Consider the following 144179-nt stretch of genomic DNA (forward strand, 5'->3'; position numbering starts at 1 on the left):
GCGGCAAAAAATGTTAGTTAGGGCCCCAATTTGGAATCAAATAATAAACTTAAAAACAATTACTAAATAATGGGTAAATTATATGAATATTATCTCATGAATATATAATAGTAAAATATTTAAAATTTAATATATAATATAAATAATTTTTTAATTTTTAATTTAAATAATATAAGTTTTTTGTGATTTTAGTAATTAGTTATTAAATTATTTTTACTGACATTAATTTAACACTTATTAAAAAATTAATTAATTAAAAATAATATTTTATAATTAATTTCTCTATAATTTTTCTTTCTCCTATTCTCTTTTTATCTTGCCCAACAATCTAAATTATGTAAATGGACACTTTAATAACTTAAAACTTGTTCATCTGGAATTATCAATTTATAATATAATTTTTTTAATTTGATAAATATCACATTATATAAATAACCTAGAGAAATCGAATAGTCGTATCAAATTGTACTTAAATTATAGATCAAGTAGTTTTATATTACAAATTAATATTTAGATATTTTATTATTATATATTTCTAAATTGAGATAATGTCTACATAATTTATTAATAATAATAATAATAATAATTTATTTATTTATTTATTTATCTTGAAAGTATTTAAACCCAAAGAAAACATTTGGATAGAAAGAAAATTTACTTGTGAAATAATATTAAAAATAAAGAGAAATGTTAATATATATATATATATGACATCTCAATTTTTTTTATAATGCAATGAGCTTTATCAAAGTAATGGTATAAAACATTTTTTTAAAAAGACCAATCTATAGACCACATGATGTGATTGTGTTTGGCCCGCTAATCAAGCAAGCGTGTTAGAATGCACCCACTCCCATGTGCCTTAGCCCCTCCATAAAATTAGCATAAGAAACTAAAACTATATATCCCATGTCATACCCCATGTGGCCTCATCTCATTTGTTCTCTCTTATTATAAGTCTTGCATTTTTCTAACACCAAGGGCGGCTTCCATTTTATATTCACAAGCTTCTTTTGTCCTATTGCTTGCTCTCTTCCATTATATAACTAGCTCATCTCAAACCCCTTCTCTTCCCCCCTTCACTTTTAGTTCTTGAGATAAGCTAAGAGGGGTAATTAAAGATGATCAAGTTAAGGTCAAAGAGGTTTTGCAGAGGAAGTTTCAAGCATGGTGGTAAAGGAAGTGACAAAGCAGGGACTTGTGGAGGCCTAAGTGAAATCAAATGGGAGCTTAGGCCTGGAGGCATGCTTGTTCAAAAAAGAGAAAGTGAAGATAGTGTTGGAGAGTTGATTACAGTTAGAGTCTCAACTCTTTCTCAATATCATGACATTTCCATTGAAGCAACTTCAACTTTTGGTAAACCCTTTTACTATTTCAACCTTCTTTTTTAATTTCCTTTCATTAAATATAGAAATCATAGCTAATTAATAGCCTATTGATTCAGGGGAATTGAAGATGGTATTGTCATTGGTAAGTGGGTTGGAGCCAAGAGAGCAGAGGCTATTGTTCAAAGGAAAAGAGAGAGAAGACAATGAATACTTACACATGGTAGGTGTTAGGGACAAGGACAAGGTGTTCTTGTTAGAAGATCCAGCAATCAAGGAGAGGAAACTTCATGGCTTAGCAGGTGGAACTCCTTGTTGCACTATAAGCGTATAATACTGATTGATTAATTAAAAGAATCTATTAATTAGTGTCCTTTTATTACTAACCACCCAAAAAAAATTGCCCTCAAATGGTGATGGGTTTATCTTAGCTTGGCTAGATGAGGGACTTAAATTGTATTATTATTATTATTATTATTATTATTATTATTATTATTATTATTATTATTATATTGTTCCAATATGGCCAATTTAATATGTGTGCAAGCTGATGCATTTCCTAGTCATCCTCTTCAGAGTTTACTTTGTCTATAAAAATGTTGATTCCCTTCTAAAATTAATTATAGTAGTTTCATAAAAATATATGTTGGAATTTTTATGATCTAAACTTGGTTCATCGTGTATTTAAGTCTTACTTTGAAATTTTTATTATCTAAACTCGATTTATCATGTATTTAAGTCTTATTTATTTATATCTTAATTTTATAGTGAAACGGATTTAAATAAGAATTTTCTTATATATTCAAATAAAATTAATTACAACAAATTTGTGTGCTTTCTTTCTTTATATTTAATTAATTAATGTTAGTTGTGAAGACGGTTTAGAATATTCATAAAAAATCATTATATTTAAATTTGAATTCAATTGATAATTTTAATATTTAAATTTGATTAAAATTTATTTTAGACTATTTATCATGTTCATTACTTAAATATTAACTAAACTTATTTAATTTTATATATTTTAATTAATAGTTTATCTAAAGTATATTTTTATTAATAATTTATATCTTGACAATTTAATAATTTTATGAAATATTTAAATTTTATTTTTTAAAATTATAATATTTAAAAACTTATAAATACTATTATAAAATATATATTTTTATTTAATTAATTATTTATATAAATAAGTTAAAATAATAAGTATCTAATACGTACAGTTTGAATTTGAAATAAATATTATTTTTAAAATTCAAAAATTACAAGAAATTAAAAAAAATAGTAGCTAAAATAACCGATTAAATATAGATATATTTAATTAGTAATTTTCGTTATTGACTAAATATGAGTTGAACAATATTTAAGTCGTCACTATTATTTACTAACTAAAAAAGAAGTCAGTCAGTAATTAGTTGGTATTCTTGTCATCAAATCATATGCACAAAGGCTAAACACTATTGCTTATCGACTAAAATTTAGTCTGTTATTACTGATTAAATTAATTATAACTAATTTTATATAAAATTTTATTTTAAATAATGTAATTTTTATTTGTTAATCCATCAGTAAACACCAATCACATTTTTATGATCTGTAATTTTAATTTATGTTTTTTTTTTTTTTATATTTTATAGCATTATTTAAATTTAATTTTATATTACTCAAATTCATCATAATAAAATTTGATTAAATAAATATAAAAGAACGTAAAAGGTTGTCATGTATGCATCCACGCGTGCACACCGACATGTAATTGTAACGATATGTGAAGCAAAAGTAGAGAAAAGTGAGGAAAATATAATGAGAAAGTGCTGGCAATTGTTTATATGAGCTTTCCCTGTTTCGAATGCTTAAGCCAGAAGGGAGAGATCTATGAAGTGCCCACAGATTTATTATTATTATTATTATTGTTAATGATCCAATATAATGCCCTAAATCATTTGGAAGGATCAAAATATAGTTTCCTAGTTTATGCACATGAAAAGGGACAGGTCCCTTGACAGGCACTTCGATCATCCTCCTTGTTGGGACAGAAAGAGGCAAATGAGCTCTTATTACATGTCTGTTTGGCATTGAATCTAACATATCTCTCTTTATTGGTTGGAAAATTTTATTTCGATGCCTGCAGCCTATTGGGCCAAATTCTGCTTCTTGTTGTTGCAAACATTAGTTCTCCCTCTAGTTTTAGAGAGTTATTTTCTCTCTAAGTTGTCTCTTCCAGAGGCTCTAGTCCTCCTGTCACTGCCATTTTTGTGGCTTCCTTGCCGGAAACCTTCCTTCTTCTAGCTCAGAGAGAGTGAGTCTTTTCTCCCCACCTTCAAGTGGGGTGCATATAATTTTTCCTGTGTATTGCTTTTGTTTGAAGCTATTCTTCAACAGAGAGGCAACTCGATGACCTGCATGTGCTTCTTCCTGTGTGCTAATGCTTTATTTGGCAAAGTGTGGGGCTTTATTTTTTTGTAGTTCATGATGTTTTGACATGTTATGATCTTTGAGTTGTTTGTGTGGTTAGATACCTATTGGAGACACTCACAATGTTATATTCGGTTTGTGAGTATCTAGTCTCTTAATTGACTATAGGAGATTGAGAGAGTCTAAAGAAGCCATGCTTAATGCCCATTAGTCTTCTATGTTCTTTAAGTCCAACGAAACTCTATCAATTACTCGTTTGAATCACTTAAACATGGGCTCTATCTCGGCTTTGAGTTGTTTTCGTTTGCGAGGAAGAGGCTTTGGTCGCACTTCATTAGTTTCTCTTCTATTCGAATGGAAGCCTGTCCTTGCTCAATGACTTTCTTAGCTTTGGCCATTGCCTAATCCCGACGTTCCTAGATTCAGCGCCACTTCCTCTACTCGACAATAATGAGATGTCTTTGAGTGTTGAACTTCCGAGTCCTAGAGATCCGACTGTGACGTATTTGATCATTTTTTTTGGACTGGGTGATTTGAGTAGATAAAACTTTTTTTACATCAACTTTTACACTGTATTTGGATAGAGAAAAAAAAAAAAAAAAAGAAAATTTAAGAGAAAAATAATTTTATTTTCTATCATTTTATATTTAAATTGATAAGAAGAATAAAAATGTGAGAAGAAATTTTTTTTTTTATTCACTTTTATTTTCTTTCTAAAATAGGAAAAAAATAAAAAGAAAATATAAAAATTATAAATATATCGTTATATTTTATAAATTTTTATTTGTTAATTTAAAAGTAAAATTATAATTTTTTCTCAAATATTTTCTTTTCTCAATTTAAATATAAAAAAAATATTTTTTTCATGCTATTATTATTTTCTTTATTTTTTTCTCATTATTTTTCTTTCTCCAATTCAAACATAATGTTAGTTCTGGCCATGCCTTGTGTTCTGTTGTATTGAACTTCAAAGTCTTTTTCTATTAATAAATTAAACTTATCTCTAATAAAAAAAATTTGCTTGTTGTTTATTTTTTTTATTTCATCATTTTAATTATAAAAAATTAACAAATTTTAATTTAGTAATATTAATATTTTAAAATTATAAATTTAAACTTTAATTGAGGTTTAACAATAAAAAAGCCATACACACTATTGTGTACCACACAAGAAACTTTATTTGCTGGAATGGGCATAATGCAATATCATAACACCCTTATAACAACATGGAAGTCCAGGTTTTGAATTCCCATACTATAAAAAGAAAAAAAAAAACCTTTATTCATAATTTGCATGCATTTTATATATGATATACACACACTATGTTGAGCTTAGGCATGGAAATTCACTTGATCTCAATCACCTTCTTCTCTGGTTTCTTGACCTTCTCTTTAGGCACAGTGACAACAAGCACTCCACTCTCCATGGAAGCCTTCACTTGATCAGTCTTAGCATTTTCCGGCAACCTAAACCTCCTCAGGAACTTCCCACGGCAACGTTCAACCCTATGCCACTTTTCATTTTCCCCATCTTTGTCCACAGGAGGTCTTTCTCCACTTATCTGAAGCACCCTCCCTTCATCAACCTCTACCTTCACTTCCTCTTTCTTGAGACCAGGAAGATCAGATATGAAGATATGGGCTTCTGGGGTCTCTTTCCAATCGGTTGGGATGTTAAGGACTGGACATTTGTTAACCATTGAAAGGAAAGGGTCAAAAATTTCATCACCCCACAGTTGAGAAATGAGGGACGACATGCTTTCAAAGATTTGGCTAGCTCGCTAGTGGATGTTTCAGACAGAAATTTTCATTAACCATGGGAGAGAATGGTCGAGGAATGTCTTATATTTAAAGGGAAGATGTGAGATTGTCTTGAAGTTTCTTGGATCTTCTTCTTTCTTCTGGTTTGATTAAGATAAGGATTAATGTGGGATGTTCTACGACCTTCTTCTGATATGGAGCTTGAACATTATTTTTCTTCTGTTTCAACAACAATTCAATAAAAAAATGACTATGTGACTAATTGGGCCCTCTCCCTAGCAATTTCTCTTGTTTGTTGGTGGGTTGTGTTAGACCTGGCCAGGGCCGGTTCAGGCTCTGAACCACACCAGAATCAGTTTTGATCAAATCGAGAATTGGTTCAGGCCAACAGTTTAAAGGCCTGAACTAGAACTGAATCGGCTATAAGGGCCATTTTCGGTCCCCTCCCAAGTCCTGAATCGAAATTGAGAGTTCAAATCGTCAGTTTTGGTTCGATTCAAATCAAACTAAAAAAAAAAACTTCTGAGAGCACTACGTGAATTAAACCATTTTCAAATCAAAATTAAAATGATCAAAATTAAAATTGTCAAAATTAAAATTAAACTAAATCGAAATTAAATCAAAATCAATTGAAAATCGAAATTGACTAGGACTGTGACCAACTATTCCAATTCTGATTCATCCTCTAATCAGACTTCAATTACTAATTCTGATCTTAAACAGGCTGGGACCAAATTGGTGGGCAGGCCTAGGTTGGATTTAAACGGAGAAGAGCAAGCCTACACTGACTGACTAATACCCAGCCAATAAATGAATGCCATTGAATTTTTTTTTTTTTTTTTAGATAGAATGCCATGGTATTGTTGATACAACAGAAAATTAAAATGACAAGCCCATGTTATTTAATGGTGGGATTAAAAAAAAAAAAAAAAAACTCTATGATAAATAGTGAGATTTATTTATAAAAAATATGAATCTCATGTATTTATATTTTAAATTTATGATAAATTAAATTTAAGTAAGAATTTCCTTTTAATAGTATTGTCGTAATTAATCTTTAAATTTTTGATTTTTTGTCTTAATTTTGACTGACCAATCTCACTTTTGGTCTTCTAGATAATTGAATAATTCACAATTTATCAATAAGTTATATTAAAATTAAATTCAAATCCTTATCAAAACATAGTTATTAAATAAGTAGGGCAGCCATGGAAGATTGATGGATACCTTTAACGGTTCTTAGAAAATAAAGATCTAATTAAGTTCTATAGCTAGTTTAATTACCTTGTTTATATTTATTACTCTCTAGGAAAGTCACCATGGCCACCAAGAAAATGAAAGCATATATGCAAAAATTAATTTTTGTTGTAATTGCACAATCAATCAATGTGACATTGATACAGAAAAGGATTATTATTCTTATCAATTCGGCCACTTGTCTCAACCATGGCTTTTTATCTTTCCCATTCAACATAACCTCACCCTTATTCTTTCAACAACTTAACTCCTTCAGCCATCTCCCTATTAACTTGATGTAAACGAACACACCCCACCATCTCCCTATCATTGGCTTGTGTTTTGTATGGTAAATATGGTGAGACATATTAGGAGATGGAGAGTTAAAGCGAGCGAGGGATATGTGCATGCATGGGGTTTCAAACATGCAGGCAAAGGCATAGCTTTTGATCTGGTTAATTAACAGTTGAAGCTTTTTGTTGACAGACGATAGAAAGAGCACAGCTGAACATGCCCAAGAAAGGCATGGTGTATATATGTGTGCAGATTCGTGCTCTCTTTTTTTCTTTGTCAGCTGAAAATTTTCTTCCCGACATACCTTTCTTTGTCTTTCTTGCAAAGTTCGCAGTATACAGAGAAATTTATTTTGTTTCCTTTGTTGAACAGGAAGCCCTGCTTTCAGCTCCGGAGGAACCAAGTGCTGTCTACAATGAATGATTCTAATGCAATATATATATATATATATATATATATAGCTAGTGTTAAAATATATAAAGCTTTTTTGTTCTAATCCCTCACCTTGTGCTGAGAAATGTGAAGAAAAAGGCCTATATATCTTTCATATATGATATTACTCACCCAAAATACAGTAAAAAAAGTCAACGCTTGAAACAAAATATTCAATGTGGCAGTCAAAGTATCAAACGCTCGGTCAAAGAGACAAAACAGAACAAAAGGTTGCTCAACCGAGTAGCTACGAGCCCAACAAAATGTAGTATGATCTAGGCTCGGATCGAACAGTAACAAGCCGAATGAAGAAGCAATATTATCATTAGCTTAACAAACCAAGCAAAAACCATACTGAGCAATAGTAACACCAATCACGAATCAAACCGAATTTTTAGGAGATAATCTCGAATGTTAACCCATTTCCTGAGATTAAGGCAATGACTATTTTTCTTAAAAAACCTTATAAATACTAGAAGCAAGGAAGAATCAGATACACATATACTAATCAATACTGAATTATTCTCTCAATCTCTCCTTTCTAAATTTCTATTTTCTGACTTAAGCAGTGGTTGGCTGAAAGACCACCAACCTCACCTTTCTTTATTTTAACAAGTCTACATGGCAATAGGACTGATCTCTTAAAGCTCATGACAACATCAATATATTTAGAAGCAGCAGGAATTGTTGCCCAAATTGTTATAGTTTGAGCCATAGTAGTCCATTAGATTTTCAATCAATATTAGGTTGTTTTCGATTTATGTTATATATTGCAGCATTTATGGTTGGAAACTTAACTATAATTGAACTTAGACTTATAAAAATCTATACCAAACATGGTCTTAAAAATTCCAAAATTTATTATGCTTTTTCTATTGAATCATTCAATTAAAATTATATTTTATTAAATATTTATCTTTTTATTTCTATTAAATACTATTTTAACATAAAAAAATATAACTTCCCTACATATATGAATACGATTCAAATCACAATAATAAAATTTCTCTTAAAAAATGTAATCTCAGAAAATAATTTTTTCATCAATTATAAGATATACAAAATTGTGCTATTTATAATTTACTTGACAATATGATCATTTTTATTTGTCACATTTAAATTTTTTTAATTCAAAATTATTTATAACATTTAAAAAAGTAAGGAGTATAAACTTTTTTTTTTAATTTTACCCCTTATCTCTATTAAATACAATAAATATTCATATAAAAAGTAATTAGATAAGATAAAGAGTAATTTAATTAATTGCTAATATGTTTTCATAAAAATAAGTCATCTAATTATTTCCTTAATTACATTGAAAAAATGAGATTAACCACCTTACAAAACTTAAATGCGATAGATAAAAATAAAAAAATAGAGTATTTTATATATACAATGGACAGAGGGAGTATTTACATATGCAAGCATAAGGAACAAGTATTAAGAGATCATTTGGCTGTTAAATTATGCACTTAATATAAAAACAGGGGGAATATCTTATTTAAAACCTACTGAGGTATTGTTTAAAACTGTAGAAATATAATAGGAGTTTTATCAATAAAAAATAAAAGAAATTATTTCGAAACATGGCATTTTCTTACCAGTTTCATCCTGCAGCCAATATTATTACAGCTTTGTTCATCTCTTTTGGGTCCTCTTTTGTTCTTATAATGACTTTGCATCCAGCAGCCTGACCTTCTAACATATAACAAAGAAATTTAAATAATCTACAGACCATGCTCTTCTTGGCAGCAAGCAACTTATAATATAATATTGTGCATGGTTAACCTACTCCTCTCCATTTCTCTTCACGAATCGACCCTGAACAAATTAAGACCACATTAGAAGGATTGATGATCGATTAATTAAGAAAGTGAATGTATACCGGAACATCTAATAATTTTTTAATAGAATATTACCTTCAAACGAGGACGCTTCTCAGCATTAAGTTTTCGAACTTGATATCGAATTCGCTTAGCGAAGAGTCTGGTTTGCCTCTTCTCCTTGTATCTCAACACACTAGCTTCTCTTTGCCCTAATTTCTCCCCGCTCTTTATATCTGGCACTGTCCATCCTGCCACTAACCACTGCCAAAAATACACCAATTTCCAATCTCAATCAAAATTGATCGCCGTTTCAATCCAAAACGACATCACTGCTCGCACTAGCAGTGTCCTATTTATGATTAAACACACACACACAACTTGTTCAATTGGGCCAAACCCCAGCTGGCTAAAAAGGTTGTATTGGGTCCCACAAAAAGCTAAAAAGTGCTTTGTGGCCCCTACTATTTAATAAGCCAAACCACCGCACTATCTTTCCATCGGTGTAGCGGCGCGTTTCTCATTTTGGTGGCGCGTGTGTTTGTCATGTACAAAATTAAACACAGATACATCACATGTGTTGCCTAGATCAATAGAAATTAATAGAACAGGTGGAATAATCATTAGAGGAAATTAAAAATATTACGTTGGAACCTTCATGCAAGTCGGGTACAGTTTGTGGGGATTCTTCTCCTTTTATGTAAAGTGGGCCCTTATCAGACCAAGCATTCATGATCCCTTGATAATCAAGCTTCAAACCCACTAACCCTTTCTTGTATTCTCCTTGCGCCTGCACCATCTTCTCCAAGGAATCAGCAGCAGCACAACAACTACTCACTTCCTCTTGCTCTTTCTTCTCCACCACCTCCCAGTAACTCACCCATCTCTCTCCACTAGCTTCCCTTTCTTTGCACTTCATCGCCGCCTTTACAAGCGAGCTGACCATCCCACTACACCTTTCTTCGCTGTCATGTCCTCTATATACATAAGTTAGCGAAGGAGATAGCGGACCCTCCTCCGAGGTGGTTGTGGCTGTGGTGGTTGGGGTCGTGGTGGTGGTGGTTGAGTCAAGAATGCCGTGGAGAGAGGTGGAAGTGTCGGTGGCTGTATCGAAGAGAAAAGCGACATGATCGGAGACTTGATCGACGTCGTGGAAGTCTTTATCGTGTACAAGGTTTTCTGGATGGAGAGGGAAGAGATTCAGCTGTTGTTTATGGGGCATTTTGGTGGGTTTTGGTGGGGTTTGTGTTTTCTTGTGGGGAGATAACTGAAGTTTCAGAGAAAGATATTTTGGTTTTCTTGTTTTGGTTCTTGTTTTTCTTGCTGATTTCTTTGGAGAAACTGTAGCTTTTTTTGCTGGTTTTCTTGGCCTGATAGGGCTATTCTTGCTGCACATTTTCTGCTTGCTCTCTCTCTCTAATTTGGCCAAGTTTAGTCTCCAGTCTGAAGTAGAGAGGAAGGAAAAGCTGAGAGAAAAGTGCAAACTTTTTTCTAGACAAGACTTTGATCAATTGACCTCATAATGGTAATAAGGTACAAAATTTCCCATGTACAAGTAGGTGATGGTGATGGGTTGGATTATGGACACGTGGAATAATGTGATTGGGTGAGGTGATTGTTATCTTGGATTTCCTGATGGGGTGGAAGGATTCTGAGAATTTGGGTTTTGGGACTGGATAAAGGTGTAATCGGCTGATAACCCTGCTCTTTGATTTTAAATAAATTCATTGCAACTAAATTTTAAATTTATAATTATCTATTTTTTTCCCAAAATTAAAAATTAACTTTCAAGAAATACATATTATTCATTTGACAGAATTTCAACTCTTTTAATTTTTATATTAAAAATGAAAAATAATGATAATTTTATTTATTGGCTGAGGAAATTTAAAAAAAAATTAGGTGCATAAAACAAAGATAGTAATGTCAAACACATTATAGTCAAGATGGGATAGAAAGGAGACCTAACAAAGGGTTATTAAGTGTGAAGAAGGCAATCCAAATAATTCCAGTAATGTGATCAATCTGTGAGCGTTGATGAAAGAGGAGATATCACATCACGCTATTATTAGTCTCCCTCACTTGCAAGATAGGGAGGGACCAATTAGCACGAGAAAGTGCAGGGGCACTAGGGTTGGGTCCCACATGCGAGAGCGCTTTTGTATTCACTTTTTATCATACGTGCACCGTTGGCCCCACATCAGCTACTCTTTTTTATTCACTTGCTTGCACACGTGTCCAAAGATCCAAGAAGAAGTTCTTTGAAATTTCTCTCCATGTATATAAAACGTGTTTTGGGATAAAAGTGGAAAAATAATTTAATTTTGGGGCATTCCGAGAATTGAACTCGGGACCTCTCGCACCCTAAGCGAGAATCATACCACTAGACCAAATGCCCTGCTGTTTTTATTTTTCCTTATTATTAAATTTTAAAGATAATTGAATAAATTAACCCAAATATAAATTTGAGTTTATTTAAATTCTACTCATATCCCATCAAATTAAAAAAAAAAAAAGAGAATTGAATGAATTTAGTTAAATAACACATTTTTAATTAGTATAGTTAAAAATTTACTTATAAATTTTAATATATTTTAAAAAAAAATCATTATTTATCCCTTGAATTTCATTCAAAATTTTTTTTATATCATTTAATTTTAATCTCTTACATTTTTATTTTTTATCCCTATATTTTCATCAATTTAGCCTCCGAAAGCCGAATTTCTACTCCTAGAATCATGGATGGGGTCGGTGGTGAACTCTACGTCAAAAAATTCATGTGCTTCTTACTGCAAGCATAAATGTTGACGCTAAAAAAGTAACCACTCAGATACCTAAGTCTTAGGAACCGGAGGATAAGAGAAATAAATGTTGGATTTTGTGTACCTATCAATTGCGATTAGGAACTAGAGGACTTGGGATTAGAAAAGTTACAGTTATGATAGGAGTTAATTTTCAAATATCTCAAACTATCTGTTGATTGAGTCCTTGTTAGTTTAGGGGTTATTTTTGGATTAAGGACTTTAATTCATCTAGTGAGTATATCGAAATCATGTATAGAGAGAGAGAGAGAGATCTCTTGTTTATTAGCTATATGTCCAAATGTCCTTTTTGGCTAGATCGCCCATTAGCGTGAATATATTTCAAGTGAACAGTACTTGAGCAGATGTCACTTAGGCGAAGGCCATTCGGGTATGTGACATCAATAAATAAAAAAATCATTATTGTTAATTTTAAATAATACTTTATTGAGTGTCATTATTTTTAATTTTTTTTTATAAAAAAATATTTTACACAAATTTATGAGATAAAAGTTGTAAATTTTTTAAAATTATTATTTTATATCCTAAAAAAAATAATTTTATTTATGTTAAGTAAAATATCTGAATCCATTTCACCTATTAATTTACTTGGTGTTGTAGGAACATGAAGGTTGAAATTAAAGTCTACCTTTAATTTAATCCCTTCAACTAATCAAAATATGAGAAATTTTTGTTTAGACCCAATTTATCATAAATTTAAAGCATAGATATATAAGATTCATACATTTAATAATAAATTTCATTATACATCCTATATTTTCAATCCATAATAAACTCAATAAAAAAAAAAACCCCTCAAAGTAGCGCCTTAGATGAGTGTTTTTGTTTTGGGTTTTAGGGGGTGTTTGGTTTACCTGTTGGGTGCAGCTGATAACTGGTAGACACCCAAACAGGTGAACTAGAGTGTTTGGTAAGTTTAAAAAAATAAAGCTGATAGCTGATGGGTAGCTGATATGATACCCATCAGCTGCAGTTTGTATCAGCTCTATTTTTATAGCTGTTTCTCATCAGCTGATAGCTGATTTGATTTTATTTTTTATTTTGACCATATTATCCTTTTTTATTTAACTCAAAAATTAATATTATTCATATTTTTATATTTTTTATTTATAATTTTAACATTTTAATTAACACATTTCAATTTTGTTAAAATATTTTTTATTAATAACATAAAATGTAAAATATTTATTTATATCTAAAAACTTAAAATTAATTATAAGTTTTTTCTTTATCAACAATAATAATTACTTTATTATTTTATCTATATTTTTTAAATTATTTAATTATTTTTTTAAAAATTTAATTATTTTCTTATTTCAATAATAAAAGAAATAATATAATATAATAAATTAATAATTATATTTTATTTTAATAATATAATAAATGATATAATTTATTAATTTAATAATTATATATTTAATTTAATAATAAAATAAATAAATAATATAATAAATTTATAATTTTATATTTATTTTAATAATAAAATAAATTATATAATATATATCCTTATTTGTCATTTCACATATCAACAGCAACAGCTAAACATAGTTTTACCAAACACTTAACATAAATCAATTATCATCAGCTACCAGTTATCAGCTATCAGCTAACAGTAACAGCTATCAGCTAACAGTTATCAACTGTATTCAACAGTTAAACCAAACAAACTCTTAATAGTTTTTCTCCCATAACCTATTTCAACTGTCAAGTTTCCTCCTAATTATTATTGGGTTGCCAATAAAATTAATCATGGGTTGGAGTAGACTGGTAAAAACCAACCCACTAAGCCTAATTGTTTGGTCTTGGTTTCACACTACAAGACTCTCTTTGAATAGTTGAATAACAATTTTATGAGCCCAACATAACTCCAAAGCACCAAATTGAAAGTGGCATTTTAATTCATTTTTGGTACCAAAACTTTTTTTTATTTAAGCAGGAGGTCAGGCTAAGCAAAGATACCAACATTTGAAATGAGGGATTTGAAATTAATTTTAGTATAAATTATTGATAAAGTATGAATTTTAAATAACATCATTTTACTTATTAAAAACATTTTAGAGTGATTTTACATTTATAAACATAATATATTAAAAATATATATATTTTTAACTCTAATTTATTAAATGAAACGTACGTACATATGTACGTACGTGTGTGTGTATATATATATATATATATTTTATTTAAGTTTTATAAAATAGGAGAAATCATATAAATTTAAATTCTTGACCTTTAATATTATAAGATATCATCACGATTTTAACCTTTTTAAGATTGTACATATAGGAATTAAATATTCTGCACATGATATATATGAATTATAAACATTTTTATATTGTTATGTACATATATAAATAATCACCTAAAACCTCTCAAATAACATATATATATTAATAAACGTGATGCATCAATCGTATGTGAAGGTCTTCAATTGTATGGAAAAAAAATTAATTAAATGGCCTACCAATTACATTCCAATTGATATTTTAGTGTGGTAATATAATTACTAAATGATTTGTTTCCATATACATATATATGTCGTACGTTCAAATTTGATGTGTAAAAATAAGAATTTGATATTGCGTTTTGTCTTAATCATAATTCGGATTGACATGAAATTGACTTAAAATCATTCATAATTTAAGAGTTTGAATTGAATTAAAATTACCTTGGGATCTGTTTAGGTAAAGGTGAAGAAATGATAAATAAAAGTAAGGAGAGACAAGTGAGTTATGTACTCCTGTTAAGAGAAGAGTTAATGGAAGGTATATAAGTATAAGTACAGGTAAGTTCAAATTTTCTAACACCCCGAATTGCGTTGTAAAGAGAGATAAGAATAGGAAGGTAAGAGTTATAAATATTTTTATTTTTACGCCCCTAATTAAGTTTACCCTTCTTTCATCTCTTCACATTAGTTATTTTTACTTTCCCATTAATTCATCCCTCCCCAAGTATGAAATTCCTTACCCTTTCTTCACCCCATTAATGACTGTATGCAATTTGAGTTGCCATGGAAATGTCATTAAGAGAAGAATAATCAAACAACATTTAAAGCCTTCTTTTGATCATTTTCATGTGTATGTGTATGTGTTTCACGCTAGCTTTGAGAACAGTTCTCCCATTGGTTACACATTGTTCTTCGTTATTAATCCATTAAGTTTGATGCTCTTTCTCCCCATCACCCCCATCCCAATTATTATTCATTTAAAGGGAAAACAAGATCGCAAGCAATCGGAGGTCTGGAAAATTTGCTTCTAAGAGGATTTGAAAAGATAAACAACTTTTGCCACCATGGAAATTTTTTTTTTATAAGAATATTGGAGGAGTGTTGTTTCAAACTTCACATATTAGGTGAGTGATATATTTTTACCCACTCGATAAAGCCAAGTTAGACATATATAAACTGTAAAATTAATGTATGGGTTTTGCTGATAGTCTTCCACACTTTCTGGGATAGAATTTCACAAATAGCACCTAGACTCAGTAGATAAAATATTTCTTGTGAGATAACCTGCTGTACTTGTTTGAATTGGTTCATCCATCACATGTGGAGAGTCATTAGAATTTGGAAATTATGGTTAATTAATAAGTAGAGAACATAAAGACCTATACGATTGATTTTATCAAGGATAGAAAAAAAAAATCCAAGTCAGGGTTAATTGAAAATTTTTTTTTTCTAAACTTCATCTAAGCAAAAATTTCTTGATTTAATTAATGTGTTTCTACACTAAGTGGAAATTAAAGAGGAATTCCATCATTTTTCTTCTAAGAAAATGGAAAGTCCAAAGGGCAGGGGATTAGGCCATTTCTTTAACTTAATTTCGTCCAAAGGTGAACTGAAATTCAATTATTAATATATAGGAGAGTTTATTTTTGGTATTAATAAAGATAATATTCGGTGGTAACTTTTAAAGTAGCGTTTAGTATTATGATTGCACATTACTCATGAAATGTTATTTTTTAACTTTTAGAGATTAAAAGAATGTTTTGATTAAAGTAAAAAAGATGATATTTTTTTTATATTTAATTGCTATTTTTACAAAATATTTTATTTTAAATTATTTTATAAATAATCATCAATAGCAAATAACTATTAAATAAGATATACAAATGACTCAGTGACAAGAATAAATTGCTGTTAAAATTATAATAATTTTAATAAAATCTATTTTTTTATATAAGTCACTCACACACCCAATTCATAATCGATATGAAATCTTGAAGGACCAACTTATAGAATACGTCCGATTTACTCATGAATCTCAACCTATAGATCACATCAATTTTAAGACTTCCTTACTTTTTTACTTAGATTTAACTAAATAATAAAAATAAATTATTATTAAAATTATAATAATTTTAACAAAATTTATTTTCTCATGTAAATCACTTACACACCTAATTCTCGATCAACGTAGGATCCAAAGGACCAGAAACATCGAATCTTAAGTAAAGTACAAGCTATAATAGACAAAATAATCGTCTCTAAATTTTCTTAAATATAAGCAGCCGCAAAGGTCTTTGAACGATAAAAGCAAGCATCACCTTTTGATGATTTGATCACACATGAAAGGGAAAGAAACAAGATATGGTTCTGTGGCAATTGATACCTACGTGGCACTCATTGATTATATGGGATTTTCACACACAGAGGACCCACCATAATGAATGGTTATATCAAAATCGATGTAAATTATTCTAAAATTTTTCCAATTTCTCGTATTAATCACGACATTAGTCCCGGCTTTCCACTCCTTTATAACCCCTACCCTCTCTGTGATATCACCTCACCCCACCACCCTTCATCTTTCTCTCCTTTACTGCAGACTAACAAGAAGAAGAAAAATGTCTACAAGGACACTTTCAGTCCTTTTCCTCTTCTTCTCCTCACTTCTAACCCCACAATTCGTGTTCCCTTCCCCAGCTTCGGATCCTGAGCTAGTGGTACAAGAAGTACACAGGTGATTAATAACGTACTCTTGGCTACTTTTTTAGCTAGTATTCATTGTTGTTTACTAGTGCTATTGTGCTAAGTGCTTTACACATTTTCTTTCTGCAGGAGCATCAATGCCTCCAGGAGGAACCTTGCCTTCCTATCATGTGGAACCGGCAACCCCATCGACGATTGCTGGCGGTGCGACCCCAACTGGGAGAGGAACCGCCAGAGGTTAGCTGACTGTGCTATTGGGTTTGGGAAGGACGCTATTGGAGGACGAAATGGAAGATTTTACGTGGTCACTGACTCAGGTGATGAGGATGCTGTGAACCCAAAGCCTGGTACTCTCAGGCATGCAGTGATTCAAGATGAACCCTTATGGATTATTTTCAATAGAGATATGGTGATTCAGCTGAAACAACAACTTGTGATGAATTCCTTCAAGACTATTGATGGTAGAGGTGCTAGTGTTCACATTTCTGGAGGACCATGCATTATCATTCACTATGTAACCAATATCATCATCCATGGATTACACGTACATGACTGTAAGCAAGGAGGGAATGGTCAAATCAGAGATTCTCCTGACCACTATTCGTCGTGGAGTAAATCCGACGGTGATGGGATTTCCATCCTCGCTAGCAAGCATATTTGGGTTGATCATTGCTCGCTCTCTAATTGCTATGATGGTCTCATTGATGTCACCCGTGGATCTACAGCCATCACTCTCTCTAACAACTACTTCACTCATCATGACAAGGTCATGCTCTTGGGCCACAGCGACTCGTTTACTCAAGACAAGGACATGCAAGTTACTATTGCCTTTAATCATTTTGGAGAAGGGCTGGTGCAGAGAATGCCAAGGTCAGTAAAAATCTAAAATCATATACATGCATGAAGGGTAATTTGTTGCCAATAAGTTCTGATTAAGTGATATTGATTAAGTGTTGAATTATGTAATTGATGCATGCAGGTGTAGGCATGGATATTTTCATGTGGTGAACAATGACTATACCCACTGGGAAATGTATGCCATTGGAGGCAGTGCTTCCCCTACCATCTACAGCCAAGGGAATAGATTTCTTGCGCCTGATGACAGCTCTAAGAAAGAGGTGAGAAAGAATACTCATACATTAAAACCTGAAACACATTTTTTCCTTTAATGGGTCTTAATATCCAAATTTAAATAAAACGTGTAGGTGACCAAACACGAGCATGCACCAGAGAGCGAGTGGAGGAACTGGAACTGGAGGTCGGAGGGAGACTTAATGGAGAACGGTGCCTTCTTCCGGCAAACAGGAGCAGAAGCTTCTTCAAGCTATGCTAGAGCTTCTAGCCTGAGTGCAAGACCATCTTCTCTTGTGGATTCAATAACCAGAACTGCTGGTGCACTTAACTGCAGGAAGGGTTCTCGTTGCTAGCTAGAATTAATTAATTAATTAGTTAATTAATAATAAAAAAAAAAGAATATGAAGATCACTATTCATTAGGCCTTAAATTCAATGTTGTTCTTTGTCTCTTTACAATGTTTCTTTCCCTCGAAGGAAGGAAAAAAAATGTTTCTACTGAATCAAACATGTAGGCTTATAATTTATCATTAAACTTTTATTAGGTTTAATTGTAAAAATAATTTAAACGTTTGCATGTAATCACGTTTTAGTTCAACACTTTTAATTTTAATTAATAATATAAAATCACTTTTTTTAAATTGAATACACGATATTACCCACTCATAAGTCCAAGTCAAAATTGTCAAACTCAACCAATGTGGCATTCATAGTAGTTAAATTCATCCAAGCATGACAGTCAAAAGTATGGTAATTGAACTAAATGATAGACGAACTGGGCAATCACATTCACTCGCTTAGCAGGGCGAGAATGAACAAGCCAAGGATCATATAAAAGTGCAGATCTCATTAGTCAAGCGATAATCATGGCAAAAATTAGATAAAGGTGATCTTTACAAAGAAAATCCCAAAGATTTGGCCAAGATCAAAGCAACGCCTACTTTCTAAAAATCTATAAAAATTACACGATGAACCATAAACAATGACACTTACTATCTCTACAATACTCTGTCACTAAGAATTCTATGATTTCTCTTTGAAAGATTAAGATCTCTGACTTGAGCATCGGAGTGGCCTGGCAGAAGGCCATCCACCTCATCTTTCTTTCTTATTGCAAGTCTCCGTGTCATCAGGATCAAAACCAAAAATCTAAGGGTGCTTAGCCCATTTACGATGATAGTCCACCAGGCTAAAATAATTCAAGGGTGCTTAGCCCATCTATGACGATCATTCACCAGGCTAAAATAATCCAAGGGTGCTTAGCTCATCTACAGCAATAGATATGTTATTGCTTAGCCCATTCACGGTGATAGTCCGTCAGGCTAAAATAATTCAAGGGTGCTTAGCCCATCTATGACGATCATCCACCAAGCTAAAATAATCCAATGGTACTTAGCCCATTTACGGCAATAGTTCACCAGGTTAAAATAATCGAAGGGTGTTTAGCCTATTCACAGTGATTGTCCGCCAAGCTAAAACAATCCAAGGGTGTTTAGACCATCCATGGCTATAGTCTACCAACCTAAAATAATTTATGGAGATAGTTTGTCAACCTAAATCAATTTGAAGATATCTACAAATTTAAGGACATTTAGCTCAGTCACCAAACAGTAACATATCTTATAAAACACGTTGATGAGCTACTCAATTAAAATCAAGGTAAGTTGCAGTTACTGTTTCAAAATTAAATTACCTTTTTTATCCAAACAATTAAGATGATTGCTATATAACCGAATAATTTGGCAATTACCCTATGTCTATAAATCAACTCGGCCGGAGGGTCGAGCGATAAGAATTCAACATGCAAGAGAATGAACAAAAGTAACTTCATTTATAATATAAATTTTCTGCGAAGTCATTATAAAAGTTTTCAAGCAGAGGGGCCTACATCATCACCTTCGCCCCCTTGCGCGCTCTCCTTATCTTTCTCTTCTCTCTCTCTCTCTCTCTCTCTCCCCCCCCCCCCCCCTCTCCAAGTTCCTCTACCCAAGAGAAATCATCTGCTAGATAGCGCTTCTGCAACTCAATTACCACATATCATTCTGTGATTTCACATAAATCTCAGTGATCTGGTCATTGGTCATGTGACACCCCTTACCCGTCTACAGTGTAGCCGAGCAAGTTATGCCACTCAGTGTGTCGGAACACCAATTTATGTTTCAATTTCAATTAATCCCTTTTAATTCATTTATTTATAATTTCTGATAAATCTAAATTTTTTCGCAAATTTTATAGAAAATCCGGCAGAGTGCCGGCTATAAATTGGACAAACAGTTCTTCTGAACCTGTTAAAAACACTCCCAATAATATCATCACATTATTCTCAATCAACCTCCAATATATTCTCAACAATTTCTCAATTCACTTCAGTATCTCAAAAATTTAATTCAATTCAAAACACAATCCACTCAATGAAAAATGCTCAATTTATTACTGAACATATTCCATAGATACTTACATCAAAACATAATTACATGAACTTATAATATACATTACAGAAGGTTACAAAATACCAAATGTCAACATATCAAAATATCAAAATAGCCTAATGTCCTACCAAATGCACTGCAATGTGAGGTGACTCTGAACTCTGAGTGCAGATATGAAAGCTCACCCTGTATGAGGCCTACTGGACTCCCGGCTATGTCTCGATTACTGCGTGGCAAAGCGACGCTAAGCAATTCTGCTTAGTGGTGACAATATAAAATAAAATAAAATAAAATAAAATAAGACATGTGTGCAAAATGTATATTTACATTTTTGAGTGGACTAAATTTCAAATATTTATTGCAATATTATTCGATTAAAGTTTGGTAAAATTTATTAATACGCCGAGTAACCTATACTAGTTGGATCGATGGATAAACGGGTAACTGCATCGGGTACTAAGTACCTCGGACCATCACACCATCGGTCACATTGTGTCTCCGGTGTGCATGTAGCGACTAATAAGCTGTGATAATTATCGGGGATTAAACCCGAGTATAATAACTCATTATCATAGCCAAAGGCTATTATGTTACAGAATGGCATGGGAAGCCATGAAATACAGAATGGCATAAAGTCATATGCAGTACTGCTAACAGAACCCTATTGGCATGCCAAACTATCCAACCAATCACATTAGGCCTACTAGGGCATTTAACACTTTTTATTTGTGTAATTCTTTGAAATTGAAATTTTTATGACTACTATTCATTTCACTAGTCAACCAAAATGTTGACTTTTGCATTGATAATAGGTAAATTAGTTTAATTATCATCAATAAACCTCATTTTGCATTTAAAACTTGTTGGTATTGGTTGCCAATACCATCTCTAAGCTTAATGATAATTAGACAAAAATTTCAGTTTTCATGCTTTGTCTTTACTGTTCCATTAGTCATATTTGCAGTAGAAATTTGGAAAAGTGATCAACATGAAAGTTGTTTCTTATTTTGTCTAGATGAATTTCTTTTTTTGAATCACTCCATTTAGAGTTTTGTAGCTTAAGTTATGGCCTAAATACCATAACTGGCCGGATTGGACAGATTCCAAATTTCTGGGCAAAACTGGTTCTGCCAGATTTGGTGACTCAAGTTTGGTTGGCAATTTGACTAGGTTATGGTCATAATTTGGGTCAGGTTTCTTCATGAAAGTTGTTGGTCTATATGTCACCTTGTTGCTGGTAAAATTTCAGGTCAATTGGACCTTTCTACATTGAGTTATGGCCAAATGACCAAACACTGTTCATTTGGTCATTTTGCCCAGGCAGATTGCAGGTCACCCGGATTAGGGCAAACTTTTGGTCAAGTTGGTTTGGTTTTCTGGGCATGGTTTCTTCATCAAAGTTGTGCCATTATGTGTCTAGTTTCATGTCCAATTGGCCAAACACCAATTGAACCTCTACAATTCAAGTTATGGCTGTCCAAACAGGCTGGACTCATAGCCAAACCTGCAGGTTACACAAGGCAGCCACTCCAACCTCAAATCCCACAACCCAATTCACTTCATTTCTGGTTCAAACCAAACCAAATGGTCACTAATTGACCATTAAAACCTACTTCCATCATCACAAGATCAAATCTCATTCTTCAACCCAAACCCTAACTCAACAATTTCAAAATCATGCATTTTCACTTTATTTCATCAATCTACTTAGCAAATACATATTGTGGGCAGCCCTAATACCCTTTTAACTTCATTAAATTCAACACCATCAAACCCTAACCATGGCTGCCAAAAATAAGGGATGGCATACCAATGTCTTTCATCAAGTTTCTTTGTCATTTAATCACCAATATAGTGCTTAAACATGAAATTGAATTGAAATTTAAGGTTTTGGTTACTAACCTCTTTTAGCTCAAATCCAAGCCAACCAAAACTTTAATTTTTCTTCAAAATTTTGCTGCCCAAAGCTTCCTCAAGGTGTGGGGTGAATTTTTTGTGAAGACAACTAGGGCTTTTAGGGTGTGGAAGCTAGGGAAAATCAAGCTTGAAAAAGCTTGTCCATGGAGGTTAGGGAAGAATGGTTCACGGCAAGGAAGAAGAAGAAATAGAAATCTGATTTTTTTTTTCTCTCAATTTTCAGCCCATTTGTCTCTTTTAAACACATTTATGCCATGTGTCAACACTTGAGTGGGTGAAGGCACACTAATGACATCATGTGATGTCATAAATTCCCATTTAATTCATTTTTTTTTCTTTTCTTTTCTACTCATTTTCAATTCAATTTTTAGTGATATTTATTCACATTTTATATCATAATAATTATTTACTTAACTGGACAAGTCGGCCAAAAATCACCTCTGAAGGCGAAATGACCAAAATGCCCTCTGTTTGGCTTAACGGGCCAAAATTGTCTATACCGATTAAAAATTTTTTCTAAATATTTCCTTGGAATTCTAATGCCATAGGAACCTCAGTGACCCTTCTCTGGAGTCCCAAAAATTATTTTATAATTTTTTCCCTGGGTCTAGGGCTCCTAGTTGCGAGAACCGCAACTTCTCACTAGGTTACCCATCGCTAGGGCACCGGCTCATTTAACTTGGTTGTATTTTATTTCTAAAATTTTCCTAAATTTTACTTATTAATATTTGAGTTAATTATAGTTCCTCACTTTAGTTTAAATATTTTTCTAGACATTCTAGCTGTCCGGACCGACACCGATCACCGGAACAGTAGAATGTACGAAAGAGGGAGGGTGTTACAGGTCACAGCTAGCTCTGCCTCCAAAACTTCAATTTTCTTGGTCAGATTTTCTTGCATAAACGAGTGACTTTCTCGATCAGCAGCTAGTTTATCTTGAAGAACAACAAATTGATCCTTCATCTGTTACAGCTTGCCCTCCAAGTCTTTGGCTCTTTTTTCAGAAACAGCCACAGCATCAACAAGTAGGTTAAACTTGGTCTCTTGCGAACTGACCTGGCCATTAGGAGAGACACCGAATGGAGGGCCAAGTTGTCATCATGCTCCCCCTCCAACCGAGCCCGATCCACTGAAAGGGTATATTTTTTAGCAAACCAATTGGCCAACTTGAAGTTATCAACCACTGACTCACTGGCCAATGCTTGCTCAACTGACTGTTTGTGCCGTGGAGGCGGCGTAGGAGCTACCTCGGTCTCACCAACCTCCAAACAAGAAGTCTGAACCTTCGAAGCAGGAATAGGAGGAGGAGAAGGCAGATCAACCCTTACCTTTGGGTCCACAAGAGAAGCGTCCTCCACAAGAAGAGCAGCTTTCTTCTTCTTGTAGATCAGCTGCTTGATGTTCTTCACCCGGCGTGACATCTCTACACAGAGAAAGAAATCTTAGTAAGTATAAAAATCATAAAGATCAAGTTTTGGTTTTTACCTTCAATCGGTATGCTATTGTAGTGCTTGGTAGCTACCGAATCACCCTCAACATAAATTGAGGACCAACACCAGGACTCAACTTCAAGCAATGTCATAATCAAAATCTTGTCCATCCTAACAGTAGTCTGTATCTCTAACAATGGCTTTCTCTTTGATTTCTAGTCTCACTTTCCCCCTTCTCTTCTCAGCCACAAAACTCCAGCTAGTCTAAATCCCTCCCCAATGTTCGTCCACTGTATCCTCAATGAAGAAAAATCTATCTTTCTATTTCTTCAAAGAGGATGGAAGACTGGTAAAGAGACCCATACCCTTCTAAGCATGGAAGTGCCAAAACTCCTCATTATCTCAAGTGTTTAATTGAAAGAATGCAAAAAAAAAAAAAAAAAGCAGGCTGAAGTATGAAACCTCTTTTTTCAACATAATGCTCGAAAAAAAAAACATCAGTTTCCAAGAATTCAGGTGTAGTTGTGTAACGGACAAACGATAATACTTGAGGATCTCCACAGCCAACAGGTCCAGAGGCAGTCTCAGACCCGACTTCAGTTGCTCTTCATACAGAGCGACATGAACAGGCTTCAGAAAGTAGCTATTCGCCCGACCATGCAGACTGACGAGCGATAAGCGATACTGATCAGTATCGATCCCATACAACTTGCACAAATCTAGGAGGCCCTAACTCGACAGACAAGACTCGAGCTCAGACACTCCAGAGATGAAGAACTCGAATCGGCATTTGCAGGAGGTTGGGACCCGTTAACTTCTGGTGGAGCAGGGGAACCAGTTACCTCTAGAAAGTCGTTTTGGCTTTGAACAGATTCAAAAAAGAGATCTCTGGTACTACTATTTTGACTATAAATGACCTCTAGTGAAGCAAAAGTAGCACTCGAAACCTGATTCTCACTCATACCTTAAGAAAGAGAAAAGAAAAAAAAGAAAAGAGAAGTAAAATTACCTATGAAGGAAAAAAAGGCCGAAATCGAAAAACTATCTCGTTAGAAATACCATGGGGAGCAAAAGTTAACCACGACTAAGAGAAAATAAGAAATAAAAAAGGAAAGAGAAACAATCGCATTTATAGGAAAACTAACATTAAATGTCTTTTCAAATTTCAAAAAAAAAAAAAACCCATCATTACTCCCTCAAAACGTTTCGCCTTCCTAAGAAAAAATTAATGTCCGACGATAACTGCCTGCAAGGATAACCGTGACAGCCTAATGGCATGCCTTTAGTTGTACCATATCCCGAATGGGCGAATGAAAGACGAACAAAAATATTCACCGACACTAGCCAGGGGGACTAATGATATTACTCACTCAAAAGTCCAAGTCAAAATTATCAAACTCAACCAACATGGCAGTCATAGTAGTCAAATCCGTCCAAGCATGATAGTCAAAAGTATGGTAATTGAACTGAACAATCAATGGACCGGGCAATCACATTCTCTTGCCCAGCAGGGCGAGTGAAGAATTTTACGGAATGAACAAGACAAGGATCAGATAAAAGTGCAAATCTCATTAGTCAAGCGATAATTACAGCAAAAATTAGGTAAAAGCGATCTTTACAAAGGAAATCTTAAAGATTCGGCCAAGATCAAAGCAACATCTACTTTTTAAAAACCTATAAAAGTCACATCATGAACCAGAGATAGGGATGCTTACTATCTCTATAATTCTCTATCACTAAGAATTCTCTGATTTCTATTTGAAAGATTAAAACCTTTGACTTAAGAGCCGGAGTGGCCTGTTAGAAGGACATCCACCTCATCTTTCTTTCTTATTGTAGGTCTACGTGTCATGAGGATGAAGACCACAAAGGCACCGGTAGCATCAATAAAATTTTATTCAAATATCAAAATTATCTTCGAATTAATCAAAATTATTGAATCTCGTATATTTCTAATATAAAATTTTCTTGTCTAGATTTAATTTATCATATATTCAAAATATAAGATAAATTTATTAAATATATGATTATCACATATTTGTATTTTTAGTCCATAATAGATAAAATTTAGATAAGAATTAGTTTTCTGCCGTGCGTTGCGTGGTAATATTTTTAAGTTTCACTTTTAATTTTTATTTAATTTAAATGAGTAAACTTCAATCGCTTGAAGTATTTATTTTCATTATATATTGATAAAAAATTTTATATTGTATTAATTTTTATCATATTATATATATATATATATTATCTTATATTTTAAATTTAAATAATTATATATTTTAGATAAAATTATTCAGTTAAATATTTTCTAAAACTAAATGATTAAATTTATAATTGGGAAAAGATAAATTAAATTGAAATTTTGAATAAAATTATTATTTTTAATTTGCCAAATATCAAATAATGTGAATGCAGGGCATTTTTTCAAGGCATGGCAATTGAAAAAATTATTTATCAAAATGGAGTAATTTGAAAAGTAAAAAATTAAAAAAAAAAAGCATGTGAAGACAAGTCAAAAAATGAATATTAAATATGATATACATGATTCATAATAGAGGTTAAGTTGGTAGACTCTATTTTATGTATTGTCTAGCTACAAGACTCTTTTAAAAGTATAGACTACATTCATGAAAGCATCTAATGCCTAGAGCGGACACTTATGTATAATGGGGGAGTGACATACGAATGAACGTGATTAATTAATAATTAGTTTATAAAAATTTTGAGTTTAATGTGAAAACATAGAGTATGACATGATTTTAATGAATATTTAGATTAAAAAAAAAGGCTAAAATAAAATTTAATGTCCAAATTTTAGTCATTTATCAAAATAAAATTATTCCAATAAAATATACAATATTTAAATAAAAAAAAACATTACTTTTTATTTTTTTCAAAAATCTTTAATTATATTTTTCATTTTAAATTAATATATTTAGTGTTTTTTTTTTATTTAAACAAACTATATTTAATCTTAATAGATTTATTAATTTAAATTAATATTTCCGAAAATATATAAATCTTACACTTAACATTTAATTAATGTAATATAAAACACATCTAATTATCTAATTCTTATTTACTTTAATTTTTCTTATATTCAATTTTACATAATATAAATTTTATAAACTTAATTAAATCTACCCTTTCGTATTTTAGACCCTATCATATTTTTAATAAATATATTTTATTACATGCATCAAGATAACTCTCCTAACTACTATTATATTTTTTTCCTAAATTATTGTCTTAAATTCTATGTTATATTTTGTCACATGTATACAAATTATTATAATAAGCACAATAAATTGAAAATGTTCACATCAACATAACAAAAATTTAAATATACAACAACTATATAAATAAACATAACTTTATCTTTTAACTCATTTATTAAAAAAATTTTAATTTTATCTTTTAACTCATTTATTAAAAATAAATTTACTTTTAACTCATTTATTAAAAATAAATTTACTTTATTATTTTTTGAATTTAAATATTCATTAAAATCATGTTCTCAAAATTTTTTTAAACTAATAATTAATTAATCGCGTCCATCGGTCTGCTACGCATGGGTCTGCTCCAAATACTAGGCGCTTTTATAGATGTAGTTTAGCATTTAGATTCTTTTTTTAATGGCATCTTGCTCTCCACTCCGCCATTTTTTTTTTTTTTTTTTTAAGGAGTCTTGTAGCTAGGCACTACTTTTAAAGGAGTCTTATGGGTAGATTGTAATGTTATAAAAATTTAAAGAAAATAAATAATTCATTAATTATATTATTTTAAGATTTATTTTATTATTTAAAGATGGTTTTATGAAATTATTTTGAAATTATAAATTTAAATTTTAAATTTTAATTTTTAATATATTTAATTTAGAATTTTATTATAATATTATTTTATAGTAATAGCATAAATAATAAATATATTATTATGTACTAAAATAAATAGTATCTTAACTATATCAAATTAAATTTAATTAAATTTTTATGATTTATGTATTAAATATAATTTATATTGTTGTTTTAATATATTGTGTATATTGTTATTATTAAATTTAATTTATTTGTAGCACAGTATTTTAAACTTCATTAAAGATACTTTAAACCTTGTTAAAAAAAATTTAAGAATTTAAAAGTGAAAAGTAAAAAAAAAAGGTAATAAAATTTTACAACGCAGCCATCCCACGTTTTCTCTCTCTCTCTCTCTCTCTCTCTCTCTCTCTCTCTCTCTCTTTTCCTTTTTTTTTTTTTTTGCCCTATCTTCTTTCTCTTGGTCACCTTTTTCTGGCACTTTTATATCAAAACACTCCTCATATGATACCAAGTTTATTTGGTATCATTTCTCAGTTTTTGCGAATCAAATTTTAAAAGTTTTAACTCATTTTAACTTTTGAATAAATTTCTTTCAAATTGAATTTTTCTAAAAAATTTAACTGTGCCAATGCAAGCTGTCTTTTGGGTTAAATAAAATTATTTTCTAATCTTTTATACTTTAAATTTTGTGTAGGTACTTTCATTTAGGAAAAATTTCATCGACTTCTGAGACTGTAATTTTGATTTGGACATACGAGCTCTAAGACCTAGCTCGGAAGTATGTCGATATTATAGTCATTCCTTCCATTTTCAGATGCTCCAGACGTATTTCATGTGTCAGAATTAGCGTCAGTAACTCTAAATGTAAATTCACTTTTTTTACCTTAAGTTGAGCTATAGTTTGATAGTTAATAAAATATTTGTGGGCGAATGAAACATAGTAATTTCAATTGTAATATTAAGATAATATTGTTAAAAATATCTAGGAATATTTATAAAATTTTTGAAAGTGAATTGATTATTTTTTAACAATACTGTATTTTAGGCTCCTAAGTTGAAGTCAAGCAATAATACTAGTTAATCGATTTTGGTAAGCCCTTAACGAGTATTGTACTGTATTGTATTGTAGGCCTAAGGCATTTGAGTTGTTGAGATATAAATTGTGTTTTCTTGTAAGAAGATTAGGTTCTATGTATGAGAGAAACTCTGTCGAATTTTCGGTACGAACCTGGAAAGTCTTTTATTTCTTTAATTAATTATTATTGGTCTATTCTTGATAGTTATTTGGTATGTTGATTCAAATCAACCATTTTCTTCTTCCCAAGAGAATCAATAGGCATTGGGTCACACTGTGAGTTAAATGTTTATTAGTTTTGTAATTTTAATATTATTTATATATCTGGCATTATCATGCATTTTTATAAATATTTATTTATGCATATAATATTAGTTAAAATACATTAGAGACATTCCTATTATTGCATATTTAATTATTGTTAATTACTTGTTTTGGTCGCCTTGAGAATAATTTGGAACTGTGTTATACATATGTGGTATAGGATGGATATGGATTGGACCGGTAGTTGCAGCTTGAACTAGCCTCGCTAGAACTCAGTCCCTATGGATATGAAAAGTCAGGGTGAGACACAACTTTGAACTGATCTCACTAGCCCCCTACACATGGATTGAAGCCAAAGTCCAGCTTGAGTTTAGCTTGCTGGCAGGTTTTGAAATAAGAGAGCTAGATAGGGGATCAACTCTCATAGTATGCATGGAAATGCTATTTTGGGTGCGTGTATAGCTTGAAATTATCTTCATGTGTGAGAACTGGGTGATTTGCTTGATAATAAGTGCTCGATGTGCATTTTATACTTAGGAATGCATTAATTTTAGATAATTATATAAATTATAATTATAATCAATATCTAACTCTCTGAGTCGAACGCTCACCCCTGTTCAATTATTTTTTTCCAGGTGACAAGTAGATGCTATTTTGGAGTTAACCTATTTTCTTTTTCATAGGGAAATTCAAAAATGGTTAATATATTAATTGTTAATTTTATTATTTATATCTAAAACTCTGCAATGACTGTAGTGGTATTCTTGAAACGTAAAACTAATGTATTTGAATTAAGGTGCTCTTATGATACTAGATTTAGGGTGAGTTGAACTCTCCATTTTGACATTGGATGTTGATGTAGTTTGTGAGGGTAAGCTGAACTTCCCAAGTATGGTTTTGTTTGTGATACAAGTTAGTGAGTTTTCTTCCTATTGGATTATCTATTTTATGATAAAACTCTATATGTTTGCTTTTTTAATTTGGACCCTCCATTTTGGATTTGGTTGTTAGGTTGTAGTTATGTAGGCTTATTACGGACTTTAAAGGCTTTATACCAATTCAAGTTCTAGTACCGGTCTGATCTAAAAATCAGATCGTGACATAGATTCTATTTAAAATAGAACTTAAAATAGAGTATACCAACTTAACCTCCTTTATAAATCACGTTTATCATATTTAATATTTATTTTTTGACCATTTTATGCTTTGTTTTTTTTTTTACTGTTTAATCGCTAGTTTGAAAGAGTCTCCTTACTCCTCTCCTCCCGATCGGCAAAATTCACCTATTTTGATAAATGATTTTTAAGCTATCCCGTTTTGATAAATAATTTTTTCAGTTGCCATGTTTTAATAAAATGCCCGTGAATACATGTGTAACCTTTTGGTTAAATGTTATTGAATCTTTAATATATATATATATATACATATATATATATATATATATATATATATATATATATATTTCCTTTGTGGTAGAATAATAGTCAATTACACCTGTGATTTATATTTTTTGTTAAATTTGCATGGAATAAATTGTGGATCCACAATTTTTTTTTCTCCTTTTTATGCTGAATTTTTTCAGCAATTTGATAAAAAATAACCATCCATCCTCTGACCCTACAAGGTTGAAATAGTTGTTAAATTTTTTTTATTTGATTTGAACTCTGAGAGATTTGATCATTCTAAAAATAACTCTAGTACAATTATAGCTCGTTAACTAAAAAAAAATTCATTTATTTTTTTTATCAATTACACTTCAAAAATATTCATTATCTTTGAAATTTTAATGTTAAAAAATAAATAAACATGCATCCAAACAAAAGCTCAAGTGCTAATTAAAGTTTCCTTATTTCCATTTCCATAGCTGAATATCTATTTTATACTGTGGTTCATACTTTGCTTATTTTCTTTCTCTTCAAAAATTTATTAACTACCATGTTAAAAATTGAATACTTCACTTAGCCGAATTTGATTTAATGACTAAAAGTATATTACTTATTTAGCTGGTGTCGAGTTCAAGTCTCTACTCACTCAATTCCCTATAAAAAAAAAGTTAAATACTTAAATATGGACTAGCAATCTAGTACACATATAACTAATAATATAATAATATTTTGTTTAAAATAAATAAACAAGAAATTAAATTATTTTATTTTATCAATAAGATTTATTTGCAAGTAAATTTCATATTTGGTATTTTTGTTTATTAAAGATTGAATTTATTTGCAGATTATACCAAAGCTATTTTTGAATTCATTTACAAAAATCTACTTATTTTGATAAAATTTAGTTTAAGCACAAAAATGTTGTGTATTTAAAAATCTAGAGTCCTAAATAATTTTTGTGTGTACCAAATTTATCAAATAAAAATTTTGTAAAATAAATTTTATAAATATTTGTGAAATTCAATTTTTTTGTTCAAAAAAAATCTTAATTCAAAATAAAATTGAACATATCAAACATCAATTTCTTTTCCTCAGTGTTTACTAATGTACAAGAAACGAAATAAGAAAAAATTATAGGAACGATCTTCACTATCTAATAGTATTAAAACAAAAGGAATTTAAAAAAAAAAAATTGGCAAAACAAATCAAGAAAGAATTAAATGCATTATATAGATAGAGAGAATCTACTACTCTAATACGTCAAAAATAACCATGTCTCTGACCATTGGGAGATTATTTTGAAATTTTTGTTTATATTTAATTTATTGTAAAAAATACAAACACGTGAAACTTATATATTAAATAGGTGAATCACAAATTTTTCTTGCTCAAGATATAAGACGCAATATGAGCCTATTATGGATCAAAGACACGATATGTATAGTGATATTTATATATTTAATAGGTGAGTCATGAATTTTTCTTGCCCAAGACATAAGACGCAATATGATTTAGTCTATCATGAATCCAATATATAATATGTATGGTGAGATTTTCCTACTAAATATATGAACGTCACATGTTTATATGTTAAGTTTATAGTAAATTGAGTCTAGACAAGAGTTTCTCGATGAGTGAAACTATACATTTATGTCTTAATTCATGGTAGATTGAGCCTAAATAAGAAATCCGTTCACATATATATATATATATATATATATAAGATTAACGAAAATATAAGAGCAAATTAGTTAAAGAAAACAAGCCAATTCCTCTCCAAGGGTTGAAAATTGAAATTAAGTAATCCGCCAAAAAAGAAGCACATAATAAATATTTGGCTTAAAGAACTTTGAAAATGACAGCAGCCTCTGCCTGTAATACTAAATAATATCATGGCTTCTCTTCCTCTTCTTCTTCTTTCTTCTTCTTCAAACAAACGATTCCAATAAAAGTATTACATGCGCTCCCAAAATACAATCTCATCATCATGATTTAACGTGCATTTCCATCACAATAAGCTTAGAAGGACAAGAAGAAGAATCCAGCAGCTGTGGCAACACCAGCAATAGCCGAGACCTTCAGGGTGGCAGCGTCACTGCCGGCTGGAGCCTCAGCAGGGGTATCACTGCTGGGAACATCAGATGCAGCTGGGCCACCGGCAGCAGCTGGGGAGCCCTCGCTGGAAGGTGCAGGAGGAGAGGAGGCATCACCCTCAGGAGCTGCACCCTCAGGGGCGGAACCCTCATCAGAAGAGGAAGGAGAAGGGCCAGAAGAGGCTTTGGGGCCAGCAGCGGAAGACTTGGGAGCAGCCGCGGTAGTGGGGGCTTTAGCAGAGGACTTGGGTGCTCCAGCGGTGGTGGGGGCTTTAGCTGTGGAAGGGGCTTTAGCGTTGGTGGGGACTTTCGCGGTGGAAGGAGCTTTAGCGTTGGTAGGGGCTGTAGCATTAGCAGTAGGTGCAGAAGCTGAAGCATTGGGAGATTTAGCAGATGCTGCAGGAGCCTCAGAAGGAGCTGCAGAGCTAGAGTTCTTCCCTGAAGGAGAGGATGATGGGGTGGCTGCAGGTGCAGAACTATTAGCTGCGAAAGCCCCAGCTATGGCAACAAAGATAAGAGCAAGAACAAGAACTTGACGTGCCATTGTGGTTATTGATGTATTTTTGGGGTTTTGAAGAGTTTAGAGTTTTTTACTTTTTTAGAGTTTAATGTTTAGTGGATTCTATGCAGTATGCAGTATCTCTCTACAATATATAGAGAAACACTGCAAAGCTGTAGAATGAAGGAAATGGGTGGGAGGAGAAAGAAGTTATATAGGATGAGGGGAGGAGGGAAGTTAGGGAAATGTAAGGACTGTGTTTCAATGGTTATTAATTGCAAGGCTGTATTATTGGCAATGTGATGATTTAGGTTGTTTTTGCTTGACCGAGTTTTTGGGTTTGTTTTCTTGACTAAAAGATTTGTGGTTTTACTTTGCTCATCCTTTTTATTTTTCATGATCAATCTCAAGAGAATTAAACTTATGATAAGCAAAATTAACAAGCTAATCAACACATAAATGACCACTTTCCACTTGATCCAAAGAAACTTGAACTTTCTTGAACGCTTGTTATATTGGGTAGCATGAAGAACATATATCTCTAATAGAGAGATCAAAATGAACATTTTGTGGAATAACTAAACTTGAATGGTGTTTAGAAAAGCATGGATATAGATTCCAACCATGCATGTTGGAAAGGAGTAATGTTTCCTAACCCACAGCACACATCAAAACCACCTACTAATTGGGCATGGACTGGGAATCTAACCACGTCCCTCCCGCATCCAAGGGGGATATCAATGCCTTGCCAAATGGCTGTATTAAGATGCTAAACTCTTATAGTTTTTCCCCATGATTGCTGAAAAATAAAAATGAAAAAGGATTCTGATTAGGGGACATTGTTTGATCACCATAGGAAATAAAAAATCAATATATGAAATTAGTAAATTCATGTGTATTCATATAAGGTGAGCAATTCCGATTTTGATTTGAAGTCTGTCTAGTGTTAAGTGTTAAGGATATCCCTACTTAGATTCAAGTTTAGGAAAAGATCAAATAAAGGATAAATCTCAATCACTTTGACTAATTCAAATAATTTAAGATGTAACAAATTAGATACACTCATTCAAATTTAAGTTACTTGTTTATAGGATTCTATTGTAACTAAAAGCTCATCTTGTACCTATTAATACCTCAGCAGTTCAAGTAAAGAAATCAAGTTTTGATCATTCCATTTTTACAAGTAATTTACATGGTATCAGAGCAGTGATCCAATTCATATATAATTGAATTTTTTTTTTCATCATGACTTCCACTAGCACAAGTAATATTACTCACTCCTCTGGCAAATCGTTGGTTGCTATCAATGGTTCCCAATTACCATTAAAGCTTACCCCTCAAAACTACTCCACATTGAGAGCTCAAATTACTCCTTTACTTCAAGGACATAATCTCATGGGTTATGTTCTTGGCACCATTAAACCTCCTTTTGCCACGATTGAAAAGGAGGGTCAACAAGTTTCAAATCCTGATTATGAATTTTGGGATTGTCAGGATCAATTAATCTTGGTAGCCCTAATTGCTTCAGTAACATTTTCTATGATAAATACAATTGCAGATGCCAAGACCTTAGTGGAGGCATGGACCATGTAACATCCTTACATTGATACCAGTCATACCATCGCTTTTTGCAATCGATGTCCGTCTGATAGTGTGGTGTCGTAATCATAATTAAGTCACCTAGAAAAACTATAGATAAAAATAAATAGCAATTATATGAAGGTAAAAAAGAAATGAAGAAAACAAAGCATAATGGGTTAAATGAGCCAAGGCCACAGTGATGGGCGATCGTTCCGAGAAGTAACTGTGAGCTCAGTCGCTACCCTGATTTTGTGTGGGACCCTATGGCACCCCAGGTCTAAGAATCATTAGAAAGTTAGGGGAACTATGAAAACCACAAAAAAGAATTGAGAACAAGTTCAAATAATTGAATCAGGGTTCCAGAAGCAATTTAACACTGTTGGAAAAACAGATCAGACAGATAAGGGGCAATTTGGTCAATTCACCTTTAGAGGTGACTCTTGGCCTAAATATCCATTAACATGTCAGAAATTAAATTTATGAAATTTATATTTAAAGTGAAGAGGTTATGGAAAGAAAAGAAAATGGAAATAAAAACTTTATGACATCATCATGCATAAGTAAGCATGACCTAATAAAACAAATTTAATTATTATTTAATTAAATCATTTTTATTGGATAATTATAAAAGTAAATAAAACACAATTAAAAAGACAAAATTTTGGGTCTTCTTCATTAGGATTGTCGTCCCATTCTTTCTCTCTCTTTCCTCTCTTTTTACCTCCATTAAAGAGCATTTCAAGCTCTAAAATCACCAAAAATTCCTTAAAATTTCCATAGCTTCTTGAGAGAAAAATTCATTTTGAGTCTTAGTAGTGAGATTAGAAGTAAAAAGGAGGAGAAAAGATTAAAGAAATTGAAGATACAAGAATGGCCATTTGAGGTAAGTTGTCTCCCTAACCCAAATGATTATGGATGCATGAAATTACATTTGGATATGAGAAAATAACCTAGGAAATTGAAGAATTATGCATGAATATTGAAGTTAAAATTTTGGCCAGCCTAGGATATCTTAGGTTTTGTGGTGATTTGATGGAATTAATGAAGAAAACTTGTCCATATGAAGTTGTATGAAGATTTAATGTAATAAGATGGCATGAATTTGCATGTGTGTGAAATTACGGTTATACAATTAGGGTTGTGGGGGAAAATTGGAGATTGGTCAATTGATGGCTAATTGACATTATTGATCTTTAAATTGGTCAATTAGAGTACTTATGAATGTGAATTGAGAAATGGAAGTGATTGAAATTATGGTTAGGGACTTGATGCATTCTGGATAGCTTGACCCCTGTCCACTTAGAATATTATAAGTTGAATTCTGTTGCTCCAATTGGTGTGAGGCCAATTAGAGATGAAAATTAAGACCCAAAGCAACAATTTTTATATAGAAACCTTGCCCTAAAACTGACCACAAGTTAGTGTAAAATTTGATCAAATCCGAAATTGGTACCTTGTCACTGGACAAAACTGACCATATAAATAGTACATGTTCAAATAGTCATAACTTGGTGTAGGAAGGTCCAAATGGCCTGATTTTTTTAGAAAGCTATGACATAGTAGAATACTTTCATGAAGAACACAAACCCAAATTCTGACCAGAACTAAATCCAATTACTAACCAAAATTGGGTCACCAAAACTGCCAGAATCCTAAACTTGCCTAGAAATCTGGACTTTGGCAAATCCGGCCAATTATGGTTAAATGGCCATAACTTGAGCTACAAAACTCTAAATGGAGTGATTCAAAAAGGGAGTTAAAGCTAAGACAGTAAGGAACAACTTTAATGTAGGAAAATTGGCCAAATTTCCACTGTAGAAGGTCCAATGGAACAGTAGAATCAAAAGACCCAAAACTAAAACGTTAGAATTTCACTTATGGAGTTTGGAATTTCAATTGGCAATCAATGCCAACACAATTATAATACAAAATGTGATATGTGGGTGTAATTAGAACTAGTATACCCCTTAAGTATGAAAAAAATCAATATTTTGACTTGAATAGTGAAGTGAATAGTAACCACAAGTACAACAATTGCAAAGAACTCAAAAGTTATAAATCTTAGTGGATAAATTAAGTGTACAAAATTTAACTGTTGGATTTATTAGTTAGAAATAAATTGAATAGATATTGAAACACTTTAATTTTGTGTTTCAGTAAGAAAAGAGCCTTCCAAGGAAGGAATTAGAGAAAATTGAATTAAGATAAGCTAAAGAGGTTTGTGCACAACTACTTCTTAACTATTAATTGTTTTACATATTCAATTGATTAAATGGTTTGATTTTCTTCATGTATTATGTTCATTAAATATTGATTTTTATTTCAACAATTACTGAATATTATTATGGTGTGAATGAATTTGATTTTGAGAAATTGTGATTAAAATGGGGTTTGCATGGAAAATAGAAATTTAATTTGAATTGTGGCTTGCATGGAAAAACTTTGATTATTGAGAATGGCATGAAAATGATTTGTGTTATGATTTTATGCTCATAAAAGGAGCAATGAATGTTTGAATGTTAGTTTGTATCTCACTACTAATGCTCGATATGGTTATTACTCATCCCTCATTTGTTGAGAACTGGTGTTAGCTTTGTTTTTGATTACCATGGTATGTGCACATTGATGATTTGATCTTCCTCAAATAAGAGGTTAGATCTACTTTGAAAATGGCCATTTTCGGAAATTAAATTGTTATGGTGTAATGGATGGAATGTGTACGATTCGATCTCCCCTACCATAGGGAGTGAGAATCACTTTGAAGATGACCCTTATGGATTAGTCTTGCATGAAGTTAGTGAGAATAAGAATGGTTTTGGAAAATGAGCAATGGTGATTGTAAAAGGAAAATTATGCACAAATGATTTAAAAGTGATTATTTATTTTAGTTGGTTTATATTTTTATGTTTTAATTTATTTTGTGAAATTTAATATTTATTTCCATGATTCATGGAAATATTTCAAATGTCCATGTATGATTTGGGAAATTTTTAATTATTGATCAATGTCATTTAAATATTTGATTTGTATTATTGAAAATATTGACTTTGATTTTATGAATTATGAAGAAATCGACATTTCTAATTTTTTCTATGATTTGTCAACGTATATTTTTTTATCACATTTAAATTTATTAGTTATACACCAATGAGTTCACTGCTTAGCGATAGTTTTGTATGTTATCGCAGGTGAAAGTAAGGACAAAGTAGCTGAGTGAGATCACTAGAGGCTGTGACTTGAAGACGTATGAAAAATAAATTTTCAGTATATTATAGGTGTATACCTGTGCATTAGATTTTGATGTAATCATGTAATTATATGTATGTAATTTCATTCGAGCAGTTGTATAAACCCTTTTGAAATATTATTTTGGAATGTAATCTAATACAAATTATTGTAATATTAGTTTGAGATTTTATTTACTTATAAAGTTTCGTAATACTAATTTTAGTACTCCAATGAATGAAAATATTTAAAGTTCTTTCTAAGTTTAGTGAATGATAAATTATTTTCCTTATAATGGAATTTGTGAGAATGAAATGAAATGTTTCAGTGTTGATTTAAGTCAAATTGAGTTTGATTGTGCATTGAGTTACTTATGTTGAATTGTGGGATGATATTGAATTTACTGGAGTTGTGGATAAACAAAATATTGGAAGCATTTTTCACAGGTTTTTGAAGAACTGTTTTCCCAAACTATAGACGGCACTCTGCCGAATTTTTCTGAAAAATTTGCGAAGAGTTGAAATTAATTAAAATTTTGATTTATGACTTAATTTCAATTAAAGGTTTTTAATACCTGTTCAAAATTACCCATCACTTGAAAAAGGAATGAAAATTGTTTTAAAATCCATTGTAGTATATTTAATGGGTTACCGGTAGGCGAAGTTCGATAATTCATTGGGTATACTATGGGATCATGTTATACCTTACGCAGGGGTAAGGTGTGACAGACCAAACTTCAAGTAGCCTTTGCAAACAAGTAAGCCACTAGAATTCTATCATTGCAGGAAAAATTATGCAGAACAAAGCGAGATTCATGCCCTGTTGTTGAGTATCTACAAACTGTCAAGTCGATTATGGAGGAACTCTCTCTATGTGCCAGTCCTATTACTGATGTTGATCTTGTGGTGCATGTTCTCAGAGGAGTTGGTCTGAATTTTGTGACATTGTTGCAGCTATTCATGCTCAGGATACAGTAATCACATTTGATGAACTTCAAGACAAACTATTGGCTCATGAGCTGTATCTTAAGCAAATCGATCCTAGTTATGATTCCACTCTAATCACATCCAATTATAATCGCAAAGGCAATAACATTAAGCATTCTTCCCAGCAAAAACAAGGTAATTTCGGTAAGTTTGTCAACAATTTTCAGTTTACTAATAATTCTAGTTTTCATGAGACTTCCTCTAGCTTTAAGTCTCAGACTTATTCATCACGGCAACACTTTTCCATGCCTCTTCTCACATTCGAGCCTTAGGTACCCAAGCAAAAGTCCAATGTCAGTTTTGCAACAAATTTGGCCACAATGTCAAACAATGCTTTAGAGCCCGAGATTACTTCCGAGACTTATTCTCTCAGAATCCACAAGCATAATATTCTAATACAAATTCAGGTTCTGATTAACAATGGTTGCTAGACACTGGAGCATCTCATCACGTCACAAATGATCTGAGAAATCTCTCTCTCCACTCACCATATGATGGAAGTGATGAGCTGTATCTCACGGATGGGTTAGGTTTATCAATCTCTCATGTTGGTTCTAGTACTATTTTCTTTCCCACCAAATTGTGCCACCTTTCTAATGTTCTTTGTGTACCTTCTGCTAAAACTAATCTCATTTTAGTGTCTCAGTTTTGTGATTCTAATCAGGTGTTCATTGAATTTTTCTCTGATTATTTTCTTATGAAGGATCAATTCATGGGGGAGATTCTATCCGAAGGCAAACTTGATCAATCCTTATACAAGCTCAATTCGTACAGTGTCTCAAAGTCTCCTATTTGCCTCAATGTTCGTCTTTCATCAACTTCCTAGCATCAACGTCTTGGTCATCCCAATTCTAGAATTTTTAATTTTATCTTGTCTAAGTTTGCTCTTCCTGTGCCTTTAGTACCAAAGGCTATTTGTAATCCTTGCAAATGTAATAAGAGTCATAGGTTATCCTTTGGTATTTCGTCCTTAACAAGCAGTCGTCCTCATGAACTTGTATATTCAAATTTATTGGCCCCTACTCCTGTGCAATCTCAAGATGGTTTTTGCTATTACATTATATTTGTGGATCATTATACAAAATATATCTAGTTATTTCCATTAAAAGCAAAATCTGATGTCTATAATCTTTTTCCTACATTTCAAACACTTGTTGAAAACACCTTTAATGTCAAAATTAAATCCATTTACACAGATGCGGGTGGAGAATATATTGCTCTCAAAAAATACTTTTAGTCTTGTGGTAATAAATTACCTTTAAACACCTCCTCACACACCGCAGCATAATGGGGCTGCCGAATGTCGTCATCGACACCTAGTTGAAGTAAGTCTAACGTTGCTGCAAACTGCCTCTCTTCCCCCTTCTTTTTAGTCTTTTGCCTTTCAAACAACAGCTTACCTTATTAATCGTCTTCCCACACCAATTCTCTATTTTACTTTCCCTTATCAAAAGCTTTTTAATCGACCCCCTAATTATCAGTCCCTATGGGTATTTGGATGCCTCTGCTACCCTTGTCTACGTCCTTACATGAAATCAAAATTTGATGTTAAATCTGTACCTTAGATGGAAGATCATAACAAAGTGCCTATATTTGTTATGACTTCAAATCCCATAACTATATAGTGTCACGTTATGTCATTTTTCTTGAAAATACTTTTCCTTATCAAACCCAAACACCTCCAGCGTCTCAATTTATTTCAAGTTGGTATGATCTTCCATCTTCTGATCCTCGTCATACTCTCATTCTGTTTCAGTTTACTTTATCTCCCTCCTCTTAACCAATCACCACTACTTCCTATTAGTAGTATGCCCTAGAGCATATCATTTAGTATGTATCTTATACTTGTTTTATTAATAAAAGGCATTTATACTTTTTCGTTTACATAATATATTTATGTGTAATAGAAAAGGTCTATTGATATTTTGTTAGAAATTTTATTCTTAAGTTGTTAAGAATATGAATGACAATATTTCTAGCTCAAAGTATCATAAATTGGTTCACAATCGAGGATACTTCACAATAAGGACATGACTTATCCAGAAAGATTGTAATCATGTTTGTTCCCAAGCTATTTATATGAGATGTAAATAAGATGGAATGGTGAGTCTCATGCCATATAACAAACATGATAGGCACTTATGCATGATAAGTAGGCCGAATCAGTGACATTTATGACAAGCACATGGAGTTTACTCTTGTCAATGACTTGTCATAAATCATATCAGTGCATATAATCTTTAGACTTGAGATAGCACAGTTATCTTATATATAGGTGGTTTGAGTTTGATACTGTTTTCATACTTGTACTGTGTATGGGTATATGGGCATGTGTTGGCTCCTACTAGTTATATATGGAGGTAGGTGTTGATCAAGATGGAATCTGTTACCCTAAGTAAATAGGGATAAAATCCTATGTTCATTTAATTGTTCTTGATGTTTCAAGTTCCTGGCCAGGACAGATAGATTTAATCAGAAAAGAGTTTCTGATGAGAAAATCTTTTTAATCAAGAACTAGAATTAAAAGAGAACATAATATTCATAGCAAATGGGGTTTGACATAAACCATGACTCCAGCTCGAATTGAGATTTTGTAACAGAGAGATTCTAGTGCATGGTAATATATGATTATAGGTTCATTTAAGGTAAACCTTATTACTAGTTGGGTGGCTATGGCATGCTATGCTAGGTGTTAAACATAGTCTATGAGGTGCCTAAAATGATTTAGAGAAATCATTTATAGTAAGAAAGAATTATGATAATATTAAGAGTTGATGTCATATCTCATTGCCAATTAGTGATGAACCTAGTGAGTCACACACATATACAAGTAATCACCAAGTTAAATGTGATATAATTAATTAGTTAAAGAGTTTAATTGATTAATTAAATAGGTTTGATTTGCAATTAGATTGCAAAGTCCCTAGCGTGGCTTGAAACCAAATCTAAGTTATTGGATATATAGTATAAGTTAAATTTATATTTAAAGTGTTTAAATATGAATTTAATTATGAGAAATTAATTAATAGAGATTAATTAATTAATTTATATTTGATATAAATTGATTAGAAGAAGAGAAATAATTATTTTGGGTTGAGAACTTAAAATTAAGACACAAGGGTATTTTGGTCATTTCACAGGGTGACATGTGGCACCATGAGATGGTGACACATGGCACTACACATAAGCTTGCCATTTGTCTTTTAATCATGTAAGATGATCAAAGTCAAGATTAAATCTAAGTTTGACACTTGGCACAATGTGATTGGGTCAATTAAACTAAGAGCCAATCATAAGATGACATGCGGCAAGGATTTTAAGTGATGACCTAGATATACAAGGGAAAGGATGAAAGAACAAAATACAAGCTACTATTTCTTTCATATGTGCCCCCACCCTTGGAGACCTCTTCCTCTCTTCTTCTTCATCTTTCATCAATTCAAAGAGAATTGCCCAAATTCTCTTGAATTAAAATTGCTAGAAATCGTTTCTAGTGTCTTGTATACAGCTATAACATCTCTAAAGGCAAAATCTTAATTTCTAAATGACTGGAAATGCTTGAGAAGCTGTTCAAGGGGCTGCCATTGGTGATCTTGGTGTGGACAAGCTAGAGGGACAACATCTGGTGTCCTAGATGCATCCCAAAGGTACCAAACACAACTACAGTGCATCAAAAGGTTAGTGCACTTATTCTTGATTTAATCTAGGGTTCTAATGAATTAATCTGTTAATTCTAAAATCTTAAATGGCAAATGTAGATCAAAAAATATATTAAAAGTGTTTTAATATGCTGTTTATCATTGAAATCAAATAGATAAATAATGAATCTTGCATGATGTATGAGACCCTAGAAGAAAAATTTTGAATTCAATGATCTAAACTTATGTTTTTCATGCTTCCGCTCCTTCACTTCCACTGAACATTTCATACCCAAACCAACCACTACTCCTCTCCTTAACCCTCCTTCTTCATCTTCTGTTCCTTCTTGCACACATCCCATGGTCACACATTCTAAGAATAACATTCATAAACCCAAGATCATTCATCAAGATACCAAACACCTATTACCCAAAGTACCAGAACTAATATCAATAAAACAAGCTCTATCCCATCCTGAGTGGCAATCTACCATGTCATTTGAGTTTAATGCCTTAATTGTAAATTGAACTTGGATTCTTGTTCCTCCTGACTCTCACCAGAATTTAGTTAGTTGTAAGTGGATTTTCAGGATCAAACGAAATGCTGATGGCTCTATTCAATTGTATAAGGCACATCTAATAGCAAAAGGCTATAATCAACATCCAGGAATTGACTTCGGAGACACTTTCAGCCCAGTGGTAAAACCAATCACTATTCATGTTATTCTTACTTTTGCTGTGATGAACTCTTGGCTTTTGCTGCAATTAGATGTGAACAACGCATTCTTACATGGTCCTTTGCAAGAAGATGTATTTATGCAACAATCACTAGGATTTACTGATCCAGAAAAACCTCATCATGTGTGCAAATTAATCAAGGCGCTTTATGGTTTCAAAGAAGCACCTAGAGCTTGGTATCAAGCTTTGCGTTCCTTCACGTTACAATTTGGTTTTCAGCCATCTAAAAGTGATCATTTTCTATTTATCTTTCATCAGAACTCTATTTGCTGCTATTTCTTGGTATATGTCGATGATCTAATTGTGACAGGTAATAACCCATCCTTCATCTCTCGCTTTATTCACGCATTTGGAGAAAAAATTTTCCTCAAAGGATCCCAATTAGCTGTCTCTTTTTCTCGGTGTTGATGTTCAAAAAACATACAAGGGTATCTTTCTTTCTCAACATCATTATGTGCGAAAGCTTATTCAACATGCTCAAATGGATAGTGCTAAAGAAGTATCCACTTCTATTGCCATGACCTCTCATCTAGTCAAATCAAATCCTCAAGAACAAGTTGTTGATTCTACTTCTTATCATCGATTGGTTGGCGGTCTCCAGTATTTAAGCCTTACACGGCTTGATATAGCTTTCACTGTGAACAAACTTTCACAGTTTATGCATTGCCCGAATCAATCTCATTGGCTAGCCTTAAAACATTTACTCAGATATCTCAAGTCCACTATTGATTTTGGCATTCATATTACACCTTAATCTCATCTTGTATTTCATGCCTTCTCGGATGCAGATTGGGCAGGTGATCCATCAGATAGAACTTTAACTTCTAGATTTATCTTATTCTTTGGTCAAGTTCCAACCAGTTGGAGTTCCAAAAAATAACGTACCATCGCTCGATCATCCACCGAAGCAAAATATAGAGTTGTAGCTACAACTACTGCTAAAGTACAATGGGTTAAGTCACTTCTTCAAGAGCTTGGCTACTCAGATCCACCTCCTACAATCTACTGTGACAATATCTCCACTATGTACACATGTCAAAATCCTGTACTACATTCTAAAATGAAGCATCTGGAAATTGATATTCATTTTGTAACACCCCTATATGCATAGCCTAGTATATTGCACTGTTCCAGTGACCCGTGTCGGTCCGGATAATTAAGAGGATTAGAACTATGTTTAAGACATCTAGAAAAGCCTTGAAGGAAAATAAATAGTAATTACCAGATAGTTAAGTATAAACAAGAAAAACAAAGCATAAAAAATTAAATGAGCCGATGGTCATAGCGATGGGTAACCTTACCGGGAAGTGACTGCGAGGTCAGTCCTAACCCTAATTTTAAACGGCAAATTGTGACACCGCTGTCCTAAGGACTATTGCGAATCTAGTGGAAAAGAGAAAATTACAAAAAAGAGCTGATAAGTAGGTCAAATAATTAGGTCAAATAATTAGGTCAGAGCTCCGGAAGAAACGCCGAATTATTTGCAAACTGGATCAAACTGGCAAGGGACAAATTGGTTAATTCACCCCTAGAGGTGACTCCTAACCTAACTGTCCAATAAAATCAAAGAAATGAAAATTTCAAAATATAAAATTAAATTAAAGAACTATAGAAAAATAAAAGAAAAAGGAAAAAGAAATGGAAACTGAATTATTACATCACCTTAGTGACTTCATGTATGATGTCAAAAATAAATTTTCATTTCCTTAATTTTTTTACTAAGTCAAATGGCTTGATAAATACTAAAATTAAAAAGAAAAATTGGTTGTCTTCCTCACTCCATTGCCGTCCACTCCCACTTCTCTCTCTTTAGTTTTTATTCCTCCATTAAAGCTTGATTTCAAGCTTTCTAAACCCTCAAATTAACCATAAAGCCCTCAAATTCTCCACATAAACCTCACTTTGGCAACTAGAAAAGAAGATTGATCAAGAAATTTTGGAAGAAAGTGAAGAAATTAGTGAATTGGAAATCCAAAGAAAGGTTAGTAACTTGAACTTGAAATCTTTAGTTAAATTCATGTATTTCTAGTTAAAGTAACTTAGAATTAAAGTCAAAATCAAACAAATTACTCATATAAAGCCAAGAAGGAATTTCGGCCAGACTATAGGGAGGTAGAAATTGCTTGAGTTTGATGAAATTAAAGTGATAGAGAAGTTGAATTAAGTATGTAGAGTAAGATTAAACACTTTAATTTCATTGATTGAATGAATTACAAAATTAGGGTTCTTGAGTTCTTGAAATTGAGAGAAAAATTGGAGGAAATGGTCAATTGATACAATTGACCCTAATTGAGGTTAGAAATGGTCAATTAGGACCATTTGTGATGTGTTTGAATTGGTAGAAACAAAATGCAATTCAGATTGGTAAGGGGTCTTAAAATGGCAGATTGACCTAGGTCCTTTTTAGGGACCAAAACTAAAATTTTAACCAACCCAATTGGTGTGAGTCTAATTGGGAATGAAAATAGACACATAATGACACATTTTTCATTTGGAAACCATGCCCAGAAAATGACATTTAGATAGTGAACAATTAGGTCAAACCCGGGTATTGTGCACTGCCACTGTACTAAAATGTCCAAATGAACAGTGTTTGTTCATTTGGCCATAACTTGGGTTAGACAGGTCCAAATGACCTGAGTTTTGTGGCATTGGAAAGCTATGACATAGCACTACAACTTTCATGAAGAATACCAACCCAAATTCTGCCCATAACCAAGTCATTTTGCCACCCAAAGTTAGTTGTCCAAAACTACCAGAACCAATAAAGTGCCCAGAAATTCTGGATAACACCAATCCAACCAGCCCTATTCAAATGGCCATATATTGGGCTACAAAACTCCAAATGGAGTGATTTGAAAAAAGAATTAAAGATAAGACAATAAGAAACAACTTTGATGAAGGACACCAAATTCCCACAGTAACCAGACCAATAGAATAGTGAAAAACAGGGGATCAAAACTGAAAAATTAAAAATTCTCTTAGGAGACCTAGAAATTGAAAAGGCAACCTAAACCAACAAATTAGGCACCCAAAATGTGGTATGTGAGTGTAATTGGAATCCACATACCTATTAAGCATAAGAAAGTCAACATTTTGACCCAATGGTCAAATGAATAGTAACCACCATAATTAAGAACACAAAGAATTCAATTTATGGGAGTATATAAGTAAAGTTTAAATGCAAATTTCAATTGTTAAAATTATGGTTAAACATAATTTGAATAAATATTGAAACATCTTAATTATGTGCTTCAGTGGAGAAAGGGCCTTCCGAGAAAAGGAATCGAAATGAGTGAAATAAGGAAAAACTAATTACGAGGTTTGTGCGCAATAAATTTATTTAAATATTTCTTATTGAAATTTGATTTAGTATGTAAAATGAATAGTTTTTAATTGTTTTGGCTTTGGAAATATTATTTGGAAGTTATTGTGTTACCTACTTTGTAAATGGAAAATTTGAGATAAAATATAATTTGTGGTTTGTATGAAATATTTAAATGTTGTGATTTAAAATTATTTTTTATTCACACTTGGCATGACAGTCCCTTACTATGTTCCTCCTCCACTTGTGGGGTTGAATTTGATATTTGATTATATTCCTCCCTCTTTGGCTTGCTAGTCTGAGGTGAGTTTGGATGAGTACTTATTAGCTAGCTAGCCACCTCCCTCATTGATTTCGATTAGTGGGGTGAGTTTGTATTGTCGTGGTGTACAACAAGGCAAAGTTTAGAAATTTTGTGTCATAGCCTAAGTTGTGTTATTGATTGGCAACACTATATTTATTAAATTGTTTGATCAAATTTGTGTTTTATTGAGCTTTGAAAATTGTGAAATATTTAAATTGTGATTTGTTATAAATATGATTTGCAAATTGTAAAATGTGCTTGTGTAATATTTAAATTATGATTTGGCAATGAATGGTTTATGTTCAACTTTTTAAATTTTATTGTGCACCATTGAGTAAAATTTATTCAGCGATAGCTTAATTTTATTGTCGCAGATAGGGAAAATGGCATAGTAGCAGAGTGAGCTGCTATAATAAAAGAGGAGCACAGTTTAGAGATTTTTGTATGGGTATTTGTTGATACCTTTGTAGTTTATTTTGATGTAATATATTTAGTGTTATATATATTAATATAAAATTGAGCGGTTGTATAGTAAATTGTAATAATATTAACTTTTAGATTTTTATGTTTGTAAATTAAATTGTGAATGCAAATTATTTATTTTGAATGCAATGTGTATAATTAATTTGAAATATTTGAGATGACAATCTTGTTTTGAATTGTGGAGATTGAGTTGAGTTGAGTTGTGTTGGTTTGAGTTATTTGGTGGTTGAAATTGGTGAGGTGCATTATTTGAAAGTGTTTTTTGGCAAGTCAAAATTTTTAGTTTTTCTTAATTACAGTCGGTACTCTGTTGAAATTTTTACAAGATTTGTGGAAAAATCCAAATGATTAAAATTTTTACCTACACCTAAACTTCAAAGAAAAGTTTTTAATTCCTACCAAAAGTGCTCGCCACCATTAAAAGAAGTAAAATTTGTTTTAAAATTCCTTGTAGTGTATTTAATGGGTTATCGGTAGGCGAAGTTCGATAATTCATTATGTATACTACGAGATCATATTATGCCTTACAGAGGGGTAAGGTGTGACATGTCTAGTGGTATCAGAGCATGGTTTTGAAATAAATTTTGACTATGCATATGAATATTTTATTTGATAAGTACAACTGCTCAAGTGTCCTAAATTGATACATTTGACATATTTACATCATGAATGTGAACTAACGAAAGTTAACCTCCTTGTAATTATTATCAGGAAGTAGAAAATTTCTAGAATCAGAATGGAAGAAGGAGATCATTCCGTAGAATAATCTATTGAGGCTGAGGCACAAGGGGAAGCCCCAGCACTCCAGAATGTGAGTGGGTCAGCCAATACAGCTCCTCCTCAAGCACCGCAGTTTCCTGCTCAGTTTACACAGCAGATGGCTGTGCTGTTTCAATAAATGGCTGAAAACCTGCCAACTCCAGCCTGCACACAAGCCCTCAAAGACAATCACAAACTCTCCAATGACAAGATGACAAACTAATAAAGTATGGGGCTACTGAGTTTAAAGGAACGGTGGACCCACTGAAAACAGAGAGAGAATGAAACGAGTTTTCAGAAAATTGCAATGTGCTGAAGAATTAAAATTTGAATATTCAGTTTCACTTTTGCAAGGGGATGCATATGAATGATGGAAGACCATCCCCCATAGCCTGGTTGAGCCACCAGTCCTCACTTGGGCAGACTTCCTGAGAGAGTTCAGGCAGAAATGCATTCCTGACACATATGTGGACATGAAACTACAAGAGTTTTTTAGTTTGAAGCAAGAGGATAAAACAGTAGCAGAGTATGAAAGAGACTTTTCTTGATTGAGTCATTATGCAGGAAGCCTGCTTGCCACTCCTAGAGATAGATGTAAATGTTTTGAGGCCGGGTTAAGACCTAGTTTGAGAATGCAAGTTGTGGAGTTCTGACACTAGAATTTCTCAGAGCTAATATCGTAAGCCTTGGAACTAGAAAAAATTGAGAATGAAGGAACAATTAAAAAGGGTGCAGAAGAGAGAGAAAACTGGAAAGACTACTAATCAAGTTCCTGATAGTGGGTCAGGAAAGAAAAAATATTTTGGTGGATCTAGCTCACGCGAATCGGTTAGAGGTAGATCTTCTAGACAGAAACCACCCCGATCCGGTCAGCAAACTCAGCAGACACCCAGAAATGCGCTATTGGATCAACTTTGTGAAACTTGTAGTAAACCACATGGTGGGGTATGTTATAAAGCCATAGGATCATGTTTTAATTGTGGAGGGACTGGTCATTTTGCTAAGGATTGTATAAGTCCATGCCGTTCTGGATCATTTACTACACCAGAGGGATCAACCCAAGTTTTTACCCCTAAGAGTTTACCATCAGTTAGTAGATTTAGAGGCAGAGGTAGGGGTAGTATACCTGGAAGTCAGAGTACTGTGAATTAGCCAAAACAAGGTAATGCTCCAGCTAGAGTATATACTATGCGGCAGAGGGAAGAGGATGAGACTTCTGACATTAGCTGGTACTTTCTTGATTTTTAACTAAGATATATATATATATATATATATTGTTTGACTCGGGGTCTACACACTTTTATGTTAATGCCAGCATTGCTTGCCTTCTTGCTGTCCCTTGTACAAAAATCAATTTTGATATGTTAGTGACTAGTCTTTTTAGAATTAGTTTTGGAAGAGTTTGCTAGCGAAAGATATCTCCTATAATACGATAAATTATTGAATATCGATAGATAAAAGAGTTGTGAAAGTAAAAATTTAAACAATTGGTTCGGATGTAACAAAGAAATGTTATGAATATTAGTAAGATTGTTGACTAAAATGGTCAGAGGACCAATGATTAGGTAAATAATTCTAACATGACTACAATGGTCATTCAATAAGGGAATATGAATCGAAATATTAGACAGAACGATAGTAAGAGAAGATTAGTATTATACGAAAAAATTAAACGTTGCATTAGATTATTAAAAGTCTTACATAAACTTAAATGAAAGAAGATTATACGATTATATGGAAAGGAGGAAAACTAAGTTCTCACTCCATAGGACCACACAAAGTCCTAGAAAGAGTGTATTTGTTAGCACATAGAATTGCTTACCTCTAAAAAGTGAAATGAATTTAAATTCATCGTATGATGGAGAAAATCATAAAGATCTTAGCATATGAGGTGAAGCAGCTGAGAAATAAATGTATACATTTAGTTAAGGTGTTATGGACCATTATTCAGATTATGAAGCTACATGAAAATATATGAAAGACATGAGAAAATAAACGTATGATTATTTTAGGATGGATATTGGGAAAAATTTCATGGACGAAATTTCTTTTAGGGGAGGGGGGGGGGGGGGAATTATAACACCCCTATATGCATAGCCTGGTATATTGCACTGTTCCGGTGATCAGTGTCAGTCCGGACAATTAAGAGGATTATAACTATGTTTAAGACATCTAGAAAAGCCTTGAAGGAAAAAAAATAGTAATTACCAGATAGTTAAGTATAAACAAGAAAAACAAAGCATAAAAAGTTAAATGAGCCGATGGTCACAGCGATGGGTGACCTTACCGGAAAGTGACTGCGAGCTCAGTCTTAACCCTAATTTTGAACGGGAAATTATGATACCGCTGTCCTAAGGAGTATTGCGAACCTAGTGAAAAAGAGAAAATCATAGAAAAGAGCTGATAAGTAGGTCAAATAATTAGGTCAGGGCTTCGGAAGAAACGCCGAATTATTTGCAAACCGGATCAAACTGGCGAGGGACAAATTGGTCAATTCACTCCTAGAAGTGACTCCTGACCTAACTGTCCAATAAAATCGAAGAAATAAAAATTTCAGAATATAAAATTAAATTAAAGAACTATGAAAAAATAAAAGCAAAAGGAAAAAGAAATGGAAACTGAATTATTACATCACCTTAGTGACATCATGTATGATATCAAAAATAAATTTTCATTTCCTTAATTTTTTACTAAGTCAAATGGCTTGATAAATACTAAAATTAAAAAGAAAAATTGGTTGTCTTCCTCACTCCATTGCCGTCCACTCCCACTACTCTCTCTTTAGTTTTTATTCCTCCATTAAAGCTTGATTTCAAGCTTTCTAAACCCTCAAATTAACCATAAAAGCCCCCAAATTCTCCACATAAACCTCACTTTGGCAACTAGAAAAGAAGATTGATCAAGAAATTTTGGAAGAAAGTGAAGAAATTAGTGAATTGGAAATCCAAAGAAAGGTTAGTAACTTGAACTTGAAATCTTTAGTTAAATTCATGTATTTCTAGTTAAAGTAACTTAGAATTAAAGTGAAAATCAAACAAATTACTCATATAAGGCCAAGAGGGAATTTCGGCCAGCCTATAGGGAGGTAGAAATTGCTTGAGTTTGATGAAATTAAAGTGATAGAGAAGTTGAATTAAGTATGTAGAGTAAGATTATACACTTTAATTTCATTGATTGAATGAATTGCAAAATTAGGGTTCTTTAGTTCTTGAAATTGGGAGAAGATTGTGGTTTTTTTTATATCATATTATATTTACTAATTATTTTTCATTTTACTTGTTATTGACCTATTTATTATTATATCATAACTCATTTTTTATATTATAACATTATTTCATAAAATAGTTTTACAATATATATTAAGAACTAGGAAATCAAAAAGTCACATCAAACGCGATTAGTGATAATAATGTGATATAAATTTAGTAAAATCAATAAATTTTATTTAATATATACACACTAGTAATTAATAATTAATGATAAAATATAGCTAAATAGATAGAAATAAGATATATTAAAATTAAATATAGATATATATTAATTTTATTTAAATTTTTATATTAAGTATTAATAAAGTAAAAAATCACATATTAATTAGTGATATTAATAAGATTAATGAATTTTATTTAATATACACATATTAATTATCATTAATGATAAAAATTTACATTTTTTATAACTATATTTCATAAAGAGTGCATCTGATATAAATTTGAACTTTATATGAGAACGGGTTTAATTACCATTAGATTAAATATTTATATCGAAATATATACAGAATTAATTAAAGTGTATATATTAAATACATGAATTTATGTATAAAAATTTAATTTAATGATAGATAAACTCATCCTCATATGAATTAAAACTCTTCGTATATAAACTCTTTCATAAATATAGATGTATATTAATTTAATTTGAATAAATATTAAAAAACTAAAAAGTCACATCCTTCAAAAAAAAAAACTAAAAAAAATCACATATTCATAGTGATAATAATAAGACTAATAAATTTTACTACTTAATATATACATATTAATGTTATTAATAATCAAAATGTGCAATTTTTTTTTGCAATTATAATTTATATATATATATATATATATATATATATATATATATATATATATATAGAGAGAGAGAGAGAGAGAGAGAGAGAGAGAGAGAGAGAGAGAGAGAGAGAGAGAGAGAGAGGTCATTAAACCATTATTAATTAAAAAAATTATTTTTCAATTAAAATAATTTTAATATTACTATTTAAAATATTAAAACTCTAAAATATTAGTAATAAATTTTGATCAAATAAGTTAGCAGTTATTCTCAAATCAATGAACTTAATATCCATAAGGTTTTTTTTAATAGTAAAAAATTATTCTTCATATATAATAATAATAATAATAATAATAATAATAATAATAATTTAAAATAATAAAAAAATAATATTAAAGTAAATTAAAATTCGTTAAATGTATAAAAGAGAGAGAAAACTTTTAAATATTGATCTTTCTTCAAAGTAAATATGAGTTTTGATTTTACTGCGCTTGACATTTTTAAATAAAAAATTAGAAACATGATAATGTGTGATAATTATATTTAGTAATTATATATTACAGATATTTAAAAAATATAGAAAAAAAATTTAATATTGACTTTTCTCTTTTAAAAAAATTAAAAATTAATAGATAGGTATTACTTTTAATAATTAGACATGTTTAAAAGAACATCCAATAATTAATTTCTCATAAAAATTCAAATATATTTAGTTCTAATTTGGAGTAGATATTCTAAATAAAATTAAACTTTTAGTTGAGGTAATAATTTGATAGTCATGATATATTCATTCAATTTTAAAATTAAATATCTTGAGTTGTTAGATCATCAGTAATTAAGTACTAAATTTAATTGCAGTAAATATATTTAAAAATATTTCACTTTCCTTTAAAGTAACTGCCATTGACGTTTTTAAATTAAAAATTACAAAACTTATAATGAATGACAATTATATTTAGTAATCAATACTTTTCCATTATTTGGATTTGGAAGATCAAAATAATTGTATTTAGAAAATTAAATAATATAATAATTATATATTACAGCTGTTTAAGAAATATAGAAAAAATTGTCACCAATAAATTCAATTAAAAATTGCTACTTTGTATAAATGTGACAGATTTAAAATTTTATCTCCTCTTGAATTTGTTTACAAAATTTGGGCCACTTCTTTACCAGGAAATAAAAATGAAACATATATAAAATTAGCATATGTGTTTATTGAGTATAATTAATAAATTAATCTGATTAACTCTTAATTTTTCCTATCTCTAATTAAATTGAGTTTTCTAGACATTTATAATAATTAATTAATTAATTAATTAATTAATTAATAATAATAATAATAATAATAATAATAACTACTTATTATAATATTAAAGTGTAATAATTAAATAATTTATAATTTATATATACATAATTAGAGAATTAATAACTTCATCATGATTTAAAGAAATTATATAATTAATTAACAAAAAAATAAAAAGAATTTAATGAAATTACTTGGAGCGTACATATATATATATATATATATATATAATTTAAAAAAATTTCTAAAAAATAATAAAATAATATAATTAGATTAATATTAACCAAAGTAATAATATTAATTATTTATTAATTATATTATAAAAAATATCAAAAAATAATGAAAATTGGATATTAATATAAATTTCTTGTTTATCATAACTATAAAAATAAAATTTTATTTCATTTTATTTTTTAATAATTCATTATATATACAACATTCAATATATAATTAAAAATATGTTTTTATTAAATGTATATAAAAATAATAAAAATAAAAATAAAATAATATTAAAGTAAATTAAAATTTATTCAATATACAAAAAGGAGGGAGAGGGTAAAGTATTTAATTCCATACAACTACTTTTGTAGTATAATTTAAAATTATTTTATTAATTTTAAGATATATAATTCTTAAATTTTTATAATTAAATGAAAAAATTAAAAATTTAAGAATCATTAAATGAGAAATTTATAAAATTATTGAAATATGTCTAATATTTTTAATTAGGTAGCCATAAAATTATGGTAATAATGGTAATAGTAAAAATATTTAATGGTAATAATACAACTACTTTTATAGTATAATTTTAAATTATTTTATTAATTTTAAGATATATAATTCTTAAATTTTTATAATTAAATGAAATAATTAAAAATTTAAGAATCATTAAATGAGAAATTTATAAAATTATTAAAATATATCTGATATTTTTAATTAAGTATCCATAAAAATTATGGTAATAATGGTAATAGTGAAAATATTTAATGATAATAGTAATTGTAATAATTACTTATATTAGCTACTATAATTATTAAATATAATAATTTCTATATGATAAATGCCATGTAGCAGCACTAGAGTTTTGAATACCATATGGCAGTAGCAAGGGAAAAATTTTTTGCTTTATAATGCCACATGGCAGTAGCAAGTGGAAGTCTCTACTTTATATATATATATATATGCAGATAACAAGAGGAAATTTGAAAACTATCAAATGCTTCTGAATCTTTTTGATATAATTCACATTGACAACATGAAAATTCTGAAGGCCCTGATTTATACCAAGGATGATATCCCACCACTGCTTGATGGCTCTATAAAAAGAAGGGTTTGTTCTTTTAGCACATCCATCAATACTCCTACCAATTATACGAGTAGCAATTTTCAAGCCATTGAGGGCCTTTTTATGTTATTATTGCTTGAATAGGTTAACATTGATGTGTTGAGAATGAAAAATGTGCAATTGCTTGTTTCGAGGCTAGACATTTCCCACGATGAGCATTCGATTCTTGAACAGATTTACAATGAGTCCAAACTCTATGCCACCAGTCTGGACAGTCAATATGAGGTGGTTTGGATCCCAATTGTGGACCATACCCATAATGATTCTATGCAAAGCCAGTTTGAGGCCCTGCAGGTTATGGTGCCATGGTACTCGATGCACCACCCATCAGTAATAAAAAAAGTGGTCATTATGTTCATCAAGGAGAGGTGGCACTTTAAGAACAAGCCTATCCTAGTGGTGCTTGATCCTCAAGGCAAAGTGTTATACCCTAATGCACTACACATGATGTGGATTTGGGGAAGCAATGCCTTCCCTTTCACTAGCTTGAGAGAGGAATCTCTCTAGAAAGAGGAAAAATGGAGGCCTGAGCTTTTGGTAGTGACCTAACTACTCTCAACTAGGTAATTAACCAATCACAACATGCCAACCTCCTCGAAATTTATATCTTTCAACTAATATTAACATTTGCAAAATTTTCTTGATCAGATTAATAAAGGAAAGTACATTTTCTTAAATGGAGGGGACTATTATTTTTATGTGGCTTGAATTTTAGATATATCTTCATTGACCCAAATTGTGACCTAATCTAAAAGCTTTGCGTTGTGAACCAATTGGGATAAAAAGTGAGATATGTGGTGGTAACGGTATGGACTAGCATAAATATTGTAATATTCTACCATTTGCGATAGATTTATGAGATATTCGGGAAACACACTAGGGTTAGGGTTTGAGAGTTCTAAGTGATTGTATCTTGCTATTTTCATCATAGCGAAACTTTTTCTCTTATCTTGCCTGTGGATATAGACCTTATAGTCGAACCACGTTAAATCTTATGTTATTCTTCTTCTCTTTTCTATACTATGTGACTGTACAATTTGTGTGTATGCCTTAGATTTTTATGCCTGTTATAACAAACTGGTATTAGATATTTGTGTGCGAAATCTAGGGTTTACAAATGGCATCATCTTCAACAAAGTATAAGATGGAGAAGTTTAATAGCAGATTAAGTTTTAGTCTGTGAAGATTAAAATTAAATCTTCCTTAATCCTGCAAAGTCTATGGAAGGCAATCAAGGATAACTTTCTAGAAGATATGAAAGAGGCAGAGAAGGTTGATCTGAAGGAGGGAGCCTTGAGTATGATTTTCATAAGTGTAACTAATAATGTCCTATGTGAGATTGCTAGTGAAAGCTCAGTGTCTACAGCATGAAAGAAATTGGAGGAGTTGTACTCTACTAAATCACTAATCAACTGCCTGTATCTGAAGAAAAGACTTTACAATGTAAGAATGAGTGAATGTATGCCCATTAAAGAACATGTGGATGAATTTAATTCAATTATTATGGACCTGAAGAATATTGATATTGATATTGATAGTGAGGATCAGGCTCTTATTGTGATATGTTCTTTGCTACCCTCCTATGAGACTTTTGTTAATACTCTGTTATATGAAAAATACAGTATTTCACTAGACGACATTAGTAATTCTCTAAAACCGAAGGAGTTAAAAAAAAAAATTTCCAGATAATAGAGAAAGATTTGAGGGGGAAGGTTTGGTAAGCAAAGGAAGAACACATTCAAGGGAGGGTTCTTCCATTAAGAAGAAATCTAAGGTTAGATCCAAGTCAAAAATGAAAAAGACTAACTGTTTTGAGTGCGGGAAGCAAGGTCACTACAACAGAAACTGTCCCACATTAAAAAGTAAAAAGGAAAAGTAACTAAAAAGTTCTATGAATGTGTTTGACAGGTTCATCAATTCTGATGGTGATGACAGTGCTAGGAAAATTTTAGCCATGAGTTCAGATCATGGACAGAATTCCTAGATTCTTAATATTAGTACTACCTATAACATATATCCACATAGAAACTAGTTTGTCACTTACAAATAGATGAGTGGTAAGGTGTTTCTGGGCAATGATCATACATTACCTATGGAAGGAATTGGTAATATCAGATTGAGAATGTTTGATGGCGTTATTAAAACTATAGAGTGTTGGCATATTCTAAGCTGAAGAGGAACTTGATTTCTCTTAGGACACTTGACTCTCATGGATTCAAGTACCATGCAGAGAATTGAGTTCTCAAAGTGTGTAAGGGCTCTATGGTATGAAGAGCTATTTTGTTTAAGGATTGTATTTTCTTTAGGGCAGTGCCTTTTTAAGGGAAGCTGCAGTAGCATTCAAAAGCAATAATTAGAATCATATTCAATTATGGCATCTACGTCTTAGTCTTATGAGTGAAAGAGGGTTATTTATGTCGAGCAAGCAGGATTTATTGAACAAGTAGAAAATAGAATCTATGGACTTTTGTGAACTTTGTGTATTTGATAAATAGACCAGGTGAAGTTCGATAAAATGGGAATGTACAAGACCAAAGGAATGGTGGATTATATCCACTCAGATCTATGGGATCCTAACAGAATCCCTTCCAAGAGCGGTGCTAGGTACTTCATGACTTTGATTAATGATTACTCTCAGATGGTGTGGGTGTATTTTTTGAAAACAAAAGATGAGGCATTTTTAACCTTTGTAACATAGAAGACGATGATTAAGAAGCAGATAGAAAAAAGGTTAAGCGTTTTAGAACTGATAATGGGCTAAAATTTTGCAATCATAAGTTCAATACATTCTGTAGTAATAAAGGTATAGTGAGACACCGCACTTGTGCAAGGACACCACAATAGAATAGTATTGCAGAATGTCACACCCCTACTCCTCGTAAGATGTAACATGCTCTCGTAGTACACCTAATAAATTACTGTACTTCACCTACCGATAACCCATTAAATATACTACAAGGGATTTTAAAACAATTTCTGATCATTTTTATAGTAGTGGGAACGTTGGATATTTATTAAAAAGCCTTTAATTGAAATTTTGGTCATGGATCAAATCATCGATTAAAATCTGGTATTACGAATTTTTTTTAAAATTTCGGCAGAGTGCCGACTGTTTTTTGAGAAAACAGTTCTTCAAAACCTGAAAGAAAAACACTTCCAATATATTTTCTCAACCACAACTCCAATAAACTCAATTTCATCTCCCAATTCAATACAAACAACTCAATTCAATTTTCAAGTCAAACTCATCATAGAGGAAACAATTCATTCATTACCAAACTCAGAAAGAATTTTGAATATTACATTCATTAAGGTAATAAAATTAATATTACAAAACTATACAGGTAAATAAAAGTCTCAAATTTACATTACAATAATTTGCATTTAATTACATACCAAAATATTTTACAAGAGTTTTTCTACAACTACTCAAATAATTTACATACATATTATTACATGAATACATCAAAATTTAATGTACAAGGGTATACCTATAATATACCCGGAGCTAATCCTAATGAGTCTTCAAGGAATCTTACTCAGTTGCTCTATAGTCATTTCACTTGCGACAGCATACAAAGCTATCGCTGAGTGGTGAACTCAGTGGTGCACAACTATAATTTAAAACATAATACACTATACATTGACAAAATTTTAGCAAAGAATTTGGAAATCTTGAAATTCATCAAAATTCTAAAAATCAAAATATTCGCTGTCAATAATACCAATCATTTGTCAAATCATAATTGAACATTTAAAATAATTCCATCATTTTGTGGAAATAAATATTAATTTCACTAAAATCAATTATGCACAAATCTTATTTTAAATCACCATTTCTTACTATTCAAAAACCATTCTTTATCTCACTAACTTTGCAGGACTAATCCGTAAGGGCCATCTTCAAAGCGATTCTAACTCCCTATGGTCGGAGAGGTCGAATCATGATTCTAACTCCCTATGGTCGGGGAGATCGATTCATCGTGCACATTACAACACCACAACAATGTAACTTCCAAAAGGGCCAAGAGAAACTTAGATCTAACCTCTAATAAGAGGAGAATCTAAGCATGTGCACGTACCATGATAATCAAAACCAAGCTAACTCCAGTGTCTCTTCAACAAATGAGGGACGAGTAATAACCTAGTTAAGCATCTATAGTGAGATATAAAACACATCATGAATCTCTTTGTCCTTTTTGTGAGCATAAATCACAATACAATTCAATTCAAAGTCAATTCCAATATCCAATAATTTTTTTATGCACATCACAATTCAAAACATATTTAATCCATTTCCCATGTTAAGTATAAACCATTTTTTAAATCAAAATTTTCCATGTAAACCATGTAAATGTATTTCAATCAAAATTTTTCCGAAGCTAGTTTCATTCAATTCATAATAAAATAAAATCATAATTAATTTCATTTTCCAAAACTAAACTTATTCACACTATAACATATAAAGAAACTAAAATCATTTAATCAAATAAAATATGTAAAACATGAACAATTTAAAACTAGTTGTGTACAAACCTTTTTTGTTAACTCAATTTACTCAAATTTTTATTTCTACTTTGAAGATCCCTTTTCAACTGAAACATATAAATTTAAAGTGATTCAGTATTCATTTCTAATAATTAAATTTCAATAATTTCTTTGCAGACTTATCATACTCATTACGGTTTATAAATTTGGGTCCTTTGCATTTTTGTGTATAGTGGCACTATTTATGGCACTATTCAAGTTAAAATATTGACTTTTCCATATTTAATAGGTTTATTAACTCTAATTACACCCACATACCATATTTTGAGTATCAAATTTGTTGGCACTGATTGCCAATTAAATTTCCAAACTACCTAAGTAAAATCCCAAAAATTCAGTTTTGGGTCACAAGATTCTACTATTCCATTGGTTTGTCTACAGTAGAATTTTGGCTAAATGTCCCCCATCAAAGTTGTTTCTTATTGTCTTAGCTTTAATTCCCTTTTTGAATCACTCCATTTGGAGTTTTGTAGCTCAAGTTATGGCCATTTTTCTAAGGCTGGCCAGATTGGTCCAAACCCAAATTCTGGGTACCAATTTGGTTCTGGCAGTTTTGAGCAACTAGCTTTGGTTGACAATTTGACTTGGTTATAAGCAGAATTTGGATCTGTATTCTTCATGAAAGTTGTAGTACTATGTCATAGCTTTCCAATGGTTCAAGAATCAGGTCATTTGGACCTGCCTAGACCAAGTTATAGCCAAATGAACAAACAAACATTGTTCATTTAGTCATTTCTGTACAGTGGCAGTGTGCCTTACCCGGATTTGACCTAATTTTACACCACTTTGTGTTCAGTTCTAGGGTAAGGTTTCTTCACCAAAATTGTTGCATTATGTCTTAATTTTCATCTCCAATTGGCCTCACACCAATTGGAGCAACCAATTTCCAGTTATACCTATTTGAATGGGTAAGGGTCAAGCTGCCTAGCATTAGACATCACACATTCACAATCTCATTTCAATTTTAACCATTCAAACACATTCTAAATTACACTAATTAACCATTTTAAACCTCACTTAGGTCAAAGTATATCAATTTACCAAATTCTCAAAATTTTCCCCCAAAACCCTAAAGGTCAAGAACCCTAATTTCTCTAAAATGCACAATTAATGCAATTAATGTGTATAATCACTCCTATACACTTAATTGAGCTTAAATACACTCTTAATTCCATCAAAATTCCTCAAATCCTAACATATCTCAAGCGGGCTGAATTCTCTCTAGGTCCCTAACATGTTGTTTTTGTTTCATTTTCCTCAATTCTAAGTTAATTCAAGTAGATGTGCATGAATATAAAGAGAAATTAAAGGATTGATGACTAACCTCTTTGTGTGGCTTTTCTCTCTTCCCAAATTCCACTTCTTTCCTCTTCTTTTTGTTGTCAACAATTGAATCAAGGTTCAAGGGTAAGGTTTAATTAAGAAAGTTGAAGAATTTATGGCAAATTTTAGGGTTTTGAAAAGCTTAAATATAAGCTTTAATGGTGGAGAAAGTAAAAAGAGAGAGATGAGGGAGAGTGGCCATGGCAAAGGAGGAAGAAGATTCTAGCTTTTATTTATTTATTTTTCATTTATTCCCTTTTTATAATTATCTCTACCCATTTTAATTAAATGAAATTAATTATGATGCCATGCTTGCATCATTAGGGTGATGTCATCAAGCTTATTTATAATTTCTTTTCTTTTCCTTTATTTTTTTTCCATAACTTCTTCAATTTAAATCTATATTTCATAATTTTAATTTCTCACTTTTTATTGGACGGTTAAGCCATGAGTCACCTCTAAGAGTGAATTGACCAATTTGCCCCTCGCCGGTCTGATCCAGTTTACCAATAATTCTGTATTTCCTCCGGAACCCTGACCTAATTATTTGATCTAATTCTCTACCTTTTTGTGGTTTTTACATTTTTCCTAGCTTCGCAATTTTTCCTAGGATTGCGGTGTCACAATGCCCCATACGAAATTAGGGTTTTGACTGATCTCGCAGTCACTTCCCGATGCGATCACCCATCGCTGTGACCCCGGGCTCATTTAACCTTTTATGTTCTATTTTTTTGATCTGTATTTAACCTTCTGGTAATCACTATTAATTTTTGTTAAGAGCTTTTCTAGGTGACTTAAAGATGATTCTAATCCTCTGAATTATCCAGACCAACACCGATCACTGGAACAGTGAAATGCACAAGACTATGCATGTAAGGGTGTTACACAGAATGCATAAACAGAACACTTTGTGACAAAGCATAAAGCATGCTCCCATATTCAGGATTAGGAAAGGATTTCTGGGCTGAAGCAATTGATACAACCTGTTTCTTGGTTATTAGATCTCCATATACAGCTATTGTGACACCCCTTACCCGTCTACAGTGTAGCCGAGCAAGATATGCCACTCAGTGTGCCAGAGCACCAATTCATATTTCCATTACAATTTATCCCTTTTAATTCATTTATTTACAATTTTTGATAAATCTGAATTTTTCCGCAAATTTTATAGAAAATCTGGCAGAGTGCCGGCTATAAATTGGAAAAACAGTTCTTCTGAATATGTTAAAAACACTTCCAATATAATTTCCAAATCCAAACTCCATTATACACACACATCTCAAGTCAATCTCAAAATCTCAATACTATTTTCAGAAATTTTTCTTTTCTGTTCACATCATCACTGGAAGCACATTCATAAATATTTCTCAACATTTCATTTTTCAACATAATATACAGAAAATTTCAATAACATGAAATTTCCTATATTTACATTATTACATAATTTCAAGAGTTTATAGTTACAATCCAAACTAATACAAAATGCAAAATACAAAATGCTACCCAAAGTCCTAATGTCCTACCATATGCACTGCAGATGTGAGGTGACTCTGGACTTCGGATGCAGGTTTGAAAGTTCACCCGGTTTGATGTCTGCTGGGCTTCCCAGCTAGGTCTCCGGTACCTGTGCGTGGTAAAAGTGACGCGTTAAGCAATTCTGCTTAGTGGTGACAATATAAAATAAAATAAAATAAAATAAAGTAAAATAAGTATGTAGAATGTACGATTACATTTTTAGGTAGACTTAATTTCTAATATTTATTGCAGTATTATTCGATTAAAATTTGGTAAAATTTATTATCATTGCCCGAGTAACCCATATTAGTCGACTGGACTGGATAAACTGGCACTGGGTACTAAGTACCTCGGACCATCACACCATCGGTCACATTGTATCTCCCGGTGTGCAACAGAATAGCTAATAAGTTGTAATAATCATCAGGGATAAAACTCAAGTGTAACAACTCAAATAACATAGCCAAAGGCTATTATGTCACAGAATGGCATGGGAAGCCATGAAACACAGAATGGCATGAAGCCATATGCAGTACTGGTAACAGAATCCTATTGGCATGCCAACCTATTCAAACCAATCTTGCTAGGTATACTAGGGCATATTACACTTTTAAGTTTCACAATTCTTGAAATTCAAGTTTTACTGTTACTATTCATTTCATTAGTCAACTAAAATGTTGACTTTTGCATAGACAATAGGTACATTGGTTCTAATACTCCCAACATACCACATTTTGCATTCTAAATTTGTTGGTATTGGTTGCCAATACCATTTCTAAGCTTAATGTTAATTGTACAAAATTTTCAGTTTTCAAGCTTTGTGTTTCCTGTTCCATTAGTCATTTTTGAAGTGGGAATTTGGAAAAATGATCAACATGAAAGTTGTTCCTTATTTTGTCTAGTTGTATTTCCTTTTTTGAATCACTCCATTTGGAGTTTTGTAGCTCAAGTTATGGCCCAAAAACCACAACTGGCTGGATTATGATTTTTCCAGAATTTCTGGACTGACCAAATCTACAATATTAGGAGCAGTGACTTCAGGTCACTTTTTGAATATGTTATAGTCATAATTTGGGTTAGGTTTCTTCATGAAAGTTGTTGATATATATCTCAGCTTATTTTTGGTAAAATTTTAGGTTAATTGGACCTTTCTAAACTGAGTTATGGCCAAATGACTAAACACTGTTCATTTAGTCATTTTGCCCGGGCAGAATGCAAGTCACCCGGATTAAGGCAATCTTTTGGTCAACTTAGTTTGGTTTTCTGGACATGGTTTCTTCACCAAAGTTGTGCCATTATATGTCTAGTTTCATGTCCAATTGGCCTTTCACCAATTAAACCTCTACAATTCTAGTTATTGCTGCCCAAACCTGCTGGACTCATGCCCAGTCCTACAGGTCACGAAGGGCAGCCACACCAAACTCAAATCCCACTACACAATTCACTTCATTTTTTATTTAAACAAAGCCAAATGGTCACTAATTGACCATTAAAACCTACTTTCATCATCACATGATCAAAGTCTCATTTTCCACCCCAAACCCTAACTCAATCATTACAAACCATGCATTATCATTGTATTTCATCAATCCACTTAAGAGATACATATTGTGGGCAGCCATACTACCATTTTAACTCCATAAAAATCATCACAATCTCACCCCAACCAAGGCTACCAAAATTATGGGTTGGCATACAAATGGTATTCAATAAATTTCTTTGTGATTTGCACTCATTCTTAGTCCTTAAACATGAATTTAAAGTAAAAACTAAGGTTAGGTCACAAACCTCTAATGGAGTCACCCTTCAAGCTTGTAAGAACTCTTCCACTTTACTTCTTTTTGTTCCCAAAAGCTTCACTAGGATGTAAGAACAAATTTTTATGTTGCTTGGTTAAAGTTTTATTGAGAGAGGACTAAGGAAAGGGAGCTTGTAAATTCAAAAATGGTGGAGTGAAGGGAGAGACATGGGACGGCAAGGGAGGAAGAAGAAGTGGCTGCTGCAAATTCTAGAATTTTTCTCCTTTTCCTTATCCTTTAATGTATTTTTAATAGCCTTCCTTTAATTTGATTGGCCATCCTTTTTAATTACCTCATGCTTACATAAGCATGAGGTAATAAATCCCATTTTCTTTTATTTTCTTGTTTACTTAATTTCAATTAAATTTTTAACAATATTTATTCATATTTTATGTCATATAAATTATTTATTTAACTGGACAAGTTGGCCAAAAATCATCTCTGAAGATGAAATGACTAAAATGCCCTCCGTTTGACTTAACGAGCTAAAATTGTGTGCACCAATAGAAAAATTTTTCTAAGCATTTTCTTGGCATTCTAATGCCATAAGAACCTCAACGACCCTTCTCTGGAGTCCCAAAAATTATTTTATAATTTTTTCCCCGAGTCTAGGGTTGCTAACGGCCTTTACCGTCACTTCCCCTTTGGGTTACTCATCCTTGGTGTTTCGGCTCGTTTAACCTTAGTGTATTTCATTTCTAAAAGTTTTCCTTACTTTTTATGAGCATTATTTAGTTTCTTTATAACTCCTCACTCTAGTCTATTTAAAATTTTAAACATTCTAGCTACCAGGACCAACATTGGTCACCGGACTAGCTAAAGTGAGGATGTTACAGCTATTGAGTGTAAAACTCCTTTTGAGATCTAGTCCAGTTCACCTATTGATTACTCTCAGCTGAGAGTGTTTGGTTGCCCTGCTTATGCTCATATGAGGGATGGTAAGCTTGAGCCTAGGGTAAGAAAATGCATATTTCTAGGGTATGCATCTGGAGTGAAAGGCTATAGGTTGTGGTGCAATGATCTAAAGTCTCTAGGATTAATTACCAGTAGGGATGTAACATTTAATGAGTGTGCTTCATTGGATAGTCAGAGGGAGAACTCAATAGCAGAATCAGATCATGGTGTCAGATTAATACTTTAGCAGTTCAGTCTAGTGATTCGGAGGATGAGGTGCAAGATTCTGATCAACAAAAGGATGTACTTGAGCAACAGCAATAGGAATCATATAGAATTGTAACCAGGAGAGAGAAAAGATATATTAAACCCCTGCAGAGATATGCAAATCCAGATCCAGTTGCGTTCGCCTTGTCAGTTGCTGAAATAGTTGATATGCATGAACCCAGTAATTATAGAGAAGCTATTTCCTATTCAGATGTAGATCAGTGGATCGATATTATGGGTAAAGAAATTGAATTTCTTCATAAGAATCAGACTTGAGAGCTTATAATATTGTCTAAGGGACAGAAAGTGGTAGGCTATAAATGGGTGTTCAAGAAAAAGGAAGGCACTCCAGAGGTTGAAGCACCTCGATATAAGGCATGGTTGGTAGCAAAAAGTTTTACTTAGAGGGAGAAAATTGACTTTAATAAAGTATTTTCTTCAGTTGTGAAGCACAGTTCTATCAGAGTTTTGCTTGCTATGGTTGCTCTTCATGATCTAGAGTTTGAGAACTAGATGTGAAGACAACATTTTTGTATGGTGAGAAAATTTATATGAGTTAGCCTAAGGAATTTGTCATTCCAGGTACGAAAAAACCATGTTTGCTTGCTTAAGAAGTTTTTATATGGTATGAAACCGTCACCTAGGTAGTGGTACAAAAGATTTAATGCATTCGTGGTTCATATTGGCTTTATTCGTAGTTCATATGATAGTTATGTGTGTCATAGAAAGCTTTCAAATGATTCCTTTGTCTATTTACTGTTGTATGTGGATGACATGCTCATTGTTACTAAAAGCATGTCACAAATTAATATTCTCAAAAAGCAATTGAGTGATGAGTTTGAGATGAAGGATTTGGTTGCTACAAAGAAGATATTGGGAATGGAAATTACTGGGGATAGAAGTGTTGGGAAGCTTTTCTTATCTCAGTAGGCCTATGTTGAGAAAATGCTTAAGCGTTTCAACATGAATAATGCTAAGCCTGTGACTATTCCATTTGCTGCCCATTTTAAGTTATCTGCAGGCATGTCACCAAAAATAGATAAGGAGATGGAGCACATGTCTAGTGTTCCCTATTCGAGTGCTGTTGGTAGCATCATGTATACTATAGTTTGCACCCGACTTAACATTTCACATGGAGTTAGTGTTGTGAGTAGATACATGACGTGTCTTAGGAAAGAGCACTAGCAGGTAGTAAAATGGATTCTGAGGTATTTTAAGAGTACTACATATATTGGTCTCACATTTGATAGAGCCAAGATGAGTGATTCAGTTGTTGGCTATGTGGATTTTAAATTTTGTAGGGGACTTAGATAAAAAGAGATCTTTGACAGGTTATTTGTTTACTCTCTCTGGAAGTGCTATCAGTTGAAAGGCAACATTGCAAACTACAGTTGCTTTATCAAACATAGAGGTTAAATATATGGCTTTAGCATAGGCAGTAAAGGAAGCTTTATGGTTATAAGATTTGGCTGGTGATCTTGGGTTGATATAAAACAAGCCAACAATTTTTTATGACAGCGAGAGTACAATACATCTCATAAAGAATTAGATGTATCATGAGTGAACTAATGTATCATGAGTGAACTAAGCATATTGATGTCAAATATCACTTCATTCGGAATATTGTACCTTAAGGGACTGTAGTTGTATAAAAAGTGTCTACACATGATAATCCAGCAGACATGATAACCAAAAGAGTCTCAGTCAGCAAGTTTAACCATTGCTTATACTTGGTTGGTATTTGCAGTACTCAGTAGTACCCTTGCGACAGAATATGGCAAGACAAAGTGCATGTGATTGTTTTGTTGATAATGGAGGGATTCAAGCTAAGGGGAAGAATTGTTATTTTTATGTGGCTTGAATTTTGGATATATCTTCATGGACTCGAATTGTGACTTGACCCAAAAGCTTCGCATTGCAACCTGATTAGGATAAAAAGTGAGATATGTGGTGGTAGCAGTATTGATCGGTATAAATATTATAATTTCCTACCCTTTACGACAGAGTTGTGAGATATTTGGAAAATACACTGGGTTAGGTTTGAGAGTTTTGAGTGATTGTATCTTGCTCTCTTCATCATAGTGGAACTTTTTCTCTTGTTATGCCCGTGGACGTAGACCTTATGCTCAAACCATGTTAAATCCTGTGTTATTCTTCTTATCTTTTCTATAATACGTGATTGTATGATTTATGTGTGTGCCTTAGATTGTCATGCCTGTTATTATAACAAGGACGATATCGAGTGGGTGAGGAAGTTCACTAACACTGCTCGAGCAGTTGCATTGGCAGCATGCATACCGCTCGAGATGGTTTATGTGGGGAAGAGTAGCAAGAGGGACAAAGTCCAGCGAGTGATAGCCACAATCATTGCTAAGAAGCTCAGCTACGTTTAGCAGGACCTGACCATGATATGGTTCTTCTGGACCAGGCCAGAAAGCATGTTATTCTCGAAGATTCAACTAGCAAGATCGATGAATATGATCTTACAATGCAAGAAATCAAGAAACTACTTAGCTATGGCAAAAAAGGTGGATGGGCTATGCTCAATAAAGGCTTTAACATTGTGGTGAATTGTCACAACACCATAGTTTTGCCTACAATGCTAGAGTATGATGTCTGGAAGAAGCATATACCAGCTAAGGGATTTGATTTATCCTTCAAAGAACACCACGACAAGCTTCACGGTGTTGCTCATCCTTGCGACTATTTCGAGTTTCCTAGCACCGCCAGTAGGATCTCTAAGCAACTGAAATGCCCCGAATGCCAACACAGCATGGAGAAGTACATCACTTTCCTCTGCCGCCACGAGGAAGGATTGAAGAGATACCATATTAAACATATTGCTACAACTACATTTAATTCCCTACTACATAGCATTACTGCTAAATAATGGTATAAAGTGTGTGTGTGACCCTTTCTTTAATTTCCATTTATCTTTCTTGTAATATGATTCCAGTGGCCACCATGAGAGTTCAAGTTGGCATTTGAAGCCGTAAATAAAATATTTGACAGTTTCTATATTGATTAATCAATAAAGTGCAATTTTCGTTTTGATTATGTTTATATACTTTAGAAACATCTTTTTTTAATTGCAAGAAAAGAAGTTTGAGCGTAATAGTCATTATGCCAAAAGTCCAAGATTTCAATTAAATGGTTTCATTAGTCCCTAATTTAATCCACTTCGCAAGGAGAACCTACCACTAAGTCATAGTAGGTCACAAGAAGTCATAAATATAAACTATCTGCAGTCAATTCACTTATTTAGTTATCAACACTAAGACGAGAAGTCAAATCAGGGTTGTACACCTCTAACTATAAAAGGTTACCACTAAACCACAATGCTCGATGGTTTAGAAACATTGTTGAATATTTCCTTTCCGGTTTGCTTTATATAATTTTTAATAAAATGGTGGTTTTTTTTTTTTCCTAAACAGTATTTGTTTTGATTTATTCTTCCTTTAGAGTTGAGAGAAAGTCTACCCAAATGCAAAAGAACAAATCTGATATTTAAAACAAAATAATTAAGAATAAATCTCTCAGATGCAAAAACATACTCCACACAACAAATTCAAAAAAAATAATTATAATTACTATCTTTCTAGTACACTCATTTACAAATTACTCAATCACTATAATTTATGATACTCATATTTAGAAGGTGTTTGATCTAACATATATATATATATATATATATATATATATATATCAAAGATTATAAGAACCTAATACTTATAAATTAATTTAAATTTATAAATATTTAAAGTTTTACGTAGTTATAGTTAAAAGTTTTATAAGTGACTAATAAGTAGTTGATTATTTAGCAAAAAGTGACTTGTAAACACAATTATTATTAAAATGGTTGAAAAAAATATTGAATTCTTTTAAAATTAAACGTAGAAAACATAATACATTACTTAATCAAACTAACACATAAAAATAGTACTTACAAGAGTGATTGCCCATGGCTTGCACTACGTTGCTTAATAATACATAAATACATATAAGATAATTTATATACATTCATCTTATAAAAATACAATGATAAAAAATAAAGTTGAAATTTATTTAATAACACAAAAGTAATTATATTATTGATTTTATAATAAATATAACTAATTTATAATAAAAAATAATAATGTAAAATAAATCATGAATGAGTTTATTAAAAAAATTAGAAGATTTAAAAAAAAATTGTAAAAATATTAATTGAAATCAACAAAAATCTAATGAAATAAGTGTTTACTAATTTTTTTTCGTGTAATTTTCTTATTAATCTAACTATATTTGTATCATTAAAAAAGCTTATTTTATTAATTTTAATCAAATTTATATTGAATGAAAAAAAAAATTGGGAAAGAGTTTGATTAAAAAAAATTAACTAAATAATCAACGTGAGTTATAAAATATAATTGACCATAAATTCAATAAAATTAATCACTCCTATATATATATATATATATATATATTTGGTATTGAGTTGAGAAGCAACAAAAGCTATTTTTAGAAAAGAAACTTTTACAGATATTTAAAAAAATTATTAAAATTATTATTTAACCATTTTAAAATTTTTATATTAAATTTAATTTTGAAAATTTCAAAATGTGTAATTGACATGCTTAAGGTGTTTATTTCTAAATAACTAGAATAATTATGTTAGTGGCTCATTGATTGATTACATGCATGATTCCATGAAGTTAAAGTTTAAATCTTGATTATATAACTTTTAATTTTTCAATTTTTGAGAATACTAACAATTTTTTCTTGTAGTGGTTTAATATCTTAAAATAAATTAATAATTAATAATTGAATTAAATAAGGTATGAGAATATATATTACAAAAACTATAGATTATAGAAATTTGTAAACTTTTTGATGAGGATAAGTAAATTTCCAACGGGAATTAAATGGATTCTGCCACTAATAAATATAAATAAAAAATATTGTTTTAATTAGACAGTTATAAAAGACGTTAATTACATATTTTTAATATGAAAATGAAATAATTGAAAGAAGATGAAAATTTGATAAAATAATAAGACACAAAATTTGACACTGAATGGATTTGGGAGTGGAATGATCATGTTACTTGATGAAACCGCAACATGTTAAAAAAAATAAAATAAAAAATAAAAAAAGACAAAAGTAAGGATGGGTTAAGGTGTACGTGAAACCTTCTTAAACCAATGAAAATGCATAAATTCGACCTAATTTTTACGATTTTTATTTGAGTTGTATTAGTTATGGGTTAGAAATTATATAAATCAATGTATTTTAGTTTAGTTTCCATTTAGAAAATTATCAAACTGTTACAACTGTAACTGATATTTATTGAATACAATAAAGAAGGAAGACCATGAACACTCATATTATAAGTAAATATTTTGTATGGTGTATGAAGGAATTTATAAATACTTATTATGAAGAAGTTTAATTTGAAATTGAATGCATTAAATTGTATTTTTTAAAATTAATAGATGATAATAATTTTAATTATTCAATTTAATGTATGCATGAGTAAGAGTTGAGTTACAAAAATCTTAAAAAGTGTTGCATTAATTCAAAGAATTAAAAAAAAAAAAAACAACTCAAATTATCAAATTGAATCCAACCCATTTTATTGTAAACATAAAATCCATTAACAATTCCTTTTGTAATGGATTCTTGTCTTTTTCTTACCATCATCGATAGTCAAAACATTATATTCATTATCTCTTCTTAAATTGCAGTAATCATTTTTTTCTCATAACTCTTCTTCAATTGTTTGAAATCGACAAAATCTTTTTTTATCTTCTTACGTGTATATTGTATATAAATCGTCTCAAGACAATGGTAGCGCTCATTATGTATAGTCTACTCAAGGTTTAGAGCTCAATCTACTACAATTACTTTCATGTAGAAAACTAGAACTAGCAGCAGAAACTCTACCTTTATATTGTTAACATTAGGCTTCTTGAACTTCTACTTTCATATTATTACAGCTTCTCAAACTTTTCATCATTCAAAATCATTGCAGTAATCTTCTCCACATTGAATGTCTCATTCCTAATTATTAATATCATCACTAGAATTTTATAAAATAGTAGGAGAAATGTTAGAATTATTAAGATTTTATCTTTATCATTGACCTTTATATTAATGCTAGCCAATTAAGTAATTAATTTATTAAAAATATTATAGTGATCACTAACATCAATATATACCCTCCTCATTCTTAATTATTACAATTTCTTCTTAAAATATAAGCAACATATGAGTGATTTTGACACGTAAAGTCTTTCAAATTTCTTTCACAAAAACAATTATTGAAGTCCATGAATTGGGTAAACTGCTAATTTTAATCTAGTGCAGTTCAAGAGGTAAAAGGATAGGGATCGCTACCTTATAAGCGATTTCAATTTGAGTTTACTCTGTGAACTATTGAGCAATTTGGTCTCGGATTTAAACAAGTTGGTTCCAAACTCAAACAAGCTCATGGCCAATGTCTATATCACCCTTCCTAGCCATGACAACAATAGGGAGCAACCTAAGAAATCGACTATGTAGTCGAACTCAACGTCGCTACTATTGACACTATCGTTAGGAAGTAGATGGTTGAGGCAAATTTGGGAATGATGTTGGTGGAGGCGTGCGTATGGGTTGGGTTTAAGAATGGAAAGGATATAGAAAATGATTTAGCGTGTAAACACATAAAATAGTCATTTATTAATAAACGGACTTCAATTCACGAAAAAAAAAAGCATAAAATGTGTTTTATTTCGATTTAAAAAGTTAATCTCTTTTTAAAATATATAAGAATTCAATTTAATTAATTTTTTTATTTAATTTTTATTATTGAAATGAAAAAATTAATTTTTTTAAATTTTAAAAAAATAAAAATAATTTTGTGAGAATTCACAAATAATTTATTTTAAAAGAAGTCATTGGTAATTATAGTTAAACCTCAAAGATAATAGTAATTCCTTCAAAAATTAAACCCTCAAGTAAACTTTTGACCTAAATTTAGGCTCAGAATTGACCCTTAAGTAGTAATGGCCACGAGCCGATTCCGGTTTGTGGATGGAAGGGATCTGAATTATATCATAAGACCTAGTTTCTCATGGTTTAGATTTTGTTTTTGGTTTAAAGATAGTTAAGTTTTAATTTAATTTGATTTTGATTTGAGTTGAGACAATTTAATAATTATATATATATTTTAAATAATTTAAATCTAATTGAATTAACAATTTTAGTACGATTTTATTTAACGCACTTAAAGAAAAGATCATAATTAACTTTAAACGATTTTAATTAGGGATAATAACGAATAGAGTATTCGTAAATATCACTTTATTTAAATTTAAATTTAATTAATATTATCAAAATTTGAATACATCTCAAACTTGATTATTATTACTTAAAAAATATTTGAATTTTTGTAATTTATATATTTTAATTAAAAATTTAAATAAAAAAATATTTTTATTAATAATTTATACTTTAAAAATTTAATAATCTCATAAAAATATTTTAATTTTATTTTATATAAAATAAAATATATAAAAACTTATAAATATTATTATAAAAAAAATATATTTTATATTTAATTAAATATTTATATAAACAAATTTAAATAATAAATATTTAATATATAAAATTTAAACTCACTTTAAATTTAGTTATCTATTACTTAAATCTATCCTATAAAAATTCAACAGAATTAAGTATCCATAAATCCGAGCAATTGCCATTCCTACTTTCAATCTGATTCAAGTACATGAATTGGTGATCATTCCGATCCTCAATTTGGCTGGATCCTGTCTGGTTCCGGGTCAACCCTTAAGCCCAAAAGAAGCAAACAAGCGCTACTCGTTCTTTTCCCTAAACAGCCAACCTCGGCTCGAGGCTCGCCTGTGTCACAGCTGCACACTAACTTCTTCCACTGTGATGGCGCTGTCGACTCTCCAAAAATTCTTCAAAACTTCATCGCCTCCAGCAAGAATCCTTGCTTTCGTTCGCAACCCTTACATAAACTTACCAAATCCCTCGACACCCGTAACTCTTTCCTCCCAAACTCAGCAACTTAACAGCACACCTAATGAAGACCATATTGTCAATGCCATTCTATCTTTGGGTTCATCCAAAGAGGGGAGCTTGACCCATTTCGATTGCTTGCCGTTTTCCTCGATCCATACATTTGGGTTCTGTTCACACCCGATTCTATCAACTTGGTTGATCCACGATTTGCAGAATGACGAGGATTCGGGGATGTGGGCTGATAGCGTGAAGAAGAAGAGGAAGAAGAAAATGAACAAGCACAAGTACAAGAAGCTGAGGAAGCGGCTTAGAAGACAGACTTAGAGTTCTTTGTTTTTTAATTGTTTCTGGTGAGGATTTTACTAATAATGTTACAATTCGCTTTTGAAGGTTGAAGCACTGTATTTGACTTGTTTTTTTCTTGTGGTAACTGATAAATGTCTCTTGATAGTATACTCATTTATAGCAAGGATTGGTTAGAAGCTTAAATGAGCACTTCAATTGTTAGTCATTTGGTTTAGAAAACCATTTTGCAGTTTAATTTATCAGATATGTTAGAGATATTGTATTAATTTAAGATTTTTGCTTTTGGAAGTATGATGAATTAAGAACAAAAAATGGGACATTTGTTGGACCTGCCTTAATCATGAATGATTGGATTTATGGGTTCCTAGTAATATATTTTCGGATGGAATGCATTCGTGCTTTTGTGTGATTCAAGTTTTTTGTGAGCTGGATACAGGTACAGTGGAAGCTGAATGTGCTCCTTTACAGACATATTATTCTGCACTGCCACTGCCACAAGTTTTACTTTTTATTTTCTTTGTACATATCTATCCTTTTATTGGGAAATAGGGAATGCAAATATTCTGCCTTTTCTTGTTAATCGTTGAAGTGTTTATTTTGTTCATTGCATTTTTGGGATATTGGTGAACAACAGAAGAGAAATATGATATTTATTATGTACAATGTGGTAAATTTCTCAAGGTTCTGTGGAGTGGCAATATAGCTCAAGCTTCCGTTTAGACCCAAGTTTCTTGAAATCATTCTTTAATCAATGTGCAATTAACAGATGATGAGACTCTTGATCATATTGATTGAATTTATTAAACTCTTTCTCACTATTCTGAACAGGCGAGCTTTTGATCAAGACGTTCCCACCTTCTCCATCTGAACAAAGGGATTATACTACAACAATAGGTCAATAGCTATACAGACTTAAAATTTTAGTAGCAAAAAGGGATATGTTTCTAATTCTATTACATATGCGTAGCTAATCCTGCATTGGTAACATTATTTCCTTGAATTGTTACAATTATTCCTTTTGGAGTTAAGAATTTTTTTCTTTTGTTACTGGTCTTCTTGTTTTTGCCAATGCAAGAAGGGTTGATATTTGCATTCACGTGCATCAAGTTATGTGGAGGCAATGACGATGATGGCTAAAATCTGTTTTCAGATGAAGAAATCTGGTGGTTTTGCTTCAATGTCTTGTGTAGTTGTTGGTTCAAGGATACTCTGTATTTTGAGGCTCTATCTCTTTTTTGGTCTCTCCCTGATTTCCCCCTTCTTTCTCTTTTAATGGTATATTTGCAGCATCAAGGGTGGGTTGTTGCCATTGTTTGGGGTTTCTTGAGGTTTGGGTATGCCTTATCTCTTCATTACATCAAACAAGTAGGAATGACTTAACATGTTGTTTAGACCAATGGTAATAGAAATCAGTTTCTACAAGTAGATAGGATTGTATGGATGCATAAAATCAGCCATTTGTAGTTTTGTAGGAAACTTGCCTTGAAAATCTTGCATCAATTGCTTGTGAAGCCAGTAGTCAGGCATAGTTGCATTCTTAGAAGATAGGAATTCGAGTCTTGCAAATAAGATTGTATTTGTATCTAATTAGTCCTTGAATCTCCTGTTGCTTTTTTTTTATTATTTTTTTTATTTTTTTATTTTTGTGTCCTAAAGAATGAGATCATGTTGTTCTCCTATTCAGGGATAAGTTGTTTTTGAAAAATTAAAAGCTTTATAATATGTTTAGTTGTCAAACATAATCAGATATGGTCAAATCTGTTTGTTTGGCTATTAGTTGGAGATAGAGAGTTTCTGCTTGGATATTTCAAGCCTAGTTTTGAAGTTGGAACAATTGAAAGATATCTCTGCATTTAGTTGGGTGTGTTGTGTTAAAGTGGTGAATAAAATTGATGTGATAACTTTATACTGCTTCGTCACCTAAAAAACTTTGGTTGGATTTTAGTTTAATTAGGCCTAGTTTGTATGACTTTGAAAATAAATATCGTGGCAATTGAGCCAGAAATCAAAATTATGCCTGTTCTAATAACCCTATGATGACCTTAGGAGACCATCGAAGCTTTTATTATTATTTTTTTTGATAGGAGATCATGTACATAATATATTTCTTGTGTAGCTCTTGAATAGAATCTGTGCAGGAAGATGATTGCTTGTGATTTTAGGAGCCATTGCAGGCAGCCACTGGAAACTATATATTGAACGGCAACAGTGGTTGTTGAGCAGGCTCCTGCTGGTTGTAGTCTAGCTTTGGAATTTCTATATTGTCTTTTGTATTGAAGGATGACCTTAGCTTATGTTTATGGAAAAAAATTTAATATAGTGGCCCTTGATATTACAAAAATAGAATTAAGAAATAATGCAGAAATAGTTTGGTTTGAAAGAGTCAAAGGCTGCTATTAAGAATCATCTTTTTTAATTTATTTAATATTTGATTCTTGATATTAGGAGAGTTGGTTAATGATGGATTGTAATTCCATTTATTTTGGATTTAGTTGTTCATGTACTAGTATACGAGGAGGTTATTTGATGAATAAAAGGGGGTGTGCGAGTGAGTTCTATCTTTGAGTCAAGAATATGCCTTTCCTTTTTTATCAATATTTTTTTTTCAGTATCAGAGCTTTAATGATATTATGGGATGTGAGAAAAAAAAAAAAGGTATTTTTGATAGAAAATTTGTGAGAAACACTTAAGCATATTGTATGCACAAATTTAAGAGTTTCTATTAAAAAAAATAGAGTTCATGGTGAGAAGTGTACCAAAATTTTCATGGATTATTGGAAAGAAGTGCTCTAAAGAAATGTTTGATGAGAAGGGCATCAACAATGAATTTTTGATGAGAAGTGCATCAACAAAGAATTTTTTTGATGAGAAATGCATCAACAAGAAGTTATTGATGAGAAGTGCATCAACAAGGGAGATTGGAGAGAAGTGCTCCAAAATGATCAACCAGCAAAGATCGAAGAGAAGTGCTCCAACTTTTTAATTTTAGTTTTTTTGATTGGTTTTAATTTTTATTTAAATTTAAATGTTACAAATTACTGCATTTAGGGGGAATGTTAAGAAATAATGCAGAAATAGTTTGGTTTGAAAGAGCTAAGAGCTGTTATTAAGAATCATATTTTTGAATTTAGTTAATATTTGATTCTTGATATTAGGACAGTTGGTTAATCATGGATTGTAGTTCTTTTTATTGTGGATTTAGTTGTTCATGTACTAGTATATGAGGAGGTTATTTGTTGAATAAAAGGGGGAGTGTGAATGAGTTCATTCCATCTTTGAGTTTCTTAATGTGCTTCTCCTTCTTTATCAATATTTTTTGCTAATAGGAATAAATGAGAAGACTACAAACAAATACCCAGTATAATTTGCTCATAGGAATTTGTGGGTGAAAATGAACTTTCAACGGTGGTTACTTTATTGAATGTTTCTCAGCCTTATAATGACAACTTGCAGAAATTGTGATCATCTGTTTTTGATATTGTGGATTTCTCTTCATAATTTTTGAAGTTAAAAGTGAAATTACATGCACTCTCGCATAGACACTCGTATTTGAGTTTTGAGAGGATGACAGAGAATCTAAGCTTCTCAGCATATATTAGACCGGTAAAGGGTGGGTGAAGATGCTTCAAATGTTTTAGTTCAACGTTAGCTAAGTCTATTGTGTCTGCAATTGTGATTCTGTGACCATCTCTTTGTTTTTTTTTTCTCATTCTTCTCTCTTTCTTTCTTTTTTCCCTCATTTTATATAATTTGCTGTAAGCCCCACTGTTCTTGATCAGGGGGACAAAGCCACTAATTATTAACAAATTCAATTTTCAGTTCTTGGAGATGACCAGTACCACACAAGCACGGCCACCCAAAAATTATTGGTGGTGTTTCTGTCATATTATCTGAACTTGGCAGAGAAATGTGAAAAAAAAAAATGTTCTCTTCTGCCTTGTATTAGAGAGCATTAGGGTTGCTGAATATTTCTCACATAAACATGAACTTCTATATCTGATATTCATTAGCCATTTTCTTTCTGATGGTAATGCATTTCTAATAGGTATAATACTTGTGTATTGTAATCATATTTCAAAACAGACACCTTTGCAGGTCATTAATTTGTTATGTGGTGTTAATGAATCCAGCATTAATTGATTTTGATAACCAGCATAATAAGAACCACCCTTAAATTAGGAAGCAATTATGTGAGACATTGTCTTAACATCTTTGTTGCAGAAAAGGGACATGTCTCTTCATTCCATCTCAACGAGATAGAGGATAGAGTCAAGGTGAGAGAGACCCGCTGCTTTTTCTTTGCTTAATATCAAGGGCCCTAATTTGGCAGAGACATCCCTTTTATTCTCCCATTTGCTTAATATTTCAAGATCCTTTTGATTTCTTTATTTTGCCTACCACGAAGCTTGGTGGAGTTAGATTGCACAATGAGGAGTAAATCTCCCCCCTTGATCAACTCTATTCAACAATAATTCAGAATTCCATCAATATTTGTTGGATACAATAACTCAAATCTAGGACCTTTCACCCTCGTGATTTACAAATTGCTGTTAACCAAGTGCAATTATGGCTCTTGGTACGAAGTTCTTTGTCCTGGAATTTGCGTCTATTAGCTGTAGGTGAGATGTTGAGATACAAAAAGAGGGAATGACCTCCCTTTGGATTGTTCTTCCCTAAAACATTTTATAATCTGAAGATCAGTATGATTAGATTTGACCGGATGACCGCGTAATATTAGCAATCTACTTTTGGAGATTTCTCATCAACCTTTTCTTCCCATGGGGGTTGGAGATCTTACAAGAACAGTACATTTTCATTAGTTGGCTTATGATGAGCTGGAAATCAAATCAATCTTAGTCCTGTTTTGGTTGCTGTAATATAGTTTCATAAAAAAGGGTGGATTTACATTAGCTTTAATTCAACAGCTTTGCAATCAATTTTAGAATTGTGAAATCTTGAATTTGAGTTTCAAAACACACACATATATATATAAAGTTGATTTACATCCACTAGGCAGCAGATTAGCAATAGGGATTTTGTTTCATACAACAAAAAAATGTACTTTAACCTGAGGTTAAAGTGCTCTTCTATCTTTCTTGGGGGCCTACCTATTGTTGCTTAGTTCAAGCTTCAAGGGATGCCAAGAGGATGCACGTGCAGGGCATTACAATTGGTGGTCACGGGATTCAAAGAGGTTGGAGTAAGGAAGATTAACATGTAAACTTCCTATTTTAGTGTGGATCTTTGATTAAGCAGAAAAAATAGGCTTTTAGGGCAATGATATTATGGTCTTTCCTGCTTTGTATATGCTGCTGTTTTTTACCATGGGAATAAATTGCAGACATCATTGCTTGATGCTTTTAACCCCATTTTTTCCCCTTAAAATCATTGTATCCTCAAATCTAGACTTTCCATTCCTGTGTTAAGAATTTAAAAAAAAAGTTTTTTCTATTTTTTTTTTTTTTGACATTAATGGGTACATCTGTGAACTTGAATGTTCTGAGCTATTTTGAACAATTTAGCTGACAATATTTGGTTTGGAAGGATCATTAGAATTTAAACTACAGGAGAAAGTTTGTGCTGGCCAAGTGTGTTTTTTTGGTCATATATGACATTATGAAGATGGTAAAGTGGGTGTGTCACAGAAGCCTAATTTTTGGTCTTTTTTGAGGAAAAACATCACAAAGTTGAAAGAGATTAAACTTCAAGGTTGTTTAAATTAAGAAGCATCAAAGATTTTGTTTAGGAAACCTCAACTTTTGATGATGATTAGCTGAAAGCCCTCAGATCCCATTCTCAAACTGGTTCATGTCATTTGGATTTGATTGTAGCCTTTGGCACTGAATCCTCTAATGGCCGCCAAAAACAGCTGCTTAAATCAACATATGATGAAGCCAAGTGGCTCATAGTAATTGTAAAAGAATTCTATGTTCTGCAGAGTCCCATCTCAGCTAGATGCTTTCTCTTTTGGACTAGTAAGCCATGAATAGTATACTCCTACGAAATTTCACTGACCTCTATACTAGTTATAGAAATGTTAGTGGGTTATAGCAGGCACATTTTATTATCCCTTTCTAGCTTTAGGTTTTGATATTCCTATAAAGTATCAACCTTTAAAACTTTTTTCCATAGTAATAAGAATAAGAACAAAGAACCTTCAGCTTCAAGTCATTGATTCTACACAGCTTAATTCTTCTTATTTTATTATTTTTGGTGCAACATATAGCTTCATTGCGCATAAGTAATTTAATTTAATTTATTTCACTGTAATTTTGTAGGACTAATAAAAGCTTGTTAGTGATGTAAACCTCAATGTTGAAGTATGATGGGCAATGAATTGATAGTATTATGAATAAAGAAAAGAAAGGAACAAATGATTGACGGGTTGATTCAAAACAATAGATGGTGAGTGAGGAATGGTCAAACAAAGTTTCTTTGTAAGGTTTAAGCATCAAAGTAATAAAATACAAGAAGATGAAATCAAAACTTATAATCCAAAAGCTTCATCAATCGCCAATCCCTAAAATCGAAATCAACTTTATCCACATGGGTATGCATTGGTATGTTGTTAGGTGCTGCCACCAATCCATAACCCATTGCATTTCCCCTCTGCCCATCAAAAACTTTTTCTTGTCCACTGTCAAAGCAAAAGGGCAATGACCCTACAAATAATTCAAGTTTCAACCTCACTTCTCTATGACCAAAGTGAAAAAAAAAAAAGTAAATAATTTATTCAGACTTAATTTAATGATTAAAAATATATAGTATAGAGTTAGATTTGAATGCACTATTTTAAATTTCTACTAAAAAATTAAAATAAATAAAAGCTTTGAAGTGCCTCAAATTGGACATAGCCCCACATTCTTTTGCAAGCACCTAATAGGGACTAGGGGAACAAAATCCCCCCTCTCTCCCTATCTCTCTCCCTCTCTTCCAAAAAACTGTTCTTCTGAAAATAGCAAAAAGTGGAATGGAATAGAATGTTTCTGATCTAAACTAAGTCCAGATTTCAGGCTCTCTAAAACGGAAAGATTATCTTACCAAGAAAACAGAGGAAGCAAAGGAAAAAGAGAACTGAAAAAAAACAGAGCAAGGGGGAGAGAGAAAGAGATGGGAGGGGTGACATCGTCCATGGCGGCGAAATTTGCCTTCTTTCCACCAAACCCACCTTCATACAAGCTAATAACAGATGACCTCACTGGTCTCTTGCTTTTGAGCCCCTTCCCTCACCGTGAAAATGTTGAAATTTTGAAATTGCCCACTAGGAAAGGCACAGAGATTGTGGCAATGTACATAAGGCATCCTATGGCCACCTCTACTCTTCTTTACTCTCATGGGAACGCTGCCGATCTGGGGCAGATGTATGAGCTTTTCATCGAATTGAGCATCCACCTGAGGGTTAATCTCATGGGGTACTATCGCTATTACTTTTACTATCTTTGCTACTATATTTGAAGTGTTTTGGCGTCTCGTTTGTGTAACTTTTTTGGGGCCTTTTTTATGATGGTTTTGTAATTTTGGCATCTGGTCTTTTTGTGCTTTTTCTGATTTAGTTGAGGACTTGAGCTGTGTTTGGATTTTCTCGTGGTTTTAGTCTGCAAGAAATGGGAACTACTTGATGCTTAGCTAGGAATTTTTCTTTTTCATCTGGGATTCCTTTAAATTAACTGAAAACGGATATTTGGTCAATTTTATTGGTTTTTATAGTATGATTATATGTAGCATCAAAGTTTTGCTTTATAGGAATTTGTGGACAAATGATATAATTCAAGTTTGTGGGAAGATCGTACTCATTAAAGACCGTTTAGCATGATGAAGATAGGATGAGCTTTAATTCTTTCTCTGAGGCTTAGTTTTAACTTTCCTCACTGTCTCACTTGTGTGAAAATAGATTCTTGGCATATCTGCAGAAATGATGTAGTTGTTGTTTATTTTGAATAGTGTTGCTTGATGAATTTACTCCAATGGCATTGGGGAGAAACCATACCTCGAAAAAAATCTAGTGAACCGAGGATCTTAACCTGATATCTGGAGAAGAAAAAAAAAACCCACTATTAGTAATGGCTTTTTACCCATGTCGTTACTGAACTTGTAAATGTGCTAGTAGTTTAAGCTATACTTTCCCCTTGCCCTAGTGTTATATGGTGTTAATGGTCCATGAGTTTGAGTTGTTTTTTCATCATCTATGAAGATGCACTATTCTATCCATGTTGAAATAAAAACCTTATAGAAATAATTTCTGTTAATGCATTTTTTTAATCAGAAAAATATTCACAGTTTGCATGCACATGTGATTTTCAACTTTTTGCAGGTATGACTATTCCGGTTATGGACAATCATCTGGAAAGGTTTGCTATTTTAAACTCCTTTATAATTAATTTAACAAGTGTATGCATGTGTAATATATATCTTTGTTTATGAAATTTCTGCAGATTTCACTCTCTCCCCCCCTCCTCCTCCCTCCCCCCACACCCCCCGCCGCCCTTTTCTCTTGCCCTCCCTCCCCTTTTTGATTGCAATACATATACATTTATATATAGTTAAGTGATTATGAATTGTTTGGCATTAGTGGGAGGAAGAAACAAGTTTTTCTGAAGCCATGTTCCTGTGTTGCAGCCAAGTGAGCAGAATACATATGCAGATATTGAAGCTGCATACAAGAGCCTAGAAGAAAATTATGGAACCAAGCAAGAAGACATTATCCTTTATGGACAATCTGTTGGAAGTGGCCCCACCGTAGATCTTGCTGCTCGACTGCCTCAGTTACGAGCTGTTGTTCTGCATAGTCCGATACTTTCAGGTTTAAGAGTCATGTATCCTGTCAAGCGTACATACTGGTTTGACATTTATAAGGTAACATATTTGTAAGTATGTTTTATTGTTTTATCTCATTGCTTAAGTGATGAGTTAATTTTTTTTCTCATAATGAACTTCTTGTTTTCTTTTTTCTTCTCTTTTTTTTTTTTTTTTTTTTTTCTTGCAGAATATTGACAAAATTCCACTAGTTAATTGTCCTATTCTTATCATTCATGTAAGTATGCCACTGCAACACATTGAATCATCTAAGCTCTCTCTCTCTCTCTCTCTCTCTCTCTCTCTCTCTCTCTTACTTTCTATTTTTATGTTTGGAGTCACAGACCTTTGGACCTTTGAGTCACAATACAACCGGCATAGAAGTTTTGATTTGCCTCCTTCACTGGTCTCTTTTGCATTTATATTTACCCATCTTGTTCCTCTAGGCATGTTTGTTAACTAAAATGTTTCTTGGTGTTCCATGCATGAAAAAATGCTTCTTTTTTGGCTTGATTATAGTTTTTGAAGTTTTGAGTTTGCACATGTTATAAAATCATTCCATTTCTACTGCTGAGTATTGTGACATTTAAGAAGTATAATGTAAGATTTCTCTGGCTGGTAAACCTTGTAGATCATGTTTACTGTGCCATTTCCTTCAAATTTTCTAGCAATGAAGTACTTTGTGGTAGTTGGGCTTTCCTTTTATTGGGTTTTGACAACATCCTATTATTTTCAAATAAATTTGATGTAATTGGAAATGCATTAGTCTTAAGGCCCATGCACGTGTCCCAAATCCGAAAAAGATGGCTATCATGTTGATGGCTTATTATTTCTTCAGGTTTAAAGAACTGCAGATTCATACAAAGTTAATTAGGCACCCAATCTTATGTTTTGATACATGAAAGGAAGAAAAGCAGGATGATTTCTAGTAAATTTGCTTAGTTATATAGATTATTTTAACTTTTAACAAAGACTTGAGTCAATCGGCAACCTTTAAAACAGGTTGTCCAGTGAGAAAGAAAAGGTAAGAAAGTGTGAAGGATAATTTTAAGAGCAGGTATGTTGTGGAAAAGGGTAATCTATATGGACCCCATGGATGGTCTATTCCGCATTCCTATGCCTTTTGTTTGTACTAATTAACAGTGATAATACTGTGTGCTGACATCACTTAGTTTTTTGTATTTCACTTCTAATTATTGCATTACATATTACACTGGATACTTCCATTTCTAAGTCAAGCATCCACTTATCATTGTGTGTCTTCATTCATTTAAATAATCTTATGGAGCATTTGGTACAAGGTTAATAAGGAGTAATCATTACTCTTATAACTTTTAACCCTTTTTTTAATGTTGTTTGAATACTGTAAGTGAATAGGTTAATTTTTAATCTCCTTAATATTTAACCCTCTTTAGAATGTTAACCTTTGGAGACGAGGTTAATAAAACTTATACTTTCATTTAAGTTCTTTTATTAACCTGCTACCAAATACTATTATCTGTTACACCATTAATTATTTTTTACTCCTTAACAATTACTCCTTTAAAATTTACAGGACTAACATTTAACATTCAATTTTTTAACCTTGTATCAAACACATTCTTAGTCTTTTATGTTGTTGAATGAGTATTATTCGTTGCATAAGTTGGGATGAATGAGTTGGGCCATTACCCAGAATTTAGCAACCATTGTTTCGTTTATTTAGAAAATTCTTGCTTTCTTAGTTTGGGATGATTGATTTGACAATGCCTTCTAACAGATTAATAGAAATTAAGAAACAGATTCAGATTATGTGATAAGCACTTCTTGAGAAGCTATTGCTTTTCTTTTGAGCCTTTGACATTTAGTGTGAGGACATTGCTTGTAGCATTTTGAAGCTGATTGCAAGATGCCCTGGAAAAATAGATATGTTCATTGTTCCATATTTTGATGCTCTTATATTAATATGTAGGGAACTTCAGATGAGGTGGTCGATTGCTCCCATGGTAAGCAACTCTGGGAACTGTGTAAAGAAAAATATGAACCACTATGGCTTAAAGGAGGGAACCACTGCGATTTAGAGCACTTTCCAGAGTATATCAGGCATCTGAAGAAGTTCATATCAACTGTTGAGAAATCTCCTTCTCAAAGATACAGTTCAAGGAGAAGCACAGACCAGTTTGAACAAGCCCGGAAGAGTACTGATGTATTTGAGGTTTCAAGGAAAAGTACAGACCGGAGAGAGAAACCAAGGCATAGTACTGACAGGCCTGAGAAACTAAAAAGCCAATCTAATCATGCTGAAAAGCTGGAAAAGCTCAAAAATCAGTCTAATAATGCTGATAAACTAGAAAAGTTACGCATCTCCTTTGATCAAATGGAAAGGTCTCGAAGAAGTGTTGATTGCCTTGAGAAGTCCCGTAAAAGCATTGACCATCAACTGGAAAGAGCACGGAAAAGCGTTGACAGGTTGGATAGAATACGAACTGGTTGATACTTAAAAACAACCTTAAAATTTATGCATGGGTTTGGTCTTGTGGGGCATTTATTTGGCTTATTTCTTTTCTAATTTATATGGTTTTTCAGCTGTGTAATTGGCTTGTGTTATCTCTATAATAACTATTGGCATGAAATGAGAAAGGGTTTGGTGTTACATTGGTTTAAAATTAGTGGCCCTTGGCAATTTTATCCCATATCATCATTGTCTTCATTGTTCAATTTTCACAAACGCAAACATGGTTTTCATACTTGACTGAACTAAAGATCTTCCAGTACTGTGTGCTATACACTTCTCAGTCATAAAAATATATTAGATAGCTCAGATATTATCATTCATGATTGGATCAGGAATCAAGTTATGGAATGGATAGGGAAAAGGGCAACTATGGTCTTCCCCCCTCTGAGCATACCCTTCTGCTGGAAATGGCAGTTGAAAAGACAAATCCTTCATTTGATTAGCCAGCAGCTAAGTTATCAATTCAGTAAGCAAGGCACAAAGAGAATTGGCTGCAATTTGCAATTGAGGCATGCATACACAAGAAGTAGCTATTTACCTGCAATAAGCAGCAAAAGATTTTCAGATCACTGAAGAGCATGGCACTGCCACTGTGCGACTCCCTTGGTTTTTATACTATTTATTTCTGGCAGCAGTCATTGGAAATTATCGACTCCAACCAAAATGATAATATCAAATGTTTTTATTTTTGCTTAATCGGTAAGCATGGCTTGTAATCCATTAAATCCTTGTTCACCACTGTACCCATCTGTAGATCCAAGCTCTCACCAACAGGTTTGTACCATATGAGAAATATATTCAATGACAGGTCGTTGAATAGTACTACTGACCACTAGTTGTGCATGTTAAAGCATTTGTTTTCCCTTGTTGCTTCTTCCCCTCCTCCCACAAGAATGCATTCTTGATTCAAATTCAATTAAGATTGATTAAACGGCATGTCGTAAAGCAATCCCATGACAATGACGTGTGAGTCCAGTGACCAAACAAACGATAAGTTTCAACTTTAAAAGGTACATTCCCATGGAAATGACAATTGAATAGCAAACGACAAATCTCAACAGTAAAGATTGTCATTTGAACGACCACTTCAAAACGACTTAAAAATGCACAAACAACATTGAAATCAGAAAGCCAAAAAAACAAGAAGGGCTGTCGTTTGATGCGTTAGGAAAATGACAGGTCGTTTTGTCCTTTATTTTTCAAGACAAAACCACCGCCACCTACTCCTGTCTTCCACAGAAAATCTATGTATCTAAACATCACATACTCTTCCAAAGCACAAATGTTGCGGGCTTCCAGATTAAATTCCATTGAAACCTTAGTTTGGCTGCTGAAAAATGAAAAGAAAATTGAGAAGACCAAAAGCTAAAATCCAGTGTCAAGAGAATTCTGAAGGATGAGTCTGGAATTCATCCAAGCCATCACTAATGTAAGAAATTTCCAGCAAGTTCCTGCAGGACTTGGATATCCCACAAATCCAAAGCTAATCCTTTTCCATTCCAGAAGCCACATCCACCCCTAATTTAACATCAAAAATAAACAAGAAATCCTTCTCTTTTTTACTTTAACCATAGTTTTATATTTGGACCATTTTTTTTATACTTTATTGTATAATGTTTTCCAGAGACTTCAACATCTGAAGATTATTATTCATTCTACATGACTATTACATGTTTGACTACAAACTATCTGATACAACAGTAAAACAAGACACTATAGATCTGTTGAAGAATTCATTATTTTAATTGCCTTCAACTTCAACCTTGAAGCTTCCTAATAAGCTGTAATTCAGCCTTGTGAACTGTCTTGCTGTCTTGGAACCAAACTTATCGTGAAGCGGAAAACCAAACTCTAAAATTCTACCCAGCCTCCTCATTTGTGCATGATGCACAAATATGGAAAGGCTCCACTAAATTTTATAAAAGATATATGTCAAATATATTAGTTTCATCCTCAGGAAAAGTCAATAATATTGAGCTGAGCCCTCTACCAAGGCAAAGTTCGGTTTGTGCTCGCTATATTCAACTATGGCTGATGGTGGAAGACGTCCAATACAGATCTCATGCACTGTTGCAAAAAGTGGAAACAACTCTAGCCATCCACGGTGACTTAAGACTTCATACACTTCTCTTGCTGTTGAGACACCCTTTAACGTATAGACACAAGAATTGACAAAATAGTTAGGTTTAACAACTTGATTTTTGATAATGTGATAAATCTACAAAATAAATGTTTTTGGTTCATCCTAGGAATGATATGCCATTTAGGTAATAGAATGAGTTTCTAGCAACTGCATTCTTAGCAAGTAGGACACTTGCTGGAATTTGTATTTTGCATTCGAGTTATGCAACGTTCACAGAAACAGTGAAGTATTCTAAGGTCTTTGCAATCTACTTTGTGTCTCTTGCTTATTACATCAGTGATCCTTGTCAACAGAGTGAAAAAGTTAACTATAATTCTGGACTAATGAACAACAGAGTGAAAAAGTTAACTATAATTCTGGACTAATGAACCCTTTATATGCACGTTTACTCAGGAAAAAAAGTTCACATTTTAACCATTAACTTCCTCATGCACCTGTAATTTTTGGCCCTGCAACATCTCTGCCTCAAGCTCATCAAAAGACCTACAAACGAGAAACATAGGTTAAGATTAAAACCTTCAACATTTTTCTATATTTTTTTGCCCCAACTAGCAAAAAACGACACCTTTTTCCTCCATTCTTTGCAAAGGCTTCTGCAACTTTCCTGTTTCTTCCTCCCACTGCCACAGATGATATAATTATTTTCCAAGTAACATTTTACTTTGCAGAGAATAAAGAAATCTACATGCTTCCTTACAGCATGTTGTGATGACATCAGCTACACCACAGCTTTCGAAGAAAGTGCTGTCCTTAACAGATGAAAACAACAACTTGGAGAAGGCTCTCATCTCCCTCAGACCAATTCTCATTATTGCAGCCTAGAGAGAATACAAACAGTTAAGGCACAAGAGAAACACAATAGAAGTTGGTGCTAAACCCTATTATGACTATTTAGATGTACCTTTGTGTTATTTCCCATTTCCAGACCATCGACAAAACCTGTCCCATCAGAGGTCAATTGCTCCATTGCTAACCCAAAGAAGAAGAAGAAGAGCAGCAAATTAATATGGGAAACAAAATCCAGTATACAAACCTGCTGCTAATGCCACAACATTCTTCAAGGTCCCACATAGTTCAACTCCCTCTACATCTTGGACCTATATATTCATAAAAGAGACAGAGTTAAGAACAGCGTGATTAACACTATCAATTAAAGTATGAAAATTTTCCATATTGAAATATAGCTATGCATATTTTTAAATGTTTCTGCATTGTTGCATTCCATCAAATAATTTGTGCTATATATTTTTTGAAAATTGACTTGTGGAATTCTAGTTCTATTTACATTCATTGTAACAATAAGCTGCTTTCATAAAACTAATAGTTATCGAATGGCCATATTTCTTGTACTCACAGGCGTGACCATGAAGTAAGGAGTACTAAATAACTGAACCCATTTCTCTGCAATCTCTCTGTTCGCTTTGTATCCAACTGTCGCCTCACTGAACTTCTCAACGGCGATCTGCAACAAGCAGCAATTATTCTTTTAAAAGCCAACAGCAAAAGCATGTAAATTCACTAGGAAGATTCTAAAATTGGTTAATTACTTCATTTGCTATATTTGCTCCCATTAGCACACAACAATTAACGCCAAGCAGCTCAGAAATAAGATTTGAGATCATGCAAGGGCCTTCCATTTTGACCTCCATTCCTTTGATGAGTGAAATAGCCTCAACACCTTCCTTTATCTTCCCAACAAGTCTCTTGCATATACCCTCCATAAACTGATGTGGAGTTACAAATACCAACATGTTTGCATCCCTCACTGCACAATCCCATCATTAGATTCATAGGGTAATCAAATATCCACAAGTAAAGTGTAACATGTGAACCTTAGCAAAGCAAGAAATTGAATACCGGCATTGTCAAGATCAGGATCTGCAATAACATTTTTTCCAAGCTTTATACCCGGGAGATATTTAACATTTTCCTGTACAAGAAAATGAGACAACTATTATGAAGAATGCAATACACATAATCAATCAAAGTGCAATGAAATTTATTGAACTCTTACATTAGTTCGGTTAATGACATCTGTTAACTTCTCACCAATTGGTAATGTCTCTTCAAACACCCACATTCTCACTTCATCTGAATTCCATTGGCAAATTTCAAAATGAGTTGCTATTAAAAGTTACATTGGTTGCCAAGAGTTATAGAAAAGGTATCGAAACTAATAATCTTAACTCTCCTTCTTTAACCTATTCAAAATCTCTATTTTATTTTTTCTTTCTTTAGAAAAGTATTAAAAAAAAAAGGCCTTCAATCCAGTCATATGTGTTTATTTGGGACAGTTCAAGGGAGTTATTAATCAAATTAAAAACCATCTAAAATAAATGGGATATTGAATGGAAAATGAAGGTGACAAGATCACATAAAAAATAAATCAACAAAGACATATGACCAGATTATAGAAACAAATGGCTACAATAGGGTGCATAAGGACAAAGCATAGCAAAAAAAAAAAAAAAAATCATAAACTTTAATTGGGATACGCTAAGAGTAAGAGAACTCCGTTCTCCATCTCCTAAAATTCCATTATAGACCACAAGACAAATTATTATATTTCTTTCTTTTCCTTAGTTTTGGCAATAAACAAGCATACTATAACAACACATTGTGCTCCAGAAATTGGATAATTAAATAAAAATTGTATCTAATAAAGAAAAGACCAAAATTCTAATAGCCACCCATATACGTGCGTATAGAGAGCTATTACAATTCACAATCAATATGGACACATACCATGAAAAGAAGCAAGCTTGAGGGTGTTAGAAGCAATAAGCTTAGCAGCCACACTACCCCAATTGCCACTACCCACAACAGTGACTCTAGAAATATGTGAAGCAGCAGAAACATCGTTGGCAAAGGCGTTTCTTGAAGCAGCTTCTTGGGCTTCCATGGCAGCAGGTGGGGCCATGAGAAAGGAAGGGGAAAAAGAAGAAAGAAAAGGACCGAGAAGGGAACGAGAGATGGAGAAGAAGGATGGAGATGACAGAGAAGAAGGTGAAGAGAAGAGGGGATGATATATGGGAAACAGAAAGCGCATTGGGGCGAAAAAGACAGACACGTTTCGTGAGAAACTATGCGTTCTTCTTTGGGTTACATGTTGAGTCCTCGGCGATCTATTCCATGTTTTGCAACTTTTGTTTTAACTGATGAGTCTAGATCCGGACATGGGCGTTGTTTAGAACCATAATTGGTCAAATCCGTATTTCACTCCCACCATAAACGAGTTGGACTGAAATTAAATCGGAATCATTCAATTCGATTTCGCGTTAAATCAGATTTTTTGTTTAAAAATGAAAAAAAAAAATTTAACCATTGAATTTAAATTGAACCACTTACGAATTGAAATCAGAATTAAAATTAAAATCAAAACTAAAAATTTAAAAATTTCTAAACTAGGTTAAATTCACCCTTTTAGTGAATTGTGAATCGAACTGAATTTAAATGGGTCTATCTTTTTTTTTAATAAATAATTATTAACTTGTTTTCTTTCATTTAGAATATCTAGATAATGATTTTTATTTGCCAAATGTCTAAATTGGATAAATGAGATAAGCTGTTCTTAATCTCAAAGAAATGTAACAATATAATATTTAATTTTAAATTGTAAGATAAAATCACATCGACTTTAATTTAATTAACATATAAGTTTTTACGGCCTATATAATCAATTTTCAAATAATAATAACAAAATGATTTAAATACCCCTTAAAAAAATCTAAATACAAGAATGTTCACAAGAGTTGAGATACTCATTTCTATCATTTTTGGCTTGTTTCTCTGAGATTAGGTTTTCTCTTCTGCCAAGCTAAGTTGACCATCTCCTGCCCTTCCAAGTGGGAGACAACCGTCCTTCCTCCTCCGACATAGGTTTTCTCTCACCTCTCCAAGCAAGATTGTAGAAATTTTAGTTTTTATTTATTGGCTTGCAGGTTGGGGATAAAATGGAGAAGGTTTTTTTGGCACCTGCAAGGACTCTAAGTTCCTCAAGCTCAATAATGGTGGGGCTTCCTCTCTGTGGCTGGCTTTATGTGCATGAGTTAGGGTGAGTCGATTATTTTGTTCCATGTCTTGGAGTCAGGAGTTGCTTGGGTCACTGGGTTCACCTTTTTAGTCTGCATGGGTACCTCTTGGAGATGTTGCCTATGCCATTCCTTTGGGCATCCAATCTCTCAACTATTGGAGATGCAAAAAGAGCTTTGCCTCGTGCCTAGTGTTCCCCTTGGCTTCAGATCTGCTCCTCTCCATGTTTTTGTGTGTTGGTTTTTTGCTTAAGGGTCCTATGGGTTGCTTCTTCCTTTGGAGGCAATTTTGTTTTTGGAATCCATGTGGGTTGTTGGTTTTCATTCCATTAAGCTATTTCATGGTGCTCTGAAGTGGCTCTGCGATGGGAGTTGGATGGCAGGCGATGGCTTTGTCTACCACTCTCATTGGGTCAAGCTAGAATCTAGGGTTTGATTTTCTAGGCCTTAGGCCTTCTTTAGTTTGATTCTAGTTTTGGAGCAACTTGTTAATGCCCTTTTTAGTATTTCAACTTGGATTGTGAGTTTAATTTGATTATTTGGTTAGGTTGAGTTTGGATCTACCCTAGTTGTAGTTGGTTTATGTTATAATGGCCTTAGGACTTTTTTCCTCATGTAATGAATTTTTATCTTTAACAAAAAAAAAAAGCTTAAATATTATAAAATATTTATTCCTTTCTATTATCTGTTTTCTCTCTCTATTTATTTCTCTCCTCTCTTACACACATGCGCTCTCTCTCCCTAACACCCTCTATGTCTCTCCTTCTCTCTCTCTCTCTCTCTCTCTCTCTCTCTCACACACGCACACACTCTAGCAAAAACATATCATAAATTAAAAAAAAAAAAAACTAAATGTAGCCTTAAAGAACATAAACTATTAAAAAAATCATTACCTTTATCTTGATATTTCAATTTTCAAATTTTAAAAATAATTTAGTTTATAAATAATTATATGCCTATCTATGAATAAAAATATTTCATTTACTCAATAAGAAAGTTCACTTTATCATCACATGCTAATTGTGGACTTCGTGGACATGTGAATGTGAGCAGGCATCACTTTGATTAGACTCAACTATTAGGCGTTTCTCTTTTTAAAGCCTAAATGCTCCACCTTCTCTCTAACAAGTCTTCTTCTTTAGTATAGTCCAAGGAGAGGTCCGGCTATTTTGGCCTGTTACGAGCCAAATTATGGGCCGAATGGGCATTAGAACTTGGGTCAGCATAAGACCCCTAAAGCCTGTTGTAAGCCTATGTCACGACCCAACCTATGGGCCGGACTGGCACTAGGACCTGGGCCGGCATAAATCCCCCGAGGCCCGTAGTAAGTCTTACTGTTCTCAAACCCATGTCCAGGCCCACAATTTAGGCCTAATATGCATATAAAATAATTTAAATTAAACTGTTATAATTTTATTTCGGGCCAGCTTAACCCAGTAATTATCAGAAACTAAAATTAGAGGAGCCCAGCTCAATCCTGTTACATCATTTACAAACTATTTAAAACTCATAAAAATTTTTCATTTGTTAATACAAAAACTTAAATTCATGCAATCCCTGACAGGATTAACGCTACTACTAGTACATGCGGAGTTCTAAATTACAAATTTAGATAATAATAATACCGTTAAGTAATTTTTTCATAACCTGCGAGGAAAGGAACAGGTTAATCTGAAAAATGTCTCCTCCTGTAGCCTGAAAAAATAAGGTGAACAGGTGTGAGCGTTCGACTCAGAGAGTAAAATAGCAATTTCAATCATAATCTCTATAGCTATCTAAAGCTAATGCACCCTGTAGAGTGATATACAACATTCTCATAAATTTTTCATACAATTCACATCACAATCAGCAAAAAGGCAATTTGGAGCACTCACACACCCAACACTGTCAAACAATACATATATAGGAGCTGATCCCTTATACAGCCCTCTTAATCCAACCTCTGCCAACGAGTGTCTCTCAAGTCGGACTTTTGCTTAATAAACTAAATGCCGGGTCCCAGCGAGTGTCTCTCAAGCCGTGTCTACCCGTCCTGTCCATATCCAATACCATACCACAAGCACGCCACGCACACACACTGCTCTAAATTACCACAAACAATATCCATGGCACTTCAACAATTATGAATGCAATATAAAATGTGCCTAGTATTTAACTACATAGATATATATTTATAAGTGATGCATGGGCATGCTTGAATATATAATAATATCGAAATTACAATTAAAATTAATATTTTACTCACAGTACACCGATGACTATTGTGGCTGCTGGATGGAGAAAAATAGCTGACCTCGATCACCTAATAACTATATTATAAATTTATTAGTACTAAGTCAACATAAAACTCTAAAGAGACAACAGACAACCTAATTTATGCCGGAAATCCGGCAGAGTTTTCCCTATACCTAGGATCTACCCAACCTGCAAAAGGCTTTAAAATACACTTCTGTATCTGCCAATCACACAATCACAACTCAATCACATCACAAGGGCCCTCCTGGGCCCATCCAATAATCAACAATCACAATGTGAAAAATTACAGTTTAGTCCTTATAATTAACCCCTTTTGCAAAAACTACCCATATGAGCTCTAAAAATTCTAAAACTTTGCCCCGCGGTCCTTAGCAATATTACTAAGCTAATGCAAAAGGAATTATAATTTTCTGATCACCCATGAATATTTTATTCAAGAATATTACTCAATTCCATAAGTTTTCAACAGCTAACATATTCTTAATTCAACCCAATTCAATATTCACATATTTAAACCTCCATCCTCAAACTTCAACCAATCATATAAAATTTAAATATCATAATTTCAAATAATCTTATATGCCCATATGCTAAAAATCTAACTAAAATCCATCTATATTTTTCAAAAATATTATACAATCACTCAAAAATTCAACAAACACCATAGAATATCTCCAAATAATTTTACTTTCATCATATATTTTTCTTAGAATTTTTCTCTAATTTTTCCTATTTAAGAAACACTGCATTTATGCTCCACAGACAGAGAAATAATGAAAATAATCTTACTCGAAACTTATCTGTGTCTCAAAAATTTCAAAAAATTTATGGGAAAATCTCTGGAAATTGAATAATCTCCAAAGCTCACCGGAGCCACCGCCGGAACCACCGCGCACGGTGGCCGGCCGCCGGTCGCCGGCAACATTTGCCATATCTGATCATACCATCCTGTTCCTCTCCTCTCCCTCAGTCCATAGGTGGTCTCAGATCGTCAATCCAACGGTCGGATCGTCCTAGATCTGACCCAAAAGCTTGAAAAACCCGAAACTTCTCTCCTCCATATCTCACTCATCTAACCTCCATTTGCTGCAAAATTAGTATCAAAAGAAAGCTCTTGGAACAAGCTTTTCAACTCCACCTGAATTGCCTCGATTGGAAGTCGAATGAAGCCGGAATAGTGTCGGAAAGTTGTTGCCCACTGTGCGTACGTTGATGAGGAAAACTCCTCCATTTGCACCACTGCCGGCGCTGCTCCGGCCAGCTGGCAGCTCGTGGGTGTCACCCAGGGTGAGGGTATGCCTCGCTGGCCAGCCATGGTGGCTGGAGGCTCGCAGGCCAGAAGAAAAGGGGAGGGGGAGGGAGAGTGACAGGAGAGAGTTTTTAAGGGGGCCGCTTTTTTTTTTTGTTTGAATTTCTGGGAATGAACCTGGACAGACATTTTGTCCAGATTCATTCCTGGAAAAATTTTTAAATTTTAAATGTTTAATTTAATTTTTAATTAATTTATTTATTTATTTATTATTATTATTTTTTAAAATTTTTGGGTTATTACATTCTTCCCCCCTTAAGAAAAATTTGTCCTCGAATTTTCGAATAAACAAGAGATAAGGAAAATAAGATTATTAAAACAAGTGCAATCATTACTCCTCCAGCTATGCAGAGATTGGTAAAACATTTATTCTTCAAACTCCTCGTATATTGTATATGACATTTTACTGCTCTATGATTCTACTATAGTGTCCTATTTGTCATCATCTCTTTCTAGAGATGCTCTTATCTCTTGGCTATTCATTGACCATTTTTCTAACATCTCAAGTATTCACTATACCTCTCTGCACTCGACTTAATGTCTCATAACCGTAATCAGTTTGGTGCTTACCTCTCTTTCACTGCATCCTAACATGTCTCTTAGTGATTTTGGTCCCCATTTTTCGATTTTAACAACCTCTGTTCCCCAATGACATAACTTATGTTCCTTATTCCATGGTATCCTATGAGACGTTTTCCTGTAGCACCCATCATAGGCATTCTGTTCAAAACTTTACTTGTCCTATGACCTTAATAGTCAACATCTATGCATCTTCTTATTTTCACGATACTTCAAATTTCCAATATATTTGTGTCATCACTAAAGTACTTAGACCAACCTCTGTCCATCTTAGGTAACTAGTTAGGTAGAATTCCATCCAAGGGCTAACTGTACCATTTATCAACATTGGAAAGCAAACTGGGTCTCTTCTCTTATATGACAAAAGTGTTTATATTCCCCGATAACTCAGTCCATGTGACTTTATCGTTTCTCACTCCTCCTCTGGAACAAGAATATCTTGACTTCTTCATAAAGCTTCTTATTATGTGGCCTATTTCTGATACATTGGCACTTAGATCGAGGCTCCACTACTCATTTAATCTATCATCTCATAATAACTTGTTTTAAACATCTCTTAGTGTGTTTCTAGCATACATATTCCTTCTTATCCTCATCATTATAATTAGCTCTACCGAGCTTTCTTCCTGTCCTTTGGATCTTATCCACTTACTTTTCCTGTTTTTACTATTGTTGATATCTTTCCAACCTACTATACTTATTCTTTAACCTTTGTTTTCTCTCATTCTTATACTTTTTCCTTCAAGGATGTCCATCCCATCATCAACTTTAACTTTCTTTTTATTTCTTAGTCCTATCTTGATTACTAGTTTCATTACTTCGAGAATTTTAATCTTACGATTGACCCCTACCAGCACATTCTTCATATTATATAACACTTGTAATTAACCATAGAAAATTCTTTTTGTATCCCCTTTTCCCAACTTAACTATCAGAACATTATCATTCCCTACCTCTCTTAGTAGGAAATTGTACATCCTAGATGGATAGGAGCCTTAAAAACTATAAGTTTCATATGAACTAACAGGGCTGTGGGAAATGTGTGTCATGCCTTAATTCTAAACAAGATACTTCACGTGTTTATTCTCCTTAATATAATCACATATACTGCCCACAACTTTCCAAACTTCAGCCTCAAATTACCCATCAGTAACAATTTCATCTATTAAAACTCATCCACAAATAGTACTTCCTCTAGCTCATAGTTTAAGACAGTTGTAAGCCTTTGTAGCTAACTTAATTTAACTCATGTCATTACTCTGATCGTCCTTTCATACTTAACACTAGGTATGCACTTACTGTCATTCTCATATCAGGAAATTGTGTATGAATTGGTGCCTACCAAACTCTCAAATAACTAGGTCTCCTTGACTCAGTCTCTGTTCCTTATATAATCCTCTAGAACCAAAAGCACGAGCTAAACTTGAAAAGAAAGAAAAATATCCTCTTATATTCAACTACACCCGATTGTCCATATAATAATGTTTAACCTATGTTTCTTGGTCTTTCTCTTCAAATTTCATCATCTCCTAGCACAATTGTGCTCTACCTATAAGGTATCATCTGCATGAACCCTTTACCGTACCATTGTCCTTCCTGACATAATATTTTATACTTATACTCGACCTATGATTCATATCTATCATCGTTTATATTGTGCCCTTAACTTTTGTTGAATCCTGAAAGATTTCTCTCACTAATAGACTCTTCCAGCATTAATTCCACCCTTATCTATGGTCATTAATTTGATCCTTGAACTTTCTAGTGATTTATAACCACCCATACTTGTCATTTTTCATTCTACCCCTACTGTTGTTCTGTTGTTATTGCTTCACTGCAAAGTGATTCTGTTGATTACACTAAAAATGTTTGCCTGACATTCATAACGAACCTCTAACTACCTTCTCACTATCTCAAAAGTCTAACCTAAAGCCTATGTGTCATTATCTATCATTCTTTTCCTCTCATCATACCTATTTGATCCCTTAGATTGACTTTTATTCAACTTACTACTTACTAACTTCTTTTTCTCTGCCTAATTAGATAGTCCGCAATACCATCTCACACCTTCTAGCTTTTGCTCATTATTATTGTATTCCTCGCCTAATCTTCTTGATACTGTTAATAAGTTAAAAGAATCTTGTCCCATTGCTATCCACTTCACTATTCTCAATAATGTGGTCCCATTTTGGGTTCTCCATCCTTGTCATTCACCTAGCCAAGAATAACACTTAGCCTACCCTATATCTTAACTTTGTTCCTTTTATTATGCGCCCTTCAGGTTGTCCTTTCATTTATTTCCTTTGTCTTACCCAAAATAGAACTTGACTATTCTATCCCTGGTTCTATTCTTCTTCCTAACATGACAGCTGTACTTGCTAACTATATCTTTTAGAGTCTCTACCGCGTTATCACATATCTGTGCTACTCAGATTTGGTCCTTCGACCACTCTAGCTAGTACTTCCACTGACATTTAGATTATATTGCATCTGCAATCAATTGTCCAAACTTTCATTTTGCACTTTCTTTATCCATTGGCCTTCTGTGATTTATCTTCGCTAATTTATTACTCTTAATACTATTATAATTAGATTATAATATTGTTTTGAACAATATGAAGTTAGAAAGGAACTTAGGAAATTGTAGTCATACTTTTATTGTATGATCTCTATTCTTACCCTTTTGGACTACATACTACCCCCTACTACCTTAGGGAGGGGATCTATAGCAATTTTATTTATTTGTTATTATTATTATTACTTTTTTTCCCATGTTTACTCAATTAGCCAAAACTTAAGATACCGGGCAACCAAACCCGTCATCCAATTCAAAGGATTTACATCCATCATGATCTGATTATATATGATTCCTATAATGGAACTTGTATCCTCTTCAGGATACCTGAGCCAACTACTCTCTATCACACTCTAAAGTCCCATCTGGGGCACTATTTTGTTGGTTACCATTATTAGTAATAAAACCCTATCCCTCTTGAAAGAATAAGACCACTTTACATCATAATTGACTGTGAAAAAGGTACTATATCTTCCACCTTGCCAAAACCATGTCAAATTAATGACTCTTTTATCATATCATAGCTCTGTAAATCATCAATTCATAGTTTCGACCTTCTCTAGGTAGTAGGGTTGTACTTTACACCTTACTGATACACACAAGATATACTATTCTCACTAAGCTCTAAGCAAAACGTCTGTTCTACTGCAAAAACCATCCAAAATTCCATACCGAAGACCAGATGGTCTCACTCTACAGATGTCACCCTTACTTTGCAACTAATCCGCAACCTCTGGTCTGATGGCAACTCTTGATGTAACTCTAGCTCATGCTAGGGTAACCGAGTCACTGACTCTAGTTATCACCCAACTGTGACCTTTCAATATTCTAACTCTAGACTCTTAACCAGGAGTTCCCAACTCCTCTGCAGATATAGAACTCTGTTCTGGCATTACTGTACCAAAACAGAGGCCATCCGCAAACACCTTCATTATGAAGCACCACGGGGATGCACGCAGCTCCACACAATAATCTCATGTCGGTACTGTAATCTGTAGCTTACAGAGCAGACATCGAGAACATTGTATAGTTACTACGATACGTCCTGACAGACTAGGTCTCCTAATCTCTTATCTCTCTTGAATCTACTATTATCATAAACTTACTCTGACTGGGTCATCCACTGACGACTGCCAGCAGTGGTATCCTCATCCTTATCTAGGGCAACTGTACTTTCAAGACTCACCTTTATGTGCTCGTGCCTTGCACGAAATGGGCACACCATTTAAACCCATACTGACAAAAATATAGTATTTATTAGAGTACATGTTTCCATGGTAGACCATAATACGTCTGCTAAATCTATTTCACGTTTCTATGTGCTCCATGAAAATCAAGACACTAACTGAGGTACTCTTATATTTCCCTAGGTATAACGCAGAATCTAGAAACAAAGAATTACAGAAAAAAATAAAACAGAATCCTATACTCCGCATGTAACATCCTAACAAGACTCATTTTACACTCCCAAGTATATTCTTTCCCATAAATCTGGAGCTTAGGCTCTGATACCACTCTTGTCACAACCCAACCTATGGGCCGGACCGACACTAGGACCTGGGCCGGCATAAACCCCCCGACGCCCGTAGTAAGCCTTACTGTTCTCAAACCCATGTCCAGGCCCATAATTAAGCCCAATATGCATATAAAATAATTTAAATTAAACTGTTATAATTTTATTTCAGGCCAGCTTAACCCAGTAATTATCAGAAACTAAAATTAGGGGAGCCCAGCTCAACCCTGTTACATCATTTACAAACTATTTAAAACTCATAAAAAATTTTCATTTGTTAATACAAAAACTTAAATTCATGCAATCCCTAACAGGATTAACGCTACTACTAGTACATGCGGAGTTCTAAATTACAAATTTAGATAATAATAATACAGTTAAGTAATTTTTTCATAACCTGCGAGGAAAGGAACAGGTTATTCTGAAAAAGGTCTCCTCCTGTAGCCTGGAAAAATAAGGTGAACAGGAGTGAGCGTTCGACTCAGAGAGTAAAATACCAATTTCAATCATAATCTCTATAGCTATTTAAAGCTAATGCACCCTGTAGAGTGATATGCAACATCCTCATAAATTTTTCATACAATTCATATCACAATCAACAAAAGGGCAATTTGGAGCACTCACACACCCAACACTGTCAAACAATACATATATAGGAGCTGATCCCCTATACAGCCCTCTTAATCCAACCTCTGCAAGTGAGTGTCTCTCAAGCCGGACTTTCGCTTAATAAATCAAATGCGGGATCCCAACGAGTGTCTCTCAAGCTGTGTCTACCCGAGGACCGGGTCCCAGCGAGTGTCTCTCAAGCCGTGTCTATCCATCCTGTCCATATCCAATACCATACTACACGCACGCCACGCACACACACTGCTCCAAATTACCACAAACAACATCTATGGCACTTCAACAATTATGAATGCAATATAAAACGTGCCTAATGTTTAACTACATAGATACATATTTATAAGTGATGCATGGGTATGCTTGAACATATAATAATATCGAAATTATAATTAAAATTAATATTTTACTCACAGTACACCGAGGACTATTGTGGCCGCTGGATGGAGAAAAATAGCTGACATCGATCACCTAATAATTATATTATATATTTATTAGTACTAAGTCAACATAAAACTCTAAAGAGACAATAGACAACCTAATTTATGCCGGAAATCCGGCAGAGTTTTCCCTATACTTAGGACCTACCCAACCTACAAAAGGCTTTAAAATACAATTCTATATCTGCCAATCACACAATCACAACTCAATCACATCACAAGGCCCCTCCTGGGCCCATCCAACAATCAACAATCACAATATGAAAAATTACAATTTAGTCCTTATAATTAACCCCTTTTGCAAAAACTACTCATATGAGCTCTAAATATTCTAAAACTTTGCCTTGCGGTCCTTAGCAATATTACTAAGCTAATGCAAAAGGAAATATAATTTTCTGATCACCCATTAATATTTTATTCAAGAATATTACTCAATTTCATAAGTTTTCAACAGCTAACATATTCTTAATTCAACCCAATTCAATATTCATATATTTAAAGCTCCATCCTCAAGCTTCAACCAATCATATAAAATTAAAATATCATAATTTCAAATAATCTTATGTGCTCATATGCTAAAAATCTAACTAAAATCCATCTATATTTTTCAAAAATATTCTACTATCACTCAAAAATTCAACAAACACCATAGAATATCTCTAAATAATTTTACTTTCATCATATATTTTTCTTAGAATTTTTCTCCAATTTTTCCTATTTAAGAAACACTGCATTTATGCTCCATAGACAGAGAAATAATGAAAATAATCTTACCCGAATCTTATCTGTGTCTCAAAAATTTCAAAAAATTTATGAGGAAACCTCTGGAAATTGAATCATCTCCAAAGCTCACTGGAGCCACCGTCGGAACCACCGTGCACGGTGGCTGGCCGCCGATCGCCGGTGACATTTGTCAGATCTGATCATACCATCCTGTTCCTCTCCTCTCCCTCAGTCCATAGGTGGTCTCGGATCGTCAATCCAACGGTCGGATCATCCTAGATCTGACCCAAAAGCTTGAAAAATTCGAAATTTCTCTCCTCCATGTCTCACTCATTTGACCTCCATTTGCTGCAAAATTAGTATCAAAAGAAAGCTCTCGGAACAAGCTTTCCAATGCCACCTGAATCACCTCGATCGGACGTCGGATGAAGCCAGAATCGCGTCGAAAAATTATTGCCCACTGTGCGTGCATTGATGAGGAAAACTCCTCCATTTGCACCATTGCCGCGCTACGCCGCTACCTAGCAGCCACGGTATCACCCAGTGGGGACGCCGCACGGCATGGTGGCTGGAGGCTCGCCGGCCGAAAGAAAAGGGGAGGGGGAGGGAGAGTGACGGGAGAGAGTTTTTAAAGGGGGGGGGGGGCTGCTATTTTTTTTTTTTTTTTGAATTTCTGGGAATGAACCTGAACAGACATGTTGTCCAGATTCATTCCTGAAAAAATTTTTAAATTTTAAATGTTTAAATTAATTTTTAATTTATTTATTATTATTATTATTATTATTTTTTAATTTTTGGGTTGTTACAGCCTAACTGTTATAGCCCAACCATGAAGCACATACTCTAAGTCTCAATTCAAGAAATCAACCAGACAGAGTTCAGCCATAACCTGGACTATTCAACAGGGAGTCCTTGACTATCCCGACCAGTAATCACAAAATATATATATCCATTTGGGAAGCTCAGCTCACCCTTATAATACTGAACACAGCAATTTAATTAAATGAGAGCTCAGCTCTCTCATTCAAGACAAATACCCATTTCATATATCCATATACGCATAAATATTAGGTTTACAATTTCAAAAATAAATAAACTATTACAGTCTCAAACCAATTAAAATACTTCTAACACATGTGAGGTTCTAAATTTGTAATTAATACTATATAATACTGGTTTTTGCTACTAATAGATCTGCGAGGAAGGAGATAGGTTAATCACAAAAGGAATTCTCCTGTATCCTTGAAAACAAAATAGGGTGAACATGAGTGAGCATTCGACTTATAGAGTAAGATATTAATTTTAAATACAATTTCTATAACTATCTAGAGCTAATGCATGCCTAAGGATGAAATACAGCATAGGATGAAATACATCATAGATCAACACATTCAACCAAGTTCAAACAATATTCACACAGAATAATTTGGAGCACTCATACACCTGTGTGTCACACAATCAAATATATATATATATATATATATATATATACCAAGGACGCACCGGGATCGAAAGGGGGATGAGCTAACAGGGAAGGAGTAATAATCTAGATCTTGAACAATATATAAATAATTAAAGAAATAAACAAAATGCACAAGAAAGGGAAATCTTCAGAAATGAAAATTAAGCTTGTAAATTAAAGATTAAATATATATATTCTATAGGCGGCAGTGCCAGTCCGTTAAGAATATATATACTTAACAAAAATAAAAATTAAACTTTGAAATTTAAATATGAATATACATGTATATATTCAATAGGTGGCAGAGCCAGTCCGTTATGAACATATATACGTATATTTATGCAGATCAGGCGGTTGAACCGACCATATGCATGCTAAAGAAATAAATTTGAAATTTTGTAAAAGAAATTGAAGAAAACTTACTTCAAAATCTTATAAATTTTGTAAGATTTGTACAAAGGTTTTGGAGATGTAATTCCGGGTAGGACTTACAAAGGTTGCTCAAAACATGAGCTTCCTAAGATCTACTACAAGGAAGTACAAGGTTTGTAGGTTTGTAGGTGAGGTAGAGGTAGGGCAGGATAGGAAGTGAATCAACCTTCTTGCTCCTTCTGAACCTCGGGTTGAGACTTCTTCAGGACCTTCTTCGGATTCTCTCGGCTTGAGAAGCTTGAAAGGGAGAAGCTTGAAGAGGGAGAAGCTTGGGTAAGCTTTTGTTCCTTTGAAGTGGCCTCCCTTTGCCTTGGATGAATGCCTCCTTATATAGAAGTGTTCAGGGGCAGTTTTGTAATTTTGTAGGATTTGAACAGTATCTGTCACTTGATGCCTTCACGTGTGAACAGTGCTTCTTTTCTCCTTCACATGCGAACAGTAAAAAGTGAACAGTACAAGATATGACAGGTGAACAGTGTCCTGTCTGGTTTTGAAATAAAGGAAAAGAGAATAAAACAAAGGAAAATGAAGAGAAAGGTAAAAGTGCAAAATTACAAAGAGTAAAAATAAAAGTAGAATGGAATAAAAAGTAAGATGGATAATTTTGCCGCCATAAATTTCTTTTGCCGGTCTTTAAATTTTTCTTTTTCTTTTCTTTTTCTTTTTTTTTTTCTTTTTCTTTTCTTTCTTTCTTTCTTTTCTTTCTTTTCTTTTCTTTTTTTTTTTTTTGTATGGAGTGGAGCTGGGACCACTCTTTTATCTTTCCATCATGTTTTGTAAGTTGTGCCATGTCTCCTCATCATCACTTGTTTCGTCTTCTGAGGAGACAGAAGATAAGTCGTAGTGACTTTCATACTGAACCACGTAATTTTCGTACCTTGTTTCAATATGAAAGGGTTTTGGACTTGGCAAATATTCATAGTGAACATATATCCGAGAATATGTACCCGTATGGACTAGCGCATATTCTGGATATCTGTGTTTTCGCCAGTTTTCGACTACTGTCTTTGCTCGCCATTTGTTGAGTTGGATGAAATGGTCTTCATGATTGCATGGCCAATCTGGAAGATGATAGAGAGGAGGAAGTTTTGTATCCAGGTAGAAGTAATGGATCGCTTGTTGTAGCTCTCCATTTGCTAATACTTCTGGAGGTGTTGAAATAATTTGTATGTTGACTGGTTTTTGGAGAAATAATAGTCTTCTTACTTCTTGGAGGACTCTATTTCCCAAAAATCTCGTCATTTCACAATCAGATCTTGTGACTCGGACTCCAGCTAACATACCCCATTTGAATAGTTCTCTGGCGTCTAGATATCGGATTCCAGACATCTGAGTGGTTTTGAAGCGGGGGATGCTGAAATCTAAGCTGTGTTCACAGTCTGGATAGCACAGAGGATATCTGTTGGGATGTTCCTGAGTGCAATGAAAACGGGGTTTTGAATAGTACTCCCATTCCCATGACCATCCATCGTGACCTTGCTGATTGCTTTTTGTAAAATCGAGACATTTTTGAAGAACATCCAGCTGTTCTTTGATTCTAGACTGGATGATGTTTTGTAGGATCTGCTCGCGGATCTCTTGAGGAAGACCGTTGAGGACTTGTTGCCTGAATTTCTTCGAAAGACAACGGGTTTGGAAATGTTCTAAGGACCTATTGGCACCAAGTGAAGCAAAAAGGACTTCACTGTGGTGATAATTTTTCACATTGACCAGTGGGGCCAATGGTAATTTTACACTAGAATCCAGTGGGGATCCTAGGCCTTCAGTCCTTCGCCTTTGAATTTTTACACTAGAATCCAGTGGGGATCCTAGGCCTTCAAATTCCTGTTTTTGTAATTCAAGGTGATGATTTTGGTTAGAAGAGGATGGATCTGATGGACTAATTCTGGATGTAATGGATTTGTATAAAATTTGGTTTTGTAAAAACTCAATGAATGATTGAGCTACCATGATATGATCCTCATGATATTTAATTCTGCTAAGGAGGTCAGCCACATATTTATTAGCTTCCTCGAACTCAATACAAAGTGCATTGAGAGCTGTTACTCCCAACTTTTTGTTTTGTATTAAAGTCCAAAGATTGTCTAATAAACATTGGTGCCTTTCTGTGGGAACAAATGCAGTTCTGGCTACATTAATTCTGAATTTTTGAGCAGGAGTTTTGGAGAGGACTATTGGTCCAAAGTGGACTAAATCACCATTGTTGGATGATTCTGTCATCTGCAAAAACTCACAAGGGTTAGTTTGTAATAAGCAGTAATCAAAAAATTGATTTTTGAAAACAAGCTTGTTTAAAGAAATTTCTTTTTGTAAATGCCATCTTGTTTCCTGTTCCAAAACATTTATTTGATTATCAAAAATGGAATAAGCCTTTATGATATTCAAATTCTTTGTTTTGGGTTTTTCAACAAAAGGAAAAACAAGATTTTGGTTTTTTGTTTTAAAAGAAATACTATCATAGTTAACTTTGTAGGGAGTAATCAAATTGATAAAAGGCGTCCCTAAAATGACACTATGACTGATATCTTTTATTAAAACAAATGAAGTTTGTAGAAGAAGATTTGAATTAGCTATTGAAGCCTCTGTTTTGTAATTAATTTTGATTTTGGAATTGTTTACAGCTGAAAGGTTTTCAGTAGTTTTTTCTTGGAATTTTTCTGGAATAATGCCTTCTTTAATACAATTTATATCTGCGCCTGTATCAAATAAGGCAATTGTATCGATCTTGAAATCTTTTGAAAAAACTATCGAAATTTTTATCAAATATTTTCTGGAAGAAATCTCATTAAGGATGAAGAGAAATTCTTTTGTAGGTTTTTCAAGATTTTGAATTTCTAAAGTATTTTCTTCATCTTCTTCTTCGACTTCTTCATTGATTTGTTTTGAAAGTAATTTTTGAAGTGTTTCTGAGTCCTGTGCCTGTTTTTCCTTAAGCTCATTAAGCTCAATCTTAACAGTTTTTATTTCTTCCTGGAGGCTTTGGACTGAAACAGTTGGTTGTTTTGAAGTCTTCTTCCTGCCCAACATGGCCATAAGGTCATATGTGTTTTTTGCAATAGAGGGCAGAATAGAAGGTTTTTGCATTGGTTGTTCTTCAAAGGTTTTTAAAAGTTTTCCTAAAAATTCCTTTTGTAGTTGAGAATCTTCAACCTGTGTAAGGATTTCTAAGAGTAACTTCTGGTCTTTTGAAAGAACATTGATTTTCAATTTTGATTTTGTAAACAGTTCATTTTCTGTTTCAGAATCTGAACTGGATGATGAACTAGTGATTAATTCATCAATTTGTAATCCTTCTTCATTTTCTGTGGGTTCAGAATTACTGGACTCACTTTCGGTTTCAATTAAAAGAGCAGTTATCTTATTAATAACTTCTTCTTGTAATTGTAACTCATGAAGTTTTTTATTTAACTTGCAAAAATTTACAGTGTGGCCTTTGTTACCACATTTGTAGCAAGTAAAATTTTTTATCTTTGATTTGGATTGGGGACTAGGTTTACTAGTCTTTTTTGGAAGTTTTTTGTAATAGGAATCTTTTTCTGGTTTTGAAGAGTTTTTATATTTTTGGGATGATTTTTTGTAAGGTTTTCTGCTACAACTTCCTCCACACTCTGGAGTAGGGTTTTTGGTTCCTATTTCAAATTGTTTGCAGAAAGATCCTAACTCTTGGCGAGTTTTTCTCATTTCCCATTTCAAATGTTTTTGTAATTTCAAATCCTGACAGATCTTTAAACCTTCTTTTTGAGTGAGACTGACTAGTTCACCATAGGTTAATTTATCATACGGGATTTGATTTCCAAATGCTTCCTTAATTTTATTCCTAACCTTTTCTCCTAAAAGGATCGGAAGTCCAGCAAGGAATTTTTCTTTCCAAAAGGGCTGATTAGAATCTTCTCTAAGCATTACCCTAGTAAGGAAAGTGTTTTTGTAATACTGAAAATCACTCAGTTTTTTGCATCTAAGATTTGAAAGGAGTTCGGCATTTTTATCCTTAAGATGAGATGGGTCACCTACGAAATGTAAGGAGATTGTTACTATCAAGGTGGCTACTGCATCTGGGATTGGTTGGCCTAACTCATCAAGAATTGGCACGCCATCTTCTTGAGTTTGTATGGATTCTAGAATCTCAGATTTTTGTAGGTTCGTGAGATGATAATCCCACCATCCTTTGAGTCATCCGAGAATCCCGCAATGAGGAGTTCAAAGAATAGCTCTGTCTGGGGTTCCAGCTTTGGGTTTTGTAAGCATTTGTCGCCATGGTCATTTGGTCGAGCAAATTCAAGATGTTGTATTCACATACCATCTATGTTCCATTCATAGATGAGAGGCATTGAATTTAGACTGGGTCGAATTTCGCATCTATTTTCTATGCCTAAGTCCGAGTTATTGGAAGGGTGTTGCTACCGCGCCAATAAAGTCTATTGATTTGTAAAGGTTTTGAAGACTGAATTCTTTCAGTTTGGATGGGCTGGTTTTCTTGGCTTTAGACATCTGAATCTGAATCTTCCTCAATTATATTGACACTCCTTTGGGAGGTTTGAGGGGTTTCAGGTGCTACTGGAGTAGAAGTTGAAGCTTCTAGCCTAGTCTTCATATCTCTCAAAGCTTGGATGAATTCAGAATTGTTGTTATTTTGTAAATCCTTTTGACTGTTTTTGGAAACTTGGAATGGTTTGAAGATTGGGTTTTTCAATTTTGTATCCGGCTTAGTTTCAATTTGGGAAACTGTAGCCTGTTGGTTTTGTTCCATTTTTTGTAATTGCTTACCTATGGTATGCAAATGGGCATTTGTAAAGTTATTCTGTAGAACAATGTTCTTTATATTCACAGAATCACTTTCATTTGGAATTTTGTAAGGGGTTGCTTCTACTGTTTGTTCCAAGTGGGGAATTTTTACTATCCTAGGAGGAGGATGTTCAGACTGTATTTTTCTACCATCTGAAATTTCCCATTCAGGAACTTTGTTTCTAACAGTAACAGGATTAACAGACAATTTTTCTTCTGCTTTCTTCAGAAGAGCTTTTAGAGCCGCAATGAACTCTGATTGATTATCTTCTAACTCCTGTTGGTTAGGTTTTGTAATTTGAGAAGGTTTTGAAACTGGATCTGATTTTTTGAAAGTTTTTGGAGTTTTGGAAAACGGATATGAAATGTTATGCTCTTTAGCATACATCTCAAACCAATCAAAGAAAAGAATATGAACTCTATGTTGGTGTATAAAATCATAATATTTCTTTTGAATTTCTTCCCTTTGATTATTGAAATTTTTGAAAAACCACATTTGCTTTTTATGATTTTTAGGAGAATAAAAATCATCACGCAAATATTGTCTATCTACTTCAAATTCTTTTTCAAGCACATTAAGTTCATGGTTTACATTTTCTGTAATGGCTGAAAAGGTAGGAGAAGTAGGTTCTGACTCTGTTTGGGTTTCATCCTCAATGCACTGCTTTGTAAATTTGTATAAACTGGATGTGGAACATTTGTAGAGTAATTTACGTTTTGTAAAGTGGATCTAGGTATTTCTGAGGTAGAAAGCCTAGAAGAGCTAGGTAAGTCTGAGGTAGAATACCTAGGCTGAATATTTTGTATTTCAACTGGTTTTGTAACAGGCAAACTAATGACAGAAGGTATACGAGACACTCTTCCTATGTCAACAGTACTGGATATTGAGGAATCATCTGAAAACCTAAGGCTTCTTTTAAAGCTAAGACTGACTCTTCCATCGTCATACTGGGTTATTTGCCTAAGTTGAACGTTTGGCTCAACTATTTTTAAAGATTCTGGTTCTACTGCACCTTCTAAAATCCATTCTTCTGGTAGGGTTATGTCCTTCCATTGGATAGATCTAGGGATTACAGTGTTGGATTTTGTAAGATCAGTTTGTAAAAGCAAAGTTTCTCCTCTTTTACTTTGAAACTTATGTTTTGTGGCAAAAGCAGAAACCATAGCTTTGTAATGAATTTTGTAAATCAATGCAAGAGGAATAGATCCTTCAAGCATTTTGTAATTGTGAGTTTTGATTTGTAAAATAAGGGATTTTGTAATATTACTGTCGTTTAAGGAAACAATAAAATTTGGATAGCAATCAAAAGATATTGGTCCACTGCACAAACTATTCCTCTTGCACTGAAGGATCTATTCCTCTTGCACTGATTTACAAGATATTGGTCCACTGCACAAACTATTCCTCCTACAAAATGCTTGAAGGATCTATTCCTCTTGCACTGATTTACAAAATCCATTACAAAGCTATGGTTTCTGCTTTTGCCACAAAACATAAGTTTCAAAGTAAAAAAGGAGAAACTTTGCTTTTACAAACTGATCTTACAAAATCCAACACTGTAATCCCTAGATCTATCCAATGGAAGGACATAACCCTACCAGAAGAATGGATTTTAGAAGGTGCAGTAGAACCAGAATCTTCAAAATTAGTTGAGCCAAACGTTCAACTTAGGCAAGTAACCCAGTATGACGATGGAAGAGTCAGCCTTAGCTTTAACAGAAGCCTTAGGTTTTCAGATGATTCCTCAACGTCCAGTACTGTAGACATAGGAAGAGTGTCTCGTATACCTTCTATCATTAGTTTGCCTATTACAAAACCAATTGAAATACAAAATATACAGCCTAAGTATTCTACCTCAGACTTACCTAGCTCTTCTAGGCTTTCTACCTCAGAAATACCTAAATCCACTTTACAAAACGTAAATTACTCTACAAATGTTCCACATCCAGTTTATACAAATTTACAAAACGAGTCTGTTCAGGATGAAACCCAAACAGAGTCAGAACCTACTTCTCCTACCTTTTCAGCCATTACAGAAAATGTAAACCATGAACTTAATGTGCTTGAAAAAGAATTTGAAGTAGATAGACAATATTTGCGTGATGATTTTTATTCTCCTAAAAATCATAAAAAGCAAATGTGGTTTTTCAAAAATTTCAATAATCAAAGGGAAGAAATTCAAAAGAAATATTATGATTTTATACACCAACATAGAGTTCATATTCTTTTCTTTGATTGGTTTGAGATGTATGCTAAAGAGCATAACATTTCATATCCGTTTTCCAAAACTCCAAAAACTTTCAAAAAATCAGATCCAGTTTCAAAACCTTCTCAAATTACAAAACCTAACCAACAGGAGTTAGAAGATAATCAATCAGAGTTCATTGCGGCTCTAAAAGCTCTTCTGAAGAAAGCAGAAGAAAAATTGTCTGTTAATCCTGTTACTGTTAGAAACAAAGTTCCTGAATGGGAAATTTCAGATGGTAGAAAAATACACCAACATCCTCCTCCTAGATAGTAAAAATTCCCACTTGGAACAAACAGTAGAAGCAGCCCCTTACAAAATTCCAAATGAAAGTGATTCTGTGAATATAAAAAACATTGTTCTACAGAATAACTTTACAAATGCCCATTTGCATACCATAGGTAAGCAATTACAAAAAATGGAACAAAACCAACAGGCTACAGTTTCCCAAATTGAAACTAAGCCGGATACAAAATTGAAAAACCCAATCTTCAAACCATTCCAAGTTTCCAAAAACAGTCAAAAGGATTTACAAAATAACAACAATTCTGAATTCATCCAAGCTTTGAGAGATATGAAGACTAGGCTAGAAGCTTCAACTTCTACTCCAGTAGCACCTGAAACCCCTCAAACCTCCCAAAGGAGTGTCAATATAATTGAGGAAGATTCAGATTCAGATGTCTAAAGCCAAGAAAACCAGCCCATCCAAACTGAAAGAATTCAGTCTTCAAAACCTTTACAAATCAATAGACTTTATTGGCCGCGGGTAGCAACACCCCTTCCAATAACAGCTCCAGACTTAGGCATAGAAAATAGATCTGAAATTCTGACCCAGTCTAAATTCAATGCCTCTACTGTCTATGAATGGAACATAGATGGTATGTCTGAATACAACATCTTGAATTTGCTCCAGCAAATGACCATGGCAGCAAATGCTTACAAAACCCAAACTAGAACCCCAGACAGAGCTATTGCTGAACTCCTCATTGCGGGATTCTCAGGACAGCTCAAAGGATGGTGGGATTATCATCTCACGAACCTACAAAAATATGAGATTCTAGAATCCATACAAACTCAAGAAGATGGCGTGCCAATTCTTGATGAGTTAGGCCAACCAATCCCAGATGCAGTAGCCACCTTGATAGTAACAATCTCCTTACATTTCGTAGGTGACCCATCTCATCTTAAGGATAAAAATGCCAAACTCCTTTCAAATCTTAGATGCAAAAAACTGAGTGATTTTCAGTATTACAAAAACACTTTTCTTACTAGGGTAATGCTTAGAGAAGATTCTAATCAGCCCTTTTGGAAAGAGAAATTCCTTGCTGGACTTCCGATCCTTTTAGGAGAAAAGGTTAGGAATAAAATTAAGGAAGCATTTGGAAATCAAATCCCGTATGATAAATTAACCTATGGTGAACTAGTCAGTCTCACTCAAAAAGAAGGTTTAAAGATCTGTCAGGATTTGAAATTACAAAAACATCTCAAATGGGAAATGAGAAAAACTCGCCAAGAGTTAGGATCTTTCTGCAAACAATTTGAAATAGGAACCAAAAACCCTACTCCAGATTGTGGAGGAAGTTGTAGCAGAAAACCTTACAAAAAATCATCCCAAAAATACAAAAACTCTTCAAAACCAGAAAAAGATTCCTATTACAAAAAACTTCCAAAAAAGACTAGTAAACCTAGTCCCCAATCCAAATCAAAGATAAAAAATTTTACTTGCTACAAATGTGGTAACAAAGGCCACACTGCAAATTTTTGCAAGTTAAACAAAAAACTTCATGAGTTGCAATTAGAAGAAGAAGTTATTAATAAGATAACTGCTCTTTTAATTAAAACCGAAAGTGAATCCAGTAATTCTGAACTCACAGAAAATGAAGAAGGATTACAAATTGATGAATTAATCACAAGTTCATCATCCAGTTCAGATTCTGAAACAGAAAATGAACTGTTTACAAAACCAAAATTGAAAATCAATGTTCTTTCAAAAGACCAGAAGTTACTCTTAGAAATCCTTACACAGGTTGAAGATTCTCAACTACAAAAGGAATTTTTAGGAAAACTTTTAAAAACCTTTGAAGAACAACCAATACAAAAACCTTCTATTCTGCCCTATGTTACAAAAAACACATATGACCTCACGGCCATGTTGGGTAGAAAGAAGACTTCAAAACAATCAACTGTTTCAGTTCAGAGCCTCCAGGAAGAAATAAAAGCTGTTAAGATTGAGCTTAATGAGCTTAAGGAAAAACAGGCACAGGACTCAGAAACACTTCAAAAATTACTTTCAAAACAAATCAATGAAGAAGTCGAAGAAGAAGATGAAGAAAATACTTTAGAAATTCAAAATCTTGAAAAACCTACAAAAGAATTTCTCTTCATCCTTAATGAGATTTCTTCCAGAAAATATTTGATAAAATTTCGATAGTTTTTTCAAAAGATTTCAAGATCGATACAATTGCCTTATTTGATACAGGTGCAGATATAAATTGTATTAAAGAAGGCATTGTTCCAGAAAAATTCCAAGAAAAAACTACTGAAAATCTTTCAGCTGCAAACAATTCCAAAATCAAAATTAATTACAAAACAGAGGCTTCAATAGCTAATTCAAATCTTCTTCTACAAACTTCATTTGTTTTAATAAAAGATATTAGTCATAGTGTCATTTTAGGGACGCCTTTCATTAATTTGATTACTCCCTACAAAGTCAACTATGATAGTATTTCTTTTAAAACAAAGAATCAAAATCTTGTTTTTCCCTTTGTTGAAAAACCCAAAACAAAGAATTTGAATATCATAAAGGCTTATTCCATTTTTGATAATCAAATAAATGTTTTGGAACAAGAAACAAGACAACATTTACAAAAAGAAATTTCATTAGACAAGCTTGTTTTCAAAAACCAATTTTTTGATTACTGCTTATCACAAACTAACCCTTGTGAGTTTTTGCAGATGGCAGAATCATCCAACAATGGTGATTTAGTCCACTTTGGGCCAATAGTCCTCTCCAAAACTCCTGCTCAAAAATTCAGAATTAATGTAGCCAGAACTGCATATGTTCCCACAGAAAGGCACCAATGTTTATTAGACAATCTTTGGACTTTAATACAAAACAAAAAGTTGGGAGTAACAGCTCTCAATGCACTTTGTATTAAGTTTGAGGAAGCTAATAAATATGTGGCTGACCTCCTTAGCAGAATTAAATATCATGAGGATCATATCATGGTAGCTCAATCATTCATTGAGTTTTTACAAAACCAGATTTTATACAAATCCATTTCATCCAGAATTAGTCCATCAGATCCATCCACTTCTAACCAAAATCATCACCTTGAATTACAAAAACAGGAATTTGAAGGCCTAGGATCCCCACTGGATTCTAGTGTAAGAATACAAAAGCGAAGGACTGAAGGCCTAGGATCCCCACTGGATTCTAGTGTAAAATTACCATTGGCCCCACTGGTCAATGTGAAAAATTATCACCACAGTGAAGTCCTTTTTGCTTCACTTAGTGCCAATAGGTCCTTAGAACATTTCCAAACCCGTTGTCTTTCGAAGAAATTCAGGCAACACGTTCTCAACGGTCTTCCTCAAGAGATCCGAGAGCAGATCCTACAAAACGTCATCCAATCCAGAATCAAAGAACAGCTGGATGTTTTCCAAAAAGGTCTCAATTTTACAAAAAACAATCAGCAAGGTCACAATGGATGGTCATGGGAATGGGAGTACTATTCAAAACCCCATTTTCATTGCACTCAGGAACATCCTAACAAATTCTCTGTATATCCAGATCGTGGAACACACTTAGATTTCAAAGATCCCCGCTTCAAAACCACTCGATGTCCTGAACTGATATCTAAACGCCAGAGAACTATTCAAATGGGGTATGTTAGCTGGAGTCCGAGTCACAAGATCTGATTGTGAAATGACAAGGTTTTTGGGAAATAGAGTCCTCCAAGAAGTAAGAAGACTATTATTTTTCCAGAAACCAGTCAACGTACAAATTGTTTCAACACCTCCAAAAGTATTAGCAAATGGAGAGCTGCAACAAGCAATCCATTACTTCTACCTGGATACAAAACAACCTCCTCTCTATCATCTTCCGGATTGGCCATGCAATCATGAAGACTATTTCGTCCAACTCAACAAATGGCGAGCAAAGAAAGTTGTCGATAATTGGCGAAAACACCGATATTCAGAATATGCACTAATCCATACTGGTACATACTCTCAGATATTTGTTCATTATGAACATTTGCCAGCTCCAAAACCCTTTCATATTGAAACACGGTATGAAAATTACATGGTTCAGTATGAAAGCCACTACGACTTATCTTCTGTCTCGTCAGATGACGAAACAAGTGACGACGAGGAAACATGGCACAACTTACAAAACATGATGGAAGGATAAAAAGAGTGGTCCCAGCTCCACTCCATAAAAAAAAAAAAAAGAAAAAAGAAAAGAAAAAGAAAAAGAGAAAGAAAAAGAAAAGAAAAAGAAAAAATTTAAGACCGGCAAAAGAAATTTATGGCGGCAAAATTATCCATCTAGCTTTTCATTTTCTTTATTTTCCATTTTTATTTTTACTCTTTACACTTTTACTTTTCTCTTCATTTTCCTTTAATTTAATTTTTGTAATCATTTTTCTTTTTTCCTTTATTTCAAAACCAGACAGGACACTGTTCACCTGTCATATATTGTACTGTTCACTTTTTACTGTTCGCATGTGAATGAGACAAGAAACACTGTTCACACGTGAAGGCATCAAGTGGCAGACACTGTTCAAACTTTTCAAAATTACAAAACTGCCCCGGGACACTTCTATATAAGGAGTCACTCATCCAAGGCAAAGGGAGGCCACTTCAAAGGAACAAAAGCTTACCCAAGCTTCTCCCTCTTCAAGCTTCTCCCTTTCAAGCTTCTCAAGCCGAGAGAATCCGAAGAAGGTCTTGAAGAAGTCTCAACCCGAGGTTCAGAAGGAGCAAGAAGGTTGATTCACTTCCCATCCTGCCCTACCTCTACCTCACCTACAAACCTACAAACCTTGTACTTCCTTGTAGTAGATCTTAGGAAGCTCATGTGTTGAGCAACCTTTGTAAGTCCTACCCGGAATTACATCTCCAAAACCTTTGTACAAATCTTACAAATTTATAAGATTTTGAAGTAAGTTTTCTTTAATTTCTTTTACAAAATTTCAAATTTATTTCTTTAGCATGCATATGGTCGGTTCAACCGCCTGATCTGCATAAATATACGTATATATGTTCATAACGGACTGGCTCTGCTGCCTATTGAATATATACATGTATATTCATATTTAAATTTCAAAGCTTAATTTTTATTTTTATTAAGTATATATATTCTTAACGGACTGGCTCTGCCGCCTATAGAATATATATATTTCTTTAATTTACAAATTTAATTTTCATTTCTGAAGATTTTCTTTCTTTGTGCATTTTGTTTATTTCTTTAGTTATTTATATATTGCTCAAGATCTAGATTATTGCTTCTTCCCTGTTAGCTCATCCCCCTTTCGATCCCGGTGCGTCCTTGGTTATATATATATATATATATATATATATATATATATATATATATATATATATATATATATATATATATATATATATATAGGATGAAATACATCATATATCAACACATTCAACCAAGTTCAAACAATATTCACACAGAATAATTTGGAGTACTCATACACCTGTGTGTCACACAATCAAATATATATATATATATATAATCTCCTATACAGTTCTCTTAATTCTAACATCTGGCAGCGAGATTAACTCAAAGCTGTACTCACCCCGACTTATCACAAAAAGGATCGGGCCCTAAGTGAGACTAGCTCAAGCCGATCTGTCCATTCTACCCATATCTAGTACCACACCTCACACACACCGACACACGGATATAGCTCTAAATTATTCTAAGGCGACACCCACACCAATTTAATCAAATAATAATAATGCAACACAATGCATGCCTATAATAGCTATATACATATAATTATAAGTGAATGCATGAGCATGCCTTATATGTATAATGATATTGAAATTATAAATAAAATTAATATCTGCTCACAATATACCAGAGACTACTGGGGCGGCCGAGTGGAGGAAGATGGTTGTCCCTGCTCACATAAATAATTATATTAATGAATTTGTCATCTCTAATACAAAATAAAAACTTAGAGAATCAAAAGATACTCTAATTTATGCTGAAAATCCGGCAGAGTTTTTCCTATACCTAAGACATACTCAACCTAAAAAGTGACTCAAATCATACTTTTAAAATTACAAGTCCCATATCCACATTTCATCAACATCATATGGCCCCTCTTAGGCCCGCCAAACTAAGCAAAACTCACAAAATCATAAAATTCAGTTATAGCCCCTAAAATTGGCATTCTGCAAAAATCATTCAAACTAGCTCTAAAAATTCTAAAATTTTTTTTCGCGGTCCTTAACAATGCTATAAGGCTATTACAAAAAGAATTCTAATTTTCTAATCACCTACGAATATTTTATGGATTTTTATTCTAAACCCGATACTATGTAAATAAGGAAATTTAGAGTTTGGGTTTACCTACGTCGATTCTGACACTTGGAATGCGTCCGAGGTATCTGAAAATAGTGGCGAGGATTATAATTTTGACCCGTTTCAGAAGCAGCTCCGACAACTCGTCTGTTCGGCCTGAAAATGCAGATCCTAGCGCCGGTGACATTTCTACGAAACGAAGGTACCTACGCAAAGCTCACATTACTAGGAGTTAGAATATAATTTTTATGAAATTAAATAAGCTCATTTAAGGCTTAGAAAAATACTGCGAAGTCCGTGAGATCCACAAGATTTTTAGTGTCAAAAAATTTTAGAATTTATATCATCACGAAGCTCTCACCAAGTAGAGCACGTTGATACTCTTGAAATCTCCGTGGGGTTCTCGGTTTGGGAGAAATCTAGTCCAAAAATTAAAATGGGCTAAAATTTTCTGTGCTTAAATTGGATAAATTGTTTGACGAAAATTCGTGTTCTTGGTGTATTTGAAAAGCTTTCAGAGAGTAGAATAAAATGTACACAAGACCCGATCTGATTAGTAGCCAGATTTGCCAGATTTTGGCCGGGAAGTCAAAAAAAAACATGCGTGCTAAGAAGGAGTTTTTCAGGCATATTTTCTAGCATTCTAGAGGGCGGCACCGGCTGGGGGAGGTTGCTGGAGGTGAGGGAACGCTGGGGGAGGGTGGTTGTCTAGTGGGGAAGGGAGGAGGAAGGAGAAAAGAGGGAAAGAATGGTTAGGAATAGAGATCTGTTCCTTTTTTTTTTTTTTTTAATTCTAGGAATGAATCTAGACAACATGAATCTAGACAGACATGTTATCTAGATTTATTTCTGGGAAAATTTTTTTAATTCTTTTCTTTCTCCTTTTTTCCAATAATAAAAATAATATACAATAAATAATAATAATATAATTAATAAATGAAATAATAATAATAATGATACATGTAAAAATAATATTCCTTTAACAAAAATACTAGTGTGAAAATATTAGTTTTAAAATAATTAATAAAATATTAATAAATTATGAACTTAATAAAAGAAAATATTTATAAAAAAAATTTAAGTTGTTACATGGTCGTTGACCTACCCTTTTTTTAAGGTAAGTCTCTAAGCTATTTTCTTTTGTTTTCTTTCTAGTTTTTCAAAGTCTTCCACTACGGAATCCTAGTACCCCTCTTTTGGATTGGGTTTTGTTAGGTTGTTGTGAGGAAGCTCTGTTTGTTAAATGTTGCTTCCCTTGGTGCTTGCTATGAAGCTTCTCAGAGCAAGCATTGGTTGGCAGATTCAGAGGTGGGTACCGATCCGATCATTGTTGCCATGACCTTTCTCGAGTTCATCCAGCACTGGCCCTAGTCCTAGGTTTTTCTCTGGTTTGCTGCATTTTCTCCATCTCCTCTAGGAGTGCATGTGTTGTGCAGGGACGACATCTGTGTTTGAGTGAGGTGTTCTGATCTCCCTCTACTATTGATAATCTTCCTCTACATGTTAGATGTTCAAGATCCTGTCAATTTCCCTTGGAAGACTAGTGAAGGGTTTGCTGGTGAAGGTGAAGTCGGCATCAATGAAGCTTGGTTCTCCAGGTCCTACCCGTTTTAGCCTAGAAATCCATGATTATCAGGGTTTAGGCCTATTTCTGGGCTTGAGTTGGAGTTTTATGCGGCATTATTGTTTAGTGGCTTGGGTCTTGTAATCATATTTCATCTAATGAAATATCCTTTTTGTTAAAAAAAAAAAAAGAGATTAGACTCAACTATTATCATAATTTCTAAACATATTGACAATAAAGAGATGATTTTTCAATTTGGTTTTATATAGAGAGAATATCCTCTCTCTTTTCTTATGCTCTAGGTTATTGGGTTCACCAATTATGCTGCTTTTTGAAAGCTTTCCTTTGCTCCTTCCAAATAAGGAAAGATCCTTCTTTGCCTTGAAGAGTGGGTTGCTCCTTTCCCATTTATAGATTAGTGTGTATATACCCTCTTTTGGGTTTTATTTGCATATTTGTAATGCCAAATGTGATAGTTTCTTGTTTTGGATATGAGTTGTGGTGTGTAGGCTTGTGTGTGATGTGTAGGTTTGGTTCTGCTAGGATGGTGGTTCCTTTGGGTTAGTAGCAAAAGGGTGGTATCTCTAGGGAATGAGATGCCGTGACCTTTACCATACTTCTTCTCTAGAGTCATCGATGATATATCCAAGTTCAACTTTCTTGAGGTTTTTGACGATGGCTTAGAGTGAAGGGCTTCAATTTTGGCCTTGGTTATGCTTTACTCAATCAAGCATAGGTCCGGTTGAAGGGGGCCTCTTTTGTCTTCACTCTTCTCATTATTGGGAGTTGGAGTAGCCCAGTGTGGTATGGGTGGCTTCATGTTGTGCAAAGGAGCAGTCCATGTCGAGTTATCAAATATACAGGTCGAATGACCGGCCTGTCTTAGCCTCCAGGGCTTGTTGTTGTCTTGAGCCCCTGGGCTTTGAATTTTGGGTTTCGGGTTGCTGGGCTTTGTATTTTGAATTTATCCCTTCAATTTTTTAGCCTTGGCCCTATATTGCAATTTGCATTCTAATAAATATTTACCTTAGAGAAAAATAAAAAATAAAATAAAAGTTTGGTTTTATATTCCAAACCACTTATTATTAGATGTTAAAGGCTTATGGATTCCTAATGAATCCAATTAAGAGCATTAAAACTCAAATGTCATAAACTCTAGGCTGAATATATAAGTTCACCACTAAATTTTACCAAAATATCCTCATAACACCTTGAACTTTTAAAATATCTCATGACACACCTCAATTTCTGTAAACGTACCATGACACGCCTCAACTCCTGTAAAAATAGAATTAAGATACCCTTCAAATCATAGTCAGCAAATTGTCATATCAGCACGATTGGAGTTTACGCTTTTTAGTTTGAGAGTCTTAAGGACATCTTAATTTCACTTTACAGAAGTTGAGATGTGTCATGAAATGTTTTAAAAGTTCAGAGTGTCACAAAATTTTTTTTTTTTATGAAGTTCAGGTGTAAAATGATGTATTTGACCTAAATGTTACTATAATCGTACATCATACATATATGACTCAATGATAATATAATATTGAAGCCATAATAGAATAAAAGAAGTATCCATGGTCCCTTCCTCTCATCTCACATGAATTACGAATTTCAAATAATAAGATTTGTATATATGCGAAAAAAGATCATAACATAGTCCAACCTAATACATGTCATATGGGAATGAGAAGTCTACATATGGCCATTAGACAGCAGCTAAGGTAGCATAGCATTTAATTATAAAAAGTAAAGCAAAGAGAATAACTTTGATTTCTTTCCTTTTCTTGCATTAAATTTTCTCTTTCGGCACTAGTGGGTCTAATTAGATGACTATTCCCTTGAAAATTCTACAGCTGAAAAGTAATGGCAAGCTTTATATATCCCAATTACTGTGGGGGCTGAAACAAATTCAAGACAGTTGACAGTTGCAGAAACTTTGTTCTTCTTGCTTTTACAACCCAAGTTTGAAACGTCAGAATGCAAAGGCTGCACACACCTACCAAGCAAACATCACTCATGACTCTTAATTCTACATAATGGCAATGTGGTGTGCCACTCCTTTGCCGCCCTTCATCAGATTTTGTTTGAAGATATTATGCACATGATATCTAAGTTTTATTTTATGTTTGAAAAGGAAATATTATCCTTACAAGACCATTATTGGACCATACCCTTCTGCTTTATGATCAGGATATTTTTCTGCCATAAATTTCTAGTCAACTTTCTCCTTGAGGATCAAAAAATCTATTGTACACAATTCCAATGAGATTTGGTTTGGTTCAATAATATTGAGGAAAAGAAAAATCTAACTATCCACCTTGAATTTGGGCCCATTCTGCACATAATTGCAACTCACATTCATAATATACCAAACTAACAACGACGTCTCTTGATTTCCAATCTGAAAATCAAAAAACAAAAAACAAGATTGGCCAAGTAACCTTTCACTAGGGCTACAACCGGCAAGAAACATTATGCTTCCAGAAGGAAGACAGACAGAATAGGTATAACTCTCAAGGGTCCAAGTTATTGTGCACATGTCTTCGCCTTCGTGGTAAAGAATAATCCTCAGACCACCTCCCAGGTGCCAGCTCTAGCCCTTTCTCTCCTCCCCTACCCATTTGCTGGTATTGGACTCCCACTCCACCTGCAAAATAAAGAATTTCTGAGCTTTGTGCACACTATCAGCACTACACTTATAACGCAAAAGAAAAACAAGGCAGTCTGCTTCTACCTGAGGATTTGGTCTAGCAGCAAATGTTTTAAGTAAGAAGAGGCAAAATATCATCTTTAGCAGCACAGAAACAACTACCTTCATATTAGTTTTTCTCCATACCCTTTTCTCCCCCAACTCCCCCCTTCCCCACCCCCACACCCCCCCCAACAAAAAACTCTTATCTACTTGCCTTTGTTAATCTTCTGCGACATGCGTACTTGCTTGCCTTTCTATATTAAAATATATAGAGTGGATAAAGAAATTGATGACCCACTAATGGAGAGAATTTTGCTCAAACAGTGAAAAGGCGCATCGCAAGTGAATCTAGCTAATGCAAATAGGGTTGTGTGCATAACATGCTGGGGTTTCTTTTTGTTCTTTCTAAGTTTCTAAAGTGTAAAAATTTTCAAAAAGATTTAAGCGGTGCCGCTGGCCATCATGTGGTCCATTGAAATGAATTCTGCCAATCCCATTGACATTGTACAACTACAAAACTGGAGACCAGATTCAACCATGAGCTTTATAAACAAAATTGGCTACTTCACAAATGAAATTTTACTCAAACACATGGTCCTCTCTGAGAATATAGTAATCAAGCTAATTAAGCAATCAACTTCCTGGCAATAGGCATGCATTATCTAATCATGCTCTTACACGTTCACTCTTAGTTGACATCACCTAACCACGTCACAGAAGCCAACAGCACAAATGAGAAAAGGTTTCATAAGCGACTCAAACGGGAGAAGTCTCAGTAAACCCAGAAGCCTATAGTTAGAGTTGCTTGACAATTGCCCCCATTATTGGTTGGCAGAGCAACATAACCAACTGCCCCATTATTGGTTGGCAGAGCAACATAACCAGGGAAATACATAAAAATAAAATGGAAATAGAATATGAGGAAGAAAGGAGAGGCCAAATATTATTCTCACCCAAAATATACTTCAAATTCAATTTGGCCCCTCGCGCCATCTGCCCCCAACCAAAAGGGGACAAATATATATAACTAGTAGCTTACTACCCGATTAAAAATACTGCCGTGGAATTATCAAACAGAAAACGAGTTAAAATTTATGAGAGCAACGCATATCATTCACTAAAATTAAATAAAAACAGCTGTATTTTCATTGTTCACTCATTTTCCAAGCATATATTGGTTCTGCACATTGTATCATCAACCACTCAAATCACAGTAGCATCTGATTAATCCAGCCATAAGGGAAAAATAAAAGAAAGAAAGAAGGGCTTTTCTTTTGATATCAATCATTAGTGTGGACAGCAGTGTAATGTTCATAAATAGAAAGATCCCCTTGGTATCGTTGCATGTCAAAGAGAAAAATGAGGATAACTTCTGAAAGAATTGAATATTGTGTTGAGCACATAGGGCTTGTTCCTGAGCCTTTGAAAGCCAGGGTCTTCCTTGATATCATTTAAAGAAAACAATACGGAGTAGCAACATGATTCAAGGAGCCCTATCAAATGGCTTTGTATCATTGTAGCAGACATCCCAGACAGCTTCCATGGCATCCTTTGCAGCTGCTTCTGAGCAGTATGGGTTGGCAATCACTGATTTCATCACTCTTCTTCTCACACATTCCTTCAAATTTAACATTGAAAACTTGAGAAATATTCTATCATTTGAAGAACATATTAAACAAGCAGAAGAAAAAAGCAAGACAAGACTACAAAGGGGAAAAGAAAAGAGAGAAATGTGATGCATTTCCCTGTTTTATAAGGCAGTTATTTCCTTTCCACATATATTGGGTTGGGTGGCAAATTTTCCATTGACAAAGTATGCTTTGCTATTAGATATACAAACTAGTAAGTGTCTATAATGAGAGATAAGAAGACCTGTCTGATTGCAGTTCTTATATTCAAGCTCAGCTCTAAAATTAAGTAGATCATAACAAGGTCCTCTTCTGGAGGGATAACATGTAATGCATCACTTTATATATCTAATCTTCTTTGAAGCCCTCTGTTAAGACAAAAGTCATCATTACAGTTTGGGCCATCATACTCTCTAGATTCAGAGGGCTAATAGCAAGTAGCTCTCTACAGCATTATTAATTAAAACAGAGCTTAATAGTTCAAAGATGATGCAATATCAGACTCTATTCTAAATTATCATTCCCCTTTGTTCCTTCAAACTCCTTGCTCAAATATAGTTTCTTTTCATTGGAAATTTATTCCCATCTCCAGACAGGCATCAAGCACTGGAATAAAGCAAAAGATCAAGAAGAGTAATTGAAATTTAGCACTCAAATCTGATACATGTCATTGTCAGCAATTTCTTTCAGATGGGAATTGCCAAACAAACCAGACGATTGATAAAGAAAACAGAAAGGTTTTTTCCCACTATTCTATAGTAGCTCCGCATTTCATGTTCCAATGAAAACAAGAAAAAATTTATATGTTGAATTCTGCCCAACTCAAAACAGCACTGCCACCAAACCACAAACAAATAGGTTCTTCTCAACCTTGAAATTGCGAGAAAAAACAAATATCCAAGCTATTTCTACAATTAATTATGAAGGCCAGGGATCTTCGTCTGCTCCTAGAGTGGTCCTTAGAGATGGAAAGATTCAATTTTTCACAGAATATTTAAAGGTTCAATTTTTTTTTTCTCATTGGTTGAAAGATATTACAAACTTGCATGACAAGGAAAATGATAAACATTAAATTTGAGTTTATATCTAAATCTTTTTAAAGAATCTAAAACTCACCTGCTCATGACCTCTTATTTTCATGTAACCGCGCAGCAGTTCCCTTTTATAGTGGCAATCTCCGCTTAGATGGCCAGCACGAATCTGTAACACATAAATGATAGAAGAAAAAGGAACTAAGTATCAAATCTATAATATGATATATTACCTCAGACTATATAATTATTACTATGTTATTAGGCATGCATGTAAATTACTATTAACCCAAACATATTAATAATTGACCTAAATATTCCAACCTCCCTCAACCAATATGAAATAAATATTGTAAGATTTTACATAGAAATGAAAGAAGCGGACACTTTTATAGAGATGCATTCAAAAACTTTAACCACCAATATTGTGCAAGTTACTCCAGCTGTATGACCTCAAAAAGAAAGGTTCGGAGTACATAATTCAATTAATCTAGATTCATTTAAACTTTTTTTTCCTTAAAAAAGGATCATTCGTACAATTTATTTTATCATTCAATAATTTATGATAGAACAGTCTACATCATTGTCATCATTATCAAGCTCCTACATTTATTATGCAATTATTATTTTGAATAAATATATATGACCATAAATAAACAAAATATGTTCACGAGTCATTGATGCACTAGGATTCATGTGCATAACCATATGGCTAGAGTAAAATAAATGGCAAAACAACTCCATGAAACAAAAGATGCAAATAAGACTCAGTTGTTTGTAATTGTTAGCTCGCACCTCACTACAGGCATGATGGGCACAATTAGACCAGTCCAAGTTTGCAGCGCGGCAGTCATCGTATGCGTGAATCAATTCATGTATAACCACTTGGTTGACCTCATCTTGAATGTTCATGTGATTACTGCACACCATTATCTTACAAAGCACAACCAAAGAAATATAAGAATAGAGCATTAATTGTCAACAGAAAATTATAGACACACAAATGGGGAAAATTAGACCAAAGAGGATAAGAAGTTGATAAAATTGATAAAAAAACAGGCCATTCAATTCAAAATTACTAGAAACTACATTCTTCATAGACAGATCATATAATTCGAAAAAAAAAAATTATTTCAATCAGAATTCAGCGCATACAAAACTATTGATCGCATTGAAGTCCCAATGAAAATGAAGTGTGAATTTACATCACATACTGGAGATTTCAAACATGGGATAGGAGGGAAAAAGTTTAAATTACACAAATGAAATACAATCCACGGAATGAGCAAAGCAATGTTACCCCTTCACCACGAACATAACCACCACTAATCTTCTTATCACAATTAACAGCCTTAATGAAATTGTCCCCAACTCCACACCCTGCTTTCTCCAAATGCTCCTTCAAAAATTTCACAATCGGAGCTAAAAGAAAAAGCATCAATAAATGAACTCTATAAGCAGTTTAATCTTGGTATTACACAAATTGCAACCATAGATTCCATTTTTCTCAAATATTCGAAGAAATCAAATGGCTTAACTGCATTTTAAAACCCTAAACCCTAGTCATACTTGTGAAAAATTAAAATGGATGAGTAAAACAGAAAGAATTTACTTCTGAGACTTCGTCGAATCATATCCTGGCATTCTTCTATCGTTCGGCCGCTGGCGCCATAGGTGTGGGCGGGTTGCTGCGCCATTTTGTTTTGTGGGTCTTTGATCTGTCCACAGCACTAGCCCAATTCAAAAGGTGTGTGTGTATATATATATATATATATATATATATATTATAGAAGTATATTTTATTATAATTCTGACTCGTATATTATAGATATTAAAAAAAATTCAAAAAATAATTGTTTTTTCCGTTTGTTCTCACAGCAGGAAAACGGATGTAAGTTAGGAGCATTACCAAATACCTAGTGAGCACTTCTAAAATGAGATGTAGTTGGGGTTTTCTTTTTTTTTTTTAGAGAGATAAAATTCCATTCATTGAAGCATGGTTACAGGTCCGTGATCCAGAATACAAAAGGTTTCTCGAAAAAGCCCTGCAAATTAGCCTTTTAAATACAGGCTTGGAACCCAAAAGAAAAGGAGGAAAAAAAACACTAGACTAAACGGGTGTTCAGCTTGACAGAGGATTTGGCCACCCAAAGAAGAGCATCTGCACACACCACATCTCACACAGCAGGAGCTTCACCCTGTCAGTGGTTATGCAAGGCATAAGGATACTCAAATTGCTGCAAAACAAAGATGAAACAAGCATAACCACCAAGATAAGCCAAGCTAAGAAACCATTTGATGCTCTGGTAAACGAACAAACAAAATCTTTCTCTAAAAGTTAGAGAGAGGAAAAAAAAAAAACAACACTTAAGGATTAAGATAAAAGAGTTTAAAGTCAGATAAAAAAAAGTGTTTTTTTATGTGAAGATTTGCATTAAACTAATAATGCAAAATTAATTTGAATTAAATGATAAAATCAGCAAGCTATTATATTTTGGAGGAAATAAATCAAATAAAAAATGTTTGATGCATTGATTTGTAAACTTTACTTATGGTAGAGAGTTTAGATCCCTTTAAAAAGATAGAAGTATTCATGCTTCAGTCTGATTAATTTCGTTAATTTTTTTATATTTTAATTATTGTTTAATTTATTATAATTTATCCAACTTTATAGCTTAAATGATAATTCAAGTGTGAATTTATGCATAGATAATTGCATAAATATATTTCAAAAATTAAAATTTGAATTGAAAGTATAATTAAACTAAAATCAAAGTTGGAGAATTGAATTAAATCGAAACCAAAACATTGAAGAATCAAAATGAAATTATATAAAAGTTTGAATAGATTCTGATTTCTAGATAGACTTCAAATCAAAATTGAAATTGCTCACCTTATATGAATACACATGAAATCAAAGTTTGAAAAGGAAGCATACTAAATCAAACCAAAATCAAACTTGGAGAATTGAATTAAATTGAAACCAAAATATTGAAGAATCGAATTGAAATTATACTAAAATTTTGAATGAATTCTAGTTTCTAGATGTAAATTACTTGTAAAAATAGAATGATCAGAACTTGATTTCTTTACTTGAACTGCTGAGGTATTAATAGGTATAAGATGAGCTTTTAGTTACAACAGAATCCTATAAACAAGTAACTTAAATTTGAATGTAATTTGTTACATCATAAATTATTTGAATTAGTCAAAGTGATTGAGATTTATCTTTCATCTAATCTTTTCCCGAACTTGAATCTAAGATAGGGATATCCTTAACACTCTCCCGCAAGATTGAGGAATCATTCTTGAGACCAATCTTGGATTCGTTGAGTTAGAATTGCTGCTTGGACAATGGTTTAGTTAGAAAATCAATAAGCTGATCTTTAGAGGAGATGTGGGAGACTCGAAGATCACCTCTTTGAATTAAATCTCTGACAAAATGTGTCACACCTTACTCTTCTGTAAGGCATAACATGATCCCATAGTATACTTAATGAATTACCGAATTTCGTCTACTGATAATCTATTAAATACACTACAAGGGATTTTAAAACAAATTTTACTTCTTTTGAAGGTGGCGAGCACTTTTGGTAGGAATTAAAAACTTTTCTTTGAAGTAAATTTTGACCATTTGGATTTTTCCGCAAATCTTGTAAAAATTTCAGCAGAGTATCGACTGTAATTGAGAAAAACCAAAAATTTTGACTTGCAGAAAAACACTTCCAAATAATACACTTCACCAATTTCAACCACCAAATAACTCAAACCAACACAATTCAACTCAATCTCCACAATTCAAAACAAAATTGTCATCTCAAATATTTCAAATTAATTATACACATTGCATTCAAAATAAATAATTTGCATTCACAATTTAATTTACAAATATAAAAATTCAAAAGTTAATATTATTACAATTTACTGTACAACTGCTCAATTTTACATTAATACATATGACACTAAACATATTATATCAAAATAAACTACAAGGGTATCAACAAATACCCATACAAAAATCTCCAAACCGTGCTCCTCTTTTACTGTAGCAGCTCACTTTACTGCTATGCCCTTTTCCCTATCTGCGACAACAAAATTAAGCTATAGCTAAGTAAATTTTACTCAGTGGTGCACAATAAAATTTAAAAAGCTGAACATAAACCATTCATTGCCAAATCATAATTTAAACATTACACAATCACATTTCACAATTTGCAAATCACATTTATAACAAATCACAATTTAAATATTTCACAATTTTCAAAGCTCAATATAACATAAATTTGATCAAACAATTTAATAAACACAGTGTTGCCAATCAATAATACAACTTAGGCCATGACACAAAATTTTCAAACTTTGCCGTGTTGTACACCACGACAATACAAACTCACCCCACTAATCGAAATAAATGAGGGAGGTGGCTAGCTAGCTAATGAGTACTCATCCAAACTCACCTCAGACTGGCAAGCCAGTGAGGGAGGAATATAATCAAATATTAAACTCAACCCCACAAGTAGAGGAGGAACATAGTAAGGGACTGTCATGCCAAGTGTGAATCAAAAATAATTTCAAATCACAATATTTAAATATTTCATACAAACCATAAATCACATTTTATCTCAAAATTTCCATTTACAAAGTAGGCAACACAATAATTTCCAAATAAAATTTCCAAAGCCAAAACAATTAAAAACTATTCATATTACATACTAAATCAAATTTCAATAAGAAATACTTAAATAAGTTTATTGTGCACAAACCTCGTAATTAGTTTTTTCTTATTTCACTCCTGTTGATTCCTTTCCTCGGAATACCCTTTCTCCACTAAAGCACACAATTAAGATGTTTTAATATTTATTCAAATTATGTTTAACCATAATTTTAACAATTGAAATTTGCATTTAAACTTTACTTATATACTCCCATAAATTGAATTCTTTATGTTCTTAATTATGGTGGTTACTATTCATTTAACTATTGGGTCAAAATGTTGACTTTCTTATGCTTAATAGGTATGTGGATTCCAATTACACTCACATACCATATTTTGGGTGCCTAATTTGTTGGTTTAGGTTGCCATTTCAATTTCTAGGTCTCCTAAGAGAATTTTCAATTTTTCAGTTTTGATCCCCTGTTTTGCACTGTTCCATTGGTCTGGTTACTGTAAGAATTTGGCTAAGTGTCCTTCATCAAAATTGTTTCTTATTGTCTTATCTTTAATTTCCTTTTTGAATCACTCCATTTAGAGTTTTGTAGCCCAAGATATGGCCATTTGAATAGGGCTGGCCGGATTGGTGTTACCCAGAATTTCTGGGCACTTTATTGGTTCTGGTAATTTTGAATAACTAAATTTGGGTGGCAAAATGACTTGGTTATGGGCAGAATTTGAGTTGGTGTTCTTCATGAAAGTTGTAGTGCTATGTCATAGATTTCCAATGCCATAAAAATCAGGTCATTTGGACTTGTCTAACCCAAGTTATGGCCAAATGAACAAATACTATTTATTTGGTCATTTTGGTACAGTGGCAGTGCATAATACCCAGGTTTGACCTAATTGTTCACTATCTAAATGTCATTTTCTGGGCATTGTTTCTAAAATGAAAAATGTGTCATTATGTGTCTATTTTCATTCCCAATTGCCCTCACACCAATTGGGTTGGTAAAATTTCAGTTTTGGTCCCTGAAAGGGACCTAGGTCAATCTGCCAGGTTGGGACCCCTAACCAATCTGAATTGCATTTAGTTTCTACCAATTCAAACACATCACAAATGGTCATAATTGATAATTTCTAACCTCAATTTGGGTCAATTGCATCAATTGACCACAAGTTCTAGGTTCTAGTTACCAGTAACCTGGATTAGGCCTATCTGAGTTAGAGTCAGTACACAGATCAAGCTGAAACAAAATGTAGTAGTGAAAAGAAACAACAATTTTGAATTCAGCTGAAAAGGAAAAACTTAGATGTGACGGGTCATTTTCTTTGCATTCCCCTTGCGCAACAAAAGAAAAGCCCTCTTTTTTTTGAATGATGGTGTTTTAATAATTGCCAGCTGTGTTGAACTCCTAAAATTTTCAGTATCATGAAAAGATTCGGTAAGGTGTCAACTAGTTTTTAAACCATTGAAATGTCAGGAAAGAGGTGATGAAAGAAAGGGAAATTCTAATATTTAATGTGCCAGATATTGTTCTGATTCTGTTATTACAGATGTAAATTCAGTCATCAGAATACATCTGAATGCAAACTCAAATAAAATTTGAGCAATGGTAGTTAATTAAACAGAGCTGTACAAGTGTTTATGTGGATATACTATTCTAAGATTTGGAATAATAGTTTAAATTATATCCAACTGCATCTCTCTTAGAATTGTCCTTTGTGTATGTAGTGCATACATCTCTCTCTCTCTCTCTCATTTTATGTTGTTGTTTATATTTATTAATGCATGCAACAGTTGATTATCATGTGTTGATTCTAGATTTATAGAGGCAGATCTGTTCCCCCTCCATTGATTGGTGCTTAAAATAATTTGAATTTGCTGTTTGAGTTGCCAGATTAACAGAGGAAGCAAAGAAGAATAAAGCTGTTAAACATGCTCTCGCAATACGTGCAGCTGTCACCTCAGGAAACTATGTTATGTTCTTCAAACTTTACAAGACAGCTCCTAACTTGAACACATGCCTTATGGGTGGGTATACATTTTGACTACCCTTCATTTTATTTTTTGGTAAGGTTATAATTTTTGTATCTCTGCAGATCTGTATGTTGAAAAGATGCGATATAAGGCTGTAAGCTGCATGTCCTGGTCATATCGCCCTACCGTACCTGTTTCATACATTGCAGAGGTTTTGGGCTTCTCCAGCACAGTTGAAGGAAACGACCAGAAGGACTCGGATGGATTAGAGGAATGTGTAGAATGGTTGAAAGCACATGGTGCATGTCTTACTGTAGATAGTATCGGAGAGATGCAGCTTGATACAAAGGTATCTTCAGCTTTGACCCTTTTTTTAATGTAATTTACTTTACAAAAAGAGGTTCTGTTGATTTTGGTCCTTACAAGAACCATGTTTCTGAAGTTGATTACTGTGAGGATTTGGTAAAATTTATTTGGTGTTGAATGTGTGACATGCAGGCTTCCTCTTCTAATCTTTATATTCCAGAACTAGAGGATGCTGTGTCCCATGGAGATGCTAGTCTGGCTGTTAATGATTTCCTGACAAGGACATCCTTGTAGTCGATATGATTGTGTATCTAATTGTATTTAATTGCATTAGCAAGAAAATCGTGCAGCCCTCAACAATGTGATGTAAAACCAGAAGATTTAGGTTTATTTCCTGATTTTGGAACCGAGAGGTCAAAACTTTTAGAGGGTTACTGTTGAGGCAGTGGGTATAGAATAGGCTTTGAGGCGTGATGAATCACTATCTTTAAGGTATTAATTGCCCCCACTAGATTGCTGCAAGGTTATGGCAATATACCTCCAAGATACAACAAAGCCTGAAATCTGCAGATAGCAACTCCTAAAGATTTCCCTTAAGAACTCTTTATACGAACCGAATTTAGAGAGACTAGAAGATAAGAAGAAGAAGTAGAAGTAGTATATATTTCCGGATTGAAAAACTCATCCATATTTATAAAGAATGTAAAGTCATGCACCTTTACTAGATAGACACATCAGTCTATCTCCAATAGATACAACTGTTTGTGCAATAGACATGTCTGTTTATTAACAGACACCTATACAAATAATTGTGACTTTTTATATAAAATAGACATGTCTGTTTATTAACAAATACCTATACAAACAACTGTGACTGTTTGTATAGAATAGACATGTCTGTTTATTAACAGACAGCTATACAAACAGTTGTGACTGTTTGTATAGAATTAACATGTCTTGTTTATTAATAGATATATCTACTTGTTAATAAACACATCTGTTTGTAATTTATTTACGAAAATTACAATAAGATAATTATTTTATTTCATACATATACGTGCCAAGTGCCATAATAGAATAATATATATTGAATTATATATATGTAATTTTATACATATTTCACTCTTGTCATTTCTTCACTTTCTTATATTTTAACAATATAAGAATTCTTTCTTTCTATACTGTCTAACATACAAGCTATTTATAATAGTTACCTGTAACAATAGCGAGGGTAGATCACAGGCATGAAAGGAAACAAATACAGAAGTAGAGCAAAAGTTCCCTAGAAATGCAATGCTTAGTATTTGCAGAGGGATTAAGCTAGCTGCTACCACCACAGCATGTGATTTAGATTCTTCCTTTTTGGGTCTTGAACAATGATTCATTCTTTCTGTTGGGGAATATGGAACAGAACTTGTTGAATATTAGTTTGAGGAAGAAAATAAGAACAAATAGCTTTGTTGTATCTGTTATTAATTACAATTTAATGATTTTCATTTGTTTATTTGCTTATGAAGTAACACGATTTAACAAAATTTTGATTTTCGTAAATTGATATTTTTTTATAATAAAGTTTTTTTAGGTAAAAAAAAAAAAGCATATTTAATTTTTTTTTTTAAATTTAATAGATAATTTATATATAACAAATATTATTAAATAATTATAGAAGCATATTAGCAGTTAATTATTATAAATTGTATTAAATTAAAATAATTAATTGCTATAGATATAATTTTGTAATAATTATTTTTCATTAAATTAATAAATTTTTTATAATCAATTATTTTGTAAAAAATTATATATTTTATAAAAATCACATTTTAAATTATTTTATTTTTCATAATAAAGTGAATATATTTTATAATAAAATAAAATAATCATAGAATATACTCAAAACTATTAATATAAAGTTATGGAATTTTACGGAAATACAATGTCAGATTTGAGTCATAATTTCAAATATTATTTATTTATTATAAAAAAAAGCTATCTATATATCAAAACTATAGATAATCAATGGCAATTCTTTAATTATAAGCGATCATGCGTACTGCACGTTGTAAAAGAAATCAATATATTTATATTAATTTTTTCCCCTCAACTCTGGTTCAACTGGTTGTGATTCAAGTGTTGGGTTTGACGATTCCTAAAGTTGGCATGGTCCCATGTTTGTCCACTGCAATGGTGGTAGATAAGTTGCATATTTTTTAGCCGCAATTGCTTGTTAAGTGGACATTTCTTATGATGTTGTGGTTCTGATTTTGGTGCAATATGGTTGGATTTTATTTTGCTGCTGTAGTTAAGGGGTGTCACTTAGTTGTCACTTAGGTTGCACGGATGGAAGCATGCTACTATACTATTTCGAGTCCTTGTTCTTATTTGGTTTTGATCTTTTGATTTATTTCTTTGGTTTGTTCTCCAACCAACTTTTCTCACTTAGCATTAGTAACCATAGGTTGGGGGCTAAAGGGATGGTTTATTGATCTTGGTTTTAGTTTGGTTGCTAATACTAAGTTTTTTCTAGTAATTTAAAATTAATAAAGTTTTGATTTATCAAAAAAAAAAAATCAAATTAACGTAAATAAGGTAACCCAAAGTTGCTTTTATTTTTTTTAAATAAACTGTATGAAGGAAACAATATGATTATGATATAAAAAATATATTGTTTTCTTTATGTTATAGACTCATTGAGTTCTTTTTTTTTTAAAGAGTATTTCATTTTTATTTATTTATAAGAAGGCAATGGACTAACAATGTATATAGAAGTTGGATATTTATTTCATAATACAAGTAGAGATTGAGTGTTCAAATTGTAATAATCTCATTTTAAAAAAAAAAACTTTAAAAAATGTAATTTATAAGAGGTTAAATAGGTCAATTGCATTATGAGATACATATTGACAAGTTATGTTGTACAAAGCTTGATGGTGGGCTTGGATTTGAGGATTTTCAGCGTTTTAACCAGGTGTTACTTGCAAAGCAGGGATGACATCTAATCATGTATCTTAGCTCTCTTGTTGCACATGTTCTTAAAGCCAGATATTTCCCTCGATGTAGCTTTTTGGAGGCTCCAATAGGTACTAATCCAAGCTTCACATGGATAAGTGTCCTATTTCGGAGAGAGGTCTTACTATAAGGGATATGTCAGTAAATTGGTGATGTTTGTTCTACTCGTCTATGGATTGATCCCTAGCTTGCTCAACAACCTAAATTTAAGGTGATTACCCTAGCTCGAGTGCTTCCATTAGACACCGTTGTCTTCGTTTTGATAGACGAGCATACCCAGTCCTGGAATTGGGACCTAGTGATGGATGTATTATTTCCTGTTGATGTCAAGCAATTAAGATTAATCCCCTTAAGTTATTATAGGTGTCCGGATCTTATGTTGTTAGGAGTGGATACCGAGTGGCTCTGGATCTTCACTTGACTGGACAGGAAGTGGGTACATCCTCTTCTTCGTCACCTTCTCGATTTTGGAAGTTAGTTTGGAAGACCTTGGCACCTCCAAAAGTTGTTAATTTCTTATAGCAAGTTGCATTATATATTTTACCGACTGGGTATTTGGTACATCATCGCATCTCTATTATTGATCCATAATGTTTGTGATATGGAACATTTATTTATTTTATTTTAATAGGAATATTTATTAGTTATCCAATTTCAATTTCAATCAGGATTAGTTATTTTCCTATTCTATCTAGATTTCATATTGTATTTATATTTATCTAAAACTACTAGATAATAGTTATCTTATTCTAATTAGTTTAGGACTATCAAACCCTATAACTACCCCCCATTATATTCAATTTTGTAACTTTGTGTATTTCTTTTATTTTCAATAAAGCTTTCTTTACTTTATTTATCTTAGACTTTGGATTAAGTCTTGTGTTACTTTAAGATCTTGGTTAGATCTTGTTTATCTTCAAGGATTTGATTATGTGTTGATCATTTTCTATGCTACACGCTGCATCAGGTGGTATTAGAGCAGGGATTTCACCCTCATTACAATGGCCAATACTGGTAGTGGTGATTGCAATCAACCTCGTGATGGTGGTCAGCGGTTACCAGCTATTTGGAGAGCAACCGAAGAGCAGCAAAACTCTACGATAGAAATTATGAGACAATTGTAAGAGATCCAAGAGCAATTGTGCACTAAGGTGAATGTTGGTGAAAATAGGAATCAAGTACTTATTCAAGCCAGTGGAGACAACCCCGGTAGAGTTGAACTTGATCTTGTTCTCTTCAACCCTAGAAGAAGAGCAATGATGGAGGATGATATAAGCGGCGATGAGGAGATAGACTTTGGGTATGTTGCACGCCAAGGACAAGGAAGAGGTGGCCAAAATTTCCAATAATACCATAGGAGGATGATGACTTCAAATTGAAGATGGATATCCCCACCTTTAGTGGAGATCTTGACATTGAAGGTTTTCTTGATTGGTTGACTGAGATGGACAGTTTCTTCGAGTATGCTGAAATTTCAAAAGAATGAAAGGTAAAATTGGTGGCTTATAAATTAAAAGGAGGAGCTTCCGTATGGTGGGATTGATTGAAAGAGACAAGAAGGCAAGAAGGGTGCAATCTAGACACCACATGAAGGTGGATGCAACAATTATTAAGGGGTGGATTTTTACCCCTAGATTATAAACAATATTTATTTGAATCTTACCAAAATTGTTTACAGGGAAATAAGAGTGTCAATGAATATACTACTGAATTCTTGAGGTTGTCAGTAAGAAATCACTTATCTGAAAGTAGTAATCAACAAGCAGCACAATATTTGAGGGGATTAAAACCTTCAATTCATGATAAAATTGGAATTCAGATGGTTATGAGCATGCAAGAGGCAAGAAACTTGGAGTTAAAAGCTGAGATGGTGATGAAAGAAAGAATTTACCATGACCCCTATCAAAAGTATCAGTATGATGGAGATGACAACCATGGTGAATTTGAAAAAGTGAAGGAAGTTGCACAAGGCAAACCAAGCTCAAGTATTGTTAGCATGGAGAAGGTGACCAATAAAAAATCCAATGGATGGAAGCAATAAAGGTACAACTTCGAATCCTCCCAAAACCAATAATCCATATGCTCCTATCAAATGCTATAGGTGCAATGAGGAAGGACATAGGTATGATGATGATGGTGAAATCTACTGTAGACCTGATGGAGAGGATGAAAAGGAAGATTATAAACAAGATGAATCAACATGCTTGACGAGGAGGTCAATGTTCATATAAAAGATTGAAGACAAATCATTAAAAGATTTTGTAGAACAAAGGGATCATCTTGAATTTGAATTTAACACTTTTATAATGCCTTTTGCTATGGTAGATGATGAAGAGTTTGAAGAGAGTGTCACAGGGAGAGAAGGACATCAAGCCAAGGAGATTTCAATGAAGATTGAAATCTCCTCTAATAATTTTCCTAATGTTTTTGTTGATTTTATTTGTTTAGGTGAGTCTAAGCATACCAAGAAAGATGCAAAATTGCTCAAATCAATTTTATTCAAGTCAATCTTATTGATACCATTCAAAAAGAAGATATGGTGTGATCTTCCAATAGAGATTTTGATTCATCAACACTTTAAAATTTGAGGTTGAATATATCTCAACTGGAGGAGAATGGTGTGGGAGATAGGCGTTTCATTATTATTTGATCCAGAAATTAAAATTCATGGTTGAATTTTCTCGAAAGTAGGGGTGAATGATGTGGAGTATATGTTTTATTTTATTTATTTTATTAGGAATATTTATTAGTTATCCAATTTCAATTAGGATTAGTTATTTTCATTTTCTCTCTAGATTTTCTTGTATTTATGTTTATCTAAAACTCCTAGATAATAGTTATCTTATTCTAATTAGTTTAGGACTATCAAACCCTATAAATACCCCTAATTATATTCAAATTTTATAATTTTATTTATTTCTTCAATTTTCAATAAAAATGTCTTTACTTTATTTATCCTAGACTTTGAATTAAGTCTTATATTATTTTAAAATCTTGGATTAGATCTTGTTTATCTTCAAGGGTTTGATCATGTGTCGATCCTTTTCCACGCTACATACTGTGTCAGTTTGTTTCGCCAAGAACTTGAGAATGTGTTACATTTGTGTCGTGACTGTCATGTTGCCTATTAATTATGGCTCCGTTGTGGTTTACAAAGGATTTGCAACTTGCCACATCATTCATTTCAATTCCAGTGGCAACAAGTATTAGATAATTGTTCAAATGATGAAGTGAGTTTTGTTGCTTTTACATGTTATTGTCTTTGAGACACTACAAATCAGGTCTTGTTTGAAGGTTTGTCATGGAATGTGCAACAAGTCTTTTACAAGGCTGGATACTTAATGTCGACTTTTCATCAAGGTTCACAAATGACCTCTATTCATCCTTCGACTCCTATCCCACGGCATGCTCATTGGCGTCCTCCTCTCATTGGTCATATAAAGATGAATTATGATGTAGGTACTGTTGCTCTTGGCTTAATTGGGATGGGTGTATTTTTTGGAATGAAGAAGGTAAAGTTCTAGTTAGTGCTTTAAAGTGCATTCTTAGCAATTGAGAGCTTGCTATTTCTGAAGCTTTGGCATTGCCTTGTGGGCTCTCACTTTGTGGAAACTGAAAGCTATGTAGTATATATTACTCAACCAATATATATCAGGTTACAAAGGAAGTTGATCGAGTACAGAAGTCTATCTACATGTACAAGTGCAATTATTATAAGACAGAGTTGCTATTGGAGATATACACCAGAGTCATAAGCTACATTAGAGAGAGTTATCCTTATCACCTCATCATGCCACCTCAATTCTAACCTTGCAAAGATAGAATTGTTAGCTTTTGTTAGAGAGCATGAACCTTTGTTGCGTCAGCAGTTTGGTAAGCACATCAATAACTTGATCTTGTGAAGAAATATACCTGACTTAAAGCGTCTATTTTGTCACTTTGTCATGAACATAATGGAAATTAACATCCACATGTTTCATACATGCATGAGAAATTAGGTTAGCGGTAAGGCAAATTTCCCCCTACGTTATCACGCCACAATATAGGAATTTTGGTCAACTGCATAGAGATCTCTTAAAGTAATGATTGGAGCCAAGATATTTCATTGTGGTTGAGCATAAGTGTGACTTGTCTCTACACCTGTGAGGATGAAAGAGTAGAACAAAATAGAAAGTTAAAGACTAGAAATATAACAAAGGTAATTTATCAAACATATGATGGGCAGAGTAAATGAGTTTAAGAATCTAATGAGTTTTATTCTACTGAGCCACACTTGCATACAAAATGAACTTTAACAAACTCAAAATAACTAGGACCTATGATAACACTAAATCAGGTCCAAGATAAGAAATAAAATAGACCATAAAAATAGGACTCACTCCTAACAACTCAGATTTATTCAAAAATCAAACTAATTTCTACATTATTTATCAACATTCCCCCTTAATGTAGAAATTTACAATGCCTAACATATTTGTTAGATTTTAAAGTTTTAGAAGTGGGAAGGGCTTTGTAAATATGTCAACCAACTGCTCATTTGTATTGTAATATGTGATCTTGATTACTCATTTGTTCACTAATTCTCTCACAAAATTATGCCAGTCTCTATGTGTCTCGTATAACTATCATAGATGGGATTTTTAGTCATGGTAATTGTTGATTGATTGTCACAATAAATGGTTGTAGCCTCCACTTGTGTGAATCAATTCTACAGGTTTTGAAGCTCTTCTTACCTTTCCTTTTAGAAAAGAGTCACAATGTTGCTTTCTAACTACACAAGTCTCACATACTTCATTTGCATATTTAATCATAGGCAAGCCTTATAATCCTATTCTAACATGAGAATCAAGTTCTTAAAGCTCAAATGACCATATCTATAATGCCAAAGCCAGTTATCATCAATCAATGTTGCCTTCAAAGCATGCTTTTCATTAGAGGTGAGAGTGTAAGGAAAAATCCTATTTTTTTTGCCTTGGGTACACTAGTAAGTAAAATTTTCTTCAATTTATCTTCAAACACATAACGAGTGAAATCCTAAAAAACAAGCGAATAACCATCCAATAAAAATTGCCCCACACTTAACAAATTTGAATCCAAATAAAAAACATACAAAACATTTTGAATACAATTCAAGCCAAGAGAGTTCAGCATCATAATACCTTTTTCTTGTGCCACATGTACCATTCCATCACCCATTCTAATCCGATTGGTAACCAACTCATCGAGACTGGTGAAAAGCTTTAAGTCACTTGTCATGTAATTACTATGGCCACTGTTGATGTACCAAACTGCTAAAGGATATTTTTTGGCAGAAAAACATGCAAGGAAAAGACATTTAGTTTCTTGTTCCTCTTCATCTTCCTCTTCCTCTTGGGTTAAGTTGGCTTGTTTCTCTTTAAGCTTACAAAAACTTTCTATGGGCCCATATTTTTTTACAGTAATAACATTGTATTTGGCTCCCATTTTCACCTTTATCAATGCTTCCATTGGATCGACCACCTCTTCTAACTCATTTCTCGTTCGTGATGAACCTCCACACCATTTGTTAGAGTTGCTTTTGCTGCTAGATTCACTAACACCTTTTTCACTTTATAATAGTTGCATTTTACTATAAAAAGAATTCTCAATAGAAATATTACCATATCTCTTCATTCTTTCTTCATGATTCATAATTCTTAGATAAGCTCCTAAGAATTTTTTTTTTTTTCAATAACTTTCTATGCACTCAAAATTTAAACACATTTTCTAATTTGATTAAGAACATCAATCATGATTGAAATATATTCTGGCAAAGAATATTCATGTTTCATAAAAGAACTCTCAAATTTTCTATGAAGATTCTGAAGTTTAACAGTTACCACTTTTCTAGTGCCTTGGTAGATTGTTTTTAATGGGTCCCAAGCTTCCTTTGACATTGTTACAGCAGCAATGTGAGGGAAAATTGCCTCATCACAGCTTGTTGGATGAAAAACAAGTCCTTGGCATCTTTTTTTTAAAGGTCTTTAACATTCTCAGTTGCCACTCCATCTTCAGTGTAGCCATTCTCCACCAAATCCCATAGTTCTTGGGATATGAATAATGTCTTTATCTTAGTACTCCACACATCATAGTTGCTTCCCTGAAAGACTAGAATTGAAGATTCTGAAAGGTTCCTGGCTCTAATACTAAATGATAAGTGTGACTTGTCTTTACACTTATGAGGATGAGAGAGTTGAATAAAAATAGAAAGATAAATACTAGAAATATATAACAGAGGCAATTTGTCAAACATATGGTGAGCAGAAGAAATGAATCTAAAAATGTGATGAGTTTTATTCTACTAAGTAACACTTATATGCAAAATGAACTTCAACAAACTTAAAAAAGTAGGACCCATATCAGCACTAAATCAGATTCAAGATAAGAAATAAAATAGACCACACTCTTAACAACTCATACTTATTCAAAAATCAAACTAATTTATGCATTATTTCTCAATAGTGACAGCTCTAATAGCATGGCATTCTACTTTTGTGGAGGCTTTGGCCATAGTTTGCTATTCTTTGAGGACCATGAGACTAGATTTGATCCCAAGAAAATTGCATATCCCATCAAGGCTTTTGATCATCAATGCTTGAGGTACAGTCAGCATCGTTATTGAGTTGTTCACTTTGTTATGTGTAGACCATACTTTGTTATTGAATGCCTTAAATTGTTGACCATTTTTAATACAAGTCAAGATTTTACCATGATCAAATCTTCATAAATCTTAGCAATATTCTCATGTAAGAATAGGCTTGGAAAGTCTTCTTTGTATCTTGACTATATCTGGGTCAAGATATGCTCCATTTATCATTAATTATGGGAGTTACTCCATGGCTATAAAAGGCCTTGCATTCCAACAGGAAGAGGCATGAGTGCAAAAGCTAGGAAGTGAAGATAAGAGAGAGGCAAGCAAGTGAGAGTGGAGGGAAAAAAAATCACAAGTGAGTGGTTCAAACACTTGAGCTTATAAAGCTTAGTGTGAGTGAGATTTGGGTGTAGTGGATCAATTAGGTTGAGAGAAAAAATAAATTATTATCATTATAAATCTCCCAATTTTCTTAATGGAAATTCTTTGATTGTCTTCACCCGTGGATGTAGGCATTATTGCCAAACCATGTTAAATTTTCTTGTGTGTTCTTGTGTTAATTATCTTCTGTCATTTTAATTTATCCACTAAACTAATTGATAAATTCCCAGGGTTGTCATTTCCATAACAAATTGGTATCAAAGCTCTAGTTTTATCAATTGGGAATTTTCACGATGGCAACAAAGGCAACATCAGCTAAGAAGTATGAAGTGGAGAAATTTACTAACAAAAATGATTTTAATTTATGGTGCATTAAAATGCGGGCCTTATCAGTACAACATGGGTTACTCAAGGCACTAGAGGGAAAGAATGCTTTACCAAAAAGCATGGAAAATGATAACAAAGAAGATCTCTTGTAGCAGGCACAATGCAATTTTACTGTGTTTGGTTGATAAGGTGCTAAGAGAAGTTGTGGAGGAAAAGACTACTGCAGAATTATGGCTAAAATTAGAGTTTCTCTACATGACCAAATCTCTAACTAACTAGTTATACTTGAAGCAACAGTTATATGCTCTCCAAATGAAAAAAGATGTACCCATTAAAAATCATCTAGATGAATTCAATAGAATTATTCTAGATATGAGGAATATTGATATGAAAATTGAAGATGAAGATCAAGCTGTTATTCTTTTTTGTTCTCTACCTTCCTCAAATGATCATTTTATTGACACCATGATGTATGGGAGAGAGAGTCTCTCATTGGAGGATGTCAAGGTAGCCTTAAACTCAAAGGAGCTAAAGCGATGTCCGTTTGAAAATCATAATGAAGATCAATCAGAGGGCCTGGTGGTGAGAGGAAGAACAAAAGAAAAGGGTTCCAACGGTAGAGGCAAATCTAGATTCTAGAAAATTAAATGTTTTGAATGTCATGAGGAGGGACATATCAAGAAAGATTGTCCAAAGTGCAAAAAAAAGGGGAAAGACAAAGCTCTAAAATCCTCTGATACTGCAAATGTTACCAAGGAAGAGGGATGTTTTGATGACGCTAAAAATGTTCTAACGGTTTCTACCAGCAGCTCAGGAAAAAAGTGGATTCTTGATTTTGCTTACAGTTTTCACATGCTCCTAACAAAAATTGGTTCTCCATGTACAAAGCAATTAGTGGAGGTTCAATTTCATTAGGAAACAGTAAGGGGCTTCTTGTTGTTGGTGTGGGTACAATCAGAGTCAAAATGCATGATAGTATTGTTAGAACATTGGAGGTTTGGCAAGAATCTTATTTCTTTGACTTTTCTAGAATCTCACGGTTACCGATATTTTGATGAAAGTGGTTTTTTGAAGGTTTTAAGGGGTGCACTTGTTGTGATGAAAGGAAATAAAACTCATAGTCTTTATCATCTTTAGGGAAACACTATTGTTGGTAGTGTAAATGCATCTTCCTCAGTTGATACAGATCCTACTCAGTTGTGGCATATGCAATTAGGGCATATGAGTGAGAGGGGTATGATAGAGTTGAGTAAACGAGGTTTACTCGGTGGCCAGACAATTGGGAAGCTGGATGGCAATTGTCTCTATGGCAAACAATGCAGGGTGAAGTTTAGCATAACTATTCATATGACCAAGAATACGGTGGATTATTGTGACACCCCTCACCCGTCTACAGTGTAGCCGAGCAAGGCCTGCCACACTCGGTGCCGGAGCACCCTAACTTATCTTACTTTATTCCTTTAAAAATTTTGTTCTCGTTATATTTTAATATCAATTATTTTTCTATGGAGAAACCAGCGGAGTTTTCCCTGTTTCTATTACCAATTAGCATATTTTACTATTCACCTGTCTGAAATTTTCAATAATATTTTCACAATAAAATCTTATCCATGCAAATCATGATTATCTCATCAATCATTCTCATAATTATCTCATATTTCAAATCTCATCCAAATATTTCAATTTCATAATTATTTCCATACATTTCCATTCATACTGAATTCATATGTAAAAATTTTCAAATTACATAAATTTACATGATTTATAAATTAATTACACAAGTTCATAATCTACATAATATACAAAATACATAAAATAACTTATATGGGCCCTATCTACATGCATTGCTGAGGAGGTGACAACCTTGAATACTTCAGACACTTCTACAGATCAGAACTCTAAGACTCTGTTTAATATTTTTTTTTTATTTTAGCTTGACCTTCAGTACCTGGGCGAGGAAACAAATCCATCGCGCTAAGCATTTCTGCTTAGTGATGCAATAATATAACAAGAAAATAATATATACAAAATACGGATGGAAATAAAACCTAATTTGCGTAATCAAGAATTATTTTCATTTCATATGGAATTCCTAATATTAATTATCTTTTGTCATATTATATTGTTCTTCGGAATCGCTTGTTTCCTAAATTTACTGTAGTGATATACAAAATACGAAAGATATTAGTATTACATTTCTATTCATGTTATTTCAGAAGATGCAGTTATAATTATTTATTTAAATGATATCTATTTTGCTAATCTTTTTATCCTTTCACTCAACATTTCCTAGGTGTTTGGATCATTTCATAGTAAATAAAATTTTAAAACTAATTCTAGTTTCTTTCTTATTCATTCATTTAATTCACATTATTCTTAACAAATTTCACTGCCCAAGTAACCTATGACAGGCTGACTAAACTGGATAACGGGTCGTTGGCACTATACACAGCGGTGCCTCGGGATGTGGAACGTCAACCACGTATGTAGTCAGAATGGCTAAAAAGCCATGATAACACATAATCGAGCATAAAAGTCATGAGTGCGGGCATATAGCCATGAGTGCGGGCATAAAGCCATGAATACGGGCAATAAAGCCATGAATATAGGCATAAAGCCTTACGCAGTACTGCTAAACAATACCGTATTGGCATGCCAATCTATCCAATCTAACACACGTGTTTAGGCAATACATGGGCACATTAGTACCATTAAGGGTTCATAAGTATCATTATTTCATTATATGTTCCAATTATAATTTATAACGTTTTTAATTTTTATTCCTAGCAGAAGTGTAAATGTCTAAAATACAATTCTACCTAAATTATGCATTCATCATTTTATTCATTCATTATGTCATTCATATTGATCACACTTTATAACAACTATTTTCATGTATAATTGTACTCAAAATATTTTTCCTTATCCTTTCTCCAGTAATGAGAACTACAGTCTCATTCATATATTCATTTATTCATTACACTATGTATATAAATTATCATTCATATTCATCACAATTCACAGTAATGGTTTTCATACACCATTATACTCAAAACATTCTTCTTGTTTCTCATATGCCATTAATTATGCAAAGTATTAATTTCTATTATTATTTCTTATGTCTTTAGGATTACTATTCACTTGACCACTTCCCTTCAAAGGTTGACTTTTTGATTCATAATAGATTTGTTAAGCCTAAGTTCACCAATATACCACATTTTACATTTTATTTTTGTTGGCATTGATATCCAATACCATTTCAAAGCTTATTTTATGTTATTCAAAATTTTCAGATTTCATACCTTAAGTTTACTGTTCCATTGGTCTTGTTACAGTGGAAATTTGGCAAAATTTTCTTCATCAAAGTTATTCCCTTATGTGTCTTCTTTAATTTCCTTTTTGAATCACTCTAATTGGAGTTTTGTAGCTCAAGTTATGGCCTAAATACCATAACTGGCCGGATAGGCAGTACCCAGAATTTCTGGGCAGAATCCATTCTGCCAATTTTGGTGTCCTGAGTTTGGTGAGCAATTTCATTAAGTTCTGGTCAAAATTTGATGTTGTGTCCTTCATGAAAGTTGTCCTAAATTGTCTAAGCTTTCTATTGATATAAATTTCA

General features: G+C 33.0%; 9 protein-coding genes, 1 non-coding gene and 1 pseudogene across 11 annotated transcripts; 5 read left to right on the forward strand and 6 right to left on the reverse strand.

Moving 5' to 3' along the window:
• The first annotated feature begins 953 nt into the window (after window positions 1–953).
• On the forward strand, window positions 954–1823 carry LOC110656530 (BAG family molecular chaperone regulator 3). The gene is made up of 2 exons (XM_021813356.2): window positions 954–1356; window positions 1445–1823. Exons 1-2 carry the CDS (start codon window positions 1122–1124, stop codon window positions 1657–1659), a joined length of 450 nt encoding a protein of 149 aa, XP_021669048.2. The 5' UTR covers window positions 954–1121; the 3' UTR covers window positions 1660–1823.
• Window positions 1824–5031: 3208 nt separating this feature from the next.
• LOC110656529 (class I heat shock protein) lies at window positions 5032–5578 on the reverse strand. The gene has a single exon (XM_021813355.2). The coding sequence runs from the start codon at window positions 5494–5496 to the stop codon at window positions 5086–5088; it is 411 nt and encodes a 136-aa protein (XP_021669047.2). The 5' UTR covers window positions 5497–5578; the 3' UTR covers window positions 5032–5085.
• A 3251-nt stretch (window positions 5579–8829) lies between these two features.
• Window positions 8830–10803, reverse strand: LOC110658452 (uncharacterized). Its single transcript, XM_021816070.2, has 3 exons — window positions 9932–10803; window positions 9382–9549; window positions 8830–9283 (listed from the first exon to the last, which is right to left on the reverse strand). The coding sequence occupies exons 1-3, from the start codon at window positions 10679–10681 to the stop codon at window positions 9251–9253; spliced, it is 951 nt and encodes a 316-aa protein (XP_021671762.2). The 5' UTR covers window positions 10682–10803; the 3' UTR covers window positions 8830–9250.
• Window positions 10804–11611: 808 nt separating this feature from the next.
• Window positions 11612–11683, reverse strand: TRNAP-AGG (transfer RNA proline (anticodon AGG)). Its single transcript has one exon. It is a non-coding gene; the product is annotated as a tRNA-Pro (tRNA).
• Window positions 11684–16878: 5195 nt separating this feature from the next.
• Window positions 16879–18637, forward strand: LOC110656595 (pectate lyase-like). The gene is made up of 4 exons (XM_021813457.2): window positions 16879–17068; window positions 17167–17907; window positions 18017–18155; window positions 18243–18637. Exons 1-4 carry the CDS (start codon window positions 16953–16955, stop codon window positions 18462–18464), a joined length of 1218 nt encoding a protein of 405 aa, XP_021669149.2. The 5' UTR covers window positions 16879–16952; the 3' UTR covers window positions 18465–18637.
• A 13807-nt stretch (window positions 18638–32444) lies between these two features.
• On the reverse strand, window positions 32445–33062 carry LOC110656528 (classical arabinogalactan protein 6-like). Its single transcript, XM_058137102.1, has one exon. It carries the CDS (start codon window positions 33060–33062, stop codon window positions 32445–32447), a length of 618 nt encoding a protein of 205 aa, XP_057993085.1.
• A 1200-nt stretch (window positions 33063–34262) lies between these two features.
• On the forward strand, window positions 34263–67996 carry LOC131174060 (protein SIEVE ELEMENT OCCLUSION B-like; annotated as a pseudogene).
• A 5033-nt stretch (window positions 67997–73029) lies between these two features.
• On the forward strand, window positions 73030–73443 carry LOC110656594 (uncharacterized). The gene has a single exon (XM_021813456.2). The coding sequence runs from the start codon at window positions 73030–73032 to the stop codon at window positions 73441–73443; it is 414 nt and encodes a 137-aa protein (XP_021669148.2).
• A 6819-nt stretch (window positions 73444–80262) lies between these two features.
• LOC110656592 (uncharacterized) lies at window positions 80263–85534 on the forward strand. 2 transcript variants are annotated; one of them, XM_021813453.2, is made up of 6 exons: window positions 80264–80837; window positions 81737–81773; window positions 82042–82278; window positions 82409–82456; window positions 84170–84666; window positions 85045–85534. In XM_021813453.2, the coding sequence occupies exons 1-6, from the start codon at window positions 80536–80538 to the stop codon at window positions 85283–85285; spliced, it is 1362 nt and encodes a 453-aa protein (XP_021669145.2). In that variant the 5' UTR covers window positions 80264–80535; the 3' UTR covers window positions 85286–85534. The 2 variants fall into 2 exon arrangements, with proteins under 2 accessions (XP_021669146.1, XP_021669145.2); XM_021813454.2 differs by lacking the exon at window positions 85045–85534 and having other exon boundaries at window positions 80263–80837; window positions 84180–84426.
• A 794-nt stretch (window positions 85535–86328) lies between these two features.
• LOC110656593 (glycerol-3-phosphate dehydrogenase [NAD(+)]) lies at window positions 86329–90044 on the reverse strand. The gene is made up of 11 exons (XM_021813455.2): window positions 89601–90044; window positions 88870–88946; window positions 88713–88785; window positions 88403–88620; window positions 88210–88317; window positions 87889–87952; window positions 87757–87794; window positions 87553–87673; window positions 87421–87475; window positions 87290–87338; window positions 86329–86858 (listed from the first exon to the last, which is right to left on the reverse strand). The coding sequence occupies exons 1-11, from the start codon at window positions 89902–89904 to the stop codon at window positions 86676–86678; spliced, it is 1290 nt and encodes a 429-aa protein (XP_021669147.2). The 5' UTR covers window positions 89905–90044; the 3' UTR covers window positions 86329–86675.
• A 31718-nt stretch (window positions 90045–121762) lies between these two features.
• Window positions 121763–125067, reverse strand: LOC110656591 (mitochondrial inner membrane protease ATP23). The gene is made up of 5 exons (XM_021813452.2): window positions 124911–125067; window positions 124599–124720; window positions 124094–124231; window positions 123384–123467; window positions 121763–122257 (listed from the first exon to the last, which is right to left on the reverse strand). Exons 1-5 carry the CDS (start codon window positions 124993–124995, stop codon window positions 122123–122125), a joined length of 564 nt encoding a protein of 187 aa, XP_021669144.1. The 5' UTR covers window positions 124996–125067; the 3' UTR covers window positions 121763–122122.
• Window positions 125068–144179: the final 19112 nt, after the last annotated feature.

Source organism: Hevea brasiliensis, chromosome 15, assembly GCF_030052815.1.
Source record: "Hevea brasiliensis isolate MT/VB/25A 57/8 chromosome 15, ASM3005281v1, whole genome shotgun sequence".
Lineage (NCBI taxonomy): Eukaryota > Viridiplantae > Streptophyta > Magnoliopsida > Malpighiales > Euphorbiaceae > Hevea > Hevea brasiliensis.

Excerpts from the sequence above, each read along its gene's own strand:
- LOC110656530 (XM_021813356.2), top strand. The coding sequence starts at position 1,122 with ATGATCAAGTTAAGGTCAAAGAGGTTTTGCAGAGGAAGTTTCAAGCAT. Across the intron at positions 1,357-1,444 it reads TGAAGCAACTTCAACTTTTG|GGGAATTGAAGATGGTATTG; the intron begins GTAAACCCTTTT and ends CTATTGATTCAG.
- LOC110656528 (XM_058137102.1), bottom strand. The coding sequence starts at position 33,062 with ATGGCACGTCAAGTTCTTGTTCTTGCTCTTATCTTTGTTGCCATAGCT.
- LOC110656592 (XM_021813453.2), top strand. The coding sequence starts at position 80,536 with ATGGGAGGGGTGACATCGTCCATGGCGGCGAAATTTGCCTTCTTTCCA. Across the intron at positions 81,774-82,041 it reads ATGGACAATCATCTGGAAAG|CCAAGTGAGCAGAATACATA; the intron begins GTTTGCTATTTT and ends CCTGTGTTGCAG. Across the intron at positions 82,279-82,408 it reads ACTGGTTTGACATTTATAAG|AATATTGACAAAATTCCACT; the intron begins GTAACATATTTG and ends TTTTTCTTGCAG.
- LOC110656594 (XM_021813456.2), top strand. The coding sequence starts at position 73,030 with ATGGCGCTGTCGACTCTCCAAAAATTCTTCAAAACTTCATCGCCTCCA.
- LOC110658452 (XM_021816070.2), bottom strand. The coding sequence starts at position 10,681 with ATGTGCAGCAAGAATAGCCCTATCAGGCCAAGAAAACCAGCAAAAAAA. Across the intron at positions 9,550-9,931 it reads ACTTGCATGAAGGTTCCAAC|TGGTTAGTGGCAGGATGGAC; the intron begins GTAATATTTTTA and ends TATTTTTGGCAG. Across the intron at positions 9,284-9,381 it reads AGAAGCGTCCTCGTTTGAAG|GGTCGATTCGTGAAGAGAAA; the intron begins GTAATATTCTAT and ends TAATTTGTTCAG.
- LOC110656595 (XM_021813457.2), top strand. The coding sequence starts at position 16,953 with ATGTCTACAAGGACACTTTCAGTCCTTTTCCTCTTCTTCTCCTCACTT. Across the intron at positions 17,908-18,016 it reads CTGGTGCAGAGAATGCCAAG|GTGTAGGCATGGATATTTTC; the intron begins GTCAGTAAAAAT and ends TGATGCATGCAG. Across the intron at positions 18,156-18,242 it reads ATGACAGCTCTAAGAAAGAG|GTGACCAAACACGAGCATGC; the intron begins GTGAGAAAGAAT and ends TAAAACGTGTAG.
- LOC110656591 (XM_021813452.2), bottom strand. The coding sequence starts at position 124,995 with ATGGCGCAGCAACCCGCCCACACCTATGGCGCCAGCGGCCGAACGATA. Across the intron at positions 124,721-124,910 it reads GATTCGACGAAGTCTCAGAA|CTCCGATTGTGAAATTTTTG; the intron begins GTAAATTCTTTC and ends TTTTTCTTTTAG. Across the intron at positions 122,258-123,383 it reads AAATAAGAGGTCATGAGCAG|GAATGTGTGAGAAGAAGAGT; the intron begins GTGAGTTTTAGA and ends TTAAATTTGAAG.
- LOC110656593 (XM_021813455.2), bottom strand. The coding sequence starts at position 89,904 with ATGCGCTTTCTGTTTCCCATATATCATCCCCTCTTCTCTTCACCTTCT. Across the intron at positions 87,674-87,756 it reads AAATGGGAAATAACACAAAG|GCTGCAATAATGAGAATTGG; the intron begins GTACATCTAAAT and ends TATTCTCTCTAG. Across the intron at positions 87,476-87,552 it reads TGATGTCATCACAACATGCT|TGGGAGGAAGAAACAGGAAA; the intron begins GTAAGGAAGCAT and ends CATCTGTGGCAG.
- LOC110656529 (XM_021813355.2), bottom strand. The coding sequence starts at position 5,496 with ATGTCGTCCCTCATTTCTCAACTGTGGGGTGATGAAATTTTTGACCCT.